The 121896-nt window shown below is 42.2% G+C and overlaps 1 protein-coding gene across 1 annotated transcript; it reads left to right on the plus strand.

The window, feature by feature from the left end:
- Positions 1-3080: 3080 nt before the first annotated feature.
- COL13A1 (collagen type XIII alpha 1 chain) lies at positions 3081-121475 on the plus strand. The gene is made up of 39 exons (XM_075000245.1): positions 3081-3101; positions 7845-7880; positions 11084-11110; positions 15850-15900; positions 21734-21769; positions 23303-23329; positions 25000-25026; positions 26683-26709; positions 26818-26844; positions 28056-28082; positions 31086-31142; positions 40768-40875; positions 41321-41362; positions 44696-44722; positions 45525-45560; positions 47947-48009; positions 49143-49169; positions 58340-58384; positions 60270-60302; positions 62308-62370; positions 65741-65785; positions 67499-67585; positions 68332-68385; positions 70422-70466; positions 74134-74187; positions 74738-74782; positions 76541-76693; positions 77284-77382; positions 79239-79292; positions 79858-79899; positions 81033-81059; positions 85868-85948; positions 90562-90597; positions 93332-93385; positions 93943-93996; positions 95020-95055; positions 101002-101088; positions 108490-108528; positions 114704-121475. The coding sequence occupies exons 4-39, from the start codon at positions 15871-15873 to the stop codon at positions 114734-114736; spliced, it is 1827 nt and encodes a 608-aa protein (XP_074856346.1). The 5' UTR covers positions 3081-3101; positions 7845-7880; positions 11084-11110; positions 15850-15870; the 3' UTR covers positions 114737-121475.
- Positions 121476-121896: the final 421 nt, after the last annotated feature.

The raw sequence follows: 121896 nt of genomic DNA on the forward strand, positions 1-121896 counted from the left end.
GAGTGGTTTTCAAGGAGTTTAACTGAACCTAAGACTGAGCATAAATTAGTGTGAGTTAAGTCTCCTTCACACCACCTAGCATAGAACTTCTGCATTTTATCCACAGCCTGGGTTCAGGTGATCAGTAAAACTAAAAGTCAGGATTCCTGATTTAATTAGCACAAAAAAGAGATAGAGATTGTCTGACCTGAAGACACTCTGACCAAATATCCTACACGCAGTTGGGTTTAAACCTATCTGTAAATGACACAGCATCCTGATTTTATTGCTTCAAATTTACCCTCAATGGTTTTAAAAGCCAAATGTCATGAATCTAAAATTCATCGCTCATGACAACAAAGTGATTTCAATTAACCTGAAATGAAAATGAGAGACAAGCAGAAGGCGAAGAAAAGAAAGGACATGTGAGATCTGACTCTGATCTTGTTCTCAGTGGCGTAAATCAGGATGAATCCACCGAAAACAATGGAGTGACTTGGATATAGAACAACAGCAAGTGAGATTAGAATTCAGTCCACAGAAAGAATGAAAGAGAGTGCAATGAAACTTTATCTTCAGAATTCATTATGTAGTAATACTAATAGCTGTTTATTTTCCTTCTTTCTTTCAGGGCCCCCTGTAAGTACCAAAGTTCCTGTGCATTTGTGAAGTGTTGATTTGCTGGTAAAGAAGAAGAGGCTGTTTGATCAGTAACAATTGTCTCCCATGTGCTATGTCCAATGTTATACCAAATTTTGCCTTTAAAGTCTCCCAGAATCTCTCAGACAGCAAGCATCCTTTCTATTCAGTTGGAGGTCCTGGATCCTGAGTGGGATTGCTCAGGTGCACCTATGTAGCTCTGCACAATTCTGAAATCTCACAGGGTAGAAGCAGTAAATATGAAGGACTAGAAAAAAATCCTGACTATTTTCATGTAGAAAAATGAGGATAACAGTGTGTAATTTCCATGGATAATGTGCCATATACTGAATTGGACATATTTTTAAAAGGAAAAGAAACAATTGCAAATATATGTTGTGTGCATACCTGTGCAACTTTCTGCCACTCAACATTGTTGCTTGATGCTTAGTCCTAGATGAGCAATTTTCAGTTTTGAAGATAAATTGTGCAGACGCCTTTCTTTCCAAATGTTAGCCAAATGCAAAATCTCAACTCGGAGAACTTAAATTTCAGAATAATGTCCCAATTACTGCCAGAATGTTCCTAGTAGTAATTATATTGCCGCTGTGCTAAGAGACCTTGAAGAGTATGAATCAGAAAAAAAACTTTGCAAGGACTGAAGGAATATTCCACAAACACTAATTGATACAAAGGAATACAGTAACTATTACATTTTCAATTTTATAAAGGAACTTTTTGTATTACTGTACAACATAATAACCATACGGAATCTCTGCAACAGGACATGCACAGTTAAACATCAAGAAATCTTTTGTCTCAAAGTGTAAAAACTGCATTTTGTATTATAACTTAGGCAAGAAGACTTACAAAACAATTTAGAGAGGTCATTTTAAGGAGAATTAGTTGCTCCATTACAGACTTTTTATTCCCTTTTGACATACTAATTCCCCAAGCCCTCAAATGCAAAACTTCCAATGACTTCAGTGAGAATTCTGCCCAAAGGTTTGCAGGCACTGTCTCAGAAATACATTTAGGGATTAATTCTATATGCAAGCTTGGAACTGCCCCAAAGTTCAGCAGATTTCAGCTCTGTGGTTTTGATTGAAGCCTACCAAGGACACAATTTTGGGCATGAGTTTGGGTGGTACTGTAATCAAGCTCTGTCCATAATGCCAGTGCAGGTGTAAATTACTGCCAGATGACCAGAAATTAGATAGTTAATAATGCCAGTACTTGCATTAGTACTGTTACACTAGAGTGAAATGAATGGGTCAATTCAAACTTCTCAGTCAGAGCTATTTCTTCAAGCAATCTTCCATAGGCAGAAAAACACAGAATCACATCCGTTCACATTTACATTTTCTTTGCAATCATAAGGGCAAGAAACTCAATATTTTAATGAAAGCTTAAATCTGGCAAAAACAAATGGGACCACCAGAGAAGTGATGACACAGTGTGCTACTGTACGCCATCTTATTCTGACCTCTGAACCTGTTGGTATAAACAACTGTTTAGGACAGGAAGCAAAAACACTGTAGCCAATTGAAATAAAAAGATGAAATTAGGTGGGCTGAATTTAATTAACCAAAGTGGAACTTTTCATGGGCTCTCAGGATAACCACACCCTATTCTCACTAAGAATGCTATGGAATTTTAAGGGATTTTAATTTTGTGTTCAAAAATCACAAACATAACTTCAGTATGAAATCTTTAATCGAAGCACAGTTTCTAATACATGACAGTGGTTGCCAAGATTGCCAAGGCTGTAGTCCAAAAAGTGAGAAACAGGAGATGAAAACACCCCCTTGTTATACTTGTTCCTAGGCACATACTGTCAGATCAGCTGAAAAAATTTAAAATCACAAGTGGATTAGAATGATCCTGGTCTCACTGAATTTAAAGTGGAAGAATCTGATATTTCTCTAACACTTTTGATGTAGATAGGGTAAATTGAAAGTGGGCAACCTGTAGATATGTAACTGGTGGGAAAGAAAGAGGTAGTTTGGAGGTTCTCAAACTTTTTCATAGTGTGAACGGCATCTCAGATTCTGAGCCCCCATGCCTCTACCCCATGCCCCCAATCATGATCATACAGTACCACTATGGCAATTCCAGAAATTCTGTACATGAACAATTAATATTCATCAGATGGAAACAAGGAGAAGACTCAGTCTAAACCACATGACTACCTAGCTGTCCATGGGCTAGCAGTTACCCAGAGACCCCATTTTGGAAATCACTGAAAGAGACATAAACTAATAGAACTAAAAATTTAAATATGAGTTGGAAAAGTGGAGCAACCAGACCTGGCTAGTGTGAGGCCTGTTTTGGAGATAAAACAGCTGCCTCCTCATTGCTTATACTTGATTTTGTTTTTATCATCAATGCTTCTCCTCCCTCCCATTCCCCCCGAGTTTTTGTGCCAACTTTGTCTTTTTTGTGTTTTATTTCAGGGCCCTACAGGAAGACCGGGGCTTCCGGTAAATAGCTTTCTTCTTTCATGTTATTGCCTTTTTGTTTGCTCTCTTTCTCTCTCTGACAGTAGTTTGAAACGCAGGCCTCAAGGCTGTTTAAACTGGAAGGTGGTACTGGTCTCCAGTGGTAGAACTAGATTAGATGAAGAGCATGTTCTAAATGAGATATGGATCTCAACAGGACAGGAACAGGAGGACCTTGGCAGGACAGTGTTCCAAGAAACACACTCTTTATAGGACCCTTTTGTGTTTGGGAATCATGTGGCCTTTAAAGATCACCTTTCCAATATGAATCACCTTCCCTGTCTAAGAACCACATTTGTATTGTATGCTCACTGACAGGAATCTGAGCTTCTACAGGCTTTCCAGGAAAGATTGGACGTTCTATTTCAAGCAGATACCAGGATGGATTTTGCAGTGGTTTGGATTGTTTATTTTAACTCTGGAGGAGCTTGGAATACAGGAAGCATCTATTTAGTCCATGCTGATACAGGAAGTGGATGTAAGAGGGACATATAAAGGTCAGGCCAGGGAGAACTGATATTCAGACACCACATGAAACAAGCCAGGCCTCCTCATGGCTGCAGTAGAGCCAGCTTATGACCAGTCACACGGTTAGTTTCTTAATGTATTCCTAGTTTCTCTTTCTCTGTGTTACATTGTCAAACTGGCTTCTGAGTTAGACCAAGGGCTACGTGCTTCACTTTTGCAAGTGTTCTGGGCAGGGAAGAAATCTTAAGAGCTGCTTGCCTCCTCCTCCACTTCTGTGCATAGCTATACAGGAGCCAGGCAGAATGGTGATGCAGCATTTCACGGAGAAGGTTTTCACTGTCATGATCCATGTTCTTCATTGACTTCAGGTTAGATTAATCTATTCACATAGGGTTACCATATTTGACCTTTCAAAAACAGAACATTCTGGGAAGGGTGTGTATCAGCATCTACCAACTTGCGTTGTATTAATGTATTATACATACCCTGTAACACATTAATACACCATGGGCTTGTCTACACTAGCTCCCTACCTTGAAGGGAGCATGGTAAGTAGGGTGTTGGGAGTTTATTAATGAAGTGCTGCGGTGCATATGCAGCACTTCATTAAGCAAATTCTCCCCCTTGGCAACTTTGAAGTGTTACACTTTGAAGTTGCGGGGGGAGGGGGGCATTGGTTTGCTTAATGAAGTGCTGCATATGCACCACAGCACTTCATTAATAAACTCCTAACACCTTTGAAGTAGGGAGCTAGTGTAGACAAGCCCCATGAGTTGGTAGATCCTGATAAAGATACGCTCCCTCTCAGGGATGTCCTTTTTTTCATATGGTAAACCTCATTCATGCTATTCATGCTGCCCTGGATTGATGAATGATTGCAATGGGTGTAGCACAGTGTCCCACTTCACAACTAGTAAAAGCTTGTGCAAAGTGCTGTGTAAAACTGCTGGCTCCCCCTTCAGCTAAGGTCCAAATTCAGGGTTTGGCTCTAATTTACAAAGCTCTTACAGTCCAGGGTCAGATGCCTCAGAGTAGCCTTAGCATTAGAGTTTTTCCAAGCCAGCTGGGCTCCTCTACTGGAGAGACTCAGGTTAAGACTTTCAGGCTCAGGGAGCAGAGCATTTTCCACAACAGGAGCTAGGTATGAAACTCTTTGCCAGAGAAGATCAGACCCAGCCACAGCCTGACCATAATCTGATCCCAACCACTACAACCTTTGGATGAAGTCTCCTTAGCAATGACTTCCACAAAAAGAAAACAATGATCCATCCAGTGCCTCAGGAAGGAGAAGTAAAACATCTTTTAAGGCCACTCAGACCTTCTTCATAACAGTTGTTTGGTACTTAGATACTAAAATGATAGAAGCCACTTTAGAAATACAGCAGGCTGACAGGCCTAGGAGCTACAAATACAATACATTTTATACATACAGTGCTAGCATATGGTGCAGAACAGAACTATTATCCACAGTAGAATGTATTTCCTGGCTTCACATCATAGACAAATCTTTCCAGTAAGCATCTGGCATCTATTTGCTGTACTACTGGGACCATTTCCCCTCTGCTAGTATTGTTGAGAAGACCCGAAATACTGTGTAGCCAGATATCAGACACAGCGCACTCATAGATCATTTCATGATGAGGTATGCGGTGTTTTAACATCATATATTGTATCAGCCACTGTGCAGACTAATACCAAGTACAGCTCAGTACTACACACTATCAGTCATTGTATGGTCAGATACCAGTAAGAGCACAAAGTTTCTCAACAACCAATCCAAAAGTCTGGAACGTACTTCCTCCATAGATCATGAGAGTTTGACCCTTGTCATCTTCATAACAAGGTGCCGAGCTCAGCTGTAGAGGAAAGCAAGGTCCAAATTAAAGATCAAGAAAACTCACCAGCAAGCTCCCAAGCAGAAGCCAAGAAATCAAACACCATGAATTTCCTGTCCCATATGGAAAGAAATCCATTGTTTTCTGACTAAACCGTGTAGAGTAGCTAGACACAGAGAGAGAAATAGATGAAATAGCAAGTTGATCTGTACAATATAAAAAACAGAATTTGATTAAAAAAATGCATATTGTCTCCTTGCACTTTGCAGTCACACACCATCTATGTAAATTTAATTAAACTGCTAGTATAAATCATCTAAAGTACAACTGTTGCCACAGAGATGGGACTTCGATTTATCAAAACGTGAATGTGAAAGAAATGCCCATGGATCATGAAATAGTATTTGTCTATAACGATGGAGTTTTTAAACCTCTAAATACTTTTATCCCATTACATTTAAATCTTGTGGAAGTGAAGTATATGTAGGACAGTAACCTAAAGCATTGTTATGTGCATCAGACAGGGAACAAAGAAAGATTACAGAGCAACAGTGGCAGCAAAGTACATTCCTTGAAGGGCGAGAAATAATCTGCCCACTTCCCAGATTTCAAGATAGTTGTCCATTTTGCTTTTTTCTACATGCTGCTTTTTGCATCACTGGATAGCAGAGCAGGCAGGCAGGCCACAGCAGCAAAACCACCATCAATATAGGTTGAACCTCCCTGGTCTGGCACCCTTGGGATCTAACCGGTCTAGAACCAGGAAATTTGCCAGAACAAGGACAGTCAATGCTTGCCCCTCTTCTCCTGGCTGTTGATCACTGGGGGGGCTCTGCTGTTCTGGCCCACTGGGATGCAGGGGTTCCACTCCAGGGCTCTCTTCTTCCCTAGTCCACCAATGTACCTGATCACAGTCTGCCAGTTTTCCACCCCATAAGTGTTCCAGTTTTGGAACACCTATGAAGTTGCAGATGATGCCAGACCAGAGATGTTGCTGGACTAGGGAAGTCTGGATTAGAGAGGTTCAACCTGTATTGTTATATATATTCTCATTTGATTACAGGCACTACTAAGGGAAAAAAAGGACGTCTCAACATTTACCAAGATCAAAAATTATTTTCCTCAGCAGAGTTACCTGTGCAGTTAGTATATATCCCTGACTCCTAGTGATCACTAATGGACACAGCACTGAGGTTCAAGTCCATTGCCATGATTAAAGGGATAGTGAGAGAAGAGAGTCAAAGATTTAATGTTGGTGATACAGATGTGTTCTTCTGGGGTGCTGTAGAAAACTGTATTACAGGGAAAATATATGAGAAGGTACAACAGAAACATTGATTGTAGTTATTAGTGAAGTTTAGAAAAAAATCAAATTGATGATTGGACACAATACAGAGAGAATTTACAATGTCCTTTTTGCAAGATGTATGGAGAAATCCAGAGAACAATGGACACCATAAATAGTTCTATATCCTCAGCATATCAGCATACAGACCACTAAGTCTGCAGAATGTTCACTTTTTTGTGACCAAGCACACAGAGGATTTCTTAAAATTCTGTAGTTATATGAAGTGGATGAGACTTGTAGATGACCTATGCTCCATGCAGAGTACAAGGGTTAAGTAGTAGTCAGTAGCATAGTTAAATATAAATATACTTTAAGACTCAGAACTAAAATCAGCATAAATGGCTAAGAATATGTCAATGGCATTGTGACTTTCTGCTCAGTTCAAGCATTGTCACATATATCCTGAGGCAGGCACATTCATGCAGCTTCACTTAATAATTTTCATACCCTAAAAACACATGGGGCAGCATTCTTCAAGGCTTAAGGGACATGAGCACAGCCATTAATATACATTATGCTAGACACGACATTTCCTATGTTAGTTTGTTATCCACATTAGTACAACTTTCCATTTTCTGAACTACTTAAAAATGTGGACCTGTCCATGGTCTCTGAGAGTTCTGTCTTAAGTGATAAATGCTCTGTAAATAAATAGCTACTATTCAGATTTCCTTGGAAAGAAAGATGTGATAATTTGGTACTGAAGTAAGTAGTTTCCGAAGAGCTAGATTATAGAAAGTGTTGAAATTATTATTAGATTAATATTTGGATCACGACCTCTTGCCATTGGTCTTCCTCTGTGACTTGAGTGTGCTTTTTTGGTTCCTTGTGCCTACATAGCAAAGATTTAAACTGATGGCTTATATACACATCTGCACCCACAGGTTTACATATATATCCAAACAGACATATAAGTATATTTAAAGCATGTTCAAATATGTATGTATCACTTATCAACATAAGTGCACCTACATACACACCTTCATTAATGGGACACGCATCTAATTTGTGTCATTTTGTAAACTTGTTTATGGCCAGTTTCCAACTGCCGTCTGATTTTGCATTAATTGTTAGGGAGACAAAGGCGCCTTGGGAATCCCTGGAAGACCGGTGAGTTACAACCTCTTGCATCTGCCTGACCTGACTGACACTTTTTTCCAAAAGCTTGGATGTCTGTGGGTCGTTTGGGGTGATACTTTCGTTACTTCAGGGAAATGACTACCCCAGCACCTTGCTCCACTTTAGGATCTGGTTTGGGTATGCCAAGGGGAAAAACAGCAGCCCTCATGAACAAAGCTGAGTGGACTGCTACTCAGATCTGCTTCCAGGTTTAGACATTCTAGGCTGCAGAGCCTCTCATTTGTGATAGAACCAGGCTCTGCTCTGAAAATGGAGGCACTTGCCCTTGGTAAGTCTACTGGGGGCTCTCAGTTGAGACACTTCTGTTCAGAAACCAAATCCCAATGAGATTCTTGGGAAGGGGTCCTGGCTATATTCTGAGAACACTCCCTGAGGCACCATGCATTCCAGTGGTGCCACATGTGGGCTGCCAATAGTTTCTTCCTACCTTCAATATATATGCCTATGTGTCTTGGAAGATAGAGGCGAGACAAGCCCCCCCACAACCTTTAGATCTGTCTGTTCACCAAAAGTTACATAGCTCAATAACATCTGTAGCCTTTTCTCAGCCTATGGATGTACAATGTCTGCCCAGCATATTGGCTCCAATGCAGCCCTTCTGTAAGACAGTGCACACAAAGTGACTGTGAAACTTTGAAGAGCCAGGAAGCGTGTGTCAGACAGCATCACATCAGCACCCCAAACACCTGCGTGTGAGTTGTGTGGCTCTGCCTTCTCTTCCCTCTGCTCCCTCTTCACAGAGTTGTTCTCTTTATTCCCCACACATGTTGATGTCTTTCCTAGAGGGTAATGTAACAGCCTCGGGGAGTGAGGTGACATGCCACCAAGTTCACCCTGGAATGCGGACAGGTCCTGAATCCTTACGCTTTTCTCTGGCTGAGACACCTGCAGTATGACAACCGTACATTTCAGAGAGAAAAACTGTGTTGCCACCTGCCTTCGCTCCTTGCCAATTTCCAACTGTTTCGCTAGCCACAGCTAAATTTACCTGAGTTTCCGCTTGGATATCTTCCTCTCAAACATTCTGCACCTTTAAACACCTTATAGAGGTCTCTGTGTGGATGAGTGCCTGAGTTTGATGCTTGCATTTTTCACAGGCAGCTGTAACATAGAGTGGCTAAAGTGGTCATGCCATAAGCGATTACACATCCTTGGCCAGATCCTCCACTGGGTAAATCAGTGCAAGTTCATTGCAGCTAATGGAGCTACACCAGTTTACACCAGAATCTAGCTCACAGTGTTTGTAATGGAGGTTGATTAGCAAGAAGTTTTCTTTCAATAGACATGTACCAACATATATTATTAACAATTATTGGCATTAGATGACTCTTTACATCTTCAAAGCATTTACAAACATTAATAACATAGACAGCTACTCACTCCCTCAGTGGTGATGAAAATAATATAGCAAAAATGTTAGCAAATTCTGCGGTTGGGATGGGCATAACCCTGGGTGGCTTGTTTTTAAAAAAAATCATGAGCCACTGTAGTTCAGAGTTGAGTCCCAATTAATCCAAGCCCCCAATGTGTAAGTGGGTTTCATATCTCCATTTAATGCACTATGTTTAGGACTTCCTTAGTACTATGTCTGGGTAACTGTCTCTCTCCTACACCACAAAGGTCTTGTCCCAGTGCTTTATTGATACTGAAAGCCTGCTGTGCCTGAGAGGGCCAGTCATTTTCAGGACCACTTATATTACCATACTTAAGATGATTCAAGCAATAATAGTATTTGTTCATGATGCCCTTCTGGTTTGATCTTGTGTTGCACAGACAACATGCCTTTGAAAGTAACTGCTGCTCTCAATAATATGACACAACAGAATATAATGTAGGGTATCACAGTTAACAAGGATAGCTGCCCTAGACTGAGCTGGAAACCAGATACCATAGTGGAAAGATTTCTGTCTTTCTCATTGTCTGCTTATTTATATGTGCTAGAAGAAGAGAACCAAGTAAAACAGTTCTTAGACCCTTCCAGGAGGCCAGAGTGACTGTTGCAAATCAGCTGGTTCTGCAGACTTGCCAGCCCTTGCCAGCATGGGAGTTAAAGTCAAGCTTGTAAGCAAACCTCAGGCTTTTGGTGGGAACATAGGCCACTAACCACAGCACTTTCAGATGATCTCCTATTTAAACCTTAGACACTCTCTCTTCATCAAAGACCCAGTTTTGCTGCTCTTCTTCTAAATGAGACCTTACTCTGTGAGTAGTTCCATTGACATCAGTGAGACTACACATGTACTAGATCATTTTCAGTGTGAATAATAGTGGGAAAATAAGGTCCTACCATAAAACATACCTGTTTAAATTATAATTAATCTATCTAGAGTGATTACTCTCTCAAACATATTTCTGCATGTAAGAAATTTAGTTTGCACATGCACCCCACATATTTTACACAGTCAGGCCAGACATTGTACCTAATTTCCTTCTTTGAGCCAGGTAGAAGAAAAAGGGAAGAGAAAAAAATAAGTAATTTACTACTGCTACAGTAATGAAAACTGTCAATTAAGCATATTCCCCTTCCCCACCCTCCCATTCAGTCAGATAACCTTCCTGCCAGCTCAGTCACCTGTTTATCCCCTCTGCCCTTCCTCTGTGACGCTCCACTCTCACACACCAAATAGGTGACCAGGTACTTCAGCCACTTTGCCAGTGTGACTGACTGTTGGCCATGTCCATCTTCAGCCAGTATTCTGACCATGATGGCTAATCCCACCCAGGGACTATCACTCCTGTGGGCAGCCATGCTAAGTTTCCTTGTCAGCTCTGCTGCTGCTGCCTCACTTACTTGTGACCTGTCTCTGACCCAACATTGCTAACTATGGCAAACTTACCACTAACACCCAGCCTCAGCTTCTCCACCACCACCACTTGTTAAAATCAAGAACTGATTATCTCATGATGTCTGAAAACCCCATTTCAGCTGCCCTTCCTCAGAGACATCACTGGGACAGCTGATCCTGAGAGCAGTGGGAGAGGGGAAAGCAAAGGTCATTGTGCTTACATGTGAACCTTAAACAGAGCATGCTTCAGTGTCCATGACCTGTTTTTTGTGGCATTGTTTTGTGTTAGGGTTTAGTGTGCTATTAACATTGATTCCTGTGTTTGTGTCTCTTTCTCTCTCCCCTTTACCTTTTTGCATGCCGCTGCGACTGGTGTAATTGACCCAGGGACTAAAGGGGCAACCCGGAGAGAAGGTGAGTCAGTTCTTTCCAGCTCCTAATGTCATACCTTGACCTCTCTCAGCTTCTCCTTCAGCCACCTGAAATCCCTTCACTTCAAATCAGAGCAATTGAAAAACTGTGCCCTTAAAGTCCTCTTTGTGTTTAAACCATGCAATGCTCTGAACTGTTGCCTCAGTTCTTCTCACAGAGTGAGTTCATCTCTTGAATTCCTTCCAGCCCACACAGCCTCTGAGGATGTTGAAATTTTTGTTTACTATGGTTAATTAACATAGTAAAGGCTGAGTTTCAGGGGTGAGTGGGCACACTCATATTTCCAGCTGGGCCTTCATGGTTTTTAACCATTAGCTTCTTCACCACTGACAGGTGGGCCTGGTAATTCCAGAAAGTGTGCATATGCAAATTTGATAAGACATAACAGTTATGTCCTACCGGTCCATCCAGTTCCCATGTGTTGGGTTTTTTCCTGTTCACAATTCCTCTGGTCACACACCATGGCTCACACCTCGATTGGAGTATTAGCTGCTTAGTGTGGAGGGAGGACAACGACAACCAGGGAAGCAGAAGAGAGATGGCCACTCCCCCCTCCATCACAAATACACACTTTTTTCCTTCATTCATATATTCTCCTTTTAAAAAATGACCCTCAAGTACTTCCTGTTGCTCTGGGCTGAGGTGAATGGCTGCCTAAACTATTTGAAAGATATTGAATGCGTTTTTTGTCCCTACATAGATCTGGTAGTTTGCAAAGCCACCATATATGTTACATTGGTGACACAAATGTAATGAAATATTCAACAATTTGTGTCTTCAGCTGCCACTACATCATACACTCAAAAGGGAAAGATAGGAGAGGGAAAGAAGTTCGTTGCATTCATTCAGGCAGCTTCTAACTATTTGGAACACTACAATGAACAGAAAAATGTGTAGAAACTAGGAAATGTCTAGATGCTCACCCTAGTGTTTGAAGAAACATCTGTAAAGAGTACAGTATTGGCAAACCCATTTGAAAGCCTATGAAAAAGATAGGGATCACAATAGTAATGTATCTTAAGGAAGGGCAAGGCAACATGAAAACCTGGTTCTTCTCCTTCTTCTTTGCCTTCTGCTTTTTCTTCATCAGGACATTTCCTCTTCTACCCTTTTTGGGATCTCCTGGTAGCCAATCAGCATTATCAAATCATCCAAGATTCCAAACCTCCCTTGACAGATGATGTACTTGAATCACATGATAACACTTTTTCCATTCAGTTCAAGAAGGATATTGATAAAAGGCAGAGGGTTCAGAACAGAGCCGTGAGAATAATTTAAGGAGTAGAAAACCCATAGTCGTGGACTCAAGGAGCTTGATTACTAAGCTTATGTAATGATTTCATTGCAGTCTATATATATATATACATGAACAACAAATATTTAATGATGGGTACTTCAGCCAATTAATGAAAGATTTAATGGGATCTAGGGCTGAAGCTAGACAAATTTAGATGGGAAATAAGGTGTACATTTAACCATTGGAGAAATAAACCATTGGAACAACTAAGCAAAAGACATGGGAGATTTCTGATTTCTGAGTAAATAAAAACTGGATATAATTGCTAAATGATCTGCTTTAAGAAGTGTTTTAAGGAAAGTTCTATGAGTTGAGTTATGCAGGAGGTGACCCTTGATAATCACAATGGTCACTTCTGGCTTTGGAATCTATCACTTGTGCCTATCAGTCATGCATTATGTATTATAAAGCATACTGAGATATTCTGCCAACCACATGACTTGGGTTAGCCCTGAAACTTTGATGGCCTCTATTTTTCCAGGAAGAACTTTACTGGGTTTTTTTCTTAATCCAAAATGAATGCTTTTGGAAATAGCTACAAATGAGACTTTTCTACTCCACAGGCTCTGGCAGGTCATAGCTGCTTCTAGATGGCCCAAAATTTCCCATTTTTGCTCTTGATTTCTTCACTCAGTTTCTCTCTTCTTTTCTTGATGGATGGGGTAGTTAGAACAGTCTTCCTTGAATCACTTTGTGATTTCTTTGACTTTTAGCTGTGGAAAGCTGAGAGGCTTTCTTCATAGCCAGATCAATCTTCTCTCTGAATGCTTGTCTTTCTGTGACTTAAAATCCTGTGTTCAACCCCAGTTAATAAAGTTTACTCCTGTAAAGAGAAAGTAACTTCTATAGATCCATGGACTAATTATGCTAGTCTTTCACTAGCAATTAATGCAGCTCTTTAACATTATTAATCTGCCAAAGTAGATCTGAACATCTCAGTGCAGGGAAAGCTGCATTTCAAGTTGGGGTGAGGCCACTGATGTTCGGACCTATCACTGCGTTTGAACACAGAAAGCATCTTTTGTTGTGGAAAAGTTTCCGTAGCACCACAGAGTGGTAAAGATATTTTCCTGGGGTGGGCGGAGGGATATGGCCAGATTATGCTGCATTCCAGTGCTCTTTGTCTGTAAGAATTGTTCCTACAGCAGGTGCAAGCTAGAGAAACTGTGGCAGCTTTAAATTGCAATAGAGGCCAGTATAAACCACCCCTGGCTCCCTCCCAAGGCAGTGTCAGTAGTAAGAAAGGCATGAGGCTGGGTCAGCAGAGGAGTGAGGCTGGGTCAGTGGAGGACTGAGCCAATGTTCTTTATTGTATTTGTGAATATGTAACATGCGGCTGGTTCAGCAAGTCACATCCCCCTCTATTAGGTAACCCCCATGAGGGCTCAGAGCCTGCTATTGCTACTGGCCAACAGTTATTCCTGGGGGTCCCATATTAGGGTTATGTGCTTTTGGTGCAGCACCTGCATCTCCCTAACATTTGTGCCATAGTGCAAAAAAATTGTGCAGTCAAATGACTTGCATGTGCAAGGTGGTGTGCACATAAAATGGAGATAGGATTCACACACCTTTGAGAATTTGACCAAAAGGTGTAGCTACACTGCAGTAAAACACCTGCACTTGGCCTGGGGCAGCTGATGCCGTCATGCAGGGTTCAGGCTGCAGAACTGTAAAATTGCAGGATAGACCCTCTGGTTCATATTGGAGCCTGGACCTGAGGCCCCACAAGTGGGGAGGGTCCAAGGTGCCATGCTCCAGCCTGAGCCCAAATGAACACACTTCAGTTTTATAGACCTCCAGACTGAGCTCTGTGAGCCCAAGTCAGCTGACTCAGACCAGGCTGTGCTGTGGATTTCTTATTGTCATGCAGGCACACCGTAAATGTCCATAGCTGCATATGATACATGATTAAATCATAACATTTTGTCTACATGTCCATTCCTGATTATTTTAGAAACAATGCTGGACCATGCCATTATTTCTGCACACAGTACAACAAGCTGGTTCCACAATGGGGTTATTTAGTTTGCTTTAGACTCAAACTTTCAAATTCCAATCTGGCCACTAAATGTCATTTGATCCATTCATAAAATCATAGGTACTAGATTTGAAGAAGGTCTTGTGGCTCAAGCAGCCTGTCTCTTTCACCTTACCCTACTCTGTAATATACAGTGTGGTCTCAAAGGTATATGCAGAACTGTATTAACCAGCCAGTATTTTAGTATTTCCAGTCATGGTGCTTTCACAACTGACCTCCGGAGAATATTCCATCCTAATAGTGATTTTATATCTTACTGTCACATTGTTCCTTTCATTCCAGAATCCCACTCACCACTTCATAAACTCAATATAGATGTACTTTTTGAGTTTATAGCTGCCATTGAAATGCAGATGCATTTGGGATAAGATATGAAAGGTGTTTTAAAAACACACCACGATAGACTGAAAAAGGAAGTGAACATCACTATCCTTGACTCATTTTCACAAAGGAAATTTAGGAGGGCAGAATGTCATGAAGCGTAGTAATAAGACGGCCTGACAACGAAGGCCTGGTGTGAGGCACAACATTTGGAGAGGGAGCAAACATACACAGCCGAACAGTTTTCAACATCGAAGGGAGCAGAAGAGATGCCAGTGCATGACACCAGTAGCCATGTCTGACTACAAGCTGAATTAGAGTTTACCACCCAGGACTCCAGGGATAACACTGCAGCTCTTATTAGAAGTGCCACAGGATCTATAATGATCACGAGAGATCAAGGGCCTCTGTGTTTCATATTATTCAAAAGCATTTTACATAATTTTCCTTGGTGAGCACCTCAATTTTCCCTTATTCAGCTGTGCTGCATAGCTTTACTCCTAGTGATGTCTCCGTGCAATATTCAGTCTCTAGATTAGGGCTGGTGAAACTTCAGGCCAAACAAGATGGATCAAATAGAGGAGAGGCAAATGTGTATTTCCAGGGCTCTGGGAGTATGCAGGCATGAGATTCCCTTCCCAGGGATTCATAGCGGTATCATCTCTTAAGGAGGATAGGACACTTCAAAATGGCCTCCTCTCATGAGCAAGAAAGATGACTTTTTTTTTATCCCAAGCTCTAAGCAATATCGGTTTGATTACTTGTGGTCTCTACAGAGAATGAGAACATTGATTATTTTGATGTCCTTTCATTAACTGTCTTTCTTCTCCCTCCTCATTATCTTACACGATCACATCTCTCTCCGCCCATTATCCACTCTTGTTCTTGCCTTCCTCTCACTTTTTTCTCTCTCTTTTGTCTTCTTGCTAATTCTTTCAGATCTCTTTCTCTGACTTCCTCTTTCTCTTTCCTTCTTCTGCTTCCTTGCCTTCCAGTTTTTTTCCTTTTAAATCTTCCTTTTCTCACACATTTTCTGTCTCTCTTCTTCCCTCTGTATATCTGCAGGGAGCTCCAGGAGAAGCAGGCATGTCTATCATTGGTCCCCGAGGCCCACCCGTAAGTAACTTTTTTCTCTGTTTTTGCATGTTGCAGGGTGTGGGTGAATGACCAAAAAAGACTAGGAGGGGTACCAAGTCAGCAGCAGCATTTCCAGAGGAGCAATAACACTGTATGATGTGGTTTTCCTGTTTGGCTAGGTTTGGTTTTATACAGATATTATTTACTATATATAATGAAATTACAGCCTGTGGTGCTGGAATTAATGACCATCTAGTCCTCAGCAAGGAAACTATATGTTTTTTTCCAGTGGGCTCTTCTCCTGTGTTTAAAAGGAAGCAAAATAATCCCACCTCTTGGCAGCTGGACTGTAACCTTGCTGTGGGTACACTCTTCACTTTGTCTTCTTTGGCTGAGTACTCTTTGCAATCAGTCTGGTAGGCAAATGGTATTGCTCCACCTTTACAGAGAAACAGGTCTGGGATGAAGGCAGGGCAAATGGCTGCTGGAAATAACAAAAATGGGCAATTTTGGACTTTTCTTGAAAAATCTAATTTCTTATTCTCAGCCCCAAAGTTTTCTGTCACTGAGCAACGTTCTTTGGCTTTGCAGAAAACAATGACCTTTATTTTCATCGCTGTAGTTTTCTTAATGGGAGATCATCTTTTAGGGTATTGTGCTAAACTGTAGAAGTTGCCTCAACCAGGATGTTCTTGTTAGACTACTATCAGCCGCAGTAAGGAAAAATTAAACATCAGACAGGTTGGGAAAGAAGACTTCAACAAAATGTCCCTCCTCACTACCCCAAGGTGAGACACATTGCTCACTCTCTGCGGAGACTAGAAAGTGGAGCTATTCTTTGTCACTAGAAAAGATATGTTATTATCCTGATCCTATTAGCCAACAACAGGGTGTCCTGCTGTTACTAGCAAAACATTAATCACATCTCTCTATTAAACATAACTACACACCTTTAATTTTCCATGATAGTCCGCATAAATACTTCTGACAAGTATATTATAAGAAGTCTTGCAGACTCAGGATACAGCTACACTACTACAGAAAGTCTACTTAAGCTATGCAAATATAGAGTTACCATAGCTGACATTTCAAAAAAGAGGACACCCCTGCAAGTGTGTGTATCTGTATCAGGATCTTCCAACATAGCATAGCATATATACTACAGTATGTTAACACAGTGAGAGTTGGTAGATCCTGATACAGATATACTCCTTTTCAGGGACATCCACTTTTTATATGGTTAACCTATGCAACTACAGATATGTGAGTAATGCAGCTGGAGTCAACATACTTTAAAGTTGAGTTACTGTGTGGGGGCAGGTCATGGAAGAAACTTTCCCATTGACTTCCCTTACTCTTTTTGTGCAGGGTCGAATAAGAAGATTGATCTGTAGTTGATTTAGCAGGCCTTAACTAGAAGGTGTTAACTAGACCTGCTAAATCAACCAATAGTGGACCTCAGAGCATCAATCCAAGCTGTAGTGCAAATGTAGGCTTAGAATAGCAGACAGAGGAAAAGAGGTTGATGTTCAAGACTGAGGTGTTTCAGAAGAGTTGTGGTGTGATCCAGGAACATAACAGCAAATGGTATTGAAGGTCAGGGTGCATCAACAGTGCTTGTACTGCCTGCCCTATGACAGCCTCAGAGTGGATTAGTTCCTTAGTTAACAGATAACTGAATTAGCACACAATGGAGCATAAGAGTGATAGGTTTGTTCCTTTCCCACTTTCTCATAATAGAATCATAGAACAATAGAGCTGGAAGAGACCTAAAAAAGCCATTGAGTCCAGCCCCCTGCTCTAAGCAGGACCAAACCCATCAGATCAGCCCTGCCAGGGCTTTGTCGAGGCGAGACTTAAACACCTCCAGGGATGCATACTCCACTACTTCCCTGGGTAGACCATTCCAATACTCCACCCCCCTCCTAGTGAACAGTAGCTCTTTGGTAATAATCACCCTGAAGAGCAATGCAGATATCCTGAGAGGTTTAATTGGATAGATTGACTAATAGTCTCAGGATCAACCATACTCTTTAGCAGCTCCCTTTAGGCCGCGTCTCGCACTCCATCTTGTCTTATGTGACCTCAGTTCTGTGATCTCTCTTTCTTTCCAACACATACACACTCCAAAAGAACACTCAACCAAAACTCCCTTAGTAGGTAGGTTTACCACCACTTCTTTTTGTCTTAGGTGGGGCTTATGCTTAGAGTTATGTTAGCAGGAGGGTGGGTTCACATCTGCCAATCTGTGGTTTTAACTCAACCCATAACAAGGTTTCACCCAGCTAATTACAATATTTAAAATGGATGTTTGTCTTTCACAGCCAAAGCTCTTAGAAGATCTGTGAATGAAAGCCCCCTTGTATTTACATCCTACAGATTAATTTAATAATCTTTGTGCAAAATGTGTACTGTAAGGTATCATTTAAAATTAATGACACTCTGATCAATATTCTGATGAAATGTATGTGCAATATGCTTATTATGAGTTATGAACATAAGCAGAAATTACGACTTCAATACGCTTATCAGAGAGCTCTGGGGAGTTGGCAAATTGGTTTCCTAAAGATAAAAGACAAACTGGCCCTTCTAGCCAGGTGTCATCAAAGTTGATTGCTGATCACCTGCCAAATGGCTATTCTTTGGCAACAAAGGGGGCAGGAACACATCAGTCTGTTTTATAGCAAACTACAGCATGGAACCTCTTTCATCACAAGACTCCATGTTTTCTTCCTCACAGTTGAAAGAACTTAATCTAGGGGTAACTCTCAGGAAAGTGCATTTGGAAACAAGTGCAATGACAAGTAGTTTCCAGATTTTCTTTTAGAGGAAAGAGGAGGTTCAGGTGTTTACTTCTAGAATTTTCTAATGTTTAACTTCTCTTCAGGCATTCTGGCCAGAAAGAAGCATTGTGTGGAGAGTGTTAGGAACAGACAATCTCTGATTTGGCAAATCCCAGGACTCTATACTTGATATGAACATTTGAACAAGAGAAAGAAAACATGTTTCTTGGAATCTTTAGCTGGTCATCTTTTGCTTTGGTCTGTTATTGTATGCATAAGATGTTATCCAAGGAGTGAAAAGAAGCCATTAGTAGTCTACAAGAAAGGTCGCCGTGGCCAAATTGCACCAAATCTGATTTTAATTCTTGTCACTTCTTGTCTATTGGAGTGGTCCAGGTGGGATTAAAGTTAATGATTTATTGAGAAGATCTTCTCAGTTCTTGCCCTTTTGGAAAGTAACATTGCGCAGATCCTTATATTTATGTCATATCTTCACCCCTGGTCACAAGCCAGCAGATCCAGGTGGTTTTGTATGCATCCTGTAAAGCAACTATAACTAAATTCATCTTAGCAAAGCTTTTAAAAAAGAAATGTGAATGGTTCGGTCACACTAGCATTCTGAATAACATTTCTGTTTGGTGTAATATGAGACATTTTATAATAGACATAATACACTAGAGCTCTGCAAAAAAGATCTTGCACCCAATTCTACATTTGCCAAGCCTCCATTATGTCACTCCAGAGCCGTGTCTACACGTGCACGCTACTTCGAAGTAGCGGCACTAACTTCGAAATAGCGCCCATCACAGCTACACGCGCTGGGCGCTATTTCAAAGTTAACTTCGACGTTAGGCGGCGAGACGTCGAAGTCGCTAACCCATGAGGGGATAGGAATAGCGCCCTACTTCGACGTTCAACATCGAAGTAGGGACCGTGTAGTCGTTGCGCGTCCCGCAACTTCGAAATAGCGGGGTCCGCCATGGCGACCATCAGCTGAGGGGTTGAGAGATGCTCTCTCTCCAGCCCCTGCGGGGCTCTATGGTCACCGTACGCAGCAGCCCTTAGCCCAGGGGTTCTGGCTGCTGCTGCGGCAGCTGGGGATCCATGCTGCAGGCACAGGGTCTGCAACTACTTGTCGGCTCTGTGTATCTTGTGTTGTTTAGTGCAACTGTGCCTGGGAGGGGCCCTTTAAGGGAGCGGCTTGCTGTTGAGTCTGCCCTGTGACCCTGTCTGCAGCTGTGCCTGGCACCCTTATTTCGATGTGTGCTACTTTGGCGTGTAGACGTTCCCTCGCAGCGTCTATTTCGATGTGGTGCCGCGCAACGTCGAAGTTGAACATCGACATTGCCAGCCCTGGAGGACGTGTAGATGTTATTCATCAAAATAGCCTATTTCGATGTTGGCTTCACGTGTAGACGTAGCCCAGAGGTGTAAGAAACTGTAAAGGGGTGGAAATGTTTTCTATAGAATATGCCAAGGAAAGGGCTCCTTCTACTGCCAAAGGGGCTCTAATCTGGCCCTTTTCATGATCCCTAGTATGTCAGGGTTAGCCAAAGAAGGGAAGAGACAAGGCTGGGCATTGATGTGCTCTAGCTACTTCCTGCTTCTGAAAGTCTGTAGGCTTAATTCCACAATACTGTTCACTATCTAGTGAGCTAATCCCTTGCTATTGCACAGGATTGTTAAATACAGCGGTGGATGAGCTGAGAAAGCACTCAGAAGAACCGCACCAAAATTATGAACTCTGGCGTATTCACTGCTCCTTGCACCCCCTTCTTCTTCCAATCCAGACAGATCCTTCACCTGATCTCCCAACTTTTTCCCTCCCATTCTGAACATATATCCCGCTTCCATGTCATTTGCCTCAATTTCTGAAAAGCCCTGAGCCTTTTCTGATAGTCCACTGTGAGAGTCAAAGGTCTGGTCATAATCTATGTGCAACCCTAGCACATGCTTAGGGATTTCCCCAAGTTAAAAGTGCCGCAGAAGGTATTTGCCTTCACCAACTCATCATCTCAGAACCCTGAGACGTCCAAGAATTCACAAGACCTGAAGAGAATAGTTAGCCCAGCAGAGAGAACTAGACCTAGTGACATTGCAAAATGGATTTCACGGTCAGGAAAAAAAAGAGAAAGGCACAGAATTTCCTTCATCTGTCATTTCCACATACACCGCTTCATTTCAGAATCAGGTTGAAGTTTGTTTTTCTTTGCAAGACGGCCTGTACATAGCTATCTAAATCAGGATTAAGTTACCCTTAAATAAACAAGACTTGCAGGAGATCTGTCCTCTGCTATTTAGTGTTTTGCAAACTAGTAGTCATGAGGCTTTCACTCTCTAATTGCGTGCATGTGGTTGAGTCTATGACAAGTAGTTGGACAGACACACCGTTGTGCGCTCTTCCAATACTTGCCACATTTTTGTTTGAATCAGATCTTGCCCTGACAATCAGAAACTGACTACTGGAGAAGAAGAGGGGAAAAAGGCTTGCTTACTTCACCCTTTCACTTTACATATGATCCCTTTTTATTATGGAGTATCTGCTAGAAAATTTTCTTTGTGGGTGAAATTAATGGACGGGACAATAGCACAAACTCTCTGCCATAGAGCTGGTCTTGATACTGTAGACATGGTGAGCTGTGAGGGTTTGCACATTGCACTGCACAGCACAGTATTGAACACCTCATGTTATGGCTGTATATGTGGCAATGCAAGGAATTTCCATAAAGAGAGCTTAGGTGCTGGAAAATGCTCCAGAAGGCCAGTGTGTGAGTGAGGAACACCCATTTAATTACTTTAGAAACTTCAGACAAAGTACTCTGTCTCCAAATTGGACCATCTCCAACACTGTCCTGGCTCTGCACAAAATGAAGTTATGATTGGAGACTTCCCCTGGCTCCCCAATAGCCTGCCTTCTTAAAACTCACTGGAGTCTTGGGTGACTGCACTGAGAACTGCAGTGATATTACACAGAGAACAAGTAAAGGAAAATAACAAACCCTGAGGCCCTACGGAGCAATTTTAGGAAGACATGTTGCACTGCTCTCAGATTTCTTTAAATCTTTCTGTCTCCATTTTATACTTCTCAGGGACAGCCAGGAACGAGAGGTTTTCCTGGATTTCCGGTAAGTCGAACTGTTAATCTATGAGGTACAAGTGTATAATATTGCCAGCTCGTGTCACTAAAGCTAAGTGCCTTTAGCATTCCCATCCAAACCCTGGACCCAATATAATGTAATTGAAGGATATTTTTTTTCTGTTTCATTACTATTTTTTTTCTTTTTTCTGATGCCTTAAAAACAAACATACAACACTAAAGGAAATTAAATTTTTAAAAAACCCTAATATTAAAATACCATGGTTGAAGCCAAGTCTGTGATGTAAAAAACACCCCAAAACAACCAAAATAAAGAAACTATACCCTAGGTAAGTGAAATTCCAGCCTTAATGAACTCCAGTGTGATATTGTAATAACAAAGAGCCCTAGAGATTCATCTGCCTCTGTGCAGCACAGCTCAGCTATTTACTTTGCTAGACTGAAAACTCGGGCAACAGGAAGGTAGAGGGCAAAAAGCATGGCTGGATTTTTTTCCAGTGCTGTAAGTTACAGATATAGCTTCAGTGGACAATTACATGAAAATCAGATTAGGAAGATGAAGAAACTCCCATTTTAGACCCACATTTGCTGGTAAGTTGTTCCTGCAGCACCATCCCCGGTGTCTATTCTCTTCCAAAACTCAATATTCATTATGCATTTTCAGTTAATTTATTCTGATAACTGAACTGCCTTTATCACACACACTCCTCTGACTGCCTGCTCAGTTCAGCTGAGGGCTTGGAACTTTTCATTCAAGGATTTGCTGTATTTAAACACAGCTCTGTGGACAGACTTTAAAAAATCACAGACAAACAAAACCCTCAAGCATTCTTCAGTCTCCATGCTCACTGAGCCCTGAACTCTCTGCCTTGCCTCTCTGAAAGGTGGTTTAGTAACTACACACTACCCTGACATTAATGGGAGCAACGTATGGTGGAGAAGCAGATATCGCCACACTGTCCAAGCATAAGGAGAGCAAACAAACCAGGATCATGTTAAAAACCGACAAACTAGGGCCAAGTCCCTCCATGGTGTATTGGCACATTATTCCCATCTTTCCATTTTATCCTTTCCTCTCATTTCTTACCCTCTCCATATCTTCTCTGTAATCCTGCCAGTGTCCTGAGGACTCCCTATTTTTCCAACACACCACCCCCACACTTGATTCAGCCCGCACCCTTCCATCCAAGGAGAACCACAACGGCACTCAGAACCCATCAAGGTAGTTCCTTAATTAGCCAGAGGCCACTAGTGACTGAAGCAAGACATTTTTATATGGGACTGAGTGATGAGTATATTGGCTCTGCAGCACACCCAGCCAGTGAGATACCAGAATAAGAAATTTCTCACAAAGCAGCACTCTAATGGGTCAGTCAATTTGCCTTCCTTCTCCTGTGTTCTGCATCTCAAGTCTACAGAGTGTGTTGTTTATAGTCACAGTTCTATTATTCCTTCACTGTTCCTGATCTGCATCTCACTGAGCCCCACTCAATTTTATGGTGCAGATTGATTAACTGCCAATTGTCTAGTTTTCCATCAGTTTTCTACTTTTTCCTTTCAGGGCCCAATCGGGTTGGACGGCAAACCCGTAAGTAAACATTTCCTTCATATCTTCTCTCTCCCTGTCCATGTATCTTGATCTAAGACTTCCCCTGTTCTCTGAACCTGGCTGTTAATAGGTTAATTTGTATAGAATTATTTTGCAAAGTGTCAAAACAAAGAGCAGTCAAGTAGTACTTTAAAGACTAACAAAATAATTTATTAGATGAGCTTTCGTGGGACAGACCCACTTCTGCAGACCATAGCCATACCAGAACAGTCTCAATATTTAAGGCACAGAACCAAAAGCAGTAAGCAAGGAGGACAAATCAGAAAAAAAATGATCAAGGTGAGCAAATCAGAGAGTGGAGGGGTGGGAGGGGGAATCATCTTGATCATTTTTTTCTAATTTGTCCTCCTTGCTTACTGTTTTTGTTCTCTGTGCCTTAAATATTGAGTCTGTTCTGGTCTGTCCATGGTCTGAAGAAGTGGGTCTGTCCCACGAAAGCTCACCTAATAAACTATTTTGCCAGTCTTTCAAGTGCTACTTGACTGCTCTTTGTTTTAATAGTATATAGACTAGCACAGCTCCCTCTCTGTTGCAAAGTGTGTGCATGCTCCCATATACATCTGAAAAGTTATTGGCAGAAGACCATCCCCCATGAAAGGCTTCAGGGCATCAGTAAATCACAGAAGGTGCCCTACTGATGCTCTTGTCACTTTATGGAGTTACCTATCTGCTAGACAGTAACTTTGCTCCCCAGCCTCAACTCCCTGAAATCCACACACAGCTGGAGAAGCTCTCCTGAGGTGTTTCAGAGAGGCCTGACAAAGTAGCACATTTGAAATGAGAAACCCAGGGACAACTGCCCCCTTTGAGCCCCCCCAGTCTCCCATCAGTGGGCCTGCCTCCAGCTAGAGGCAAATAAAATGAGTTTCCTATGCTTCATCTCACTGCAGCAGACTGCCATGAATTGAATGCTATGGCTTAATCCTCTCTCAAGTTGCAACCAGTCAGCTAACACAGTCAGGTATTCTGAAGGCCCTTGTGCTGCTCACTTCCCCCTTTGTGGTGGTCTTTGTTGTAAAAGAGACAAATGTAAATAACATTCTGCCCTTTTAAGGGGCAACACAGCTACAACAGCATTTCTTCCAGCCAGAATGAAGAAACAAGGCATAAGACAGTCAGGCAAGTCCAAAAGAAAAGTCTAAATTGTAGCCAAGTTACAGAAGTAAAGAGAGGCCACACTCGCCCATCCACTGCTACCCTTAGCATCAGAACTCATAGCAAAAACCCTATCTCCCACTGCCAGAAACATTCTTCAGCAGCTCCCCGAAGTCTCTCTCTTATATTCTACTGGGAGTGATTAATCAATCAGAGCCCTGCTGCCTTTCACATCACTGCACTCAGAGCAGACAGCTGTGCTTCTTAGCTCTCATCAGGAGGAGAGCAGTAACCCCTTCCCACTAAGCTCTAGGGAGTGTCTAAATACCCCACCACATGTCTGTGCCAATCATCAGCACAGCTTTATTTTCTGTGCTTTATACCTGAATAACCAGGAGTGATGACCCACTTGCTGTGAGGCTACAGGGATACGCCATTATGTCTTCATAGGTACCAAGGACAGGTGAAATGATCAGCCACAGCAAGGGGGTGTGTAAATGCAGTGATTAGGCCTGATTCTATAATAATGAAACATATTTTTTTAATCTTTTCAGGGTCATCCAGGACAGAAGGGGGAAATGGTAAAAACTGCACATGTATCTGCAAGGAGTAGTGGGTTTGGGGCTGTACTGGTTTGCCTCAGGGGCATGAGTTGCAGTTTGACACAGATGAAAGGAGCTACACTGTACATACTAACTACTAAAATTCCTGATAATGATCTAACTTCCTCTAATATAGTAAAATCATGTTAACAGAAGCAGGGATGTCTATAAGTTTTGCCACAATGACTATCTGTCTCACCATGTCACAACAGCAGCTCAATAGGTATGCATGGGGATGTCATTTCCTTTCTTAAGCCTTATGTTCTGTTACTAACTACATTTTCTAAAAATACTTGGAGAGATGAAATGTTTCATGGTTGGATGCATCTTAGAAGTGAATGTTTATGGAAAGCTTTTCATAAAAATCAATTTAGGTGATCTTGGGTTTTCTGAAAAACAACAAAAAGTGCATTTGTCACCCATTAAGACTATGTTTCAGATATATAATTTTATTCTTGGATTCCTGGTAAATCCAAAATGTCTTAATTGCTATGCTGCTTATTTGACATGTACTTTAAGGAGTCCAAATTGAGGTCTTGTGCCTTTGGGATATCTGAAGAACTTTGGTTATGAAATCCCAATGATATAGAAGTTAATATCTAATATACAAAGCACATGTGGCTGTGTTAAGGTCCTTCATTTCATCAAAATTTTAACTTTTGAATTTTTTGGACAGACTTAATTTTCAGAGATTTCACATGGCTTAAAGAGTGCATTATTCACAAGGTTATTCAAATGAGTAATTTAGGAAGCCAGCAATTAGTAATATCCCTACATCTAGCAGCCTCACCAGCTATATTTAAACATTGGATGGTCTTTGGGTTACTTAGTTTTTACTGGGTTTGCTCTTATAAAAATAAACCTGTTTTATTAACTCTGCTGCTCTGAGGCAATTCAATCACAGACTTTGGCTTTTAATTTATGTAGGTGTGAATCTGTCAGGTGCTGAGGAGTTGCAGAGATATGTTAAATAACTTCATTCCATAGGAATGAATACAGGGTGCCCACAACATAGAACTGGGCCTTACAAAGAAAACCATAGCTGAAGCTGAACCTTCTGGTAAGCCCACATTAGTGGTCTCCTGCTGTGCTGTGCTAGGCCAGGCCATGAGTTGTTACAGCCCCTATTTAGAGAGTTTAACAGCTCTCACTTCTAGCTCTGAGGCCCTTGCTTCAATCCCTGCTGTATCAGCTAAGATGGTGGCCATCAGATAAGTGGGGGCTCATCTGGGGAGTCTCACAGGCTCAGGATTCACATCCTTTGAATAGATGAAATATGTAACTCACTGGTATCTGTGTGTAACTGGTGCCCATCTGTGCTGATCTACAGAGAACATAAGTTGCTTCAGAGCATGCTTTTCATCCAAGATATCCACGCTTCAGTCCTCAGAGTATCAGCCAAGGAGATGGCTGTCATATGACTACTTAAGTTTTTCACTCCCTGTTGGTATCCTTTCTCAGTAAAGCCAGTGCGTTAGACAGGGAACTGAGGTCAACCATGGGAATATTTGGCTAAAGGCTTTTTTTTAAATGTCACATTTCCTTCTGAGTACATGCCGTGTGCTGAGATATTCAATACTCCTGTCATTGAATATTCAAACATATATATAACTCACAACAATGTGTTCTTTAAAGGGTGTTGCTGGTCCCAAGGGACAGCCGGTAAGTGCTGTACTTAAGTTCTTCTTGTCTATTTCCCTTCTTTTGGCACTTTTTCCCTAATAGGCACAGTTCTCTTTAAATAATTTTTAAATTGTTTCTCTTTTATAGGGGCCTCCGGGACAAAAGGGAGAAAAGGTAATAGGAATGGGGTTTATAATGACATTTAAAAGACGGGAATATGAATGAGTAACTCATTTCAGGCCTGCATATTCTTCAGCTATGGCTTTCAGAGCAAATTAGGTCAGTTCACAAAAACAGTCATGTTTTTTCTAGTTGTGGGTTCATCCCGTGGACATTTGAAAATCCAGCTATGTTCTCTCTGCATCAGACATCGATTCCTGTCATGACCAATGCTAAAGGTTATGGACTAAGGACTCATCTGGAAATGTTGTTACTAATCTCTGAGGCAGAAGAGAATACAGCCTGAACTAAGGACCTCAAGTGCTTTAGCTTTTCTAGAGCTAAAGAGTCCACAGTAAAAGCTTTCTTTCTTCGTCAATTTTGCAGCTAAGCCTCAGGATACAGGTAGGAAGTCAATATAAGCTATACCAAAGTGCTTTTTTTGACTATACTCAGAATTTTAACTTAGTCTGAAACATTTTCCACATGGCATATTATAATAAGAACAGATACATTTTAAAGCCTGAAAGAGAGCTCAAAGCGGCAATGATCATAGAGCAATGTGAGAAACCTAGGCATTCGAATGAGGTTTTGTTTACTTTTTTCTAAATTGTTTCAAGGAAAAGAGCCTAACAACAAAAAGTGGTGTTTCTAAAACTAGAAGCCAGAAGCTTTTCCTAAATCCCTAGGAAGCATCAAAATAAGAGGTGTGATTTTTTTCAAAAGCACTGAGTGATGCTGGCTCATGATTTTGAAAATCACCATTTACTTTGGTGCCTAAATATGAATTTAGGATCCTGTGTGTGGGTGGTTTTTTTTTCATTTCAGTTTCAAACTGTAAAGACCCAGCCGCTACACTGAAAATTAGATGGGTTAAATTTTGGGAAATCCTATAAAACGATTGTTTGAGTACATTTCAGAATGAGTAGGGGAGAGAAAAAGAGAAAGTAAAAAGTAAAAAATGGACTATTGTCATCAGGTTTTTCTGAAAAACACTCCCCATTGCTTTCTGTGGTTCTCTGACTAAAAGAAAAATGACATAGAGGAGGAAAGTGGTGTTAGATACTGCACAGGATGCTCAGCAGGCATAAATTGGCAAAGCTGCTCCATTGAAGTTAGTGTGGTCATGTCAATTTTAACTTGCTGTGGATCTGACTCTGTATGACCATTTTAATTCACTGCATTCACCATTTAAACTATTTTCTTTCACTCTCTTCCTTTCGCAGGGCCAATGTGGAGATTACCCACACAGGGTAAGTAGTATTTGTTATTAACTGTGCCATGGCTTCCTGCATATTAATCCTCGTCTGTTTGGGTGGCTTTTCCATAGGGATGTAAGATCTTTCATTAAGGAGGTCATTGTGTTTGTCCCACAGGTGCCATTTTATTGACTGACATGTTTTGTTGGGATATTCTGTATACAATTTTTCAATGGAGATTTACAACTTGGTTTAATTCCTTTAAACTAGGACAGACCTCTAGCTGTGTACCCATCTCATTGCCTCATGGAGCACTGTCTGACTGTTGGGAAGTAGGACTGCCTCATGAGGAAAATGATGTAGGCTATACCCCCAAACCTGGTGGGTCCCTCCAGAGTTGTATGAATCCAGGGTCATTCAGAGCCATTGTGCCTGCATGCCATCTCTAGACCCCCGAGTCCCCTTGCTGGCAGCAGGCTAGAAATTCTGGGGGCCCTTGGGGAAAAGTCTATAAGCTGAGGCCTCTGTTATCTTTTTCATCCAGTTTGTATAAGGCCCAAGGCCAAGGACAATGTGCATCACCCATCCTGATTCTGCACTACCCTGGCCACTTCTCCCTTCCCAGCCCTATGCTCTCTACCTTCTCATCCAGTACAGGCCCTGCTCCATGTGGAGCAGGGAGCTGGTCAGGACACAGAGCCCTGCTGACAGCTGCAGCCATGGGGACCCAGCTGGGGAACTGCAGCATCTCTGGGGCTGGGATCCAGCTGGTGCTTGGAGTACCTTAAATGTATACGTAAATTTAACATTATTATATGTGAACAAGTAACAATTTTAAACATCAAATTTTATGAGCGATATTAATAAAATTATAAAGCAATTCATAGTAAGTATTAAATTCTCACTTAAAATTATTGCAAACAAGACCTGAAAAAATATTATAATATATACCTAAAACATAATCTATAATAAATAATTATAACTTTCCAATAGGTTTTAGGGACACCAAAGAAAATGTCCTACTATCAGTTTTCATCTGTGCGGCCCTCAATAGGCTTTGAGTTTGACATGCCTGAACTGTGGAGAGTCTTCTACAGGGCCCAGAGGAAGAGATGGTACTTCAGAGTCAGCTGAGTTAAGCTGGGCAAAGCTTGCATGGGTGGACCCCTCCATACCCCGTCCATAACGAGTTGCAGAAAAATAGGCTTCATGAGCAAACCAGTGAAAGGCAGTGGTTAAAGCTGGCAATGTGCCTGGAAAGCCTATGTATTTATAGTTAGAACACTTAAACTCCATGTATTCACTGAGGGGTGTGAAGCTTTTTGAGGGAGGAGGGGTAAAAATTCTTCACCCAGTAAATAATGCTTATGGTTTCCATTTACAACTGGAAGTCCAGTTCTGTCACAGTTCCCAGTGAATTACCTGTAATCTTGTAGATGCCGCCTGGCTTTTTGCACACCACTTCCTGAAAGATGGGAGGGACACTTTTCTTTATTTTGGTAATAATTTCATTAAGCCCAGGAAGTAGCCCCACTTGCTTTCCCATCCTGCCCTGTTCGGCATGTACCCCTGTCAAGAGAGAAGGGAGTATATCCTGGGGTTTAGGGGATTATAGGGATAGAGTTTAACCAGGCATAAACAAAACTCAAAACAACTCTAGCTCTGAAAAGCCATTGGAAATGCACTGGAAGGACATCATATGAGAGGACTGAAACTTGTAACCACTGTGCATGGGGAGACAGGCTTAAAAGCTTTCTATTTATTTTTTGAAAAGTCTCTGGACAGTTAGATCGGGTTCTGGCCCCAGGCCCAGCGAGAAGTAGGGCTAGAGGTGGTCCAAGTCTCTGGTATGAAGGCTGCATGTAGATAGCAAACCTGTCAGTGGCATCTGGGTGTTGAGGGGATGGGGGGAGGGTGGTCGTGTGTTCCGGCCCCGATACAATAATAGAAAGTCAGCTGTGTTTATTTAGACAAGCCATCTCACTAGATTGTTATGTTTAAAAAAAAAAAAAAAAAAAAAAAAAAAAAAGCTAACAACAATGTTCACTTAAGCAGTGTCCAGGGTTCCATTACAGCCCTTGGCTCCAGACTGTCCACATTGTTCAAGGTGAAAAGCGGGGTGAGGGGCAGGAGAAACCCAACAAAATTAGGAAATGCAGACAGTGATTACCAATAAAGAGAAGTAACCTCACTTTATGCCTGACTGAGGTCATAAAAGGCCTTGGTGTGTAGTTATTGCTGGATGTTGGTCCACATTTAAATATGACCACAAACACCCAGTCAAAAGCAGGCACTCTGCATTTAAAAAAGGCCCAGGACTGTAACACAGGCAGCGCTGCAGTTTAGGACTATGGTGCATGCTGATGAAGCTGTGCCCTGCTTGACTGACCAGCCTAGAGAAGCAGCAAACCCAATCTTTAAAAGAGCGGTGTGGAGGTATTTAAGCTATCGGAGCCAGAGCTTCTTATGTCTCACAACTGTCCAGTGCCCAGTTTATTGTGTTGAATATACCAATGAGCCAGAGAGGTCTAGGGGAATGGTGAATGTGTGCCAGTCTATGCACAGATATCCCACTTTTCCTCATTATAAGAAACAAGGAATGAACATTAAGAAAAGTCCCTTTTTAAATAGTGCTATGCACTTTTTTAGCTCACTTAGAAATTGTTTTTCTTGGATGATCTGGTCATATAAGCAGCTTGTAACCATTCTCCTATGCCATGGATTGGACAATGATAAAACAGGGACTTATTTTTAAAGAGAGGAAATTTAAGATCAGGGCTTCCTCTTAACCTGCTGTGGCACTTATTTAAACCACATGTAACCCAGGAGCAAACAAGACATACATTCTTATGAGTACAGAGATGCCATACAGATTACATGGTATACAGCTTAAGGACAGACTGGGTCATCAGTGCGCATTACGAAATTACCAGTGTAGGGCTGGGAATGGAACCTGGTCTCAGGGCAGTAAGGCTGGTAAAGTTTCTGTTTGCTCTTCATGATATGGTATATCTAACTGATTGAATTCTGTGTCACTGTGTCTTCACTATCCCCTAGGAATACCTAAGTACAACACTTGCAGCCCTGCGCTCTAATCAGATCCTTACACTGAAGGTTTGTGGGTAATGGTCTAACATGACCCAGTACTGATGCAAAAGGAACAAAGATGTGGACGCAATATTGCACGCAGTGTGTTGGAAAGAACTTCCCATTGGGACTTTGGGGATGAAATTCTGGGGACAGGAGAAAGAGGGTTGAAATACATTCCTTACTCACACTGCATACACTTGCTCTCTAGATACTTGAGGTCATAGCCAGGGCCCTTCTCAAGTATGCTCAGTTTTGAAGAAGAGAAACTAAGTAAGCTGCTGATGTTCCGTGCCATTTTTCTCATCACCCATTGCGAATAACCCCTCCCACTCCATTCCTACCAGCCGGCACATTTCAGCAATACTTCTTCCAGACAGTTGGATTACACAAAATACAATGGGGTTCCTCCTACAGATCCTATCTTGGTGTCTCCCAGATCATTCACACAAGTTATGACAAGGAGAAGCTAAATGTGCCCTATGCTCCCCCAGAATATAGCAGTTTTCCCAGCTCCCACTACATCGGCAACCAGGCCAGAATGCCCCAGTGACCTACCCCTTGAGTTACTTTGCTCTCTGACCTTCTGCTAATAACCAAAAAGAAATATCTATTCATCAAACTAAGCTGGAGAAAATTCTAGCATACCCCTCTATTTCAACATGGAAAACATACTGCGCTGCATCATGTAGAGTGGTGTTGGACATATTCAACACAATGTATACATGGCACTGAACACCCTTGTTAGTACCATGAGAGTGCTGGCCAAATCCCACTTGCCCTACCCCAGCCCTTCCTTCCTCTGCTCTTTACTCCATTCTTCACAAAAGTTTGCTTTTTTTGGCAAAGGAGCATCTTCCCATGTCAAAGGTGCGCTGGTGGATTTTTTTTTAATGCCATTTTGTATTTCTTGATATTGTGCAAGCTCCTGTGTTCGATTAGGGGAAAGGATAATCTTACAAATTATGTGAAACCTGAAGGCAATAAGTGCAGACAGCCATTAGAGGGCTGGTTTAATCTTCAGAGCCCTAGTGCTGCAAATATGACTGCTTCCTCCCTCCTAGATGCCACATATGCCGATAGCATGGGTGCTACAAGGCTTCGGCTACGTCTGCACGTGCACGCTACATCGAAATAGCGACATTGAAATAGTCTATTTCAATGAATAGCGTCTACACGTCCTCCAGGGCTGGCAACGTCAACGTTCAACGTCGACGTTGGGCAGCACCACATCGAAATAGGTGCTGCAAGGGAACGTCTACACGCCAAAGTAGCACACATCGAAATAAGGGTGCCAGGAATAGCTGCAGACAGGGTCACAGGGCGGACTCAACAGCTAGCCGCTCCCTTAAAGGGCCCCTCCCAGACACACTTGCACTAAACAGCACAAGATACACAGAGCCGACAACTAGTTGCAGACCCTGTGCATGCAGCATGGATCCCCAGCTGCAGCAGCAGCAGCCAGAAGCCCTGGGCTAAGGGCTGCTGCACACGGTGACCATAGAGCCCCGCAGGGGCTGGAGAGAGAACGTCTCTCAACCCCTCAGCTGATGGCCGCCATGGAAGACCCCGCTATTTCGATGTTGCGGGACGTGGATTGTCTACACGTTCCCTACTTCGACGTTGAACGTCGAAGTAGGGCGCTATTCCCATCCCCTCATGGGGTTAGCGACTTCGACGTCTCGCCGCCTAACGTCGATTTCAACTTCAAAATAGCGCCCAACACGTGTAGACGTGACGGATGCTATTTCGAAGTTGGCGCCGCTACTTTGAAGTAGTGTGCACGTGTAGACGCAGCTTTCAAATGCTCAGTTTATCATATAACTTCACCTCAAAAGCTGAAATGATGATAATTTTTTGTTTCTTCTGAGGGTCAGAGCACCCTCATATGGTCTGTGAATCAGCTTTTAATTGTGGTACTCTGAGTCAGAGGCTCTCTCCACTGGTTTACCTCAAATATGCATTTACTGTTTGTATAAACTGCCCCGTGGGCAGGTCTGTAAGGCTGCAATATTGTGATGACATTTCATTTTGCAACAAGACTGGGTCTGAGCTTCCAGTAAAACACAAACACCGGTGTTTAGGGGGAGCAGAGCGTGCTGCTTAGATGCACATCACCACTGTCATGGGAGACCGGCAGGCAACACCTCTGAGCCTCAAGTTCACATCTCACAGCGGGAGAACCCATGGAAAGGAGTGCTGTGTGTGCACATGGAGGCTCTGCTTCCCCCTCACTTACACTGTTGTGAATCAACAGGGATTTCAATGGAGTTAGGACTAGGGTGAAACTGAGGTAAACAGGAAAGATAATCCAGCCTAATATGAGTATTCCTGGTGTTTGGATAGGCGCTATCAACACCAGCGTTCTGTGGTTTAGAGCAGCCTTCCAAGTGCAAAGGCAGACAACAGCATGTTGGGGAGTGGAAATTAGATACAGCAGAAGGATGGCATGAAGGCTCTTGGCTTTAGTACATAGTTTTGATTTGTGAAGGTCAGCTTTGTGGTGTTGAGAGGATTCTTGTCCAAAAGGGTTCAAGGGCCATTGTTACTGTTAAACAAGGAGACGCCAATGGCTGTCTTAATAACTGCCCCAGATCTAATAAGGCCCAAGTGAGAGAAACAGCACTGTCCCCAAGGAACTCTGGGGAGCTGGGCAGAAGAACATTTGTTTTGTTGCATTAAGGTGATCTGAGGAGTTCAGCAGATGTTGGCACAAGAGATCTCTGGGTAAGTTTTCTTTCTGAACAGAGATAGAAAGAACAGATAGAATGCTTGGGAGTGAAAGACCCAAGGGAAGCAAAATTACAGCCCTTGCAGGGAAAGCCTGTGCCTTCCAGGGCCGAGCACAGAGGCCTTTCTTCCTGTGTTCAAAGAACAGTACAGAAGAGCTCAGAGGTTTGCCGAGTGGTACCTGTTGACAAGTATCCCTCCCTGTGCCGTTCACAGCTCTCTCTCAACTATGGTTTATTTTCATTACAGTCTCTCTTTTTCCCTATCTTTTCATTTCCTTTATTGGCTGCTCTCTGACTTTTGATGCCCTACTGACTCCTTTGCCTTGCGACCTTTGCCCTGTGACCTTCGGGTTCGGTCTTCTTCAGCTGTTGCCTCTCCTCAATTCAGTGCGGCTGGCTCCACCCCCGGTCATAAAGAGACGCACTTTCCAGGTAGACACTTTTTCCTCCTTGCCTGTTTTAAGCCTATTCCAGATCGTAAGATTAATCAGCTTCTTTCCTTCATTTGAGAGGGGGTTTCTCAAAGACCCTGGCAGAGCCACAGGGATCTCTTTATAGCTCATATTTGGAGGGAAAATATATCTAAGCAGAAACATAGCAAACCCAGATTTTTTTTAACTAAAACAAATGGAACATAAAACATGTGCCTCTTGAAGGAAAATGTGGTAAAAAAGGAGGCAGTGTCATGGATATGCCTGACTGCTACCTTAAGGAGACAGTTTTTGTGTGCACAACATCAAGAGATGGTCAGAGATCTCTTTTTGAACTTTAGTATGTGCTGTAAAAGTGATGTAAGAAGCCATGCCTACTAGGTAAACACTTATCTTACAACTTATTAAGTTACATTATGTTATCAGCCGATTTTTTGTCAATCCCTTGCTCAACCACTTCAGTTTTCACTGTGTATGAGATGGAGAAAGCAGGTTGACTTAAGGGATGTAATTCCTCTACATCCTTTCACCTCTGGGCTACTGGTCCATACCCAGTACAGTTTACCACTTCCCTAGAGTCATCATCTAGTGGGTTTTGTTTTTTCATCCAGGTAAAATGAATTGGTGATCTCAGCCCAATTTCTACAGGACAGATGTTTATACCACACAAACCACTGCAGCTGGTATTGGCTGTACCCTTAACTGGTAGTCTCAAGACAGAAACAAAGGGCAGAGCTGATAGCCTTTTAAAGCTAAAGTTCACCTCCAGAGCCAGGAAGGGAAGCTTGCGCTGCTGCACTCCATTCTAAACCTGATCTGAGGGCATCATTCTCGTGGACTGCCAATCATACACATTGAAAAACATCATGTGAATTTGAAGTATATTATTCATTGAACGTCTGTGAAATTCAGTCTGTAAGCAGCAGAAAATTTAAGACCGCCCTGACAAATTTTGCCCACCCCTCAGCAGAATAGTAAGTTATATGAACCCTGGAAGCCAAACTTATTGGATACAGTTTGGTTGTTGACAAAACTGGTGGAACATCCACACACAAAATGAGTTTTGTCAACGGTACGTCAACTAAAGTTGGCACTTCCACCAACAACCTTCTGCCTCTCCCAGATGAAGCATAGCACCTTTTGTTGACGGGTTCTGTCTACAAAAAAGCTGTGTGGATACTCTCAGGGACCTCCTCTCAGCAGACAGGGCATCCAGGACAATGGTCAGCCCTTTTTGCTGTGTTTCTGGTGCCTGTTTTGTTGAGAAAGCATCCAGGGAGTCCAGACACTTTGTCGACAGAACAGAGAGTTCTTCCAATTGGCTTTTGTGTGTGGCCACATTCTGTCAACAGAAGTTTTGTCAGGAAATCTCTTCCAACAGTGACTTCTGTCAACAGATCACTGTAGTGTAACGGAAGCCTTGGAATGCTAGAAAGAGCTGAAGCTGTAAAACAAATCTGGCCACTAGCAGTTGAAAGCAATGCTACTGCGTTGCACTATGCCATCAAGGGTGTTATAAGAGAGAACTTGTCGTGAGGGGAGCAGTGGTTTAGCTGTGAGCCCTGTTAGAGGGAGAAGAGAACACTGAAACCACAAGGAATATCCAGGCAACAAATTGGTGTTTAACAAAACTGAAAAATAGCACCAGTTAATTGGCTAAAAATATTAAATGACATGTAGTATGATATCTGATCTCCAACTTACTCTATCTACACAGTTACATTCTAGTTAAATCCTAAAGGCTGAAAGTATTAATAAGAATATAATCATGTAGTAACTAAGCTTTATGTGTCTAGGAGCCTGTCTATATGGAGCTCTTGCTTAAACAAAACTAGCTCAGACCTCTGCAAAAAAAGGCAAGGAGACCACAGTGACAGCATATGCTTTGCACAGGCATCCCACCAAAGAAGGTTGCCTGTGTCTCACTCAAAGCTTGCCAACTGCCAGTGTGAATTTCCATCCAGGCAATTGGGTTTAACAATATATACACACATTAGCACCTTCAGTGCTCTGGTCATCCTAAGAAATGGACTGCCACATTCAACAGAGTGATTGACAGTCTGAGTGGTGGGAGACAGAGAAGACAAATGGGATTCCTCTTTGTTTTACTAAATCAGAGGGTTAGCCATGAGGAGTAGCAGTGAGGGCCAGAACACAGAGGTAAACTTTAGCACCTTAGTATGCAGCTTAGAGTTTGTGTTAAAATGGGGGGATGGGTTTGCAGCAATGCCAACTCCAAAGGCTTGATGCTCCCTCTCCTCCTGCAGATAACTGCAAATCCTTTTTGAGTCAGAGGATAACTGTGGTAGTCTCTTCCCTGATTGGAACAGTGAGTGGTGGTCCTCAGGAGATGAGGGCCGTGCCAGGGCGAGCAGTGTAAGTCAGGAATGAAAGGCATTAGCAAGGAGGTCCTGGGAAAATTTGTAGCATGTGCTGCCCTTCTCTATCTGGGGTGTTTTACTCATGTTTTTATTGGAACCAAATTCACCCACAAATGTAAAAGCTAAAAACTGTTTAAAGGTATGTGGGTGATAGTCCTTAAATAACAGTGGCAGTCCTGGAATGACAATCACTATAGGAAATACACATTCAGCTCAAGGAGGCTCATGTGTTCCTAGGGAAAGACCTCAAGATGTGCTAGGAACAGCTTACAAAAAGCAGGAAAGATACAAAGCCCTTTTTAGCTAGGCTGTAGTGTGAGCAAGTGCACAGCTAGCTCTTCTGATTGGCTAGAGAAGGGTATTATGGGGGCAGAGGGGGGGTCTGTCGGTTTGACCCACAGGTACAGAATCGGTTTTTACATTTATCTGGTCAAAAAAGTTCTGAATGTTTCAGCTCATTCTTTCTATTTATTGTTGTAATTACACAGTTTGGGTTTTTTTCAAATCAGCTGAGCCCCATCTCTCTTTAAAATACACTTGGGGCCAGTCTCAGTCTGTGCTGAGTCCCATCATGGCATTGCCTCGAAGTCTTGGAGAAAAGTCTCTGCCTCTCTAGGTTTTTGTGTTGCACTGTGCCCTGGGCCACTGTGTCTGAGCCAGGGGCCCAGAGAACCTGGGTGCAGGCTGGAGCACACAGAACCAGGATTTAGACATCTTCTGATTCACAAGTATGTAATATTCTGCAGGGAGATGCCACCAGGGGATCAGCACAGATGCATGTGCACTCATCTTTGAAGGAGAGAGGGGCCAGCATAATATTGCGGGAAGACATGGAATGTAGGTGCACCTCTAGCAGCAAGTTCCCTCTCTTGCCAATCTTCTTCAACAGCCATCAGTGCTAAGCAGCTCTGACCCAACTCCATCCCTCAAAACAGCCATCACCTTTCTGCCAACTCCTAGTGCTAAACACTGTCCTCCTTCCCAACTACACAACACGCTAGAACCCTGCAGAAGTAAGTCACCAGCCCCCAACCTGCCCATATCCCACTAATAAACATGGCAACCCAACCGGGTTCCTCCTAGAGCCAACCATTTCTGCAGCTTCTCCATGATGTGAAGTATGAAATAAATCATGAAATTTATCAAAATGATGAAGTTGAAAGACCATTTGACAATATCAAAACAAAATGAAATTCAGAACAACTTGTTCCATTTTCTCTTAAAATTATAGAGAATAAATAATGCTGGTTTTGAGTAAATTGCACTTTGCAATGGGAAACTGTTTTGTTGAAGTTTTTCCAACCAGGTCTGCTGCTAATGTGATGGGTGACGTCTAATGGCAGTGCCTTCCACCGAACTGCCCCCAGCTACCAAACTCTCCTTCTTTTGGTTGAATTCCCCTACATTGCAGTGTTAGTGTCTCCATTATTATAAAACTCTCCTCCCCTGCTCGGGTTGCCAACCTGCCGGTTTTGTCAGGAGTCTCCTGGGAGATGAGCTGCTAAAAGTCCAGTCACATGGGGCTACTGGTCCTGTGCTGGTGCCAGAAGTGACTGGCAGTCCCCTGCCTGTGGCCCCTGCTGTGGGACAGGGGGTCTCTGCATGCTGCCCTTGTTGGCAGACACCCCCCCCACAACAGGCTTGCCAACAGGGGGAACAAAGGGGACAATTGCCCCTGGGCCCAGCATTTCAAGGAGCTCTGGACCCCTTTGAATTGATGTGGCAGTGCTGCTGTGCAGGGGGTTGAGGTGTGGAAGAGCAGCACCACTGTCTAGGCAGCCCTGGGGAGAGAACGCCTTAGGCCTCATCCTTTCTACCCATGGCCCGGTCCCTTCTAGGGTGTAGAGCTGGGCCATCCTCCCACCTTGCCCCGAGGCCCAGAGCTCCTGTCAGTGTCAGTGCCAGTGCCACTGCCCCTGCAACTCCTATTGGCCAGCAACTGAGGTCACTGGGAGCAATGGGAGTGGTGCCTCCAGACAGGGGCAGCATATGAAGCCCTCTGTCCCTTATGGGCTGCAGGGACGTGCCAGTCACTTTCTGGAGCAGTGTGGGGTTAGGGGAGGCAGGAAGTCTGCCTTATTCCCACTGCACCACTGTCTGGGAGCTGCCTGAGGTAAGCACTGCCTGGCTGGAGTTTGACCTCCACCGCCTCCTAGACTCCAACCTCACCCCACCCCTGAGCCCCTTCCTGGCTCCTGCACCTTAGACCCTCTGTGTTCCAGCCCTGACCCCCTACACACAGAGCCCTACCTCTCACCTTCTCCTGTACCCCTGCCCCAGTCCTGAACACCTCTCCTATACCCAAACTCCTTCCCAGAGCCTGCACCTCAACTGCCTGTCCTGGGCTCAGCCCAGAGCCCCCTCCCACATTCCAAACCCCTCATCTCCAGCCCAGAGGCCACACCGTTCCTACACCCCAACCCCCTGCCCCATCTTGGTGAAAGTGAGTGAGGGTGGGGGAGAGCGAGAGGTGGAGTGATCGGGGCATTGCCTCAAAGAAGGAGTAAGCCAGGGATGGGACCAAGGTGTTTGAGTTTGTGAGATTAGGCAGTTGGCAAACCTATCCTCTGCTGGCCAGCATTGTTACTTAGTGGTTCTAGGGGAAGTCGCAATAGCTAAGGAAGTAATAACTGGGGTCATTCCTTGGGCATCCTGAACAAACCTGCTTTTAACCATACTTGTTATTAGCTTATAAATTTAAAGTCTCTGAAGGTTGGTGGAGACATCCTATAACTGACTTAGAATAACACATACCTATAGCATAGGTGTACCATTGTAACTACATGCATGGGATATGTATGACTGGCCTTTTACACACATGTGGATAAATGACTGCCTGCAAGTGAAAGTATAATTTATCCCAAAACATCATCTTCTGCACTGGACAACTTCAGCAGAAACAATGCTTTTATCTCCTGTGATGTAGCTCACATTTTGAATTAATTATTTCAAGCCTTCCAGTGAGATCATAAAGAGGAATTTGTTAAACTTAAATCCTGCCACTGGTGTAAGAACTTTGTGAGACTCAACCTAAGGCAAGGGAGTAATAAACAGAGAAAGCAGAGAGCTAAACAGCTTAACATGAGTGTCATGATGCCCTTGGAATTTATTGGATTAGTCATTTACAGATCAGCTGTCTGGTATTTAAAAGGGATCCTTTTAAATCGTTACCTCCTCACCACTGGCCACTTATGACTCTTAATTCCCCCACCCGAGGACAACAGAGGCAAAAGTCCACTATAAATGCTTTAGAGACTGGCTGTTGAGGGAGCATGTGATGGGTGAGCTAGAAAAGGTTTAGTTCATTTTAGCACTCAAAGTTTGGATGTTTTTTGTCCACCTTATCCAAATCAAATAGATTTTAAGTCTCACAAGAATAGGCTTTCTCATTAGAATCCTCAGTCTTCTTGTTCCTGGCTGGCTCCAAATTATCATGAGACTAGTGGTTTTCTTTCTACCTTGGCATTTCTGCTTATGGTTCCAACTGCAAACAGAAAGAGCAAACATATGCCAAAATTGAGAGTGTTGTCGAGTGGTTAGAATAAGGGAAATATTAGACTATGTGAGAACTCATGGCTCTGCCAGTAAGTGACAGAGTGTTGCTGGCTTGATTTCTTTACCTGTAAAATGAGAACAAGAGTAGCGCCTTATTTCTGAAGGCGTTGTGAGGTTTCAGTGATGGCTGACTATACAGTGCTCAGAGATTCTCATATGAAAAGTGCTCAAGGATTCTGGGCAATTCTCAGCTTTATTATACAAAATTAATCACACTTTTTTAAACTTAAAAACTAGTTTATTTTGTATTTGGGAAGCTCCTCGCGCTATTTGAGCATCAGGTCCATTTTTCACATCTCTTTTAAGTGAACTCTGATGAGGAGCTTTAAAATGTAATTGCAAATTACAGGGACATGGCTCCCATCATTCTCTCAGAAAGACCATCCTAAGGGGACCTTTGCCTGAGTTTTGGAAACCTCTGCTGCCACTAACTGTAGCTTGCTTGCCTTGTCTCTCTATCTGCTCTGGCTGAGCTGCTATGTGTCACACACCCTAGATGCTGGGCTATGGGTTATCTCTGCCTGATGATAACCATTGTTTTAATGAACCTCAGGGTGAACAAGGACAGGCGGGAATCCAAGGGCCACCAGGGCCACCTGGTCCACCAGGGCCTACTGGACCAGCAGGAAATCCAGGACAGCCTGGCCCACTTGGACCATCTGTAAGTTTAACAGAAACCAAACAACCAGCTTTTATCTTTCCTGTACCTTGATACGCATGCCATTTCCTTTGCCTTTTATTGTCTCCCCTGAGCCTGGTGCACCAACCACACATAATTTCCCAGGTCAGGGAGCAAGGAAAGCTATTGCACAGCTGGAGGAAATGTTCCCGGGCAAGGAAAGAGGAGTTCTATGCCCCCAAGCTATGTTATCTGCACACAGATGTGTGAGAGGGTGACACCAACGCCATTTCCTCCTCTCCAGCCTATGCCATGGAGCGGAAGCAACACTTTGCCTGTAATTAGCCTGCTCTCAGAAGAAACTGGACTAAAAAAAGCCCCTGAAATCTCTTTGATATTGTGCTTCTACTTCTGTTCCCAGGCTGACAGCAAGCAGCCAAGGTAGGCGAAACTACGGTCACTAATGTTCTTCTCCCTCTCACAACAGGGCAGAGCAGGGGAGCCTGGAAAGGCAGGCAAGGATGGAAAGGTAGGTACAGTTGAGCTGCCTCACTCGTCTCACTTGGGCATGCACCATTCATTGAATGGTTGCAGTCAGCTCCCTAATGCTTGGGGATGTGGCACATGCTTGCAGGGCTGAACCAAGTGTACAGCAACCAGGGCAGCTGCTCTTAATGCCTCCTTTGCTGTCTGTTTCTTTCACTTGGCAGGGGTGGGCAATAATTTTGATGGGGGACCACTCTAAGACTTTGATAAGTGGTCAAAGGTTTCTGTGGAGAAAGTGTGGGGTCTGGGATGGAGGCAGAAGGGAACTTGGAGTAGGGCACTGGAGTTCAGGAGAGGGTGTGGGGTCTGCAGGAGCTTGGGGGAGGAGGGGGTTGTGACCTGGGGCAGGGTATTGGGTGGAGGACCTGGGAGGGGGTATGGGTGCAGGAGAAGATTTTGGCCTAGGGGAGGGGTGTAAGAAGGGGTGCAGGGTCTGGGAGGGAATTGGGGCATGATGTCAGAGGCAGGTTCTGGTCAGGAGGCACTTAGCTAAGCAGCTTCTGGCCATAAGAACATAAGAATGGCCATACTGAGTCTGACCATAGGTCCATCAAGCCCAGTATCCTGTCTTCCGACAGTGGCCACTGCCAGGTGCCCCAGAGGCAATGAACAGAACAGGTAACAATCTGTCTGCCAGCAGCCCCAGCCCATGGGCTGTTCCATGCAGCTCTCTGCACTGGGAGGTGAGGGCTTTGTGTGCTACCCTCATCGCTAGCAAAATCTGTCCACTCCTATTGGCTGTAATCCAGCCAATGGGAGCTGAGAAATTGTGCGGCACTGCCCTCACCCCCAGCAAAATCTCTCAACTCCCACTGGCTGATTTTCAGCCAACGGAGCTGAGAAATGTTGCTGGAAGTAGGGGCAGCATGCAAAGCTCTCACCACTCTACAACAGAGTGCCACAGGGAGCAGCCGGCTGCTTTGAGCAGCATTGCTTCCTGCCAGAGAGGCAGGCTGTGGGCCAGATTAAAAGGCTTGCATGGCTGAATCCAGTCCAAGGGTCAGATCTTGCCCACCCTGGCCTAGGCGGGCTCTGCTCTCAGGGTGCATCTAAATTCCTTTCACAAGTATTGTATAGATGACTCTTCGCATGTTTCCCCGTGGTAAATGTGATCAAAAGTACTTTACGTGCTGGGGAACCTAGTATTGGCCTCTGCCAGAAGTCAGGATACTGGGCTAAACGGACCTTTGGTCTGACCCAGTCTTATATTCTTATGTACATTGAAGTCTTCTTTGTCTGCCCAGAAAACAATGTATACAACCTGGCTAATGCCAGGGTAATCTTTTCCTGAACTAACCCACTCACCAATAAGCTTCAGACCTGACATGGATTATCCTGGGAGTCAGTGTTCCCTGGAAGTTGTGCACATATGCACATGCCTTGGCGCACATAAAATTTATTCCACACATACATGGAAAAAATCTGCACATGGATAGAAAAGATTAAAGAACACATTGCTGGAGGTGACAGATAATTTAATCTCCAACACTTACAGGGAGGTATAGCTCAGAGGTTAGAGCACTGGCTTGTAAACTGAGGGTTTTGAGTGCAGTTCCTCAGGTGGCCTTTCAAGGGTCTGGGGAAGTGTCAGGCATGGTGATAAGTCCTGATGCAAGTGCGGGGGACTGGACTCAATGACCTCTCAAGGTCCCTTCCAGTTCAATGAGATATGTATATCCCCATTTATTATTATGCAGTCCTTGGTCCCTCTGACTAAGAAAGTACCAGTTATGAGGTTTTAAAACTGCAAACATCTATCCACCAGGAACTGAGTGAAACCACCAAGTCATTTAATATCAGCCACAGGCAGATCTTTACCAATCTTAGATTGACTGCAACAAATAAATTGTATCACACTCTTCTGCTCAGTACCCTCTAAGCCCTTCACTTCACTTCCAGGTCAAAATGTTTTAATGTACCCTAGAAGTAAAATGATACCTATGTTTAGGGAAAGAGTAATTGAGAAAAGTTGCTGATAATAAGCAAGGGAGAAATGGAAATAGGTCATAAGGCTCTGTGATAAAAAATCACCAAAATAAGAACAGCGGATTTAGACCTTGCATATGCTAACTCTTGGTTAGGTGCAGTTTGCAGGCAACAATATGTATGAAGCTTCTGTAAGAGGTAAAGATGTACAGGTTTTCACCTGCTATTTCCCTAGTAGCAGACAAAACAACTACTCAATTCCTGTGCCTAACAATAAAGAGCATTGAATGCCAAAGGTGCCAGGCATCTGGTACTTCAGGGTGTAAAAATATTTTCAGCCTCACTTTTTTTATAATAGCTGTTTCAAACTGAGCTGTTTCAAGCCTCTTTGTGCATATTATCTGCAGGCAGAAGACTTAAGACTGGGAAGATCTGAAGACTTTTGATCTGAAGTAGCAATTTGATTTGCCATAAGCAGGGCAAAAATACTGTAAATACAGGCAACAAAACACATGTGGACATCTGTTCCATCTTTTTCGTTGAGACTGTTTATATTACCAGGGCATCTGCCTATGGAAATTTTAGATAGGGTTAGGTTTATGTAGAACCAAAAATGTGTGGCCTGCATGGCTATTTCTAATTTATTGCAGCTACTAACAACCCTTTCTTATGAAAGTCTTATTAACGTATTCCCAATACTGGGCAGTCAAAGAAAACCAGGCTCAGCAAATGCCAGGCTTCCTGCCCCTGAAGCGTACTTTCAGATGTGCAGCATGTCATGCAGTTAGCTTTCCTTTGTAATGGAGAAAAGAACAGATCTGTTTGAAATCTGACAGCAGCACATTCCTCAATGAGGAAAGGATTTTTCTGTTATTACACAATGTATTCTAAAAGGCAGATAGTTCATAGCAACTCCCTCCCTCCCTTTACTACTTGGAGATCCCTTGGTTGGGTAAGGAGGAGACTACCCATTTATTGAATTCAGCAGTTTCTAACTGTGATGGTTTTGTTTTTCCAGTGTGTACACAGGCAGTGGCCTGGGAATAAGCTATTGATAGGCAAGAAAAATAAACCAGCTCATATTCATGACAAGTTGGGCAAAGGAGCTTGGTTTTCAAATTTACTGAAACAAAGCCTCTTAGATTGAGACAGTATATGGGGGACCGGGGCTTGGGCAGCATTTACTGAAATGGGGAACTGTAGACTTTATCTACTCAACAATGAAAATAATTTTTATGTGACATTCTAAAGCGATGAACTCTTTAAAACCAAACTAAGCGGTGATTGATATTCCATTACATTAAAAATAAAAAAAAAAACCCTCTCACCCCAGTTCTCAAGATATTTTCAGTTTTCTCTCCCTCAGAATGTGTTCTTATTTTAAATACAGGGTTTACCTGGACCCCCTGGACCAAAGGTGAGAAATTTTTCATCAACTACAAGCAAAACGAAGGATAAGAAATTTAAATCCCGTAGTATGGGTGTGAGCGAAGCTGGGCATGATTACTGTGCAGAGGTTTGGGGGCTGGGAAAGGAAGGATGAGAAGAAAGAAGGGTTGCTTCACAACGTTTCTGAAAAAGTCTGTGGCCAGACTGAAACATCTCACTAAGGGCCCAGTCCCAGATTCCTGGCTTACTGTTTTCAATGGCAGTGTTATCTGAGTGAGGAGGCCATCATCAGGAACTACTGGGGGAAAAAAGGCAAGCCCAGTCTTTGCTGGATTTTGCCAGAGAACATATATTGCATTTTGTGAATTCATTTTGTAACTACATTGCTAACTTCCCCAAATTTCCCATTTTTATTTGCCACGCCTGTGAAGTGTCACTGACAACATGCGAGATTTCTCTTGCCTGCAAAAATCCTGTTTGCTTTCCCTGACTTACTTCAAACAGCACTCTAAGATTAAGCTGTGATAGGATAGGTTAACTGTGTAAATCAGAAGCAAAATGAAAAAATGTGCATCGTAGTTTGCAGTGTGGCTTTCCTGTTACATCGTAATTCATGTTGGATAAAATTTACTCCTGTGCATTGGACTGAAATGGTTTGGAAAGCTCCAGGGAGATGTAAATGGTACCTAGGCCTCATTATGTTTTCTGCACAAGGGTGAACTTCATCCTCAACATCCATTTTTGTTTCCTACATCTGCACAGGGGAAATGAAAGTGATTTTCCCTTTTCAGTCTAACATCATTGGTTTGTCTTCATTTTGATTTTTGCAGGGAGACCCTGGAATTCAAGGATACCCTGGGAGGAAGGTAAGAAGAGCAGGTAGACTCTGAGATGCACAAAGCAAATAGATGAACAAACTTGGAGGGAATGTAATAGCAGAGAAATACCCTCCTTGCCCCCCACGCACACACACAAGCAGTTCTTCCATCATCCCCTCCAGTGAGTGACTTGCTGGCAGAGGCTGGAGATGGATCCTGGAGGAACTCTGATTTCTCCCATCGCCAGCATTCTTCTCTCTTTCCCTGCAGTGACTCGTGTTAGGAAAGCCAAGTACTAAAAATAATTTCGGCTCCCTAGGAGCCACTACTCGTACATTCTTCCTTGCAGCAGTTTCTGCAGGAAGAGGCTGGTGCAGGAAAAGCTGCAAGCTCCCCTATAGATCCACTTGTTCTGGCTGAATTTATATTGTGCACATGTGCACGGACATTTCCCTCAATCAACCTACCCAGTCTGAATGAGGGGAGGAGGGTAGAATGAGGCGTGGTATTTACATTCCCCCGGGTAACTATCATTCTCTAGACCGAATGATGGATGGCTTGATTTGGCTGTAGGCAGAAGCTAGTGTTGCCTAGGACTGTGGATCTCTTGAACTGAAAGGTCTGCCCAGAGAGTCATTGTCCCAGTGCAAGTCACTTGAGTACCCAATATGTTATGAAACACAGAGGTGATCAGAGCAGCCCTATTGATACTGTCCAGATATGGGGCATAGCCGGGGGCAGGGGAATGTGCTCATTCAGCTCATTTCCAGACAGTCAGATTCCAGTGAAGCTCCAACAGTGCATTCAAGCTAGTCTCCTGGGGAAACATTGTCTGCCTTTCCCTGAGAGTGAATCCTCTCCTGAGGCATGGCTTGTACTGCCCCAGCAGCACTGAATCTGCCCAGAGAGTTCAAGGGACACACAGAGGAGGAGGGGGAGATGAAATGAAAGAGAATAAAGGGGGAGACATACTGAAAAGGAGGATGAGGGAGTGAGTAGAGGAAAGGGAGTATTTTCAACAGCCAGCAGTTGTGCATCCTGTGGTTTCTATATGTTATTTTATGGGTGCTCTGTGGGTGAATGGCAAGACCTAAGAGCTTTTTAACTAGTCCTGCATAAACGGAGAAGTTTTTGTTATGTCAGGAAATGAAAATTATAGCCCCTGTGGAACACAGTCCATTCCTGCAGACACACACAAAATTTACTGCTGCGTCTTTCAGTAAAATTTCAGTTTTCTCATCAACTATCCATTCTTCTCTTTGAAACATTCAGGAGGGTTTGTTCAGCTCTTCTGAAGTGCTTAGGATGTCACAGAAATAGCATATTAGAGAGTGTTTATACCCAGATCTTTTCCTATTGATGGCACTTAATCTGGTTGATTTATTTATCAAGCAAGGGGCATGAATTCCTTTCATGCTATGAGAAGGATAATCCCAGGGTTGGGATCCATTAATGCGTAAGTGTGCAGGAAATACAAGACTGAATATAACCAGAACAGAAAGACCTCCCCACAGAGTTGGCAGTGAGAGGAGAAAGAAACTTCTATATGCCCTTATCTAATAGGCAGACTCAGGAACTGGAGAACTCTCTTTTGATTTTTTGTACTGAATGTATCCTTGTGATACCAAGGAGGTGGTGAACATATTTTCAAATTTAAAAACCAGGATACTTTTGTGACAACATATTTTCGGTCATACAACACCAAGGCAAAACACCACAAAAAATATTTTTGACAAGGTGTGCTGATGTCAGTACAGTTAGTTTCTGACTCAACAGCATCATAGATGTGTTTCTCAGAATGTAGGATTTTTTTCCCCAGTAACTCAGCATTGTGAATGAGTTTATCATTGTATATCAAACCAGTGCCATTAACATTAGCTTTGAGCAAAGAAAACAGCTTTGATACTGTCTACACTCATGCTGTCATTATCTTCACTCCAGACACTAGATTGTTGAATTGAACCACTAGATTGTTCTTGGTAAACACATGGGAAATCTTACTCAATGTAGCAATAAACTGTGAACAAACTTTTTTCTAGTCTGGCTATTGAAAAAGCAGCAACCAAACATATTCATTGATGAAATGAAAAGCCGGGACTTTTCAGGCAACCCAAAAGTAGTTCCTGGAATACTACACTGTAAACTAGCCTGGTCACATATATATTGTATGAGTGCTTAGAATACGTGCTCATAGAACCTAAATGCTGATGGGATCACACTGTTTGTGAGGAACTGTCTTCAGTGTTCTATTTGTCTTTGATTATTGTTGAGCAGCAGCTCAGGGTCAGAAGGCTAGTTTGTCACATATGTTATAGGATTGTTCTCTGTCCACTCTTCTCACTTCTTCGTTAGTATTTTTTGGAATACTGAAAGCCCCTTTTCTTCCTTCTGACTGTGTTTGCCTCTTCCTCTGTTTCCTTGCTTCTTTTCTTAGGGTGAGGTGGGTGAGGCTGGCCTACCAGGTGCACCTGGCCTTCCTGGACCTATTGGCCCCAAGGTAATCATTAAACTAACAATTCTTAGCTTGTCAGTGCTATAAGTAGACTCCAAACTTATTAGCACCCACACATGTACCCCAGTACAGAAATGCAAGTAGACAGAGGTGTGACACAATCTTAGATAAATATGGTAAGCAATGTAATATAAATGTCTAAATAGATTCAGTAGTTTCCTTCCACACTCTGTCCAGGTGATGTACAAGATTCAGACTTGTTTTTCCAGATGGGGCCTGGATAATTGTCAGACACTGGACTCAAGACAAGAATGATTCTTTCCTCTCTGGAACCAGGGCCAGGCTCTGATCTGCTCAGTCACTTGCAGATGTTGTAATGGAATGACTTGTATGTGCACAGACCCAGTCGTCCCGACAGCCACCATGGGCCGCAGCACACGGTGGGAGGGGGGGCCCAACTCCACACCCTGGAAGGGGCGGGTCCAAGAATGGAAGGGGCAGTCCAAGAATGGAAGGGGTGGGGCCAAGAGCAGAGAACTCTGCAGAACTCCCCTGCAGAGTTCTGGGACCCTTTGAAATGCTGGGCCTGGGGCAACTGCCATCTTCTCCCCGTACCCCTTTGGTGGGCCTGCATAGACCATTACCTTCTGCTTGAACATAATAGATTTGTGGAACATAATAGATTTGGCAGAGTTTATGCAAAGGAGCTGATCCTTTACATAACCTCTGGCTTTGGAAACTGAAGGTCTTTGTGTGCCAATACGCTGGCTTTTCAAAGGGGCCTCAGGTAGCTAGGTGCCCAGATCCCCTTAAAAGTTAGTTGGATACAGATACTTAATTCCCTTAAACTCTTTTGAAAATCTCCAGTAGATACTGATGAATGTCATAGATACTGATCACTAGAGTATATAGAGCATTTTCATGCACTCATTTCTCCTCTCCATGTTGTCTTGCATTGATGCACAATGCAAAGATAAACTGAAGTCAGCTCTCGACATACTATAATTGTGCTATATCCTTCAGTCATTTCCTTGCTGCTACAGCAAGCATGTCTCATGAACTAATCTCTTTCAATTACTTTCTATTTTCATTGCTATTAAGATTACACTGTTTTTTTCTTTCTTTTGGTGCCATATATCTACCTATGTTTCCTCGCTGTCTCTGTTCTCCTTGCACAGGGTGAAAAAGGGGATGCTGGCATGAAGGTAGGCATGAGAAATATAATACCATATTTTAAGAGACAAGTAGCTATTCAGAACACTGTATTGTAATAGGGAGCTGCGCTTGAGAAAGATCTGTGGATATTTAATGGAATATACATATGTGTAGTGATTAACCACAAGCAGACATTCCATGTCCTGGCTGCTTTTTGCACATGCAGTAAATACTGTCTTTAGCCACTTGGTGGAATTTGATTCTTACCAAAAAATGGCTCTGACTATGAAGTTCACTAATGATTTGTTACATCTCTGTTTGAAAGGAAGGTCTGGACTTTTCTTATAAAGTCTGGTTAGCTGACACATCAAATCTATTCAAACTCTGAGGCCAAGGTTTGGCACCATTCTGCCAGTCTCCCTCTGTTTCTAGGCTGGACAGCATTTTTTACAAGCTTTTATACCCATATGTAAGGTTTTATGCCCATATGTTATCTATTTGATTACAATTTATTGCACTTACATATTTAAAATATATTACTCAATACAGACTATTTAAATAAATGGTATTACACAATATTCTTTGACTTATGAAAATGGCCAACATTGTAAAGTTGTAAAGTATCATGTGAAAGTGTCATGGCCAACTTTGTAATATTTTACATACATGAATTGACGTGTATTTAAAATATTTATTTTGTGGAATACATTTTATTAATCATACAATGACTGCACCCATATAAATTTCCCTTTTGGTGGATTATCATTTTAATGCACCAAAGGGTCCTTTCAGCTATACTCTCGTCTGTTTAAAGAGGTCTGTCTGAGGGGCCTGGGGGGGTGTCTCAATTTAATAGTTGTATTTTACAGCAACAAATTATCTTCCTTTTAAGATCAACTAGAATCATTGGGAACAGAGCTTCAAATTATTGCTTTATGCAGATCCAGTCCATAAACAAAACCTACATGTAAACCAGGATCCTTCCACAAATGCATTCCAACATCGGTGTAATTTCATTGACTTTGATGGAATTAGTCTTCATTTTACTTCTGAGGGAATTCTGCAATTGTTGCGTTTGGAGCCATTGTAAAATTGCAGCATGCCCCCAGGACTATGAGTTGCACTCAATGGCTGTGTCTACACGTGCACGCTACTTCGAAGTAGTGGCGCCAACTTCGAAATAGCGCCCGTCACGGCTACACTTGTTGGGCGCTATTTCGAAGTTGAAATCGATGTTAGGTGGCGAGACGTCGAAGTCGCTAACCCCATGAGGGGATGGGAATAGCGCCCCACTTCGAAGTTGAATGTCGAAGTAGGGCACGTGTAGACGATCCGCGTCCCGCACCATCGAAATAGCGGGGTCCGCCATGGCAGCCATCAGCTGAGGGGTTGAGAGACACTCTCTCTCCAGCCCCTGCAGGGCTCTATGGTCACCGTGTGCAGCAGCCCTTAGCCCAGGGCTTCTGGCTGCTGCTGCTGCAACTGGGGATCCATGCAGCGTGCACAGGGTCTGCAACCAGTTATCAGCTCTGTGGATCTTGTGTTGTTTAGTGCAACTGTGTCTGGGAGGGGCCCTTTAAGGGAGGGGCTTGCTGTTGAGTCTGCCCTTTGACCCTGTCTGCAGCTGTTCCTGGCACCCTTATTTCGATGTGTGCTACTTTGGCATGTAGACGTTCCCTCGCAGCGCCTATTTCGATGTGGTGCTGCCCAACATCGAAGTTGAACGTCGACGTTGCCAGCCCTGGAGGACGTGTAGACGTTATTCATCGAAATAGACTATTTCGATGTAGAGTGCACGTGTAGACGTAGCCAATGAGAGCAGAATCAGTCTCATAGCAGATGGGTTTGAAGAGCTGTGAAATTACTGGGTTTGAGCAATTGGATGTTTTCTCTTTAAACTGATAGGTAGAACAGGTTGTGGATAACTCAGGGCAGTATATGGTCCCAAGTGAGGAAAACTGCTATAAGTAGAATCCAAGTCCCAAGCCTGTTTTTATTTGCTTGTGTCACTGCTTCAGGCACCTGTTCAGCATGCAGGCTAAGTACATGGATTAATAGGCCTTTGATTCAGTTTCTGGAACTGAAACCAAAATTGTCTGGTTCCAGCTTCAGACTAAAATAACCCTCAGTAAGAGAGGACAAATATGAGACCATTCTAATCCCCTTTGTCAACTTTAATTGCATTGATCACTTGCCGGCCTTTTATTGTGATCCTACGGGGCTTATCACAAACTCTCCTGATCATTTCCTTGATGTTTCTCAGATGGCAACAAACACAAAGAGGAGAACTGGGAATGGTAGCTGCTAGGGAAAGGCGGACTGCATGGAATAGACACAGAAGCGTGGTAACCTTTCCCCCTAGTCATTTACAGCTTATAGCAAATCAATGTCATTTTTGTGTGCATTGTATCCTTGGTCTTATGAATCTCATTCAGCCTAGGTTCCTGAGGTTTGAGCAACACCTCTCCCTTCCCCTGAAACATTTTTGAATGGGATGATCAATGCATGCTAAAAAGGGCCACTTGCCCATCCCAAGTGCAATTTATTCCTGGTTATTAAGATACCTCCATTTGTTGCTGCCATTCTCACTTTGTTCTGGGTTCTCTTATTTCCCCATCTCTGAGCAATAAGAATAACAGCAGTGCATGAGATCCCAAACTAGCAGTAAATCAGCCACCAATAGCAGTACCTACATATTCACAGAGTACATGTGTTTGTCCTCCCTGTACTGGCTTCTCTCTAGCTGTTTTCTTTTACATAAGAAGATCATTTGGGACTTGGGGAGAGCCTTGATTTTTTTCCCCTTAAAACCAAATTCTGCTCCTAGTTAAATATGTGCAACCTCATGAAAGGTGACAGGGTTGCAGAAGTAGCTGAGGGCACAGTTGGACTCTAGTTATTGGAATTTGCCTAGGATATTATTAATTGGTCATAGCTTTAAAAATGACCATGTAGGCCCCCTTTTGGTTGTTGGTATAGCTGGCTGAACTCTAAGGATTTGTTCCTTATTAAATTTTAATTTCCCTCATTTTACATTCCCACAACTTGCAATAGTTTTTGCAGAATCTGGGTGTCTCACTTTGCCTCTTTCCCCTCCAAGCTCCATGGCATTGGACTAAATCTTAGCTCCATTACAGTCAATACAAGCTTTAACAGTGGAACTGATAAGTCCAGGATTTGACCTTTTGCATATATATTTTTCCTGTCAAATTGCGTTTAACTAAAATGATCTACTTTAGAAAGTTCCGTATGATTATATTTTAATCATTATGCCTTGTTCCCATAGGCAGGCGGCTTGGAAGAGTAGGGGGCTACAGGCTGGGAAGCCAGGCACCACATAATTTTATGTCTCCTGAACAAGGATCCAAGCTTAGTGTTTTCTTTGTTTTAATGAGTGGTTCATTCATACGACCCAACTCTGCCAGAGAACTAACCAGAATGTGTCAATCTGTTATTAGGGATACCCTCAGTGTGTTGAGACTGATAACATGAAAGGCCAGGGAAGGAAGGACAGATCTGCCAAAAGAGGCAAGCTGGCAAGTACTTTCTGGGCCCATGAGGAAAGCTGCAATCCATATGTTTAAACTCTGGCTAGAAAGAATGTCCTGTCTTTCATGGCACATAATGACACATTTATAGGAACCAAGTGATATTTGAGGTACTGTAAAATGGTCTTGTGGGCTTCCATATTTATCACATCTCAATGGCTTCCAGGTCAAGTGTGCTCAATTTAAAAAAAATAAAATAAAGGTTGTTTTTCTAGATACCAGCCTTGCAAACCTGGGATCAAAAAGTGAACTGGGTTATTTCTCACCTGGACATCATTCCCAGACATAAAGTTTCTGCAGGCCAGTGTTGCTCATAGGTGCACCGGTATAACTTTGTTCTTCTCTAATTAGAACCTTAGCTATACCTGCATGAGCCTATTGCCTTCAGGTATAATTGAGGGCATAGTCTGAAGACAGTGGGTTTGCCTTGGTAGCTCTACAGTTGGCCCTCAGTTAACAATTTTGCTGGTGGTAAGCAGGCCAGAAAAAAAATCTAGGTCACTCTCCAGAGCAGGGCTGGTTTTGCAGGGCTGACAGCAAGAAAATATCTATTTTTTTTGCCATATTAGGTGGCAGATCTGACTGGATATACAAAGGGAATAGATATGCTCAATAAGGAGGTCATTCTGTCCCAGAGATAGTTCAGAGTAGAACTATGCTATAAGTCAGATAATGTGAGGTACGAAAACACCTGTGAGGATTGGCAACTTAAAGGTTATGTTACTTCTCTCTCAATTTTAAAATGAAAGCAAGGACATTCTGTGGGAGGAAACTGGGCACAGGTGAATGCAATATCAAAGTCCATAGTTAAATTGTTTTAAAAATTCAGGAAATTCAGAAGTTAAGTTTCTTGCAGCTGAATAATGTCTGCCCTATTTTACTTCTTGGCTATGTCTACACTTGCCCCATTCTTTGAAGGGGGCATGGTAATCAGGGTGATGGGAGATTCCTAATAAAGTGCTGTGATGCATATGCAGCACTTCATTAGGAAAATTCTCCCCCACAGCAACTTCGAAGTGCTGGCATGCTGTGTAGAAGCAGGCACTTTGAATTGCCTTTACTCCCCAAAATTTTCAAAGTTGCCATGGGGGAGAATTTGCCTAGCCCTTGTATATTTTATAGGATATGTTATATAAGATAAAGAGTGCAGGGAGACAGTGCTGTCCAGTAGACAGAGCATGGGCATTAAGGGGCTTGTTCTCTGTTCCTAGCACTGCTACCTCCTTACTATGTGACATCTCTCTGTGCTGTAGTTTCCCCATCCCCAAAGCAGGGATAATGAAACTTACTTCCTTTGCAAAGCTCTATGGTTAGAAAGCACTATATAATAGCTGTATTATTACTAAATGTCATATTTAGCCAGAAAAACAGGAATAGAAAATATTTATATGATCAAAGTAGCCAGGTTAGTGGTGGTGTAGAAATTTAAGCTTTTACATTTCCTGACTATTTTTAATTTAACTGTGCATCCTCAAAATTGCATCAGTAAAGTTTCTTGTGTCAATATATATTGTCATTCATGTATAGTGCATTTCAAAGGCCTAGTGGTTATTTCCACTGTGATCCCTCTGTTTCAGAAGAGTGGGTGTGGCAGGTCTAGTCTATCACACAGTATTTTATTCACATTGAACACCCAGCACTTTGTACTGTTCTGGAAGTTGGCCCCATCTCACACTAGTTTTTTGTGGTGGCTTAATTAAATATCAAGTATTGAATCTGGAAACTAAAACTGCAGATGACCAGTAAGGAAATGAAAAGGGGATAGTAAAAAAAATATTTTCCTGCTTTTATGAATTTCCGTTTTCCTTGATTTTATAGCTGTCTTCAGTTTACCAGAGTCTCTCTGAGAGTTAATATGCAGAAGTTTGTGGTTAATATGCTCAAGAATGGGCTGTGAGCTACTTCAAGAGGCCCATTTGGATAATGGGTACCACAGATTCAGCGCCAACCCAGAGAGGGTATCTACACTGCAATTAGACGCTCATGGCTGGCCCATGCTAGCTGATTCTGGCCTATGGGGCTTTGGCTGACAGACTGTTTAACTGCAATGCAGATGTTTGGGCTCCTGCTGCAACTGGAACTATGGAACCCTCCCGTCTCCTGAGGTCTGAGAGCCTGAGCTCCAGGCTGTGCCCAGTCATGTACCCCTCAATTAAATAGCTCCTTAGCCTGAGCTTCATGAGCCTGAGTCAACTGGGATGGGCCAGCCATGGGTTTTTAATTGCACTGTAGACATACCCAGAGTTGCACAAAATACTTCTACTGTTCAACAGATTGTAGAACAGCTTCCTCATCTGGGATTTCCAACCTGCTACTGATTTGAAGGAGGTTTCAGATTTCACCATTAGAAACATCAAATCTCTGTACAAAACTGGAGACCTGAAGATGGGTGAAGAGGGCAGGAGGAAGAATTGCCAGTGAATGGGATTATAGCACATTATTGAACATTCTTGTCCTCAGACTAAGGTCTTGTACTGCCCTCTGGTGGAGAGTTAAGAGAAGTCTGGTGTCCGTGACATTCTTATTTTAAATCCAGACTACATCTGTAGAAACAGTAATTATTCCAAATCTGCCTCTTCTCCATTTTGCTCAGCATGATGTTGTTCCGAAAGCATTTCTGTACTTGGTGCTGCAAGGCCTACGTGACTTAGGAGCATATGTTTCATTCTCAGAAGTGACAGAGGCTCTTAAGGTACACATTTTTAAACATATTTGGGCGCCCTATTCTCTCAGAAATCAGTGGGAGTTGGGTGCCTAAATCTGTCTCCTAAGAACCTAAGTCTTAAGGAAAATAATTGACATTTAGGCTCCTAAGTGCCTAAGTCATTTTTGAAAAAGAGACCAAAGCTATAACAATACTAGAGACCTTGCAGTGGCCCAGCCACACCAATGCAGCTGCAATGCTGTGTTCATGTAGCTGCTCTGTGCCAATCAGAGAGAGCTCTGCCATCAACATAATGAACCGCCGCCCCCACCCAGGAGCTGTGGTAGCTGTGTCAGTGAGAGAAGCTCTCCTGCTGACCTAGCACTGTACTGCTAAGTTGGCGGCACTCATCTCGCTCCGGAATGTTTTGCCCATGTAAGTGGTAGAGTAGACTTGGCAGTAGGCTCCTTAGCCACTTAAATCTTGCAACAGTCAGGGTATGTCTACACTGTCCATGTTACAGTGCTGCTGGGGCAGTTGCTGTGACATACACAGCCTAGACACTCTATCGCTGGGGGAGAGCTCTCCCAGCAATCAAACCCCACACCCTGAACAAAGGTGGGACTGACAATCCTGGTGACAAAATGCTGTCTATACTGGCACTTTTCAGCACTAAAACATTTAACCTTATTTGCATGTGTGTGTTTTCACACTCCTGAATGACCAAAGCTTTAGCGCTACTAGTGGCAGTGTAGACACAGCCAGAGCTGTGTGAGGTAGGTTGCAGGGAGGGCTCAGAGGGATTTAAGCCTGGGGACAGCGGCGGGGGTGTGCTGAGAGCTGGCCAGGGCTCCCTGCCCCAGCCAGCTCCCAGCCAGCGGGGCTGCAGAGTCCCCACCCCCCAACCCTGGTTTTTGGAAATCTTAGACAGGACAGGCAGCCCTGGCTAAGGATCCCATGGGTGGGGCTCCTTGTTCCACATGAGTTTTCAAAAAATCTGGCAACCCTATTTGACAGGGGTTTAAGCTGGGGGGGCACATTTTGGGGTTGTGACGGGTTTAAACTGGGGGCAGGGTGGGATTTTGGAGCTACAAGGAGTTTAAGGCAGGAGGTGGGGGCATTTTAGGGATGAAAGGGGTTTGAGCCGGGAGTGGGGAGGTTGGGGGACTGGAAGGGGTTTAAGTTGGATGTGTTTTCGGGCTAATAAGGGTTTAATCTGGGGTGCTGGGGCATTTTGGGGATGTGAGGGGTTTAAGCCAGGGGATGGGGGGTATTTTTCCCCCAGGAAAACCTCCTTCCCCCGCTTGGGTCACAAAGTCTTCCTGAATTGTCAAAATGGGTACCTGTCTCAAAAAGGTTGGGAACTGCTGCTCCAGAGCAACACAGTTATATCAATAGAAGTCTGTTGTGCAGACATGGACCAAGCAGAGCAACACATAGCTACAGTTAAAAATGTAGGCCTGAGGACCTGCCTGCTTGATATCCCAGAGAGTCTCCTTTGGGTCGAGCAGACCTGCCAGCTCTGTTTAGTTAGCACTGAGATGGAGAGCTTGTCTATGTGAACACTGAATCTACCCTGTGAATCTACCCTGCCCTACACCTCTCACTAACCATCTCTGTGGAGTATGCTGACACACATTAGCAGTTTGTTAACGTGCCTTGATGTAGTCCCATTTCAAAAAAGGCATCAGCAGAGTCCCTGTGCTGCAGACTAAGGCTTTGTCTACACTTAACAGCTTTTAGCGATGCACATGGCCATACCATCACAACTCTGTTGCCAAAAGTTGGGCAGTGTAGCTGCTATGTGTCTGCTCTTTTGCCGACAAAATACTTCCATCGCCATGTAGCGGCATCAGCATTGTCAGCAACACTCCTGCCAACAAAGTGCTCTTCACACTGACACTTGCCACTGCAAAACTTTTATCTTTTGGATGGTGAGGGGGTTTCGCACTTCTGAATGGCCAAAAATTCAGCAGCCAGTGTAGACCTATCTTAGTGCAGATTACAGTGGATAGACAAGCAGCCAGTGTAGACCTACGTTAGTGCAGATTAGAGTGGATAGACAAGCCTGCACTTTTAAAAAAGAGATTTACAACCTCAGTAGCTCCTGAAGAAGTCCCTTGACTGCTTTCCCTGCACAGGTACCATGCAATCTAATCCCAGCCTCTCAGCAATTAATTTGACAGGGTTCCATAAATAAAATATGGACACATTTGGCCACAAAGAGACATGTACAAAACTCAGCACTGCAAATGAACAGGATAAGCTAAGGCATTAGTAAAAAGCTAAAGGCGGGAGCATACTCTCTTCCTTACTTTAGGATTTTGAGTAGTGGGTTGACAATATGAAGAAAAAATATTCACACTTGCAAAAGTAGAAAGAAGCAGCCATCAACACATTTTGATCTGCCACAGCCCAAGTCTGTTGACCTTCAGGGTATGGGCAAAGTGATTTTGTCTGTTTCAGTTTTTGCCTGAGCCGGTGATTATGGGCTTAGGTTTATCTTTGTCCTTGAGTAAATCTACATAATTATAGGGATACTGATCTGTGTATTTTGCATACGGCATTCTAAATTTTCTGTTCAGAGATATTGTGATGTGTACACAGTAATAATCCTATAGCGGAAATAAAGCAGTGGTTTCCATACCCTTGTGCTGCTCAGGAACTGGCACAGAGTGCTAGAAAGCTCTGCATGGCAGTAGGTGTAAGGTTTATACATAAGGTTCTGGCTGTTCTGCTCTCATTTATATCACTGATGTAACAAAACAATTTGGCTCGCATTTTTCTACCACAGTGGTTCCATCCAGGTACTAGGAGGTATCCATGATGAGAAGCTCTGACTGAGAGCCTTGCTGAATATAAAAGTAGGAGTCGGAGTAAAGAAGGTTCTGGTCTCCCTGGCAAGAACTTCTTAACATCTTGTGCAAAAATAATATCCACTGATGTTTTAGTGCTCGCAAACACAGACACTCCTGAAGTCTCATCCCATGCTTGTCCTTCTCAACTTTGTTTCTCATTCCATTTCCAGGGGGAGAGGGGCATGCCAGGGCTTCCAGGAAAACATGGAGCTAAGGTATCCTGTAAGGAATGGAGTGAGATTTGTCTACCTCCCCTGCCCATACCTCTCAACTGTCCCTGACTTTCAGGGATAGCCCCAATTTGGTTTCTACAATGATTCTTCTGACTTTCTCTATCATTTTCTTTCTGCTTCTAAAATGCAAAGTACAGGGCCTAATTTATCAAAGGGATAATAGGGGAGAAAAAGTTTTACTGAAGAAATGGCATGCCTATTCCCAATGCACTTCCGATTTTGAGGTGTAATTCTGCAAGATGCTGAGTGTCTCTTATTACGCACCTCCCAGAACCAGATCTATCATACTATATTTTAGTGAGAATTACCTCTAATTAGTATTTGTTGGAAATCAGCATTTTATAAATTGTGAACATGTTGGTCTAGTGGGCCTGACTCAGCACTACCCGCTACCATTTTAATATGTGTTATTCCATAAAAATCAATGGAGTAATGCCAGTATAAAAATGATGACTGCTGTGGTCAGTCAGAGCCAGTGTGTGTGTGTGTGTGTGTGTGTGTTACAGATTTAAAATGAATACTGGAAAATCACTGGGCTTATACATCCCAATTTCAAAGTAGAAAAATAAGGAATAGGAGTAGCATGAGTTCAGTAAAATCTAACCCCCGAAAAGTAATCTGTACATAATCCCTTTCATGACTCGGGCCCATATTTACTAAAAATTACTCACCTCTGATACATTTCTGAATGCTTTTTCCTCCTTTTATTACATAGAATCCCTGATTTCCATCTTCTGTCCTTGTGTTTTTTAGCTTTGTCCCTGATTTCTGTTTCAGAAAGTTGAGAGGTATGATCCTGCCCCTACCCTGCTTTACACTTCTCCTGGTTTGAATTTTTCCAAGCTCTTACCAGTTATGAACTCATTCTCTTCCTTCTCTTTGCCTCTCATCTGCTACGTTAAAATCCCTAAACCCTCGTTAGCCACTTTCCATCCCTGCTTCATCTCTTTCTCCCTCGCCTTCTTTCCTAGATTGTCATTACTCCTCATGTTTGCTTTCATAACTGAGCATTTGCACAAGGATCTAACTAGTACTAACACTTAGAATGCAAAAATATCTAGGCTGAGCAAGGGAATGATGCTGAAGTTTTGCTTTTGCACCATTGCCACAGAAGGACATATAATCGTACCCACGGGAGCACCTGCCCCAAGCAGCCAATAAACAACTGTCTCAATTTCCATCAGGGATTAGAGTCCATAATTTGTTGGTGGTGTTTTGCTCTGCTGTGCAGGATGATGCAAGACTCTGAGTGCTTGAGAGTCTTTTTGCAAGTGATAGCTGGCTTCAAAGATTTCCTCTGCAAATCTGATACTTGAGTTGATGTCATCTGTGGTAAAACAGAATGATGATGATGATGATGATTAACAAAACCAAGAAGATTTTCTCTTTCTGTTGAGATTCGACACTTCTGTTCAGGGATTTTTTTTACTAAGATATTTAAATATTTAATGAGGTACTTGGTCATCATATCATCTCTGTCAGTTTCTCAGTGAATCAACACTGGCCCTATGAGGCTGTGGGCTCAACTTCACTAGGAGTACACCTCTATCTGGGGGAAGGGATAAACTGTTTCTCCTTTGTGAGTTGAGCCAGCAATGTCGTTCTTTGGTGACAAGTGCCTGCTTGTTATTCTCGATAGTGTGGGCACTACAAGAGGGGAGGTAATTTTAATGTGTCTCCTCTGTTGGGGAACCAGGATGGATGTATGTGGTAGACACTGTGTTATAATATCGCTTCTGAACTTTGGAAGAGGAAAGATATAGATTATTTGAATTTCCTACTTGGCTGGTTTCTTGAAAAAATAATATATATTTATATTTACTTCATTTCAAACAAAGTGTTCTCTTCTTTTCTTTCTCTCTGCCAGGGGGTTCCTGGAATGGCTGGTGCAGGGATGAAGGTCAGTTTTACACTAAAATGCAGACTCCTAGGACATGGATAAGAATGGGGAGAAGGGCCAAGAAAGGCAATTAAATTTCCTGCTTTAGACTGATGGCCATTAGTTCATGGTAGGAAAGCCATGGATTAAAGGAAAATGGACAGAGGCATTTGACATACTGCCAATTTGAAAAGCTAACATAGATACAGAAAATGACCATTCTTTTCATTAAGGAGAGGATAGGGCCTGTTTCTGGTACAGCCAAATCAAACTCTAGTGGGAGACTAATGGGTCCCTTTCCTGGATTGATCAGCTAAATCATATGTGTGCCAACCCTGAAACTGAAGAAAACTTCAGTTTTCTTGGTCATTCAGTTCACTTTTGTGAGAAAACGTCCATCTTGATTTTTGCTCTACTCAAACCCCATTCTTAAGAGTATTTGAACCTCCCTATTTCTAAAACTTCCATTTATTTCCTAGCAGATAAAATTATTTTGACATCCCACCTTTTCAACAAGTATCTATGTTTCTCCACTATCTTGCAACTAGACAGATTTCTGCATTATGCTCAGAGCTCAGATTCTAGGTGATGGGCAACTTTATAAAAAACCTAAAAAGAGAGGTATAGGCAGATTAGCTAGCTAGAAACATGAGTTCCAAAATCCACTGACCGATATCAAGCAAAAATGGAACACTCTATCCTTGAACCTAACTTCATCAGTCTATGAAAAACTCTGGAGACAAGAAGCACTGCCCTCGGCTGCTGAGAAGGCTCTCTCTGCTGGTTCCCTTGGCTGGTATCAACGTGCTACCACCAAGGTTCCATAATTAGCCAAGGCCCAGCACAATAGGCACCAATTGTGATTGGTGCCTCTGGGTGCTACTGTAATGCAAATAATTAGTAAATAATTAGCCATGGAATCCCCTCAAGCCAGCAACTGCGGTACAAGTAGCAGCTCAGGAACATGACTCACCTCAAGAAGCTTTCTGAGATAGTGAGAACCTGGGTGGGAATATTTCTTACTTCTTGCTAGGATCCCTGGCACATGCCCTTTAAACGAGCAGTACTGGGACATCATTTCTCAGGAAGCAACTCAAGATACTCAATTACTTCCCTTTTATTAACAGCATTTTTTAGCCTATAGGCTGTATTGTATTGGGATAAAATTGGGATAAAAACAACAATATCCATTGACAAGATTAACTAAGAGAAAAGGAAAACTGGATCTCTAATATTTCTTTAAATTTGACCTTATGCCCCTATTTTCAAAAATTTAAATTCCAGTTGAAATCAAACTAAAGCATGGTTTTGACTTGATGCCTTCTAAAATGACCACTCATTTTCTGGCCATTCATTCTCTTCTCTTTCCTTCTGTTATGTATTTTCCCTATTTTCCTCCTGTGGGCCAGCAAGGGAATTCAGGGGAAAAATGTTGCACCTAAAGGGATAGTTATTGCAAGTCTTCATTCCCTATATTTTGTTTATAAGGGGTTTCCTTGTGTCATGTGTAGAATGCCAGGTCTACTTCAGAAAATCCGAATTGCATTTCTCCCCAACAAAAGAGGCATGTTTGAGAGTGATCATCTGTTCACTTCCTGCCTACTCACTCAGAGCTACAGTCTGGAGGGATATTCCCCTCTTGGTCTTTTTCTTTTCCTCTTTGGCCCTTAAGCTATGTGACAACATGCTACTCTCTCCCTGTTCCCCTCACCTGCCTCTCTGCATCAGCACTTGTGCCTCCTTCCAGAGACATGCCAGTGCTGCAGAGGGAACTACTATGAATGCCCTCCTGCACTTTTGGCTGTATAAATTGGTCATGTTTCGTGTCCCCTTCTGTCAATATGTGTAAAATAAGAAAAATGGTACAAAAATATCCCTGCACTTCTGTCCCTAGGCAGCAAATTCAGACACTGAGCAGCCAACTCCTCTTGTTTTAGCCTTAATCAGGTTTGTAGTGTTACGTTGTAGTGTGCAAACCACCAGTCCGAGAACAGATGTATTCTCTGTCTTTTTTCTTATCACAAAGGGAGAACCTGGAGATGCAGGAATGATGGGGCCCCCAGGTTTGCCAGGGAAAAGGGGACAGAGGGTAGGACATTGTATGTTTGGGTGTGGTTCCTTAACACTGGCATGCTTCTCCCCTATAGCTAACCTGGACTGCTTTGCACTATGATTCCATGTGTGTGGTGAAATGCTCTTTCCCCCTTGTTGATGCTCTCGTGTCATTGAGGACATGTGCTTTGTATGTTCCTGTTTTCAAGAAACAGAAGGACCCACAGGAAGGCGGGGATGAGTGCATTCTGGGAAGAGAATGAGTCCTAAGCATTAACATTCTCTTGGGAAAGGTTTTGTACCCTCTGACTACAGTAATAATAAACGATGAGCTTCCTTTTACTGGGATATTCCATTTTCATTTAGTGGATTTACATGAACAGTGACATGATTGGAGAGCATAAGAGTCTGATGTCCTAGAGCTAGCCAATAATTAAAAATTTTCCTTAGGAAATAGAACCCAGCTCATTGGGAACTTCTTGCTTTCCCAGGGAGGAAGTCATTAGCTTGTGATTGCAAGGTACACTGAGCTGGAAATCAGAGAGCCTTGTAAAATGGATAACTACACTGTCTTGGGTAGAATGACTAAAACAACATTAGTTTCCTTATAATTACTTCCTGAGCATCATACAATGCATGTCCCTTCTCAGAGCACTTATGCAGGCATTTTGCGTGTTGTATGCCAGTCCTTGAATTCTGCTGAAATTCACATATGCATCTTTCTAAGAGATTAAAATATCTCAGCCAGGCATGAGAGGAAAAATAAATTCCTTATCTATCACGCTTTTTCTTGTGATTTTGTTTTTATAATAGAGGTATGCTTGTGGGATAAGGGTCTGTAGAAACATCCTTTATAGACCAAAGTTCTGGGTTAACCCACCTGAAAAGAGACTACATGCTCTTGTATGCTATTGAGAAATACAGCCAAGTAACTAGCATGGCTCCCTCTCTGTTACTGCTCATGTGACAGTTACTCTTTGAGGCTATGGCTACATTTATTTTGTTAGTCTTTGAAGTGCTACTGGACTGCTTTTTTGTTTTGATAGAATATAGACTAACACAGTTATCTCTCTGTTACTACAGTGTAGCTGTAACTCGAAATAACTTATGCAACTCCTGCAATGCAAATTGTGAAAAGTATTTTGAGTTATTTCAAACTTGGTGCTATCCAAACAGCACCGAAATTCAAAATAAGGGGCTATTTTGAAGTTTCCACTGTCCCTCTCATGACAAGGGGTAGTGGAAATGGAATAGTGCACTCAAAATAGAGCTGCTATTTCAAGCGCGGCGTTTAGCACAGGAGTTGCTATTTCAGGAGATATTTGTATCCTGAAATAGAAACAATAGTGAAGCCATAGGCTGACAAATTAAAGAGTTGAAATAAATCTAAAACCAAATATTATCCAATGCTATTGGGGAAGAGGGTTTGGAAATCGGTTTTAAAAAAATCATAGTAATCATCATCATCTGTAAGTAATACCAACTTTGGAGAACTAACAATTGCAGATAAGAAAATATCTTTTCTCTAGTAGCAAATGTTACTGTACTAGAGACATTCTTTCTGAGACTACGGTATCTGTAAACTACATCAACCAAAACCCTGTCAGATATTTAAATAGAGCATGTTGCTAAAGCAGCTTATCCCAAATGGAAATGCTGGAGTTAAGGGTTTGGTTTCAAGTTTGCACCCTGTGGCCAGACTAGAAGAGTATCTTAATCAGAACTCAAAAGGTAGTTAGTGAGCCAGTTGTGGCTCAAAAATTTGAAGAGATGTGGCCTTGTACCAGAGGTTTTAGGCACATAAAAGATACGACTGCAAGCTAAACAACTTAACTTCACAAAAACAGCCACAGGGCAGCACATGTCTGTCCTTTACTCATTTCCAAGGGAGATTTATCCAGAGTCTGACTGTACCTTGTGCAAGTCAATTCAGTTAGACTACTGCTTTTTCTGGGGTCTTGGCGCTTAGTGGTCATGTCATGGGTGGTCTATCTGGTCCTCTTCTGGCATTGTAATTTTCCATATTCCTGTTTTCACTCCTCTTCATCACCACTGAGCACTTGAGAATTTGACTGTTAAAGGGGATGATGCACTAATTGTTTAGAGCCTGGTGACTGCGAGGAAAATCTGTTATTATCAACATACTAGAATATGTACAAACCGAAAATATCTGAAAGTCCTACAAGGGATATATGAGTATATCTGAGGTGCCCTTACAGGACAGTGAGTTCGATTCCTTTGGAGAAATGCTCTCACCAGTACACCCTTCAAGCTCATGGGCTGTAGGTAGATTCAGAAGGGGTAAGTGGCAGCAGTGGGAGCCGAAGTATATTTCACAACTGACAGAAAAGAGAGTTATTTCAGTACATGCCCCTCAGACAACCTTGAGCATTGTTGAATTAGGAAGCAGTGCTGTGCAATGCTATTCAGTCACAAGTTCTTGAAGTTTGACACAAGATTTGACCTGATATTTGGCTTGTTCAGAGAGCCCAGTTTTATATTCCTTGCATCTCAGAACACTCAGACTTGTGGTAAAGTTAAGGATCAGGCCTTAAGATGATTTCAGTCATTTACATCTAATTGGGCAGTTCCGCAACAGATATACATGTCATAGTTACATATACTTATATGAGTCCTTAAAATTGACATGAGCCAGAGTTACCCAGATAGCATTTCGTGTGACAATATCTCTCTTACTCAATTCCATATGTCCATTTATATCTTGCAGTCACTTTCAAATATTTATTTGCTGCATGAATAGGACTGGCAACAACCCAAAACAATGAGAAGTCCTGTGGCACCTTATAGACGAATGGATTTTTTTGGAGCATAACCTTTCATGGGCAAAGACCCACTTCATCAGGACTTCTCGCTGTATTTGCACATACAGACTAACACGACTACCCCTCTGATACTTAGCAACAACCCAAATGTTCTATGGAAGGAGCATGTGAGCAAGTGGCAAAGAATTAACCATCCCTAGCACAGTCCAGCTGCAAGGAGTTTTGGTTGTTAGAACAAGGAAGAAAATATATAACCAAAATGCAAGTTTTAAAGTTAAAAATGACCTTTAACTTGGTGGGGTACCATTGTATAGAGTCCTTTTACTGCTAAGAGTCTCATAGAAAGTAACAGACAGTGACCCATGCTGACTTTATAAAACAGGGTGAAAACATGAGGGGTATGAGAAAATGATGAAAAATCAGTTGAGCAGATTCTGTAGGCAGGCTGAAGAGACATGACACGGCTGCCTCTCTTAAAAGCATGTTCCAGGGGAAAAGAATTTTTGGAATGTTTGATGTGTTGTATGAGATGAACTCTGTGCATTTGGTAGCACTTTCACTGGTCCCACAAGTAATGGACGCCCTTAAAGAAAACTACTGAACATTTTTGCCTTTCACCAACAGGGGGAGAAGGGCGATCCTGGACTTCCTGGAATCCTAGGACAGAAGGTTTGTAATGTCCTCTGACTTTTCATCCCATTTCCCTTCCCCAGCCAAGAAGCTTGCACTCAACTGTATACAACTACATAAACTGTATGCACATGTGCTTGTATACACATTTACACCAACACGTACATATGCACACACACAAATACACTTGAATGCTATTACCACCATAAACATGATCCCATGGCCAGCTCCACTGAGGAGGGGGAAATAACTTTATGTATATAGGAAGCATATAGCACATTTCTCACTTTACATTTACGTTACATTCAATCCCTAAAAGCCGGCAGTTTCAAGACCAGCCGGATCCCATTTGACTTAGATTAATAGCTTTATTTTTACTTTGTTATATATCTTTTTTTAAAATACACCACAACCCACCAGTAGAATCTGATTTATTTAACACCAAACAAGACACTGTGACACAACCAGAAATAAAATGTTTGGGCTCATGCATATTGCTACCCTCTCTGGATGCAACTCCATTGGTGGCACTGGTAACCCAGCGGCCTATGACAATGGCAAACTCAGTCTACAGAATAGGAAAAATGAGTGGTTTAACAAAGGACTGACAACTGAATACAAATCCTTTCATCTTTAGGATATCAGGCCACAAATCCTGTCCAGACCAATGATGACTAACATGCTCCTTACCATCCAATGGCTATTTGAGGCTGTACATAAAATTAGGGGGATTCTGTACAGCTCCCAGTGCATGTCTTATACATCTCCAAATACGATCACATTTGGCACTAACTCTTATTCTTTATGCATGATTCAGCAGCGAGCCAGTGGAGTGAATAGGCCAATGTACCGCACTATTAGAATGGTCATTTTAGTGAAGGACTGAGACACAGTAGTAGAACACTGTGGGGAAGGTGGTACTGGCGCTGCCAAGCCTGTGTCTGTTTTGTGACCACAGAAAGGCTTTCACTCTCCAAAGCTGTCAAATAAGTTGATGGAGCAACACCAGGCCCCAAAGGGTGGGACTGAAAGGAAAGATGGACTGGGACTAGTGGAGGAGTATGGAATGAATGGATTTTATGTGTGATAGTAGGAAGGTTGGGGAGGGGGATTTCAAGCCATGTCACATTTATCGCTGGATAAAGAGGAGAATTTTTGAGGTATCACCTTGTGTAAATGTTGTCAACACACTGCTGACTGAAGGTGTGTCTGCACTTGGAGCTGGGATCTGACTCCCGGCTTGAGGAGATATACTCACTCAAGCTCTCATTGCTCTAGCATGCTGAGCACAGAGTGTAGCCATGGCTGCAAGCATGGTGGGAGGGGCTAGGTACCTTGAGTGTGTGCTCATCAGTTAATAGGCATATAGGCTAGCCCTTCCCACTGCTTGTAGTGCCATGGCTACTTTCCCTATCGATGAGACCCTGAGCGAGTATATCTCCTCATGTGGAGAGTCAGGCATGAACTGCACTGGCAGAACTGTGTAAAAGGTCCAAAGGTTCAATAACAGGAGAGGCTGCAGCGCCAGAGAGTGAGGCATGGGGAGAACCCCTCACTAGCTAGTTTTATTAGTCTCCAATTCTCAACTCCACAATTCAGCAGTTAACAGGTAAGTAAAATGCAGGCAGGTTGTTCAATATCAGCCAGCAGCCAGTCCTGCTCCCCCCGCCCCCAAAACCACAACTGGGCTGGTGAAGTTACAGAATGAGAAATGGATGTAACTGATGGTGGATTATTCCTCCTTACAACCAGGGAGAGAAAGGAGATGCTGGAAATGACCTCGGGGGAGGTAAAGGAGAACCTGGGCCCCCGGGACTTCCTGGGCCTCCAGGACCAAAGGTGTGTTTCTTTCCTCCAGTGGATTGTTTCCTTTTTTATGGGAATGTACCTAGCTCAGGGTGTTTAGGAAGGGGTTGAAGTTTGCATTGCATTTGCACCTGGCTGTAATTTTGCCCTGGAGTGGAGGGGTGTTCATAAGCTAGCCAGTTCCTGCACAGTATTTTAGCTTTAATTTTAAATGCTGAAGGGTCAGAAAAATTATGAACTGCATGTCCTCCAGTGGGAGGGAAGAAAAAACTTACTTGAGTTCAAATGATTTCCTTGTAGGGCTTGTAAGTCCCTCAGAATCACTGCCAGCATCTGGTACCATAGATACCAGTTAAGACAGGTTGAATACTGCATATCAGGACTGGTGATCTCCTTTTCTGCTATGTTCCTACCTAGAGAAATAGCAGCCTTCAAATTACACCTGATAGCGGATGATACTTAGCATGCCAAGGACTAGTTCTGTTCACAGTGCACTTATGAAATGACTCACTGGTCCCAGTTCTTATCACCCATTCACTTTGTAGCACCTTATGACCCCAATGAGACCTGAGCCGCTGGGAAGTGTAGAAGTGGGACTTCACTCCAGTGCTCTGAAACTCCTGTGAGAAATCTGGGTTTGACAGGTCTGTTAGAGCTAGTGGAAGGCTTCCTATCTGAAGCGCTGTCAGCTCTAACAGCTGACCTGCAGCACAGCCATGGTGGGAATTGCTCCTGTCTGCACATGTGCACGAAGCTGTTGCTTTTCTCTTTTTTCTTAGGGGGAAGCTGGTGACATTGGCCAGAAGGGCACTGCAGGACCGCAGGGGGGAAAGGTACAGAGGAAGAGGGCAGTGAGGCTAACAGGATATGGTGAGAGGGTGGGAGGATGCAGTGCGGGCAATTGGTGGGACAGGGCAGGATGCTGCCTGAAATTAATTTTAAAATGTTGAACGCTATGCTCAGGGGAGCTAACAGCCTGCACAGGCACCTTGGCAAGGTGTGTGGGTGGGTGGGTGGAAACTCTACTCTGCACTCCTGGAATGGGTGAAGCCCCTTGGTGGAAAGGGCAGAGCCAGGGCAGCCAGTCCTCTGCACTGCCTGGATCATAGCATGACCACACCCCTGCCCCCAGCCCACAGAAGCACATGGCATGGCATTCCAGTAGTGGTTTAAAGGACCTGGGGCCCTTTTTGAAGTTGGAAGCAGTAGCAGCAGCAGTGGCAGCTGGGAGCCCTTTGAATTGCCAGGCCCCAAAGTAATTGCCCTCTTTTGCCTCTGCTGTCACCAGGCCTGAGTATGCTAGTGAGACAGGCAGTACTGAAAATCAGGGCTTCTACAATCTTGGAGGAAAGGGGAGGTTAGAGGAGGGGGGATGTTGGTGGGGCAAGTGAAAGACAGGGAATGCTATCTGAAATCAATTTGAACATGTTGATCAGTACAATTACAGCACAGTGGAAGTGCTTCTTTCAAAATAAGTGTATCAAGAACTGGGGCTAACAGGTTAGGAAAGTAGGAGGGGATGTGCAACATTTTAAGGCCTCTAAGATCTCTCTTGGTTGACATAATCTTTTGAAAAATCTTTTCAAACAAGCAGCTTCTTGGCAAATGCTCTGAATAAAATATATGCTAGACAGTGTTGAGGAATGGTGGTAGCAGGGCATAAACTAGGTTCAAACATAAGCTTTTCTAGATTTCTCTAGAATGCTGAAATAGCAAATACTTACTAGTCACTCCAGGTCCTACACTGCAAGTAGAAACAGCAGCTATAATTACAACAATAAGCATTTTTGGCTGAACATCCTGAAACGAGAAAAAGTATATAAATGTGCTTTCTGGGGAGAGCATGGGCTTTGCTGGAAAGCAGTAGCTTCATTATACAGTTCTGCTTTGTGTTACCTCCTAATATAATGATGCGGCACTTGGGACTGTGTTTAATGGTCACTCTTGGAATGTGAGATTTCCAGTCTCATTTGAAGTCAAAACAAGATGTTAGCTCGTCAGGTACCAGGCGCTCCTATGTAGTATCTATGTAATAGTGTTGAAGAATTGTAATTTTCTTTTAAGAAAAGCAAAGGCTACAAACGCAATGGGTCTTATCTGTGAAAATCCTGCAAAGGTCGCTGAAACACAGAGCATCACTCTAACTGAAAACAGGACTCCAGTGGGATGGGCTGTCTAAGGGTAAAGAATGGAGTATGTGAGAAGATCAAAGATTTTTGTGTTGCTCATCATCAGTAAAATACCAGGTGGCCACTCCAGGTTCATTTCCCTGACCTGAAACAATCAGCTTTTTCCATGGCTGAATGTAGTCACCTTTCAGAGCTGCACTCCTGATTACAGAACTGCCATTTCAGTCTGTGCAGTACATTCCATCAGCAAAAGAAGAAGGTCAAAGTCACTATGATAAGATGCAGACTGGAGCCTAGGCTTGGGGCCTGCACAGGAGCATAAGTGGCACTTGAAGTACCCCATCCTCACCTGTCTGCTTGCCTGCCCTGGACCTTGGGCACAGAGGCAAGTGGCAACTGAGCACATGCTATTCTCTCCTCAGCCAGGTGGCTAGGGCAAGGCAGAGGGAGCAGAGATCGGGTTCTGTCACTTTCGAGTGTACTGGCCAGCGCAGTGGGCCAGCATGAGGTATGGGGCGAGTAATTTGCTACTGGTAGAGGTCTGTAGCAAATTACATCCCCTCCACTGTGGAAAAGAGAGAGCAAGGAAGGACAAATCCTTCTGCTGAGTGATTCTGGGGTGACACAGCAATGCACGGCCCTCTTATGCAGGGTCACTGTATTGCACAATCTAGCCCTGAGTCATTTTATATTTGCAGCAAATATCCCAAAGCTTTGGTAATGCAATGTTTGTATTATAGGGAGAACCTGGAGCACCCGGAGAACAGGGGCCTGTGGGTCCAAGGGTAAGTGCTACCCTAACAAGGGGCTTCATTCCTGAAAATTTAAGGAATTTTAAAAAGCTTAGAAGACTACTTTTCCCATTCTAATGGCTTCCAGACTGGTTTCCTAGTAGCCTCAAAGGGGTAGCCATGTTAATTTGTAGCTTCACAAAAAACAAGTAGTCCTATGGCACCTTCAAAACTAACAATTTTATGTATTACATAATGAGTTTTCTTGGGTAAAAGTGACTTCATCAGATTTGGAGCAAAAATAAGAATCCAGGATTTATATACTGGTAGGTTGTTGGGGGGCGGGAGGAAGAAGAAGAAGGAAAACTGGGGGGAGTTACCTGTCATTAATAGGACCCGTGGAAGAAGTAAATTAGGTTATGTGGGATGGATGTCATTCCTGGGAATATCAAAGGTGGGGAAATTGTCCCTTTCAGTGTGTAAGATAATTGAGATCTCTGTTAAGCCCCAGGGCAAATGTGTTAAACTTGCAGATGAATTCGAATTAAGATGTCTCCCGTGTAATCTTATGGTAAAATCCTTTGGTAGGAGAATGATGACTTTAATATCCATTATTGAATCTCCAGGGAGGTTAAAGTGTTCCCCTACAGGTTTGTGTGCATTCCAGTTCCTGATGTCTGATTTATGTCCATTCATCCTTTGGCGCAGGGCCTGTCCAGTTTGTCTAATGTACATAGCAGAGGGGCATTGCTGGTACATTAGTGTACGAGCCCCAAAGGTGTATCTCTGCAACAAACCCTGTTGCCAGCTCTGTCCATATATCTATACTGTAGAGACCATTGCTGGACTTAACCACATCAGCCACACCTTTGATATTTACAGGAATGGCACCCATCCCACTCAATTTACTTCTCACTCCTCCTACTTCCTCCCTTCCACCCCTCCATACTATATAAACCCTGGATTCTTATTTTTGCTCCAAATCTGATGAAGTGGGTCTTACCCATGAAAGCTCATTACCTAAAAAATAAAATTATTAGTCTCTAAGGTGCTCCAGGACTGCTTGTTTCCTAGAATTTCCTCTATCCCCTTTACCACAATTAATGATTATAGCTCATTTGTATTGCCATATTAGAGCAAAGCAACTAGAGCTTACTGGTGAATCTGACCCAGGCAAACCAAGAGCATCCAGTTTAGCAACACTCATACTACATGCTGGAGTCTACCTCCACTGCCATAAGCCCTTCTCCACAGCTTATTTATCAATCACTCCTTGAACAGCTGTAACTTAGAAGGATTAAGACAACTGCATTCTGCATGGGAATACAGGTTGCACCTCCTTAATCCAGAACTCTCTGCCAGATCGCAGATGTTCCTAGGCCAGAGAGCCTCAGTGGCTGGGAGTGAGGTAGCAGGAGAGCTGGCAGCTCAGAGTCTGACTGGGCAGGCATCCAGGGCTGCACCATCACAGCAGGGCTGGAAACCAAAGCCACTGCGGCCGTGGCAGAGCTGGGAGCTGCGGTCATGGTGACTGCAGCAGGGTTGGGAACCAAGGGTGTGGCTGTCGGTGCAGGCCTGGGAGCCAGAGCCCAGCCACCTGGCAGGGGAGCTGGAGCCGGGGCGGGGCTGTATCAGTGTGGCCAGCTGGCCTGGAAGCACACCGAGCAACTGGCTTTGGGGCTGGAGACCTCAGCTGGTCCAGTTATGTCCTGAAGGTGCCGGACCAGGGAGGTCCAGCCAATAACAAGTTCTGGCTGGAGATCTGGGTCATTTTACATGGTCCCAAAGGGGAGCCAGGAAAGGGTCAACTGGTGGATTATGATGGTAACCTCAACGAAGCTCTACAGGTAAGAAGCTAGCCTATGTGGCTTGGAAGCCATGTTCACTGATTCCTGGAGTAAACTGCTTATTTTCCATGTGATGCTTTCTCTCAGTTAGAGTGGTTCTTTCTCCCTTTGCTTTGTAGCAACAGAGAGTTCCCAAGAAGAGCTGCAGGTCATTAAAACTTTTAGTAGCCGAGGTAATGAAAGAAAGGTGGGACCAGGGGAAGAGAATGTCCCTTTGGAAAGACAAACAATTAAGAAAATTAATCTCAAACTTCATTTTTGGATGACAAAACTAAGCATGTTAGTGCAATCCTATATATTTCTTCTTCTATACTAACAGCACTGAATAATGCTGATTATTACACTTCTATGGTGCTAGTCCTTTACAATGATATGGGACACATTCTTAATAACAACAGACACAGAAGTCATTTGAACTCCCTCATAAAATTAATCCAGAATATCCATATTAGATGGTTCAGGAAAAGGCTATAAACCACACAGCGAAATGTCTTTCACAGTAGACGAGTCACGTACCTATCTGTAGAAGACTACCCACAACTTCTACCATCCTACCTTCCTGACAGCCACTCAGTGCTCCCAGCACAGAAAGAATACATTTCTGGAATATTATTACAAAGAGTGCTGCGGGCACTTTTGTACTTAGTTTAATTTCATCCCTGTAATACACTCTTTAGCAGTCTTAACCAGAATAATATTAAAGGAGTGGGGAAAGCACAAATACTGTGTTCAGAAATAGTTTAACTCTTGAGAGGGAACTTTATTTTTATTTACTGATGTCAGTTTTTGGACACACAAACCTTGGCCCAATGGCAAGTCCTTATTCTTCACTATGTGCGTTTTGGTTTTTTGAATAAGGGTTTTAGTAACAGCCAGAGGAAAGTGGGCACTCATTCTGACCAGCAAACTTTTAATTCCACGCCACTAAAGTGTCTGGCCTTTACGGTTAGGTGCTGATGCTAAAAAGCAGATTTGACAGCTAAAAGGAGGATTAAAGTAAGCAAAGCCCAGTGCTAGTCAGGATGGATCTAAGTAGTGCTCTTTTTAAGGGCAGTGAAAGTGTCCTTTCTTAAGCATATCTTTCCCTAATACCAGGGATGTATGATAGTCCAGCCTTGTTTCTACTGGGAGGTAGCCATCAGTATTAATCCCACTTGAGGGGGTAGTTTAAAACGAGATGAAGAACTACATCCATCATCAGACTCTCATAACTGTGATCTTTAATTTTATATATAGTAAACAGAAACTATCATGATACGCTCATCAAATCTGAGGTGCACATCGTCATACTTGCATATCACCAAATGCTTCCAAAATGTCTTTTTAATTCAGTGCTCCCATTTTTGAATGCCCACCTTTATGATAATATGCATATCTTATGGTGGATGCCCAAAAACTGAGGCACTTTGGAAAACTTGGGCCATAGATTTTTTTATAGGTAAATAAATAATTTCTATACATTGTTAAATTTGTGATGCTTGGCCATTCAGTTAAATTTAGCCTGTGCTGAGCATTTCAGAAGCACAGAATTTCCCCGTTAGCTATGTTGTTTATTTGGGTTCTGAATTTCCATAAGTAGAATATATTTATTATCAACAAACAAATAATTATTTAAATTTACTTTATTATTGGAAGCAGATTATTACAAATGCCGTTTTCAAGGTAATTTTTTTTCATTCATCAAGTTGAGAAAAAAAATACTTGATTATGAATTGCTACTGTTGGTTATTTAGTAGTCCACTGCTAGGTATTCATTTTCCAAGATAATTTATTTCAGGATTGCTACTGCAGAAGTGTAAAGAAAATACAATCCTGCCCTCCTTCCAATTTGAAGAGTTTTGAAAAAATAACATTTGAACATTCTTCTTATTTAGGGACCTCCTGGAATTCCTGGAGTAGCCGGGCCCCCAGGGCCACCGGGACAGAAGGTACCACTCTCCTTTTGTCATTCTTGAAAAGATAACTAGACATGCATGAAGATCAAAGGCTGGAACGTTGGTGCTATTATACTCCTGGTCCTCCTGCATCACCCTTGGCATCTACAATCCTTTTTCTCTTTGCAGTCTGTACATGCTTAGTTATCATGTCTTTGCCTTTTCCATATCTCAGATCCTGAAATACTTTCCTTGCACAATAACCAGGCATGACCTTGATTTAAAGAAGGAGAATACTTTCTTATTACTCCCACTCTCCTTCAAAACACTGCATATTGGAGTTAATCTCAGTGCCTGGATATAGTGTAGTCCAGACAGTGTACTGCAAATCAGCATGAGCAGCTATAGTGGAGTTATTCAACCTTAAAATTTTGACAAGGTTTCGAACACTGTCTCTTTAGCATTCTCAGCTATTCTGCTCTTGCAGATTCATTGCTGTTGACGGTTTCCATAGCATCTTCCCCATCTTCCTGTTTCCATGCCCCGTGTAAAATTAACAGAATAACATTTTTAAAAAATGATCAATGACAATCTTGTACTTCAGGGAGAAATTGGTTTACCGGGTCCTCCTGGACATGATGGAGAGAAGGTAAGATGAGAGATGCTGTGTGAGAGTATTGAATCTTCCCTGTTTCTGGATTTGAAAACTTAATAGCTGATAGGAGCTGGAGCTAGTCAAAAGTGAGATTTTTTCATGGGCATTTTTCTAACTGTATGCCTCTCTTTCCTGCTGAAATTTAAAATTTCACCACAAGTTTTCATCAACATTAAAAATCTGAAATTTTCTTGAGCACCACTATAGCTGTTCAAGGATAGGATTCATTTGCATAAACATTGAAAAAAAAAGTTTATCCATGTTTTTGGAGGGATAAAAGGATGGCAAATTGAAAGTGGGAGATTTTGACCAGTTCTAAATAATAAGCATACATGAGCCATTCAGCTGCATACTCTTTCACATTTTTGTATACTTGAAAGATGTACGTTCTAATTCATCTCTCATTTATGCCACATTCACAGCAATGGTGTTACTTGTGATTTACGCTAGTTCATATGAAAGCAGAATCAGGCCCATTCAAATTCAATCCAGATTACTGCTGAATACTCTGACCGTGAACCAGCAAAGTACTCAACAATGTGCTTAACAGAAAGCACGAGTAGTCCCTTAGGGTCTGATTCCGAAAACTGCTTAAGCACATGCTTAACTTTAAGCGTATAAGTAGCCCAGCTGAAACCAGTGAGACTGTTTATGTACTTAAAGGTGAGTACATGCTTAAGAACTTTGCTGAACTTTGCCATTACGACCCACTCCAAAGTCCACTGAAGTTAATGGGATTCTTTCTATTGACCATAATGGGCATTGAGTAAGACCCCTTAGTGCTTTGCTGGACCAAATTGCTCAGCAGCTAACAGGATAGAGCCCTAAATCAGTAACTACACAGTCTTCCTTCTTCTCAGTTTCACTCACATCATTGTTGACACATATGAGCTCTGCCTCTGCCCTTGACACCCAAATCCTCCTCCATACACCTGTGGAGAAAAATTGCCAGAGCAGAGCTTTGTGGTATAACATCTCCATAAACAAATTCTCTGCACTGCCAGCAAAAATGTCAGGTAGCAAAGCCGCAGCAGTTCCACTGCTTTTCTAATGAGCTTTAAGCAAAGATGGTGCATTCGGTAACTATACTAACACACATGTATTTCTTCTTTACTGGTGACATCTCTCAAATGTTTTTCCCTTGATTGGTTAGGTGTTTACAAAAACTGCCCCATACCCCTCAAACAGCTAGCAACACCTCCCACTTTTGTGATAAGACCTGTGCCTACAGAATCAGGCTGATCAGCCATCAATGGACTCACAAATAGGAGGGTGACATGAAGACATCCTACTTGTTATCGAGTAACTGTCAAGAGAGACACTAAAAACTAACAAGAAAAATCATTTTCACTTTGCAAAAATGAAAATGTAAAGAAAAAAGAAAAAAATAAGGAACGTGACAGCAAAATTCATCAGATGCTTGTAAGATGGCCATGCAATACCCAATATTCAAACAAACTGAGTAGCTTTGAAGATACTGGTTATAATTTCGGAGTTTCATTCACTACTTCATACAGTTTCCTCTTTCACCCCAAAACTGTTGATAAAGGAAAACTGCAAAGTTTATATTACTTCTCCATGGACGAGAGAAAAGTATTGTCTGAGGGCACCTAGTAATATGCTAAGCACCATCTCAATGTAAACTCCAAGCTGTGTCATGGCCAGAGATTCCAGTGAACTAAGCCCCATTCTTTGATTTCTTTCCCTAACTGCAGAAGTATTATTTTTAAATTGTGTGGGTATCTTTTTTAGGGCCCACGAGGTAAATCAGGAGAAGTGGGCCCTCCTGGTCCCCAAGGGCCTCCAGGAAATGAAGGATCTCCAGGAGTGAAGGGAGAGGCTGGACTTATGGGGACCCCAGGATCAAAGGGGGAAAAGGGGGAGACAGGAGAACCTGGCTCTCCGGTGAGTAAACGCAACAAGTCAAGTAGCGAGTTGTGTTTGCAAACGGTCATGGAAGAGACAGGCATGAACCAGAAGCCTGGGTGCAAACACTGCCAGATGTTGTGGGCTTTGCACGTGAACTTTAAGGACAGGACCTTCCTTCGTGTACATTACCAAGTACCAGTAATCACATCAGTCTTTTAGTGTTGAAATCTCTGGCTGCTCTCTGAGTCACACACCCTAATTGTTTCTCTGAATTGACTATTACTCTCAGTTCTGTAAGAATTAGTTCTTAGTACAAGATTTTGGCACTAATCCAGGAAATCATTTAAACATAAATTTAAGTATGTGTATATTCCCATTGACTTCACATGGAGCAATGAAGCACTTCACAATGGTAAATCCAGGCAGCAAAACATTTAAACATGTGCCTGTTCTCTTGCACAAGTAACCCCATGATTCTGAGTGGAGTGGAGAACGTTAACAACACTCATGCTGGTCATGTTAACATCACTCAAGGAACTAAAGAAGCATTTAACATTTCAGCGTAATGTTACATCTATCTTTTGTTTGTATGGTTTCAAGAAACCACAGTCTTTCTTGATCTGTAGGGTCTGGATGGCCCAACTGGAGAGAAAGGAGAACGAGGTGACCAAGGGATACCAGGACCTTCAGGATTACCGGGTCCAATTGGACTTCCAGGATTTACAGTAAGAGAGCAAAAGAAAGAATGAATTTTCAAGTTGGGTTAAGCAGAGGACAGAGCAAGCACGAAAACTCTTGAGCGTTATATGTTTAAAGGTGCTTATATGGCTTAGGAGCCTTTGATCCATTTTCAGAAGTGACTTAGAGATAGGACTTTCCCCCCTAAATTGCTATTTACTCCACATAACGTAAGAATTAGGGGTTACTGAATGCAATTAATAGGCAGCAGGCTGAAGTAAATACAAGGGAGTATTTCTTTACTCAACTCACAGTCAAACTGTTGAATTTTTTGCCAGAGGAGGTTGTAAAGTCTGAGCCTGCAACAGGGTTCAAAAAAGAACTAGATAAATTCACAGAGGATAGGTCCATCAATGGCTACTAGGCCGGATGGACAGGGATGATGTCCCTAGCCTCCATGGTCAGCTGGCATAAGAGCCGAGGGAAGGAAATGTCTTCCTTTGGTCTTAGTGCTAAACTTCTTCTCTCTTCCTGGCCTCATTCTGACAGGTCCTGCAGTCTCCCACAGCTGGGTTGCAGCTTTGTGACGGTATGTCTACACTACACAGCTTTTAGCACCCAGGCTATGTTGACACCACCATGCCACTAAAAGTCAGCTTGTGTGAACGCTGTTTGTCAGCTCTTTTAGCGACAAATGACTTCCCTCTTCAATGAATGGGTTTCACTTTGTGTGGGGGAAAACACTCCTGCCAGCAAAGCAGCATTCCAATGTGCACTTGCCACAGCAAAACTTTGTTGTTCATCGGTGTGCAGGCCTAAGCACCCGTGAAGAACAAAAGTTTTGTCAAGAAAGTGGATGTGTCACCATAGCCTCGGTCTTACCCCCAGCAAGGATCTATTAACTGAAAAGTGAACAGCCTTCCAGCTTGCCAGACTGAGTAGCATAACATGGAACCTGTGAAAGAGCCATGAAGTAGTAATGAAGCCATTTAACAAGCATTTGCCAAGACAGAGGAGTATAAAGTTCGTTTCTGAACTTAGTGACGAAAATAGTTGTGCATTACTGTACTCACTGAAAATTTACTTTAAATATTCCATTAGTTTGTTGCTGAAGATTATCACATCTCTAAAGAAATGCTTGCATAGAGCTTTAGATGCATAATTTGAGTATTCAGCTCTAGCTTTAAATGCTTGGATTTTCAGACATACAGTTTTTAAATAAATTCTTATGCAAAATACAGATTTTAATTACTACAGTACAAAAGCTTACTTCCAAAGTTTTCCTGTCCATCCCTGCTCCACATTCACACATACCACCCAGCTGAAGAGAGCCCTTAAAGCAGAAGTGGGCAAAATACCGCCTGCAGGCTGGATCAGGCTTGCCAAGGCATCAACCCAGCTCACAGACCAGTGGGAGCCTCAGCCAGACCCCCTGCCTGTCTGCCCTGGTGCACCACTCAGAAAAGCTGGTTGTGGGGTCCATGTGCTTCTCTGTATGTTATTAGCCTGAGGGGAGGGGGCAGCGGTTTTGCATGCTGCCCCTGCCCTCAGCACAATACTGCAGCTCCTATCGATCAGTTCCTGGCCAATGGTAGTTGCCTGTTTGGAGGACAGCCAGCATGCAATGTATCCCTCCCTGCCATCCCCTGAGGTCGCAGCCTTCAGAGAAGCACATGGGCTCGTAGGCCTGCTATGAGTGGTACATGGGGACAGGAAAGGCACAGATGTGCGGGGTAGCAGAAAGGGGTGTGGATGGACTGTGTTAGTAAGTGAATGCTAAATTCTCCTTCCTCTATGAAGGGGTTGCTGTTTTTAAACTTGTGGCTGTTTCAGACATGGCTGTTGGTGGAGCTAGATTCTCACTGGAGCTTCTGGTTACATAGTTACATGGTTGTACTTACAGGGAGAAAAAGGAGAACCTGGAAAAGATGGGGAAAAAGGAGACACAGGGGACTCAGTAAGTATCTTGCTCTATTTTTTCTGTACTATCAGAGGATGTACGGGCAAATCTTATCAACAGAGCTTCTTGAAACTCTGTAATCCTCACACCCAGACTCACCAAAGGGGGGTATAAAGGGGGAAGTTGCACCAGGCCCAGAGTTTCAAAGGGGCCCGGGGCACTGGGTCTCTTTGAAATGCCATGGCAGTGCTGCTCTGCTGCTCTGTGCAGCTCTGAGGGTGGGGACAGCACCGTGGTCTGAGCGGCACTAAGCGCCAACGGCTTTAGACCCCACCACTTCCACCCTTGACCTGCCCTTTCTGGGGTCCAGAGCTAGGCTCCCCTCCCACCTTGCCCCAGGGCTCACAGTGGCCATCTTATCATTGACATAGCCACTGCCTTATCACTGACATAACATCAGCCTCATATCTTTTGTGGGCTTCTTCAAAAGGCAAACTTAATCATCCATGTGATTTAATAACCAGCTATCCAAAGCCCCAAATACCTAGTTTTACAGAGGCTATGCTTTGTACTTTCACAAAAGCATTTATTATGACAATGACATTTTTAACTTGACTTTTAGGTATCTGGGCCACCTGGGCCCCAAGGCCCTCCAGGTGCTGCAGTAAGTTTTGTCTGATTACTTTTGGGGAGGAGACTTCAGGAGACATTTGAATGAAGTTAATCTAGTTACTTGTACAGATTTTAGGTGGAGCTTTTCTCCTGTATAGGAAATGGTGTGGGAGAGAGAGGTATCAGGTATTGCAGGTAGGCAGTAAAGATTGGAAATGCTGGCAAAATAAAGAGAGGAACTGAGACAGCAGAAGGCTATCAATTTAGCTAGGTAGCATTAGGCTAGATTTTAATGAGTCTTACAGGTGCAGGAAAGTGGTTTGTGTTTGATGCAAAGGTGAACATGGAGGCAGCAGAAAGACAAGATAATTTTTCTGGTTAATCATTTTGATCATAACAGCTGACATGTCCCACTGCCATATTGTCCTGCTATGGACTCTCTTCATTATCAAACCAGAAGAGTCCATGAAGTGTGCTCTAATATGACAAAAGACTATGGCTATGTCTACATGAGAAGCTTCTGTTGACAGAAGTCAGTGTCGAAAGGGATTTCCTGGCCAAACTTCTGTCAACAGATTGTGTCTATACATAAAAACAGATTGAAAGAGCAATCTGCTCTGTCGACAGAGAGCAGCCAGACTGCCTGGCCCTCTCCTGACAGAATGGCTGACCAGAAGCTCTGCAAACAGGGCTCCCTGGTAAACCAGAAGCCCTGTCTGTTGACAAAAGGGCCTTGGAGCATCTACAGGGCATTATACCTGAACGGGAAAAGGTATAACACTGCCAGCAGATCTGCCAGGTTTTGTTGACAAACTGTTGACATAGCACAAAAGTCCAGTTTTGCTGGGAAAAGCCTCTTGTGCAAATGTACCCTATGTGTGTATATAGGTAACAGTATCATGTTAAGCATATGTCATGTTATGCCAGAAGAGAAAGGTTGTATGCAATGTTGTTGTAACCATATTGGCCCCAAGACATTTAAGAAGGTGAGTGAGGTAATATCTTTCATTGGACAGGCTCTGTGTAGTTCAAACACTTGTCTCTCTCTTCAACAGAATTTGATCCAATAAAAGATATTACCTTATCTGCTTTGTCAGAAAAGAAAGATATCACACTGAATTTGAAACCAGAATACTGGGGTTTAAAATCATAATAACACATTACTGTCTCTTATTCCAATTGTAGGGTCTTCAAGGCCTTCCAGGACCTAAGGTAAAGCTATAAGTTATTACATATTGATATTTTACTTGAGCTGCCTGGAGAATGACAATTCCATTTCATGACAAACGTTGGGGTTTCAAAAACTGTTTTTGTTCTCCACTGGAATGAAGATAAAACATTCAGACATTTTTGCAAAATAGAATTGTGTCAGACAGATCCATTTAAGGATTGAAAATATCAAGTTTTCAATTCAGGTCTCTCACTATGACCTGAGAGTCCACCAGGAACCTCAGAAACCTTGCGATGAAAATATCACCAAAAGAGACATGTCTCTGCAGTACACGTTGGCTTTGACAAAGGAGCATATTTCAACTAAAAATACCTTAGCAAAATGTTTTGCCCAGCTCTACGTTTTACCTTTGATCCAATTAGGGGATTTAAAGGATCTCTTAATAAAGGTTGTAAGATGACACTCTAAACATGGAAGTAACCACACCTCTCCTGAGAAGTCTGGATGTTTAGCTACCTGAGCTTACCTCAGTCCTAAGACATGCATGATGCCAGCCAGAATGGCAGCTTTACAGGAAGCAGCACTTTTGGGACAGTTACCATTTGGCTTTGAGGACTGATGCACTTTGGAAAAATCAGAGGTATTCATTCCTATTTTTACCAAGTTTTAGGTACACACACAAATACAGAAATGTCAGTTGCTCACAAAATCACTAACCACAACTATCACTTGTCTGAAGAACCTTTGCCAGACCCAGACTTGATAGTTTGTATGAGTATATACCAAAAAGGCCCAGATCAAACAAATTCCTGAAGTTTTGGTTACAGGTGAATGAGGAAGGGTCAAACATGAGCCTCGTCAAATTGCTTGATACCTGTTATATAGGCCTGGTCCCAAAATAAACAACTACAGAAGAAATTGGATATGGAGTCTAATGTTCCATCCCCTTAAGCTTCCAGGGTCTTTGTAGTAGATATATAATTGGAGATATGCATCTCCTAGAACTGGAAGGGAGCTTGGGAGGTCATCTAGCCCAGTCCCCTACTCTCTTGGCAGGACCAAGCACCATCCCTGGCATCTATTTGCACCAATCCCTAAATGACCCCCTCAAGGATTGAGCTCATAGCCCTGGATTTAGCAGGCCCATGCTCAAACCACCGAGCTAACCCTCCCCCAGTAGCTTCAGAGCTGTGGCTCTGTTAAGTTTATAGTGACCTGGAAGACACTTTACCCTTTGGAAGCACATGTAGGGTAGGAAGTCTCTTCCAAGTACATACACAAAGCCAAATAGGTTTGTTTGTGGGGAAATGGACAATTAGATCCATTTTTACAAAAAAAGTAATTCTTTTTCATAGTTAAGGGAAAGGTGGCAAATATGAGTTTTATATAATGCAAGAGCTATGCAAGAACTGGAATTTCATTTCCATGGGAGTTTTACAACTTCAAAATTTCTTCCTTTCCAGAGTGGAATGAAAACAACAAATTTCAAAATTTCCTGTGAACTGAAATTCACACCAAAAAGCTTCCAGCTGATCAGAGCATTTTGCTACAACACTGAAACATTTCACTCCACTTACAACATTTTTATTTTGTATTTTATAGTATGAAATTTTAAAAATCCCAATCATTTAGAAACAGAACATCAGAAAGTTCAAAAGGGAGTATCACTTTAATTTTCATTTCAAGATCAATCATCATTGAAGGCAACACATTTCCATGAAACACGTCACTTTTGACAAATCAACATTTCCCAACAGAAGTATTTTCTGCTGGAAAATTTCTGACCAGCTGTATGATGAACACTTAACTTCCACCTGCTTGTCATAGATCTAGTTTCTACTTATTTTTGAACAGCAGAGGGAGGGTAATATATAAGTTCTGTTCCACATAACTTTTCTAAGGAGATATTAGCCCTGATTCCTTTCTTCCCTGTACTGATGGAAATCAGGAGCAACCCTACTGCAATCATTTGAACTACAGTATTGTTCTCCAGTGTGAAAAGAGAACCAGGTCCACAGTATCTAAGGCTATGTCTACACTAGAGCAGTCTGTCAACAGAAGTTACTGTCTGAAGATATCTTCCGACAAAACTTCTGCTGACAGATTGTGGCCAGACACAAAAGTGGATTGCTCTTTTGATCTGCTCTGTTGCCAGAGAGTGGCCAGATTGCCCAGCCGCTCTCACGACAGAACAACCAACTGGAAGTAGAGCAGACAGGGCTGCCCGGTGACCCGGAAACCCTGTCTGTCAACAGAACAGCCCCTGAAACCCTGTCAGACAGGGTTGCATGGCTGGCAAGCCCTTCTGAGAGTCCCAGGAAGACATGCCCTTAAAGGGGCCTTCCCCTGTGCCCCCCCCCACACCGTGCCTGTTCCCTGCCCATGCTGAAGCTTGCCTACCTCAACAAGGGACAGCACAGCTGCTACAGCAGGGCTCACATGCTTTCTGAGAGAGACACAGCACTTTCCAGATAGCCATGGTGCCAGAGCAGCCCCCAGGCTTATACTGGCATCACCCAGAGGTGCTTCAGCTTCTGCTGACCCTCATCATGGCCATCCTCCTCCTCCTTCTCCTCCCCAGAGAGGATGACTCAAATGCCCTATTTGAGGAGCATGCCCTTGCTGCCACATGGGTCCACCTGTGCTCACCCCATGGGTGCTCAGGCCGGTCATGGGGTAGTGGGATGACTAGCAGTGGCTCCAGCACTTCCACTTTGTAGAAAAAAAAGTGCTGGAATTCAAGTCTGTTGATTCCTCATAGATGTTAGAATGTTCAATTTTAATACCCTGGTCCCTGCACTGCTGCAGGACAGGTGGGGGCTTCTGCCCTAGCTCCCATGCTGTTGTGGGACCGATGAGGACTCCTGCCCTTGTACCTGGGCTGCTGCAGGACTGGTGGATGCTCCTGCCCTGGTTCCCATGCGGCTGGGTGAAAATTTTCTGTTGTTCTAATGGAAAAAAGGGTGCTGGAACTCCATTCCAGTCCATTCTGTCAGAAAAAAAGCCCTAGTGGTGGGGGTGCTGGCTCACCCTGGTGCTGCCTCAGGACTGGCTTGCTCTAGTACCAGGTTGGGGATGGCTGGCCCTAGTGGGGAGGCTGGGCTGGCTCAGCTGTCGCTCAGTGCAGGTCCAGCTTTAAGGAAGACAAGGAGGGGAGATGGTGAGTGATTCATGCAATGCAGCCCATAAGGCCCTGCCCTCCATCATGAGCAACTAACACGCCCCAGGCCATGGGACAGGGATGCCCCGGGGGCACAGGCATGTGTGGCCTGCACAGTGGACCCTGCCACGCATGGTCTCCACAGCACCTCGGGGACCAGGCTGACCATTATGGAACACACACACATCACACTTGATAGACTAGCCTTCCTTGGGACCCTCCAACACACATGTGGCTTGCAGCATTGTCCATGGGAATGGGTGCTGATTCTCACTTGTGCGCACCCCTGTGTGCCAGGAGCCATGCTCCTCACTGTGTCTTGGTTCAGGCTGACATCCATGTGGCTAGCCCCCTTACAGCCATGGCAGAGGCTGGCGGGCCTCCCTCCTCCTGGGCCTGGGGCTTGTCCAGCATCCCATGAGGCTGGCAGGAAGCTGGCAGCCATGCCCAGGGGCTGTCTGCTGGGTCCAGGTGGGACAAGCTGCCTTCCACATGGTTGCATGTGCCAGACCCACAGTGTGAGGTCCCACCTGAGCCAGCCTATCAAGGCTCACAGCATGCCCTGTCTGCACCTGCCTCCCATGCCCTGGGTTATGTGACACATGGGATACTTACTAGAGAGTCCCTCAATCAGCATGGGGATGCCCCAGAGGTGGCCAAGTCCAGGGCGCTGACCAGGGTGCTGCCACTGGCCTCAGACCCCGTGTCCACCTCCAGCTCTGGCAGAGGTTGGGTTCTCCTCCTCCTTGGGCTCCATCTGTGGGAGGTTCCTCCACTGTGTCCACAGGGGCAGGTGGAGGGAAGGTATCATCACCCCACAGGAAGTAGTGGGGGAAGGTGCTCAGTCCTGCCCCTGATCTGCACCTGGTGTCACAGGCCTGGGTGTAGACCTGCCACATTTCCTTAACTTTTACCCACACGGTGCGGGCGGGATGGCCCCATGCCGCTGGGGGGAGGGTGTGGCCAGCTGGACATAAGTAGGACATTCCTCCTCTTGGCTGAAGGGTTGAGGAGGCAGTGTTCCTTGCCCCACATGTCCAGGAGGTCCTGGTTCTTGGTCCTGGTCCTGGAAGAGGACTGACATGTTGTGCCCCAGGGTTGCTTCTGGGACCCCTCAGCCTGCTACTGAAAAGGACCAGGGAGGTCACGTGGAGCCTGGTTCTCTGCCATCTCACCCAGCTCTGTTGTCAGGAATGGCTCCGAGGGCATGCTGAAGAGCAGCTTGCTGCTGGGCTGCTTCCATGCTCTCAGCTTCTTGCTAAAGGATTTCTGGGGCTCCCTGCAGCTTTAAAAATGGTCTGAGGCAGGGACCATAGACCTCTTCTTGTTGTGGACAGGGCTTCCCCCCAGCGCCCTGGAAGACTTTTATGTTGACAGAAGCCCTCTTGGAATGTCCGGACTGGCTTTCTGTTGCCAGAGCTGTTGAGAAAGCCATTCTGTCTCATGGGGGAACGGCAGAACACTGTCGAAAAAAGTGCTGCATTCTGCTGATTTACTGTTGACAGAACACCTTGATAATGTGGATGCTCCATGGGTTTTGTCAGCAAAATTCTCTAGTGTAGACATAGCCTAAGATTTCTTTGGGCTCTATAACACTATCTTTGGTGCTGTCAGGCCTTTGGAATGGAGAAATGTTTGTTCTGAGGTGGTGCCATGATGGGATTATTTTCTGATCCATTCTTCCTTTAGGGGGAAGCTGGGATTGATGGAATGAAAGGAGAGAAGGGTGTCCAGGGTGAGAAAGGAGACCGAGGTCCACTGGGATTGCCCGTAAGTCTCCAGGAAGCAAGAAGAGCTTGGGAAGCCATATATAGTCCAGTTTAAGAAAGATCCCAAAACAAGAGAGACAGACAAAGATTTGATTATTTAAAATCAGAGTTCAGGACAGAAAGGTGGCCTCTGAGCAACTGTGCCTATTGGCTTTCTAGTGATGGACAAACCTCAGCTGTTTTGGGCAGTTGGGTGGGATCAGCCTCTGAAATAGGAGAAGCTAATCCCTTGGATCTGTAAAATTGGACTAGGAATTTCTCTAGAGCAGGTTTCCCCAAGTTCTTTCTGCTTTCCTGGCTGAAAATATCCTATGAGTAGCTTTTCTCGTGGCCTTTTGCCACTTCTGGTTTTGGTCCTGGCCTTGAAATGCTGAGATGTGCAAAGCTGAAAAGAAAACAGTTTGTTGAGCTCTTTTAAACTTGGTGGCGGGGAGGGGGGAGAGGGGGTTGTTCAATTTGTTTTTAATTTATTCAACCTAGTCATCTTATCCCTGCCATTTTTGCAATAAAACCTGATGCCTTCCCAGAAGCAGTAAATATCCAGTTATGTTTCATCTTTTTCTTGTATATGCAGTAAGGATATGCTATTTCAACATATTTGTGTTTAAACCTGTGTTAGTGTGCTTCACAGTTATATGTCATCAAGGAAACACAAATGAATTTCAGCAGATTTAAGAATCAGAAGGAATCAGAGTGTGGTTACTTTATATCAAAATCAAAGCACTTTGTAAAGAAAAGGCACATAGTTTCACCTATTTAAAAAAAAAAGGGCACTGAAGTTAAAGCACCAAAGCAAACCTTTGCTGAACCTCACACTGCCTGGAAACATTCACTGCAAAGAGCTTGTTGCCCACAGCCGTGTGATTTGTTGTTATTAGTCTTTGTGTTATCACCCAGTTCCCTTGTCCATACAGTTTTGGCTGTAAAACTGCATGTCTTTGTTTATAACAGTGGTGCTAAGGTATTTAAAGCAGTGGTATGGAAAGCGACTTCAGAAATGGGGATGTGACATATGAAACTTGGTTGGGAAGCATGTTGCCCAGACAGCTCGCTCACACATTTCTTGTTGCCCCACCCATCTACCATTCCTTATAATGCTAAGCAAGCAGCAATAATCAAGAAACAAACCTGCTCTCAGGGTATTATAATAAAGATGGAAAGCAGAAACCTGTCCAATATCACATTGACCCTGAAAACTGCAACTGGGTAATAAATGCGGAAGGAAAATTTTCATTGATGTTTGTGACCAGTGGTTCCCTTTTGGTCTACGCAGTGATAGAAAGGTGGCTGAAAAGGTTACAGTGCAAGCTTGAGCAGAAGACACAGGATTATGTTGTCCACCCACTGCAGAGGGAATTAGCCAGACAGTCCTTAACTGTGTTAATGCAAGGTCTGGGACTGATTCTCCAAATAAAATGGTCCTTCTCAGAGAATACTGCCCCATTGTGATCTGTGGCTTTTGTTTTGACTCCATGTTCCAACATTTCTGAAGTCATGTAGCTGTTGAAGATATAGCTCCCCTCTTTTTCTAGATTTGAAACCTGATGTCTACTCAACTCCACTTCTCTGAGAAATGTTTAATGTTTGGCAATCCAACAAAAGTCAGCTGAGTGATTAAGAAATACATAAAACAACTACTGAGTTAGGGGCAACCATCAACAGCTGTTAGCAAAATATTTACTCCAATATAGATGCATTTTATTTGTCATCTTCAGAGGAAATAAACATTTAGGCTACAGTTACACTACAGCTGTCTGCAGAAGTTACTGTCGGAAGAGATATTCCGACAAAACTGCTGCTGACAGACTGCGTCTATACATAAAAGCAGATTGATCTTTTGATCTGCTCTGTTAACAAAAGGGCCCCCGGAGGGCCTACACAGCTTTTTTTGTCAACAGTTTCTGTTGACAAAATGCATTTTGTGTGTGCACACTCCATGAGTTTTGTCTATGAAACCCCAGTTTTGTCTACAAAACTCATTAGTGTAACCGTAGCCTTATGTTTGGACCCACAAAGGTATTGAGAGACAGGGAGATTGACAACATCTGAGGGCCCAGTCTCAAGTTCCAATGACCCTTTAATTGTTTATTCACAGAGGAACAGGTTCAACAAGAGAGTCTGAGGAACTCCCATATCAGAGTACCCCTTAGTTCAGTGATTAGCACACTCTCCTGAGAGTGGGGAGACCACTGGTCAAATCCTTTCTCCCCTCCTGCAGAATTGGCAATTGAACCTGGACCTCCCACAGCCTAGGACAGTCTCTGAACGTGAGGCTAAATATTGTAAGGTCACCATCATCACCACCACCAATAATAATCATTCTGAAAGGGACCCAATCTGGAAGGTGGCCTCTGCGCACATCAACTAGATCAAGCCTCAGAAGCAAGATCACTTCCTGGGCTTTTCTCCCCTGGCTTTGTGGATTGCATAGGAGAGTCCGGAGGGGGGCTAAGTGGGAGATAGGCATTCAGATGATTGTGCTGAGACAGCAGAGTACATGCCCATAGACAGAAGTGTAGGTGACAAGTGAATTTAAGTGGCAGGTGAGCACACATTTTGCAAATCACACTGGAGTATAAAAATGGGCCTAAAACACCTAACTTTATAGAACTGGGCCTTACTGTCTGGAGAGCTGTTTTCCATGTGAATATTACAAATTAAGGAGTTAGCACTGCAATTAGGTGAATGAGATCACAATTAGGAAATATTGTGTCCACACTCTATCATGTATTTCCTACACTGACAATTACAAAATAACACGTGTGTGTGCAAGCAGAAGAATTCTTCTTGAGCCTTAACTTGCTATTCCTGTCTGATATCTTAGTGGTCACCTAGTATTAAACCCTGACATCAGAATAATACCAATGACTACACAGTGAACCCATAAACCCAGTGCTTTTTTTGTGCTGGTACTTGCCGGTACTGAGTAGCAGCACGTCAGCAGCCCCTGTTCCAGGATTGGCTGGGGGTGAAGGGCAGAGAGCTGGCTGAATATTGGCTCCTTCTTTTCTTTTTCTTTTTTATTTATTTATATTTTTTTTACAAACTAAAGCACTGTATAAACCCACCTATCTATCTAACAATCTAGGCATTTAGACAACCCTCATCACTGTTGTAGCTGAACATGTAAGTAATAAACCCAAGTGTAGACTGCAGTGTAGGACTCAAGCCGCATCTACACGAGCCGGCTACTTCGACGTAGCTGTGCCAACTTTGAAATAGCGCCCGCCACGTCTACACGTGGCAAGCGCTATTTCAAAGTTGAAATCGACATAAGGCGGCGAGACGTCGAAGTCGCTATCCTCATGAGGAGATGGGAATAGCGCCCTACTTCAACCTTGAACGTCGAAGTAGGGCACGTGTAGCCGATCCGCGTCCCGCAACATTGAAATAGCGGGGTCCGCCATGGCGGCCATCAGCTGAGGGGTTGAGAGACGCTCTCTCCAGCCCCTGTGGGGCTCAATGGTCACCGTGTGCAGCAGCCCTTAGTCCAGGGCTTCTGGCTGCTGCTGCTGCAGCTGGGGATCCATGCTGCATGCACAGGGTCTGCAACCAGTTGTCGGCTCTGTGGATCTTGTGCTATTTAGTGCAAGTGTGTCTGGGAGGGGCCCTTTAAGGGAGCAGCTTGCTGTTGAGTCCGCCCTGTGACCCTGTCTGCAGCTGTTCCTGGCACCCTTATTTCGATGTGGGCCGCTTTGGTGTGTAGACGCTCCCCTGCAGCGCCTACTTCGATGTAGTGCTGCCCAACATCGACGTTCAACATCGACGGCACCAGCCCTGGAGGACGTGTAGACGTTATTCATCGAAATAGCTTATTTCGATGTCGCTACATCGAAATAAGCTATTTTGATGTAGCATTCATGTGTAGACGTAGCTTCAGGCAGACAAAGAAAGCTCTAATTCAAATTAAGGATCAGCAGTGACCCTTCCAAAGCTGAGACTGAATCAAAATTCCCAGTATAAAACTGATTTGCAGCCACTCTCAACAGCTGGCCTTACCCCCTAATCTGCCTGCTGAACTATGCAGCTTCTCTCTGTGTGAAACAAGGGCCATTTTGACAATGGAATGTAAAAGGGTCGTCTCTACCTAACAAACACATGCTTTCAGCTGAGTACTCCCTATACACTGGATGGCTCTTTAGGCTGTCGACATCTGGGTGGATTCATGGCACTGCAACTCCACTCTAACACCTGTGCTATATTTTATGTCACAGATCATCCAAGGCTGTCCTGGCTAGTTTGACACTGTCAATACAAGGTCTTGAGCTCCACTGTGACAGTGCCCTTCTCCTGGCCTTGAACAGCTTCTCCCTTAGATGATCACTGAGCTGTATTTTGGTACAGAGTAAAAGGGAATGTTGTATTTCCAAAGGTAGCTTGAAGGCACTAGCCAATATTACATGCATTCAGTGTCTCTGTGTTTTCACTGGTTTCCTTGTAAGTACCATCACCTGTCCTTGAGATCTTAATTTTTGTTTTTGTTTATTACGAGCATATGTTTGTCTCAAGTCACTGCTTCACTCACCTCTTCCCTCCCCCTTTCCTTTTTCTCCCCTCACCTCCCATTCCTTCCTGCCTTTTTTTTTTTTTGTTAACCCTTTCCCATCTGTTCAGGGTGCTTCAGGTTTAGACGGCAGGCCTGGACCACCGGTGAGTTCCATTTCTCCATTACCCTAAATTTCCTTCCCTGGTACTGTAATGTGTCTTGTCCATCCCACTGTGCCCTCATTTGCATTATGGGTAACTTTCTTTTCCCTGAAGATGGCTAGGATGCCAAAATGCTAAATTAACATATTGTCACTGAGAGGTTTGCCTGATTGTCACCCTCAGTATTTTACATCCATTTGGTCCCAGGTTTTAGCTTCAATCACATCTTTTTAAACATGTTTTACTTTATTATTTATTATTATTTCCAGGATTATATTAAATAAAGCCTCTGCCTGTACCCATTATATGCCATGTACTTTTGTCCTCATATTGTGAACTGTCTTGTCTTGTCTTTCCCTGTGGTAGCCTTGTGCAACAGCCTCTCCTCAGATTTGTCTAAGACATAGTAACACCTCATATTTTGTTATCTGGGCAAAAGGCTTTGTTGTGTACTGTTTTCACACATATCATTTAGTACTTCATTGCCATGGGTTGCATGTACAGCTCTTATTATAACCTTAAGTGCACCTCTCCACTTGGAGGAGATGCATATGAGAAACCTTCTGCAAAGAGTACTAGCCACCCCATTGTGAGCACCCACCCACCACACAATTTCCTGAGCTTCAGCAACTTCATAAATGCTTATTCCAAATCTTCAAAAACATTGGTGGTAGTTTTAATTTTATTCACCTGGGATGCAGTGTTGTCTAATGGCTGAGCAGAAGGTGGAGAACCAGTAGTGGTAGGTTCCAGCCTTCACTCTGTCATTAACTCAGTGTGAGACCTAGGGCAAGTCAGATATCCCCTCTGTGCATAAGTTTCCTCTGCTGTAAAATGATAACAAACATAAAGATGTGCACCCAATTTTATAAAGCACCTTTGATTCTTGGATGAAAATTGCATAAGGGTAAATTATTATTATTTCTTCATGGGATGTTATACAGCCTCCAAATACAGTCATGTCTGACTTTTTAAGAGGTACTTTGATTTCCCCTTTTTCAGTAGACCAGGAATTAATTAATTGTCCTATAACTCCACCAAACAGAAATTAAATGACAACTTCTAATTTGCATATTTGTTTCAAGAAGTTGCATATTTACCTTTACAAATCTTCTGGATATTATCTGTGGATCCCAATGGACACTAGGCCTTAAATTATCTTAAAATGGAGAAAATATGTAAACAGTTAAATTTCCCATGGTGCACTTATGGTCCCCGGCATAAATCCACAGCGTGACTTCCCCTGCCCTTTTTTACACTGAAGTGGCATATGTACCATGATGAATTAGTTCTCCAGCCAGATCGTACAAACTCTTACAGGTACAAACTGTCCTCTGGACTCACAGGAATCCTCAATGGGATTCCTTTTGTGAGTAAGGATTGCAGGATCCAGCTTCTTGTGATTAAAGCTCCACTTCCTTTTTCTTCTGGCAGAAAGGATAAGCTACTGTAAAAGGTCCAAAGGTTTCCTTGTTCCATGCCTGACTAAGAGGTAATTTTCCCTTTTAGCAGTCCATGGAAGAACTACAAATTGGAACTTGTATGGGTTGCTAGTTTTTCACCAGTCCAACATAATATGATCTGATTTGGTGCAGAATTAAAAAGGTAAATGCAAAAATACTTTCTATTTAGGCAGGTGCTTTGAAATCTCCTAATCCTTGATTTAGATTAAAAATGACAACCTGGATTCTGTGGCACAGAACAGTCACATGATGTAAGGTTGTCAACTCTCCAGGATTGTTCAAGAACTGAAGATTTATCTTTAATTAAAGATTATGGCATGTAGTGAAACCAAGTCTAGGAATACATCCAACCAAAACTGACAATGCTAATACGTTCTGTGGCATAGGAATCCATGAGAGGTGAATCCAGATCCATGTAAGTCTGAATCATAAGGATTTCCACAGAAAATCTGAATTAGTTGTCTTGTCTTCAGGAATCATAACACTTCATGGCCAAAAGGGCTATTGCCTACCTACTTCATTATTAATGCAAAAGACAAGAGTTGATTGTGTTGACTAATTAACTTACCAATGTCCAAGCAGGACAGTGTGGCTGAAAATTTTGTTATGAATAAGGCAGCTTGCTCCTGGGCCACAGGCTGAGCACAGAAATTGGATTTTCTCTTTACCATGACTTCCAGTTTGATCTAAACGGTGAAAAGGTGAACAGCAGAGTTAGGACTGAATGGGTACTCTCTCATGATTGCCTCTGTGTATGGGTGCATCTGCATTAGTTCATGCGGCATGGTGACCTTTCAAACTGCATGATGATCTGTCTACCAAAAATTAGTGCAAATTCTATTTTATTTTTGCTCAGCTGAACTCATGTGGGGAAAAAAAAAAGCTTATGTATGCCTTTATACTACTACAGTTTTCAGCTTTGTTGTGGATTCAAGCTCACAGGTAAAATTTCAGTGACCTATCAAATAAAGGGGTATCTGACAGTGTTAATTTTCAAGATAGCCACGCCCAGCCCCCAAATAAAAATAAAGATTTATAAAAATATTCTGGGCTGATCTAGTGTGGCAATTTCTATGATCCTACAGCTGCATGTGTGATTTGTTGAGCGAACTTGTCCTCATCAACCCTGAAAGCTGTAGTAATTCAAATGACTACGTATGCATCCAGAATCTCCTCAGCTCTGCTTTTTCCTCAATGGCCATGCTCTTTTATAGCTGTAAAGAAGCCTGATTGTGAAGAAAATGGTTTGTGTGCTTTTCTCTCTGAAATTGCAGGGTACTCCAGGACCAATTGGAGTTCCAGGACCAGCAGGACCAAAAGGGGAAAGGGTAAGTTAGCTTTAAACACACACCCACACCTACACTCACACCCATACACACACACACAAAATCTCCAGAAGCAGTAGCAGCCGCTATTGTTTCCAAAGGACACTACCAGCAGCTTCTTCCAGAATTTGGTCTTGGCTCTTTTTGACTTGGAAGCATTTCATATTTTGGCTTCCTCTGCAGGGCAACTAGAGACCCTGAAAAAGATGCCATTATTTTCCAAAGTGTTTGCTTAGACATATGTGCCCAGCCTCTCAGTGGGTATATCTATACTTCCTGCAGGAAGTATGAATTCCATCACAGGAGAGACATCCCCTTGCTGATCAAGCTAGCCACTAAAAATATAGACTGTAGCCATGACAGCACACCTGGCAGAGAGGGCTAGCCCCTCCAAGAACTTACCCTTCAAGGTGCAATAAAGACACTTGGGGATCTAGCCCCTCCTGTTGGTCAGACCACGATAGCTACACTCATGTGGGTTGAACTGCCAGATTAAGGTGTAGATGCTCTCCATCCTGTACACAAGAACAGAGAAACCTTCTCTTTTGTCTCTATTTTAGGGCAGTAAAGGAGACCTTGGAACTGCAGGACCAATGGGGACAGCGGGACTTCCTGTAAGTATTGGGGAGGAGGTCTCTAAATTGTTTGCTATACCATGAAGCTTTCACCTTCCAGCAGCAGCACACTCTGCTGTAATAGGCAAAAATGCTCTCTCACTGCCATATTAATGCCAATGTGAAGTTGGGAAACTTGTACTAATAATGATAATTTGAAACCCTGGTTTTAATTTTCAAAGAAAGAGGTTTTTCTCCTAGTTCCAGTAATATTATTTAAATAATTCAATTTAAAATTAAATGTTTTAAAATTTGTAACAGAAAAATAATTAGACTATCCATCAGACAGGCCCCCCAACTAGGTGGAGGAGGGTGCAGCAAAGAGAGCAATTGCCCCAGGCGTGGTATTTCAAAAGGGCCTGAAGTTCAGATCCCCTTTGAAGTGCTGCCACAGCACTGCTCCATGCAGCTGGGAGGTGACCCATCGCCATGGCCTGGGCAGCGCTAAGGGCTGACTGCCCTAGCACCTATCCCTTCTACCCCAGCCCCACTCGTTCTGGGGGCATGGAGCTACCCCCCCACCCCCACATACACACCTTGCACTGGGGCCCGCAGTGGCTGAGAGCCTCACTGCCACCAGAATACTGTATTTTAAAGCACAGAAAAGAAAATATGTAGCAATGTAGATCCTGAAATGACTGAGGAAAGAAGTAAGCCATGCTTAGATTATTCATGTGTTATAGAAGGGTGTTGTGGAACATGTATCCATTCCAACTGTTTACTTTTCTGAACTGAACACCTGCTTTTCAAAGGCTGACAAGACAGAATTGGGGACCAGCAGCTCTACAATGGAACTGCTTATATGAGCAGGGTTTTATTCATGTGCATAGTAGATGTAGGATTGGAGCTATAGTTTTAGATAATCACAATCTCTTTGTTTTGAAGCAGAAATGAAGAGGTCAAATTATTTGCTGAGCTTTTGTCTGAAGAATTATTTTTGACTGAGTAAACAAAAAGACCTGTTTGTCTGATGTTGATTTAAAAATAGTATATTATATATTTCTTCTTACTGATGCATTTTAGGGTTTACAAGGCCCACCTGGTGACAAAGGAAACCGGGTAAGTCATGAACCAAACTTTGTGTTTTTGGCTACTAATGTCTTTATGTAGTGGTGGAATGGTTAATTTTTGAATTACCTGGAAAAACTCAGATAAATTCTTACCTGTTAAATTCTTATAAAACAATTTACACGTATGTAATTTACAGTGTGATAGCTATAATTTATACAACTCACCATAACCAAAGTCATCGCCATTCAAATACTAAAGTATACCCACTGTATTTTCAAAAATGCTCAGTGGTGGCCTCTCCCTGTTCTCGCTGAGTGAGACTAGTGCTGAGTGCTTTTGAAAATCCTACCTTAACATGCTTAGTGAGATGTGCAGAAATGCACACTAGACAGTTCGTACAATGTTAATAATGATGGTATAGCTAAATGCTGAAAAAGAATGTCAGCCACTTTCTTGTAGTAAAATGGTTTCCAAAGTTTCCAGAATTGCATCTTTTTTTTCAAGCGAACACTGCGGAACATAAATTAAGTATGACTGTATTGAATAACCCAATCATATAGGGTGAGACTCCTTCCTCCAACTTGGGCTCAAATTGGTATAAGAACTGTGGAGCCAGGTCCTAAGAAAAGCAATAGATTATGTTAATTGCTGACAATCTTTTTTATATCTTGTGCCAGTGTTATAAAGAAATAAATTATGCCAAGTTATATAAGATTTTTGCATTGGGATTATTAGTGATCTGAATCCTTTGATAACAACAATAAAATATGTAATTGAGAATAGTTCCTATACTTGGTATATCTAGATAAGGCTCTGGTGCCAAAGGCAAGCATTTCAGAAACAGACTGATGGAAAATGTGCTGAAGCATTAAATATGTGAGATGGATATATATGCTGATAACATCTGACAAGTGCTGTCTCACGCTCATTATCCTCTGAAGTGCTCCTCTGATTCTATGTTGGACAGATTAACAATTTTGAAAAATGCACTGCAGGTCAGCATCCTAAACAAGTGAAGACTCCTCCAAATTGGTTTTTACTTCATGGCAGCTCCAAAGTGGTGCTACATTTTAATCATTCCACTGCTGGTTTTGCTCTGTAACCTACTCTTAATTTTATTTATTTTTTGTCTGAATAAGACATAAGCTTAACACGTTCTTTAGACTTTTTCAGTTGGCTTTAAATCTAGATAATATATTTAGATGATGGGTCTTTTGTTGGCTGCAATAAGAATCAATTTGGGCTAACATGGCTTCAATATTCTTCCTCATATAAAAATTACTGAAAAGTGGGACAATCAGGAATTTTCATAAATGAGAGGGGAGTGCCACAGCTCCCTTGAAATGAATATTTGGCTGAAATGCAACAAATGTTTTGAAACAAAAATGTTTCACAAAACTATGTGTGAATGGGGTTTTCAGGTCCAATCCAGCAAATATGATGACAATTTAACTCAGGTTCCTCCTCTGCCCACAGCTTTCAATAAATTATTAAGAGGGTTTTGTGACCAGATGTCCCAGTTTTATAGGGACAGTCCTGATATTTGAAGCTCTGTCTTATATAGATACCTACTACCTTCCACCCCATTCTAATTTTTCACACTGCTCTCTGGTCAACACAACCTAGAAGTGAGCCACTTAGTAGAGAAACTCTGAGAAATTAGAGTAAAATTTATTTTAAAAATTTAGCTTTCCATAACAAACTGCTTTGTCCAATGCCCTGGTCTAACTGGCATTCTTATAAATATGTCACAAGTTCTGTTCCATGGAAATCTAAAGACTTGTGTGTGCTCAAATTCATTCTGACCACCAAATGGTGTCTCACTTTAGCCAAACTGTGTGGTCACCAGGAGTTTGTTCTCCTTTCCCATAGCCTGGGGTTGAGCATAATCTATGGCACTTTCAGACTCATTCATAGAAACATGCCAAAGTAATGATATGACATGGACTTCTTCAAACATGAGGGTTTTTTTTTAATTTTGATCCTCTGATGGACTCTGTCAGGAAACCTGGAACAGAAAGCTTTAACAACTGAATGCAAACACCTGCCTTGTGTTTGATAACTTCTTTTTCAGCAAGAAAGTGTGTTATTTAAAAATGTAGTAATAGTAAACAGTAGTAACATACATGAGCTATTAATAAGATATATGCATATATCCTGTGATTAACACGTTAAGTAGGTCCTGAAGTGCTTGCCCCTTTCCCTGTAGTAATTTGGCAAAAATCCTCTTTGGGGCTTTCCAATTGGAAAAGACAGAGCTGTGCCTTTTTATGCTGGATCATTTCTGCTGAGCAGAGCCCTTTGTGTTTATGTCACTGTAGGATGTATAATAATAGCCTTCAAGATCCAACGTAGTCATGAAAATAGTGTGCTCTGTAACAACTGAAATGTTACTGGAATGTGACAGCCTTATGGATAACCCAACTGAAAAAGTGAAAGCGCTGAATTTGTGCGTTCAAGCTGAACTTTTCACATTTTTATAACATCTGTTTTCTTCTTTTCCTGTGTGTGTGTATATGTATATTCCTTGCTTCTACAGGTCCACCTTTGTCCCCTTTATCCCTTCCTCCTCTTCTGCCTTTTTTATCCTGGGTCCTTCCTCCTCCCTCCATGATAACCCATTCCATATTTTCTCCTGGATTACCCTTTCTCTGTTCCAGTGTTTGATCCCGGGTGATTTCTCCTAGTTACTTCTCCTATCCCATCCATTTCTTTTGTCAGCTTTTAATTTTTTTGGTCTAAAATCTTTTACTTTCTTTTTTTTTTAAAAAAAAAAAATTATATATAGAATATAAACCTATGCTGCCTGATTTCATTGCACCTTCTAATATTTACCATCTAAACACTACATAAAATTCCTTCTTCAGCCATCCCAATTCCACTGTATCCTCAACGTCTTTGAAAAGTTCCTCGTATCTGCAGCTGCTTCTTTTAAAAATATAATATGAAGATATTTTGTATATATATTTGTAAACATTGAGGCCTATCCTGATGTTGACCTGTGCTTAGAATTTCTATTTAATTCAGTATGAGCTGAGGGTGAAATTTACCCCATGTAGTGGGCCAGCAGAAGATCTGTTTACTGTTTAAGATCCACATATGCCCTGCTTTTAACATGCACTTTGTGCTGGTTCTCTGTACAGCAGTGTTTCCCAAACTTAAAACATTCACGTACCCCTTTCGGGACTTCAGACTTATTAGCATATCCCCTCTCCCCGTGCTTATCTCCCAATTTTTAGTAATTTATTTTCTGCTGAGTACCCCTTGAAATCCTTTTGTGTACCACCAGTGGTACACTTAGCACACTTTGGGAAACACTGCTGTACAAGGATGAATTTCATTCTGTGTATTTGATTCTTTTATCACTTACCTCAGTGTAAATCAGGAGTGAGTAACTCCACTGAAGTCAATGGAATGACACTAGTATAAAATTAATTTAAGTCAGAGGAAACTCAGACCTTCTCTGCACAAAACAATGGCAGTATCACTCTAATTCATTTGCTGAAATTAAAGCTACCTTCCTTAACTAAGAGAGACATCTTATTTTTTAAAAGTGCAGCATTTAAAGAAAACAGGGGAAAATAATTACATAAAACATATGGTATTTTAAAAACTATTTGAGAGAATTAATTTAAAATTATTTGTTGTGTTATTGTAAACCATAAGTATGGGGAGTGGGGAAAGGAAGGGCAAGGAAAAGTAAAAAGGAAAAGAGATGTAAAACTAATGAATTAATAATCAGATCCCAGGATGTGACAACAATGTAATAGGTAGGAGATCCAAACTTGGAACCAAGAAGCTAGTCTCTTGGTCCTTTGACAGTGGAGCTCAGGAGAGTCAGAGAAGTGACATTCTTGGCCTCCTAGCAAGGCAGAAAACCACTCAGGCTGTGTCTACACTATGAGATAAAATCGAATTTAATTCAGTTAGCTCGAATTACCACATGACTGTCTTCACTGTAAAGATCATTAGCTCAATTTTGGGTGCACTAATCTCGAGATTACAAAATTGCAGTTAACGTCTGGGTATAGCCTCAAGCTCAAATTCAGAAGTTAGACTAAATGCAAGTGTGGAAACACCACATCTTAAATGTGAATTTATTAGCCTCCAGAGGTGTCCTGTATGTAACCCACAATCCCTCACAGTGCTCTGCTCTGGCCGCTGCTCTCCAGTAACAGGAAGAGTCTGAATTTCCAAGTGGGAACAGCAAGCTGTTAGCTGTGGGATCAAGTTAGTATGACAGCCTCAGAAATGGCTTCTTTCTTTCTGTGCTGTTAGCACTGTGGGTGCATCTACCCATTCAAAAGCACCTGCAGGGAGTTCGTGGCTTTGTCTGTACACTTGCTATTTTTTTCTGCACTGCCTGGCGCCAGCTCCTGACATCCTGTACCACGTGTCAGCCATGCAGTTGGGGGTCATGCTTGCATAACATGCCGAGAAACTTCTTCTCAGCAGTTTACATTTGTGTGCCAACCCTCTTCCCTCCCGCACAGCTGCCACACAGTCTGGGTCTATACCACAATCAGCCATATCACATGGGTAGCCCCCAACCCAACTCAATAAAAGGATGTGCCTGCCATTTGGTGCTGACAATGGTGCCACTCACGCAAGAAAGAAAGTCTGGGCTTTGCTGCCACTGTGGGGAAGTCTCCCCTGGCGGTTAAGATACTGTGGGTGATGCTTTCACCAGGTAAGAGTCTCCCCGGCAGTTAGGATACTGGGGGCCGGCTGCTGCTGGGGAAGGAACAGCGCCACTGGTCATCCAGTGACCCCCTCCCCCTTGGCCCATACCTGGTCTTGCTGCTACCACTGGGGGAAAGTCTCCCCTGGCAGCTAAGTGGTTTACTGCTGCAGCAGGAGGACCATTTCAACTGGTCATCCAGTGAGCCCCTCCTTGGCCCATACCTGGGCTTGCTGCTACCAGGGGAAAACGAACAATTCTTTTTTTCTTGCATAGTCTGGGACCCTGCATTAAGACTCTCCAACACCAACATAAGTGTAGGGGGAAACCAAAAATTCTTCCTTTCTACATTCTTCTCAATGTAAGAAACATTCCGGGGCCCTGCATTATTTTCAGGGATAACAATTCAGCAGTGATTGGACATGGAATACTCAGTGGATGGCCAGTTGAGAACACAGTCATTGCATGGAAGCCTTATAGTGCACTGGAAAGCAAAAAACCCTCTCAATTAACAACATGGGGAAACCAAACCCCTCTCCATTAATGAATGGGGAAACCAAAAATTCTTTCTTCCTACATTCCGCTCAAATTAAAAAGCATTCTGGGCCCCTGCATTATTTTCAGGGATCACATGCATGCAGTCATCAGTGTATGTCCGGTTGAGAACACAGTCACTGCACCTGTGTTAGCAACATAATGTGGGGGGAAACCAAAAATTCTTTCTTCTAATTTTGAGTGTCTTCTGCATTATTTCCAGGGATACTATGGGGATGGGGGAACTGTGGGATAGCTTCCCACAATGCACTACTGCAACCGTCGATGTTAGCCAATGTGTGTGTGGCAGCAATGACTCAATTTTGTGGGGATCACAGTGTGAAGTGAGGATGGTCAAAATCAAACTTATAAATTCCAGAACTGGAAAATTGATATAAATAAAACTGAATTTATCGTATAGTGTAGACACAGCCCTGGTGTCCAAACATCTCCTCCTTGCCGGTCTGTGAAGTAGTATTAGGTGTCTCTCTCTTGGCAGAAGAAAGAGTCCTGGGAGCAATCCCATCTGCAAAGTCAGAATCCTTATCATGATGGGATTTCAACAACTATGAAAGTGCAATACATGTAAATAAAATATATCAATAAATCCATAAAAGGCCTTCCTGTAAGAGCAACTCAGCTGAAGGAATCTCCTTTTTTACAATATTTTTCTAGACATTTGTTTATTTACTTTTTAAACTATCTCTGACATTTATTTGAAATGGATGATCTTAAAGCTTTTGTGTATTTTTTTTCTTGGACTAAACTATTATTTACAGGGGGAGAGGGGCAAGAAAGGCTCTAGAGGGCCTAAAGGGGATAAGGGAGACCAAGGAGCGCCTGGATTAGATGCACCCTGTCCATTGGTATGTTCTGTTTTATAAAATGTTTTATTTTAAGATTTACCAGAGAGGAAGAAAGAAGGAAAACAAAGTAAATGATTGATGAACAAAGCACCCTGCTAAAACAAAAGTTGCATTGCTTATGCAAGGTCCTGTGTAGCTCCCACTAGAGTCTATGGCAAAGCTGTTTTCTTCAGTGTGACGCAGTGACAGGCCCTTAAAGAGCAATTGAGCGATGCAGTAACTTTAGCACTGGCCTTTTCTTTTAAGGGGCTCAAAAAGGAATGGGTGAAGTGGCAGGAGGATGAGAGCAAAGGGGTTTTACTGTGACAGTGGAGCCCTGGAACTCCCATGCTTCCACCTTTGGTAATATTTAATACCAACACCCTCACTCAGCGATGAAACCTAACATGCCTTCTTTTTTGCCTCTGAGCTGTGTCCAATTAATGTGTTTGTAACAGAGTATCTACTTGATAATGACCCAGGGCACCCAGGTTAGGATACCCAGTGAGAAACCAAATTGGTGTGAAATCGGATGGGAGCTGCAGAAAGTGATCAAGATGGCTACGTTGTTCAAAAGGACATTAACTCGTTTCATTGGAAGCATCTTTCCATTTAATAGTAGCAAGAATTATCCAAATTATTTTCTAAAATATTAATGGAAAACATAATGATAGCAGCAAGAATTGAATGTGTCTCATACCCTAGTTATACAAGGAAGTTCTGTGTTTCTAAAACATTATCATTGTTTTAGTTCAGCCCCAGATATATAATTGGCCAAAGCTGAAGTGTCACTTGCATACCACAGTGAAAAGTGCAGTATATATGCCCAGATAGACCTTGCACGGATATTACTCTTTTTTGTTTCCAAGTGAGGACCGCAACTGAAGAAGATTCTAAAAAATCCTCTTCCCACTCTTCCAACCAGTAGAGTCCCCCCCAGATTGACTAAAATCAGAAAAGTACGTTCTGACTCGCACAGAATACAGAACCAGCAAAGCAAGCTTTCCAACCAGTTATGTACTAGAGATTCCAACACTGATTATTCATATACTGGGTATGTAGCTTGAGTGCCTTTTGATTATACCAATGTGGGACTGGGCCTCTCCTCCCATGATATGGAGGGGATGGCATTGACTGGAATAATTATAGTGGTTGATTTCATGAACAGGGACTCCGAGGTTTTAAAGGCGAGAAGGGTGAGCCGGGGTTACCTGGGCTGGACGGGCTGGATGCCCCTTGCCCATTGGTATGGTGTTACCTTCCCTTTCCTGCATGCTTCTGTTTGCTTTTTATTTTTGAGTGTCATTTTCTGATACGTTCAAATGGTGGCATGAACTGTAAACCTACAGGAGGGCAGCTGTCATTACCAAACTCCATTCTACCTCTGCTCACACTGTTTGTTCCACAATATGACCAATAATACCCTTTGCAGTGAATCACATTTGCTACACCCATCCCTTCATGGTGCAGGAAGAAATGAAGCAGTAGTCTGGATAGTATCAGAGAGATAGCCCTGTCAGTCTATATATGTAAAAACAATGAGAAGTCCTGTGGCACCTCATAGACTAACAGATTTATTGAAGATAAGCTTTTGTGGGCAAAGATCCACTTTGTCAGATGTATCTCACCTTGGCTTTTGATGCATCTGACAAAGTGGATCTTTGCCTACAACAGCTTATGCACTAATACATCTGTTAGTCTACAAGCTGCCATAGGACTTCTCATGGTTTTTGTCATCTGGATGTTCTACCACTTCATTACAAAGTACTTTTCACAACTGCTTCAGTCCTTCCTTTAAGCTTTCCACAAGAACCCCTGCTGGAGCAATGTTTCAAATCTGATGTACAAATACCTCAGCTCTCTGTGTGGTCATCTGAAATGCTTACATCTTCCATTAATTCTGCTAGTGAAGTGTAAATACTTAAAAGTAAAGTCTGACATTCTTCTACTCCCTTTATGCACCACTCACATTTTAAAATAACCCATCAGAATGCAAACACAACTTTCAAACAATCCCTGAGAAACATAGCAGTACAATATTTAAAGTCATCAAATTTCCAATATCTAATTTCTAATTATAACAGTGTACACAAAAGACAGACACACTCCATTCTTATGTCTTAATTTAACAAAAAGACCTCTCCCAAATCACCTTTCAGTTGCTCATGGGCTCCTTAAAGCTATAGAGGAAAATTATGGATTTTGTAGTGCATAAAGAATGCAAGAATTTTCAAAATTGTGGAATCATGCTGGAGAAGCCCATGCCAGCAACTCCTCGTCTCTTGTGATAAGGGAGTGCCTGCTGAGATTCTTCTTCTAGCTTCAGCTCTAGCACCAGGCCCAATGTTCCTCTTTTCTGTTGTTCTCTAGTGTCTCAGAAAAGGTTATTCTTGACTTGAAGACTGCCTAGTACATTTCCTGATATCCATCTTAGTTGATTCTTAAAGGGATATTATTTTAATGCTCCTGCCTAACTCGCAACGAAGGGTCCTGTGGCACCTTATAGACTAACAGAAAAGTTTTGAGCATGAGCTTTCATGAGCACAGACTCACTTCATCATCACGAAAGCTCATGCTCAAAACTTTTCTGTTAGTCTATAAGGTGCCACAGGACCCTTCGTTGCTGTTACAGATCCAGGCTAACACGGCCACCCCTCCGATACCTTCCTAACTACTGTATCTAATCCAAATATGACAAAGCTGCTGTCGCCATAACATTGAAAAACACTGTTTTATTCATTTACTGAAAGACACTCACCTAAAATGCGTATCTGTTTCTTCACGTCCGTCTGCGCTGAAACTGGGAAGTGTGATCCTTATCATGGAGAGCAGACTTTTATGATAGCATGTATTGAGCTAGTGTGCTGAAACTAGCAGTGTGGACTACCCACCTAAGTCCAAGCCACCTGGGTTTCAGTATGGCTAGTGAGCCCAAGCTACTGCTAATGCCTGGGTCACAGTGTCCACACCGCTACTTTTATCCTGCTAGCTCATGCAGACCTTTGGAGAGTCTGTTAGATCAAAGGGTTTACTAAGGGCTAGTCAGTGGATTCAAACTCATGATCTTCCTAATCTTTGTTTCTAATTTGACAAGTCCAGGAACAGCTGTAACAGCACTGTTGTATGAGCCCACCTGGGACACAGGGTATGGTTTTGAGCAGCTAGACTCTGTTGCCTTGGCTTTTCTGCTGTTGTTAATTGGAGCTAGCTAAACCAGTGAGAGCTTCACTACATAGGCTTCAGTCACACCTTTGATTACTGGGTAGAAATACCCATAGAATTTGAGTGCCAGGTCCTACTCTGAGTTATACATGCATAGCTATGTTTCCAACATGTGCAAGCACAATCAGCTCATTTGACCTCCTTGGGCTCTTAATGAACCAGTGGAAAAGTATGTAAAAATGGGAAATTTATTGAGAAACAGTTGCTGCATCTGAGCTGAGTTTTTCCAAATAAATGAAGGCAGTAGTTGTTATTAGATTCTTTACATTTTTGTCTTTGCAAGTAGCTAAAATTACTGTCTCTTCAAGTTTCTCTGCATTTTATACTTCAATTTTCTTTCACAGTCAGTAATTTAATACTTCTGTAATAATATGCATCTTCCAAGGCAAAACTGTAAAGATTTTAATGGCAATGTCTATTCTATGAATAGCGGGTAAACAAATAAATTCTGCCCTCATTCACAAATATACAATTGCACGTGATCACAAAAGCTAAAAATCCAAAAGAACTGTTCAGTCAATTGTTTCACCTCCTGCAGCTGCAAGTCACTTCTGTGCTGAACACTCCTAAACTGTACAAAACATTCAAGTCTGAGAGTATCTCTAAATATTAGGATTCTTCTATGTCCCTTTGAAAATTAGCCTATCTTCTCTGGTGCTACTTCTTCCAATTGTAAATTGCACTGCTGGACAACAGCATAATGCATGACTATTTCATGACAATTTTTGCTATGGGAGACACACCAGAAAAATCTGGTCAAAGGAAAGTGACAGAACATACAGTATTCTGGTATTCAAACTAGATCAAGACATTGCATGAGCATGTTTGTTGACCCAAAATTGTTAACACATACCTCTGCCTGGCATTCTGCTGACACAACTTACCTTCATTCAGGATCTGCACAAATGTACAGTCTGTGAACCAATGCAAATCTGAAATACGGGAATCTAATAACTCATTCTTAATAAGCATGTCCCACATCTCTCCGTCTGCAAACTAGCCTGCAACAAACACTTCCTTGTGATCCTGTTCTTCCTCTGATCCCTAAACCATAACAGTCCAGCTTCCTGTTCCTTTACACACCTAACTTTCCATTTCCTCCTGCAAAGCATTACACAATTGATTCTTCCCACCACCAGCGTACCAATGGGAACACCACTTCTTTCCCAGCAAAAATTCATAATCATTTATTTTCACATTCCTGCATTCTGGGGGGAGGGAACATTACTGGGAGGCTACATTAAGAGAAATTGACCTTTTATCATCACTCAATGATAGTTTTTTCCATCATAGTTGCTTATGAGTCTACTTCAATTAAGTAGTTTCTCTCTCATTGTAACACTGTTCATTTTCTTCTGGTTTTTTCTTTTGTTTCTTAAGAGTGAGAGGTTAAACTGTGGAGACATATCCTACAATATTTAAGGTGCTAAGAATAAACTAATTTGACTGAAAAAAATGGGTCCAATTCAAATTTCGTATAATTTCACTGACTGCAGTAGAGTTGCATTAGTGGTGTGTATGACCCAAAAGCTTGAACTGTAAGAACAGTTGTTGGCATCTTCTAGAAGGAGTTGATTGAAACGTCTATTAGTGGCTTAAATTGTTAAATTAGGCTTTTTGTCTGTGCCAGTAATTCCTCCTCACCAACTTCAATTGTTTCACAAGGCCGGTTAGTATGATCCCAGTAATATTAAACTGTAATATTTTAACAAAAACTCATCTACCAGTTACCACGGAAAAGGTCACCATTTGTTTCCCTTTAACATCCAAATACTTACAGGATACAAAACTTTTCCAAAATAAAAACACTGTAAATCTGTATAGGGATGTTATACATACATATCTCTTAGAACTGGAAGGGACCCCAAGAGGCCATTGAGTCCAGTCCCCTGCACTCACAGCATGACCTATCAGCATCCCTGATAGATTTTCTTTGTAACTCTAACATGCCCCGGGCTCTTGAAAGGGATTGAGCTCACAACACTGTGTTTACAAGGTCAGTGCTCTAACCACCGGCCTTTAGTTCAGGAACCCACCAGCTTCACATGAAATTCCGCACAAGAAAGGCTTAACGGTTTGGGACCTGTGAGAATACTGACCTAATGCCATCCCTTCTGTTGAGGCAAAATGCCTGTCTGCTCAGCTATTCAAGATGAGCCAACTCTGCTCCTCTGCCTTCCAGAATCCCTGGTGCAGGAGCGTGTTTGGGGTAAGACAACTGTGGCCAGAGTAGTTTACATTCCACCAACCCCTATAAAAATAATGGCCCCTTCCAAGCCATTGCTAACCAGCAGAATTAAGAGAACCTCTAAGGCTGCTGTAGGTTTTCCCAGGGGTTGACTTGGCCCTGACTGTACCTCAGATTAGGAGTAGGTAAGAGAGACAGGTAGGCCGTGTCTACACTACAGTGATCTTTTGAAAGAACACGTCCACACACAAAAAAGCGGATCAAAAGAGCAATCTGCTTTTTCGAAAGAGAACATCCACACAGCCTTTGCTCTTTCAAAAGAGCAGGCCAGGGATAGAAAAACCTAGCACCATGGGGACCACTCTTTCGAACAAAGAGAACCAGAGTGTCTACACATACTTTTTTCTGAAAGAATCTTCCTTATTAGGGAGAGGAAGAGGGCCTCTGGAAGAAGTGCCACATTCTTTTGAAAGGAATTTGAAAGAGCGCATTTTGTGTGTGGGCACTCTGCACATTTTGTGTGTGGAAGAGGGCCTGATTTTCTGAAAGGACTTGATAGTGTAGCTGCAGCTGTAGTGAAAAGCAACCTTGTTATAGAAAAGTGCACCCATTTTCCTCAGGAAATTTTCAGGAAGAAGGGGCGTCTGGAAGGAGGATATCCTTCCGGGAGATCCCCCACGGGCCGCGTCTCTACACGCTGTTTTGGAGTCTGGAAGAACTTCTTCCAGACTCCAAATCATGTGACCGTATGCGAATGAGGCACTGGGAATTTACATCTGTGCCTCATTAGCATTTTCAGGCTGTTTATTTGGATGAAATAGCATGTGTATAAACAGCCTATGGGATTAGCCCCCAGCAGTAGAACAACACAAAACAAAATAAAACAAAACTTTGTATCCATCCTCACTTCAAACTAGCACTGAAAAGGCCTCAGTCCCACCATTCACTCTCCACAAAGAGCACACATAAAATATTTTTAAATGAACCTTTTGGGCCAATATTATCTGTATCTGTCCTGTTGCTATGGTTAATAAACAATTATATTGTGGGAGTGCCCAAACACCCAACCCCAATATGCCTAAACACAGATAAAAAGGCAGTCCCCACAACGAACAGCTTACAATCTAGACACATTAGAAGTTTTTACAATACCAAATGATAACCAGAGATGGTGTTCTAACGAATCTCTGACTGCCACACCTTTTCCTTTGTACTCTGTATACTGCATAGGTTATGCCATAGTAACCCTGCTGGGATCTCCCTTCGTGCTATTGAAGAACATGTACAAATAGAATAAAAGGATCAAGCAATGCAAAACAGAAATTGCTGATGTTTCAGCAGATTTGATGTGAGGGATTTCTTGATATTCAGAAACAAGGACCATAAAGCCATGATGTAAGAAAGTGTAGCTCCCAGTGAATTTTGTTTAAAGGGGCAAAGTTTCTGTTCCTCACTCAATGCTAAAGCCAGCCAACATAAACTAAAAGAAAATATTTTCTAGACATTCCTGCAAGTCTGAATGTTAGTGTAGTGTTTGGGAATCCATTTTGCTGATTGTTGTCAGGAATGGCACATCATCTCCGAATTATGAGAGAGTTATACATGACGACATAACCTGCCAGCTCATGTCTCACACTGCCAACATCCTGAGGCATTATTCTCCTGAAGAGGAACTTCTACGTTTTCCTCTCCAGGAAAGCAGAAGCAAACACATTTTCAGAGCAGAACTAGAGGATAATGCCCATTAACAGGAAACCTGAATGTGGTACCTGCACAACACAGAGACAAATATTCCTCTTGAACCTCTAGTTTCATATTGAACCCTAACAGTATCTTTCAGCCACAAAAATGGATCACACAGAATGGGGAAGGAGGGTCATATATTAGGACATTCATCCCGGCCCAACTCAAATGTAAAATGTGTGTTGCAGCTGTATTAGTTAACCCTTTCCTTCCTTGCTATTAGCACTGTTTCCTGTATCCTAATCTGTTTGTTTTCTTCTTTGATGTAGGGGGAAGATGGCTTACCAGTTCAAGGCTGCTGGAATAAGGTAAGATAACCTTGGAATTTTTCTGACTGTGCTGATGCATGTTTCAGATGCTTTTCTGTGAGTCTTTCTAATAATAAAGATGTGTAAAGCATGCATGAATTGTCAGTGCCAGTGCTCCTGACAAGCAAGGACCAAAACTGTCTATCTGATTTATCCAGTGCTACATAAATAAAATGAGTTAAAAAGATGGAATTGTATTAGCAACTTTGGATATTCCAGGCTTGAAAATATCTCATAATTGCATTAAATCAGAACTCATTAGCAGTGTTATATTCCAACACTTCACTATACTATTAGTAAATCAAACATTTTATCCATAGATCTCAAAGCACTTCCGTAAGAAAGTTAAGCACTGTTATCTCTATTTTGGGGAAACTGAAACTGTAATTTTAGGCATCAAATGAATGTAACTGATCTAATGTTTAACAGTTCAAAACATCTGCAGGCTCAGAGATTTAAACTGAGTTAATCTGGCATAACTGGTGTAAATGAGAGCTGGTGTATGCTAGAAAAGAAATTTGACCTAAGATATGCAACTCCAGCTACGAGAATTGTGTAGCTGAAGTAGACATACCCTAGGTCGAATTTCAGGTGTGGACCCTCTGAGAGAGGTCGGCAGGAGAGTTTCTCTCATAGATTTCCATTACTCCTTGCACCATGAGGAGTGCCACAGTTGATGGGGGCACCCTCGTTGTTCAATTTAGACATGCTAAATCAAACCCCGGAAGACCAACTGCAGCTGTTTCAACCTTCCCTGTTGTGTAGACATACCCTTAGGCTGCATCTACAGTACGAGATAAAATTGATTTTAATTCAGTTAGCCTGAATTTTTCCCAGTCCCTGTCCTCACTGTACATTCCATTCACTCGATTTATGGACCACTAAAATCAACATGATATTGAAATCCTAAAATTGAAGTAACCCGACAGGTGTAGCATTCTATTCAACTTTAAGAATCTTAATGAAGGGTAGTGAGGATGCTACATGTCTTTAAATCAAATTCATTAGCCTCCAGATGTCCCTTATATGCACCACAGTTCTCCACTCTGGCCTCTTACATCTCCACTGCTCTCAATTACATAGGAATTAGGCAACAGGACCATTACAATTTGGCACCTGCAAGCCTGTGGCTGTAGGGTCATGAGAGGCTGAAAAGAATCTTCTCTTTTTTAATTTGCTAGGAGTGCAGCTGTGGGGTCTGTGCTTCTGTGTATACCCCTGTTAGCTGCCTTTTTTTTCTGTGCTGCCTGGCGCTAGTTGCTGGTCCCCCGTAACATGTGTCAGCTATGCTGTCAGTAGGGGTCATGCTTGTCTGATAGTACGAGAAACTTCTTTTCAGATGTTTACATGTTGTTCTGACCCCAAAATCCCTCCCCTCCCTCTCTCGAGAGGCGCCACACAGTCTGGAACATTCCCATGCCCAGCCACATCACATGGCTTGACCCTGAACCAATAAAAGGACGTGCTGTGCAAGATGCCAGTCAGATTGCGTGCAGTGAGGGTCACGATTTTTGGGGGCTGGCTGTAGCTGGGGCTCTTTTAGCTGACTGGGGGACATCTCTCTTGGCGGTCATGATTTTGAGGGGCTGGCTGTAGCCTGGGCTCTTTTAGCTGCCCAGGGGATGTCTCCCTCGGTGGTCACGATTGTCAGAGGCTGGCTGTAGCCGGGACTCTTTTAGCCGCCTGGGGGATGTCTCCATCAGTGGTCATGATTTTGAGGGGCTTGTAGCAGGGGCTCTTGTAGCTGCCCTGAGCCATATATGTGTCAATGAAGGCAATGTATTAGCTATACAATTACCACAGTTGTCGAAGTAAAGCTTGCAGCAGGGCGTATTTGCGTCCTAGGGGTCTTCTTTTCCATGTGCAAACCTGGCTGTAGTCTGGGGTATTTTAGCCTGATGAATTCGAGTTTCATTCAAGTTACAGCGTAACATTCAAGATTCATTGTAACAATAGTGTCTACTTTGACATAAGGGTCTTTTTTTTCAGGTGTCCTAAATACAGATTCAAATCTGAAAGAGATCCCAGGGGCAGTCACGATTTGTGTGGCTGTCAACTGGGTACCGTCTTTTAGCCGCCCTGGCCCATTACTTATGATTCATTCACGTTTCAGTATAACAACCGTGTCTACTTAAATATCCTTAACATGGCAGGGGAAAGAGCGGAATGAAATGTGGAAGATGGCATCATATACCCACATCTACTTGTGGGGTCAGAATGGAATTGGGGTTCAGAAAACTGTGAGATAGGTTCCCACAATACACGGCAGCAGCACTCAATTTAAGCTACTTGTGTGTGGCAGCAGTAAATCAATTTTGTGGGGAGCATGTAGGAAGGTGAAGATGCTCAAAATCGAATGGATAAAATCCACTGTTAAGAAATCGATTTTAATAAAATTGATTTTATCTCATAGTGTAGATGCAGCCTTAGATAAAAGACAGAGCTGCCTTTGAAACAGAGCTAACTTATATGTAGTTGGGTTTTTGTTTCAATTTTGATTCCAACATGATCTATGTCCCACATGCTAAGATAACAAAAGACAAGACAAATAAAGTAAAGCACTGAATATCCTTCTGATTCTGCATGAATTATAATTAGCACACTTTATGCTTTACAACTCAAGTTGTTTGGAAAGCTCTGAAGGGAACAATACAGCTGGGATTTTCAGAGTCAGGCATACAGCTCTCATTGACTTTCAGTAGGAACTGGATGCCTAACTCCCATAGTCCCTTTTGGCAATCTCTGGCTAAAGATATCACGATTGTTCTATCTTTAGTACTATGAGTAACTCTAATTCTGTTTATCATATTGACTGGGATTCACAGTTTCAGGTTTTAGCCCTGGATGTAAAAGGCATAATATGATCAAATTGCCAGAAGTTTCTGCTAGACAGATTCAGATTGGAAACAAGGCATACATTTTTAATGGAGAGAGTAATTAACCATTAGAAAAATTTACCAGGGGTTTGGTAGATTTTCTAGCAGGGATGATGTTTAAATCAAGGTTGACTATGTGCCTCAGAATGCTGCACTAGCAGTTATTTTGCAGGAGTTCTGAGGCCTGTGCTGTAAAGGAGGTCAGACTAGATGATCACAATGTTCTTTCTAGCCTTGGCCATTATGGATTTGTGTTCCACTGAAATACTTCATGGACTTGGACAAGTCACATGGAACCTGTCGAAGCCTGCCTCTAATACCCAGAGCACAACTTCAGATGTCTCAGGGTCTGGTTGTGCCAAAGGGCACTGTGAACATCAAATAATTGTTTGTAAAGTGCTCTGAGATCTTTGGACAAAGGTTGCTGTTTCAGAACAAAGGATAATTACTATGCAAAATTCTGGTTCAAGTGTATTCAGGATGGAGAACGGTCAGGAACTCTGTTGTCTGCCTGAGCTTTGCATTCATGATGGTTTGTACTAATTCTGAAGGAACACATTTCCTGAGGCAACTCAGAGTCCTTACAAGGCTGCCAAAACCTACATCATCACAGGAATACATCCCTCAACCAAATTTTGAAGATGAAACTGGACAGTGCATATGATGCCCAAGAGGAACAGGCATAGGCCCTCCCCAAACTGGCTGACATTTATCCAAGTAGAAATTGAAATGGAAATATCAGATGGATATATAGGGAACTACTGGCCAATCAATGATCTACACACAGACATGTACTTACACAAACCTTGTAAAAACCTGTTTTCTTTGAAGTAAGACAGCATAGAAACATAGTCAGTTCTGTTCTTTTCCCCCCGTTCTCTGCAGTTCGGCTGCATAAAAGTTCTTGATGCCCTATGGACATTTTAGGCCTATGCATCCATGAGGTCCACTCTTCAGGTTCTGGTTCATTATTATTAGTATTACCTGCTACTTACATTAGTGCAGAAAGGAGCTCCACAAGCAGCAATTTCAACAGGCATTGTGGGTTGCCGGGATAGTGAGTCATCCAACTTTGTACCAGCAACTTCCTAACCTGGCAAATGAAAATAATTGTTCCTGGGGTCCTTGCCTGCTTCCTTGATGTTGTGGGTCCTGGAGCATGCTCACATAACAATGTCCCCCAGCTGTGTTTCCCTCCATTACAAAATCCTTCCAGTAGTTTGCACTGTGGAACTAACACAGATTTATGTTTTCTTTTGCAGTGATGGTGCTAACCATGGACTGGCCTGTGTGTGTTTTGTACATAGAATATTTATTTTTATACAGTGTTATTTTGTGAAGTGGCAAGAAGTTATACATTTTACAAATTATCAAAAGCTGCATATATTTTGTACAGAAAATACTAAATTTTCCTTTTTCTGTTTGTCAATCCTTTATATCAGTCTGTGTCTATATTATGCTTATATCGTTGTGGAGTACAGCTGTTATATTTGCATGATATTTGTGCACACTTGATAAGTGTTGGAATTTAATAAATTATTGCATTCAGGTGCCAAAAGAAACTTCCCTATATAGATCTGAAGGTCATTTTCCTTTGCCAAACCAAGAGAATTCAAGAATATTTAAAGTGTTATGGATTTTATTATTAAAATTAAATATGACAAACTTATTATTTTTTGTGAATGAGCTATAGTGTTGCTGGGGAAAGCCTGAGGTAGCCAGCAATACTAACAAGATGAGGGACTTTTATCTTATATTTATTGTTAGTGTAAAGTCTAAGAGCTTTCTTTACTTAGTTTGCCATAACCCCATGCAACCAACCCACCACTAGAGGCTACTACTGGTGCTATTTTAGCAAGCGTGCCCATACATCGGTGGCAATGTTCAGGCAGAGCAAAACATGTACACAAATACAGAATCTGTCTTAATAGCTTGCAAATAGTTAAAATAGTATGTCTCACATTACCAGTAGCCATACAAAGGACCAGTGTTTTTTTTGTGCCAGTACTTGCAGGTACTAAATACTAGCACCTTGGTAGCCCCAGCTATGGGATTGCCTGAGGGGTGGGAGCAGGGAGCCACTGAGTACTGGCTCCTCCTTTTTTTTTTACAAAAAAAGCATAGCAAAGGACCAACATTGGCAATTATGACACCAGTTCAGCAAGATACTCAAGCACTTACCCAGTTTTAAACACCAATAGTTCCATTAAAGTCAATGGGATTACACACATGCTTAAACTTAAGTAGACACTTGAATACCTTCATAAACCAGAGACCTATAGGAATAGTTACCTTACATATGAACACATTTACTGTCAATCATAGTGTTATATGCAAATTTGTAGAAGACAATAATCATAGCTTGCATATGCAGATTTTATATGCTCTTCTTGGTTTAGCTACATTAATGTCTCAATTCCAAGGTACCCACTCAGATTAACCTGTTATCATAGTTTTAAGAGAACATCATAGTGTATGTAACCGAAGCAGTAAAAGAACACAGTGGGTACCACAAAACTGTAGCAACTGACCACCATATATAAAGACTACTCTAGAGAGATTGCTAATCATTAATCTGATATAATATATGCACAAGCCAAACTGTGAGTCTAGTAACACAGAAAGTCCATTTGTGTTTCTGCATTTCACACTGTACACAACCAAAAATTTAGACATGACATAAGTGCAGTTCCCACTGAAATAAATCTACTTATGCCTTGGTTGAATTTTGCCCACTGTGCGTATTATGTATTAGAAAGAAAAGAATGATGCACAATTCCTTTAAACTTGTGCACCATTGGTAGCCCGTGTCTGAAAGGTGAAATTCTAGGAATAAAGATTGCAATCCAGAATGCCCAGAGGATAAAAAGGAAGCTAACAGTATCAAGCAATTTCAGTGGAGATGCACAACATATGCTCCATCAATTAAACTAAACAGAGGCACTAAAATCACGCTGCTTAATGCAGTGCTGCAGGTCTCTCATAATATATATAAGTAGTCCTGTCTTACTAATGTTGCATGAGCTACCAGGTACATGATATTTTTACCATCTTAGTCTAACATTTTGGTTGAATAGCTATTCTCACAAGTTTTCAGGTGCTTACAGTTTTGGATTTGAGATAGAATTCAGATCGTAGAGGCATTTTGCCATCAGTAGAATCAAAATTGGACCACCCTGAAATTTGAAGGCTTGGATTCAAGGTTGAGATTATGGACCAGAGCAATTAAAAGCCATGCTAGTATTAGTATTATTTTGATAGGCAATTTTCATATTAAATCATTTGTCTACCACTTCAAGGGTCAAACTCCTTGGTTGATAGCCAAAAAGTGAGACGAACTTGGGGAGTGACTACAACAATGGAAGAAGAAGAATATCCTGCCTGAGAATTTGCAGAAGAGGCTTGCAAATTACCGTCCAGGAGTTTGAAGGAGTTCTTCAGTCACATGCAGCAGAGTATTATCCTTGACCAACATGTGTGGCTATAGGAGAAGCGCATAGCAACAGTTTTTACTTTTTGGTTTTTTGGTCTCCTCCTTCCAATGGCCAGCAGCAGAACCAGAAAATAACACCATTTTCTTTTCTTTTTGTCATTTTCCTAAATTCTATTTTCACCATCATACTCTTTGCATGAAGAGTTAGGGTTTTTTTTCCAGCACCCAATGTGTAAAGTAAGTGTAACATAGCTACAGGAAATAATTTTATGAGCCTCTTTCAGTAAAAGGACATTTTCTGTCTTGAACAATCCTCTCTTTAAAGAAAATCTTGTGTATTCATTTTGGAGAGCAGCTCCAAGAGGACATGTTAAAAGCTTTGCAACCTTTCTTGGTTACAAGATGACTAATTTCCATCGATTACCTTTGATGATTCCATCTTTAATCCTTTCATAACCTGTATTCTCCCCAAAAGCTATACATTAATGAATCTTCTGCATACATACAACGAAAGTAATATCAAATATGTAGTCGCATTATATCCTAACATAATGGGAAAAAATTCTGATATTAAAGGTTTTTAATATTTTTCCTGGAGGGAAGAAAAATTTAAGCAAGAAGTTAAATCTCACAAGGTACATTTCCCCCTTCATATAAATGTACAACACCAGAGCCTCATATGCCTTACAAGAGCTACCGCACCAATATGGCATTTTCTATTTTATTCCTACTACTGAGAGTGAAAGAAACTCTAATCAGATATACTTTTATAGAGTATCTCTATACAAAGTTCTTGCAATAAAAGAATGCCATTATAATTTATAAAATAAGTACAAATATTGCATTGTCTGCATTAATGCCCCACTTCAATAAAACATTAAGTTTTGAGTAGTCCAATTAAAGTCAATGGGATTACTTATATGTGTAAAGTAAAGCATACACTTAAATGCTTTGCTGTATGCATTATGTCATTTTAATAAACATGGAAAACAAGTAATGCTGTAGTCATGGGCCAACAATTCATGCTGTAGTTCAGCAAGAAGTGTTTATCTTCAGAAATCAAAACTAAAGTGATTGATTTTTTAAAATCAGAACAAATCCCAGAAATAAGATACTTTTATATGTACACATATCAAGCATCAATTATTTCAGCTGGCATTACTGTATATAGTTGGGGGATTTATTTTTTTCTTCAGCATTTTACTGACTGCTTTTCAGCTACAAGGCACTTTTTCTTATCTATCTCATGAACAAGCTTGTGACTGGCTGCTAAGATTCGAAGTTGAGAGAGGTGCTGGACTGTAGTCCACCAGGAAAATGAATGATCCCATTACACAGATTTAGGAACCATGACTAGTGTTAAAAAGCCCACTTCTTAGTTTCATAACCAATCAACTACAGGTTGAAACTCTCTAATCTGGAACTCTCTCATTCAGCAACATCTGTAATCCTGCATGATTTTAATTAGCAAGACAGCCACTTAGCATGGGTGTGGCCAAGTTTCCCATGGTCCCATAAATTTGTTTACAGCCACCAGGCCTGGCTCTCAGTGTTCTGTGCTGTTATTTTGCTGTAGTTTACCCTGAAATGTCTTCCAGAGCAGAGTAAGAAATACAAGTGTTGGTAATGTGCTAGACGGTATTGATCTTCCATGTTTCAGAAAATTCTCTCATTTGGCACCAGTCAGGTCCCGAGGGTGCAGCCTAGAGAGGTTCAACCTGTAGTGGCACTATTTTTAAAAACTTTGGCAGTACAGCATTTTGAAATTGCTGAGACTCCAGTTACTAAATGATCCCAGGATATTTTCAAAGCAACATTTCAGTACTTTTTCAACAAAGTGTATCAGACCAAAACATTAATAAATACGGTACACTTTTTATAGTTTTTTTTCAATGCTTGTAATTTGAACGGGAAAAGAAGGTGCTTTCCATTTTGGTGCTAACTTTAACTGCTGTACACTAGAGTAACTTCATGAACAGGAATGTATGGCAATATCTGTATGGACAGAGAGCAGGCCCCACTATAACTAATGAGAACACAAATCTGTCAAAATCTGACATTGTAGGGAAAATGATATAAGATACTGGGATGCTCACAGGAGAAGCACACTTGTGATTGCCTGAATTTGCCTTTGGGCACACCCAGTTCATTAAACACACCCTGATTAAGAGCCTTTATTGGGCAGCAAAAGCTTTAAACAGAAGATAAGTCATATTGACAATGAGACCTTATACAATAGTATCTATCTCTTCTCTTCCTTATGCAAAACCCTCTCAGAGAACATCTAATTCCAAACTAATTCAAGGTTGAAGGAAACAGGAAATATCTTCATTTAAAGAATATGTGATGCAAAATTTCCTAAAGAATTATGTTAGTCACAGAGATTATGCTGAAAATGTATTAGCGATGGGGAGAAATATCTTCAGGTTCATGAAGGGTTTAATTTATTTTATTTGTAGTTTTTACTTTTCGGGGTGTAAGAATCTGACCAGAACTGCAGGCGGTGTGCCTTTTGTTTTTTAATGAAAAAGGTTATATATATAGTTTGATAATGTTAATATCACTTTTTTTCTGTTTTTAATATTATTATGGCAATACATTTGCTCTTTTTTATTTCATTGTGTTTTCTTTTGGGAGTACTTTATGTAGGACATTGGAATATAAGGATTATAAATATTCCCCACCCCAAAGTTCCTAAAGACATTTTTGCCCTGTTTTTGTTCCAGTTCATTACCAAACTGGTGCTTTTCACATTAATTTTCAGTGTAAAGAAATATATCCACACAGGCCACCCATGGGGACCAGGTAACAGTGACCGCTCATACAAATGGTCTCTCTAAAACACTGTATTTACATTTTCAAAAATAAAAACAAGGATATATTAGGGACCAGATGACAAAAAGTGGTCTCCTCTCATATCAAGTGGTCTATTTTAAAGAAGGCAGTCTTGAAAGTTTTGCTGTGTTATTTTTGCTAGTATTTTTGGAAGCTTGGACTCATTGGGAATCTCTGAAATGCTGATTAAAAAGAAACAATTTTTCAGTTATGACTTGAAAACTGTAGGATGTAGATAGTTACTTACTAAAATTATCCTGTTTTCTCCCTTTTTTCTCCCTAGCCACAGTCTAGCAAAGCACTTAAATTCATGCTTAACTTTAAATATATGGGAAGACCCACTGGATTAAAGTCAAACACATGATTATGTGCTTTGCTGGATCTGGGACTCTGTCTCTTTTCTCTTTCTTCATTCTCTAAATAGTTTTTCTCAGAGGTGAAAGTAAGCAGGTGTGCCTTGGTGCACAGCTCTGGCAAGAGCTGGCTGAGCTTTGGTAAAAGCCAGTAGGGAGTTATTTAAAGAGCTGCCAGTGACTCCAATTACAACAGGAAAATTCCTGTGAAAATTGTAAATTGTAAGTTACTTTCACCCCTGTATTTTTCCATGTTATACCTTACTGTTTCCTTCTGGTTTTGTCTCATGGTTTTCTTTCTTTGCTTTTTTCCTTCCCATTTCATCTTTCAGACCATCTTTGCTTGCAACATCTTGTTCATTTTTTATGTTGCCATCCCCCTTATTTCTTTATCCTTTGTTACATTGTTTTCCAACTTTTACCTCTCTATAATCAGATATTTTGATCTGATGAAAGTATCAAACCAAAACATTGATAAATATGGTACACTTTTTATAGTTTTTATTTACTGTCTAAAATACTAGAAAATAAAGACCAGTTTAGTTTTACTAGTTTACAATTTTTGTAGTTGTTGTCACAATTAAATAATTGTATAAATTTAGTTCTTGTTGAAACAAACTTGCTTAGAATCATTTAAAATATCATTTGAAAAATACTTTCACCACAGATGATTTTATTTTATGCCACTTTGAGATTTCAGTAGGTCAAATGTTAGTGGTATGTGAGATGGCTTGGTGATGAAACTTATAGAGATTATCTTGTTTGTTTTTTCTTTTTTTTTTGGCATGGTTCTATATGTAAATACCATGTCCCCATTTTGGGGCATGCTGGGAAGTGTGGAATTCCACTTTGCGATAATTCCATTGTTTTCTCAGTAACGACAACTGCTTCAGTAAATCCTGCTCTCCAACCTCCTGTAAGTGCCCATTTTGCCCTGCTGTTACACATAATGAACAGACAACAAGCAATCCTGTAGTACCTCAGTGACTAACAAATTTTTAGGTCATGAGTTTTTGTGGATAAGGCCTATTTCTTCAAAAGAAAAATGGCTGCAGCAGCAGCCAGAGCTCCGGGCTCCTTTGAAATGCCACATCCATGCTTCTCTGCCACTCCATGCAGATCTGGAGGGGCCCCAGCGCTGCAGTCTAGGCCACACCCCTTCCATTCTGGGTCCCTTTGAGGGGTGTGAAGCCAGGCCCTGCTCCCACCTTGCCCTGGGGCCTAGGTGCCTATCAGCCCTACTGTTCAGAACTAATATAAATTAAGATGAAAATTCTAGGAACATTTCAAACTTAATCCTTAAAGGTGCTGAGCATGCTGGCCCCATTCCAGCAAAGCATTAAGTACATGCTTAAAGATAAACTATGGGTTGGGTCCTGAGTGCTAAAAGCTGTACTTATTACATAGAACTCAGTCCTGTATTACAGATCTACAAATTCTTTCAGTTCTTCTTATTTATCTTGCCAAGTGGAATTTACCTTGACATTATTTCATCTTGTCCCACCACCCACTCTGAATTTTAAATTTACATGTTTGAACAGGTCTTTGTCCTATGCACAAAGAAATCATGCAGCCACCTATGTGATGGAGAATGGGAATCAGTGGCCCACCCTGCAAAATTCTTATTGACTTGAATGGTGCAAGATAACCCTGTAGGTTGGAAACTGGTGGAACAGACACTCACAATAGTGTAAAGGGGATATTTTGGCTATGGAAAATGAGAAAGATCCAAACGCCACGGAATCTTTAATGTCCATGCAAAATTGACAGGGCCTTGGTTTTTAAGGTCACATCCACCTAATGAGGTACTTTAGTTTTTACAGTCCTAGGAGCAATAGACAAATAATATTGTATTTTTCAGTAGCATAAATTATATTCAAACTATTTGTATTCTTGCAATTTATTATTTCTACATCTTTTGGGCTCCAAATTCATATAAATTTGTGTATCTTGCAGTTAAAAGCCAGTGACAGCCTTTTTGACCCACTAATGCCAATCATACTTTAAGTATGAAATTAGTCTGTGCAGGAGAATTATTTGTTGAAGCACTTTGTTGTTATATATCTGGTTTTCTTGACTCTTATATATGATTTTTTTAAGAGAATGTACAATATTTCAATGTACCTGTATTAAAATTATGAATTATGGATATGTTGTGATGGGGCATTGTTTCTACACATTTCATGTAGACATCAATTGATTTCTAAGACGTTTAAATTTTTATATACTTTTTGCATTTGGTATGCTGAAATTTTCAGCTTGTATGCTAGAAGTTCAACATATTTACTTGGCATACACTGGCACTGTAAATGCTGTAATATACTTTTTATTAATCTCTATTATAATTATGATGATCTAGAGAGGTGACGTTTCCTCCTTTTGAATTAGTTTAGATAGCTAGAAATATCTCAGTTTTAATACAGATTCTTTGCTTATGTAATTGCTAGTAGAAGGAGAGTAACATTTATTTCTTCTCCTTTACTACTTTATTTTGTGCTTTTTCAGCTAAATCAAGCCTTTGTTTTTCTTCTTGATGTTGTAAGAGCACTGATTTGTTTTGCTTTTAATCTTAATAATTCAGAGCATTATTCAGAACTACTATTACACCAGTTTGAACATTTTTAAGAGGGCTTTCAAGTCTAGTACAAACGACATTCTGAAAGTCTAAGCACTGAACTATATCTCTAGGAGCTGTCAATGGCCATGGAATTTGAAGTATTGTATTTTAACAATCTCCCAGTATATTTAAGAGTTGAAATGTCACACAGGACTTTGTTTCATTTTTTATCTATTGAGATTTAACAAATTCAGTAATCTAGTCAGGATAATAACAGAGAGATAGCCGTACACTAGTCAAGATAAGAACCTAGAGTCACAGTCCAGTGCCCTATGTACTGGATGATGTACAGAAATATTAGAGACTAAAGAGTTAAATATTCAGCATGTATGGGGAACAGAGATTTAGTCAAAGGACTTCCATCCATGATATGGGGATAATGGTACTTATTTCCCTGTAAGATGCAATGAGATCTATGAATGAAAAGCATATGTAAAAGCTAGATATAATATTATCATTATAAATGGATTGCCATTTCACTTAATTTTAAGATGAAAGATGAGAATTTCTAGGATGAAGTAGACTTATCTGAAAAATTTCGGTGCAAACCATCAAAAACAGGGTTTAAATATAGAGCCATGATTATAAATTTATAACCAGAGAAGTCCAATTAATTCCCATAGATCATGCTGAAACTTTACTCCACAGTGTCAGATCAGCCATGGGGATTTCCACTTCAAATTAAAGCACTGTATGTATTCTTGTACTATTTGTGATTGTCACATATGTTGTAAATACTTTCCTTTTCCTTTTGTAAAATAAATGTTTTACTTATCTTTCTTCCTGGCATTTGTAAACGCCAGCTGATCTAACTAATAAATCATAAAATTGTTTATATGTCTTGTTTCAGTTTTGGGTTGAGTTTTTTTCTTTTTAATTACTTGTATACTTACGTAACTGTTACATGTTTCCAAAAGGACCGTCAAGTCGCACAGGGCCCAAATTTCATTGGCATACCTTACAAACATTATGACATTGTGGAAAATGCTCTCCATATTGTACATAACTATATTTTTAAAAAGAATTCAGCAGTCCAAGGCATTTTTTAAAATAAGCTATTTTGCATTAAACAAATCATAATTTTCTACTGCTGTCTCATCAGCAGAAGTTTAGGTAATTAACACATGGCCAAACTGTTTACATCATTGATGAAGCTGGTGCAGAAACAGAAAGTAAACAAACCAAAGCCATAAATTATGTGGTGTTTCCATCATGCTTAAAAACAAAGGCAGTACACTCTGTCCAGAGTCAAAA

This window comes from Carettochelys insculpta, chromosome 7 (genome assembly GCF_033958435.1).
Source record: "Carettochelys insculpta isolate YL-2023 chromosome 7, ASM3395843v1, whole genome shotgun sequence".
NCBI classification, from domain to species: domain Eukaryota; kingdom Metazoa; phylum Chordata; order Testudines; family Carettochelyidae; genus Carettochelys; species Carettochelys insculpta.

Coding starts and splice junctions, on each gene's coding strand:
- COL13A1 (XM_075000245.1), top strand. CDS start 15,871: ATGTCTATCATTGGTCCCCGAGGCCCACCC. Junction 44,723..45,524: donor CTGGACCCCCTGGACCAAAG/GTGAGAAATTTT, acceptor TGATTTTTGCAG/GGAGACCCTGGAATTCAAGG. Junction 68,386..70,421: donor CAGGACCGCAGGGGGGAAAG/GTACAGAGGAAG, acceptor TTTGTATTATAG/GGAGAACCTGGAGCACCCGG.